Source organism: Cherax quadricarinatus, chromosome 13 (assembly GCF_038502225.1).
Source record: "Cherax quadricarinatus isolate ZL_2023a chromosome 13, ASM3850222v1, whole genome shotgun sequence".
NCBI classification, from domain to species: Eukaryota; Metazoa; Arthropoda; class Malacostraca; order Decapoda; family Parastacidae; genus Cherax; species Cherax quadricarinatus.
In genome coordinates, this window is record NC_091304.1 from 30,812,846 (window position 1) to 30,957,024 (window position 144,179).

General features: G+C 43.9%; 2 protein-coding genes across 2 annotated transcripts in view; both read right to left on the minus strand.

Annotated features, from left to right (window-relative positions):
* Positions 1–135,965: 135,965 nt before the first annotated feature.
* LOC128688700 (facilitated trehalose transporter Tret1-like) overlaps positions 135,966–144,179 on the minus strand; it is a 229,795-nt gene continuing 221,581 nt past the window's right edge. Inside the window, exon 8 of the mRNA XM_053776680.2 lies at positions 135,966–136,156. Within this exon, the coding sequence (XP_053632655.2) occupies positions 135,986–136,156 (171 nt within the window). The 3' untranslated portion in view covers positions 135,966–135,985. The remainder of the gene's footprint in view (positions 136,157–144,179) is intronic.
* The window catches only part of LOC138852669 (uncharacterized), a 29,314-nt gene continuing 26,853 nt past the window's right edge, over positions 141,719–144,179 (minus strand). Inside the window, exon 5 of the mRNA XM_070084757.1 lies at positions 141,719–141,768. Within this exon, the coding sequence (XP_069940858.1) occupies positions 141,719–141,768 (50 nt within the window). The remainder of the gene's footprint in view (positions 141,769–144,179) is intronic.

A 144,179-nucleotide genomic window follows, 5' to 3' on the forward strand; every position in this document is an offset into this window, starting at 1 on the left:
AAAATCATATCTATTTCTGTAATATATCTTTCATTCTATCAAATGAGACCGAAAAAATGAGAATATAACCATAAAAAACATACAAAAATATACCGCTAAGTGGCCGCTAATGGCTGAGAAGTGAACTCCGCTATTTATCGTCTGATTTCTTTCATTTTTGGTGTACGTTAAGAAGTATCTTTCCATCATACATTGTCCAAGTTTGAATAAGATAACCCAACAAACAACTGAGAAAATAATAACATAATAATAATAATAATATATTTGTAATAAAGTTGGTAGAATTACCGACAATATGTAAAGTAAATGGACACAAGTGCAACTAATGTGACATTTTATTGTGGCAACGTTTCGCTCTCCAGGAGCTTTATCAAGCCATTACAAACAATACATGGACACAGAGGGTATATAAAGGCTCAGAGTGAGGTGCAATACTAGTGAGGTACCATTTCGATGTTCACTAGTGGTAGTAGTAGTAGTAGTAGTAGTAGTAGTAGTAGTAGTGACAAAAGTAATACAATATGGTAGAGCAATTAAAACAACGGCAGCTTCACCATCTCCGAAGTCTTAGCAAGAATCCTCCTGAAAACAGTAAACCCTGCCATCACATAGTCTCTCCTGTTATACTACACAAAGCACATTACAAAGAGTGAACACTGAAACAACCTGCCTCTTTCCAGTCTATATTTGTCCAACCTATTTTTGTGTTATCCAAGTAATAGCTTTTATATCCTTTTACTCATGTACGAATTGCTCTACCATATTGTATTACTTTTGTCACTACTACTACTACTACTACTACTACCACTAGTGAACATCGAAATGGTACCTCACTAGTATTGCACCTCACTCTGAGCCTTTATATACCCTCTGTGTCCATGTATTGTTTGTAATGGCTTGATAAAGCTCCTGGAGAGAGAAACGTTGCCACAATAAAATGTCACATTAATTGCACTTGTGTCCTTTTACTTTACATAATAATATATTTATTTACTACACGTACATGTACAAGGTATACAGGCCTAGCTGACATCAGTGACATACTACTGTATAGAAAGCCGTTTGTTATGCTGAGTATTTCAAGAAAATTAGGTCAGTGTCCCAGGATAACACCCACACTAGTCGGCTAACACCCAGGTATCCATTTACTGATGGGTAAACATAGACAACAGGTGTAAAGAAACACCCCTAATGTTTCTATCCTGGCTGGGAATTGAATATTTACCAAGAATCGTATATGGCTAATCCAAGCCAGGTACTAGAAATAAGCCACATTGACTTTTTTGGGTTATCCTAGGTTCTATACACATGTGCTGCTATGTGTGATAATCTATATAGAGAAAATAACTTTTTTGTTTCAGGTTTATGGTGCAGTACAAGTGTATATCACAGCCCTGTGCTATACTCCGTTTTCTCTAATATAAGCCACCAGGACAGGGATAGGAGAATGGTACTTGTATACCATATATCCTCTTCATACCTCTGTCGAACTGCTCGGTATTATGCCAAATATTATTCGTTCTGGAGTATTTAACATGTTTTATGTTATTTATATTGCTTATTGTGTCATATTAGATCAATTGTGATAGGCAAATAAGCTGTAGTGTTGATATTAACATAATAAAGTATATTCTCCTGCTTCATGAGACTGAGTTCATGACAACTGACAGTGGCTTCAAAGCCACCTTACCTTTAATGGATAATGTACTGTGTCGGTGCTTTACATAATGAGAAGCATTTCTTTTATTCATTAAAACCATGGCTAGGGCTAAAAGTAAGCAGGTTATAATAATAAATGGAGAAAAAGAAATTGGAATGACTTATGCAGCAGGTAGCTGGTGTGGCGACCCTGGAAATTTGAAATTATGCTAGCCAAAATTAGTGCCGAATAACTGAAGGAACCGAATAACTGATTGCGGGATTTGTGATGGCGGACCTGTATGTCTAGAGGCTGCATAAATTCACCAAACATATTTTCCTATGTCTGCGGGCAGTTCACCCCTTCAGATTCCTGGAGCTACATTACTCCTTTATTGAAGCTTTGCTACTTTGCTTATCTTGGCTGTAAACTTGGAGACCAGGACAAACCATTTGCACCACACAAAGCTTGCAAGAGTTGCATCAGTAAGCTCCAATTATGGTCATTTGGAAAAATTAAATGTATGCCCTTTGGAGCACCAATGGTATGGCAGAAGCAGATGAACCACCATGATGACTGCTACTTTTGTACTACTAAAGTAGCTGGATTTAACAAGAAGACTAAATATTGCATAATGTAACCAAATATTCTTTCTGCAATAAGGCCTGTTCCATACTCTGAAGATATTCCTGTACCTGTGCCACCTGAGACATTGCAAATTTCATCAATGTCTGATACCAGTGATTCTAAGGAGATGGAAGTAGACTATGAACCACCAACTAATGATGATCCCTAACCCTTCAACCAAGTTGAGCTCAATGACTTGGTATGAGACCTTAACCTTCAGAAAGAAAGTGCACAGTTACTTGGCTCTAGACTGAAGGAACACAGGCTTCTAGTTCCTGGAACAACATTCGCTTGGTACCATCATCTTGGAGTGGAATTCACTCAGTTTTTTGACAAAGAGGAATCTTAAGTTTTCTATTCAAATATTTCTGGCCTTATTGAACACATGGGGATGTCATACAAGGCAAATGAATGGAGACTCTTCATTGATTTTTCTAAAAGAACTTTAAAGGCTGTACTTCTCTACAATGACAACACAGCTGTGTTGACAGTACTTAAAGATACCAGTAACATACAATACTGTATGAGATGTAAAATTTACAGTGCAGTTCACTACCATGTATACATATTTTACAGTACATAAATGATTAAAATATATCAATAGAAGTAAATTATAGTAAAAAGAATGAAATAATGATTGTACATTACATTACAATACTATGTAGGTAGTTTATATAGCAAAGGTTTGACATTATGCCCTACCCAGTATGTCGGCAATTTTCAAAGATTTGACTTATGTTTATTTTGACTTACGACCAGTTGGTTGGAACAAAGCTCGGTCGTAAGTCGGATGGTACCTGTATATATAAAATATATAGCAAGTTTTGGTCATAATATGAAATGTCTATATTAGTGGAACGCCGTAAAGCAAAATGCCGTAAAGTGGGGCCCTACTGTAATAAGATTGGTAATAGTGAGGTCGTACAAAATATACAACAGTACAGTGGAACCTCGGCTTGTGAGTTTAATCCTTCCTGTGACCTAGCATGTATATCGATCTGCTCATATGCTGAGCCAATTATCCTCACTTAAATTAATTGAAATGCCACTAATCCGTTCCAGCGGAATTCTTGCTCTCAGGATACAGGACAAATACTTTCAACTCTCTGGCTTATTTATCTATCAAAATTGATCTAATATTATGTATTAAACAATATACATAACATAGAAAGCTGATACATACTTTAGAATGAATAAAATGTCATTATGGAAGCGGCCATTCCTGCTCCCGCATTGTTGTGGTATTCACTGCCATCTAGTGATTGCCTTTCAAAGTTCACTTGTTATTATAGTGTGTATTAGTATTATAATTATTATTATAGTATTATTATATATACTATTATATTGTCATTATATTATTATTATATGTATTATTATTGTTATTATACAGTAGACCCTCAGTTAACGATATTAATCCATTCCAGAAAGCTTGTCCTTAACCGATTTTATCATTATCCGAATTAATTTTCCCATAAGAAATAATGGAAATCCAATTAATCCGTTTCAGAAATCCAAAAGTATTAAACAATAATTTTTTTACATGAAATATACATTTCCCTACACAGAAAACATTGATACATGAAGAATAAAACAATAATAACATCACACTTACCTTTATTGAAGACATGGTGATGTATGGAAAACAGGTGGAGGGGAGAGGATGGAGGAGTTAAGAATTGTTTGGAAGGGGAATCCCACTCCATAAAGACTTCAGGTACCAAGTCCTCATCCTGGGTTACTTCCATCCTTTGTTTTTTAATGCCACTAGGACCAGCTTGAGAGCCACTGGACCCCTGTCGCTCAAAAAAGTTTTCCAGAGAGGTCTGTTTCTGGCGTATGTTAGGAATTGTGTTGGGAGATACAAGATAGTCCTTCAGTATGACACTAATAACAGCTCTACAGCTTATTTATCTAGCACAATTCATCTAATATGACATAATAAGCAATAGGATAGAAACTGGACATGTACTCTAGAATGAATAAAATACATCATTAAGTATGTCATGAGTGTTGCTGAGTTGTTGTTGTTGAGTGTATAAGGGCCACTGAGAGCATAAGTCGTACATAGTGGTGGTGGAGGTGGCAGCAGAGGCGGTAGAGACGGCGGTGTTGTCAGTTGCCCTACTTAACTCCAACAACATTGGAGGAGTTAGGTTCATGCTTTCCTTTTTCTATCGATTAATCACTTAACTTACTTGCTACAGTTAATGCTACACTTTATCGCTAGCCTTTATAGATTCTTGCTGCTTTAGTATCGTACATATTGCAGATCACTGAAAAAGACACATTCTCCTCTCTCTTTCAGCCCTTTGCTAAAGGGCTGGCTGGCACTAGAAGCTTTCTTTGGGCCCAAGGTGGCTTATTTAGCAGTTACAAGCACTAAAAACAATGAAATAATACAAAATGTATCACATGTACGCGTGGAATCGTTCGCAGTGGCTTGTAAACAATGGCACACTAGCCACACTTGAGTGGCCGGGCGGCTCAGGCCGCACGGACACGTTAGCTGAGCCAATATTTTGACGCAAAAACATACCGGTATCCGATTTTATCTCTATCTGATGGCATCGTTAACTGAGGGTCCACTGTATTTTATTATTATTATTATTATTATTATTATTATTATTATTATTATTATTATTATTATTATTATTATTATTATAATGGGGAAGCGCTAAACCCATAGAATTATACAGCGCCTGTTGGGGGGAGGGGATGGAAGGTATTAAGGCTTAGTTTAGGGAACTGGAGCACAGATACAATTCCCTAGATCAGGAGCCCCTCACCAGCATCAAGGAACCTCCATTGAGGGGAAAGCTCGCATCCTGAATTTTTGCTCGTATCCAGAAACAAAAAATCAACCGAGCAACTGCTCGTATCCTGAAAAACTCATATTGCGGAGCACTCGTAAGCCGAGGTTCCACTGTGTTACAATTAGTAAAATTTAGTAATGGGAATGGTTTTATCTCGGCATGATACGCTGTTCCTATAATCAAAAGTTCCTGACTCACGAAATCGTAATGACGCGATTGCAAACAAACCATACCCCGGCCGGAATTGAACCTGCAGTCAGAGAGTCTCAAAAATCCTTCCTATGGTGTAGAAATATACCTAGCTGGACGAATCTTATTGTGGCTAGCTGGTCTGTGGCTAAAGCGACGGGCTGGAGTTTTGAGACTCTGACCACGGGTTCAATCTCGGCCGGGGTATGGTTTGTTTGCAATCGTGTCATTACGATTTCGTGAGCCATGTTGACGGCAGTGAAGGGACTTGAGCTAGAGTTCATCACGGCCACGCTAGCTGGAGATTCATCTGTAAAAACATGCATTTGTGGTCACAGTGGTGCCTGTGCTAACCTTCCTATGGTGTAGAAATATACCTAGTTGGACGAATCTTATTGTGGCTAGCTGGTCTAGTGGCTAACACGACGTGCTGGAGTTTTGAGACTCTGACCGCGGGTTCAATCCCGGCCTGGGTATGGTTTCAAAAGTTCCTGTATTGGCAGAGTATTTCAGTCAAGCTTAGGACTTACGTAAGATTAGGAATTTTATGTTTACAGTCATTTGGGTGAGTTTAAGTATAAAATTGGGAGAATTACAAATAATGAGAGCAAGTCTATTTTGTTTTGGATGTGTTCATAATATTGATGACTCAATCAGCATTTTCAAAACTACCATTAAAAAACAGCTTGCCACCTCAACTCACCCCACCATCAGCTATGTGAAAACCACATGTGAAAATACATGTGGTTTTCACATAGCTGATGTTGGGGTGAGTTAAGGAGGTAAGCTGTTTTTTAATGGTAGTTTTGAAAATGCTGATTGAGTCATCAGTTCTGGAGATTTCAGGCAGTGAGTTCCAGATTTTTGGCCCTTTTATGTACATTGAATTTTTGAAGAGATTTAGCCGGACACAAGGAATGTCATAGAGATATTTGTGTCTGGTATTATGTCTATTGGTTCCCTGTGTCAGGCTAAATTTTTTCAAAAACTCATTGTACATAAAAGGGCCCAAAATCTGGAACTCCATGCCAGAAATCTCCAAGACCACTGGCTTGGCTAGCATTTTTAAAACCACAGATTAAAAACACCCTACCTCCTAACCTATCTCAGCGCATCATAAATACATATGTAAAAACTATACAGTAGGGTCCCATTTATATGGCAGGTTAGGTTCCAGGCTACCGCTGTAAAGCAGACATCGCCGGAAAGCAGAACACCATTTTTTCCACTTATAAACGCATATAAATGCCAAGTAAGTTTGCACTAATATGACATATATTAAATTAGCAATAGAACTAGGCATTAAAAACAATAAAATGTAAAATACACACACAGTACACTCATTATTTACCTCAGAATATTTGTAGTCTTAATGTAGGGCAAAAGGTGAGTAGTACTTATTGTAAGAAGTCAGGTGTGGGTAGGTATGGTAACCCTCCTGGCCACCTTACCCACACATAATATACAGTAGACCGCCATTAAACATGGTAGTTACATTCCGGAAAATGCTGCGGTAGTTAAAACCATGTTAGACAAACTGAAGAACTTATGGGAAAAATAGGGTTACATTCATGGGAGCCCCCAAAAAGCCAAACAACTTTTTTTTTAAACCAACAGATCTTACAAAAATAAAAGTGAATATGTAATTGTATTTCATTGTTGTGATGTATTATGTTGTTTTTGCTGCTTAAGGTTACAAATGCAACAGAAAAAATAGTATTTCTTACCTTAAATTGTGGGTGCTGGTGTTTGTGGATGATTGTGGAGAGTTATGCTGTGGCCCTACTGGGCTGAGGTGGATGGTAGAGGTTTTGGTACTGAAGTTGACGGTTGTACTGGAGTGTGCATAAATTCTGTAATGGATTTCTGTTCTATTTTACCCCACAGTACATTATGCAATTGACGGTAAGGCATCAGCTGCTCTAGATCTACACCGTTTCAGGGCCCTCTTCAGTGAAAAGTCTAACTTTAAGTCAATAATCAGTCAGTCAGTAAGTCAGCAAGTCAAGTCAGTAAGTCAAGTTAGTAAGTCAAGTCAGTATGTCAGTCAATAAGTCAATCAGTCAGTTAGTCAAGTCAATCAGTAAGTCAGTCAGTCAGTAATTCAGTCAGTAAATCAGTCAGTCAGTCATCACACAAACTCACATTTACCTCGTTCTTTTTATGTGCACAGTGACGCATCATTACAGCCACTGGTTATCTCTTGTCTAATACAGTGGACCCCCGCATAGCAACTTTAATCCGTGCAAGAGGGCTGATTGTTATGCGAAATGATCGGTATGTGAATGAATTTTCCCCATAAGAAATAATGGAAATCAAATTAATCCGTGCAAGACACCCAAAAGTATGAAAAAAAAAATTTTACCACAAGAGTGGTACATGCATCATCATGGTGTAAAATGCTGGCCAGGCTCACAATATTTCCTGTCATGATTCAAAAACACATTTCTTTCAATTCTTGCAGTGTTACCATAGTTCTGCCTGATACCATTGTTCAATATGATTTTCGGACATATGATGCTGACATTCTGGAGTAACTTGAGCTCCAAGACCTCCCAATTTTCTAATTGGACACTTATGTACTATCTTCCCCACAGGCAGAAACACTTTCCAGCAATGTAGCTTGCTTAATGTTTGACTCCCAAGTTTACTTAAAAAAAATGAGAAATATGCTGTATCAAAGAGAAAAGGGGTTGGGGTTTCACTTACACCATGGCAGTCTCTTATCTTCACCTTCAAGGGAAACTTCCACGATTTTCTTATTCTAGTGTTACTAAGAGGCCTCCAACCTCAGTGGTACCTACTTCCACAATCTCTTCTGTGGTCACAACTTCCAAAGTCATTTCTGTTTTTAACTCACTTGCAGCAGTGGACTCCAAGGTCCCTACCTCATTGCCTCAAACTGTCCTTGACTCTTCATCTTCTTGCTCATATGTATCCATTGCTGCAAGATCTCCCACAACGACACCTTCCTTTCACCTCTCTACTTCTCCAAAGTCTAAAACATCCCCAAAGTTCCAAACTCCTTTGACCCCTCCTTCACTTATCCTTCCCAAACGTTTTTCCTTTCCAGTCTGTGTGCCTAGTACTTTACCTCTTACTGTCTCTGTTATGTGTGTGGAGGTTCATCCTTCCCCTTGTACAGTACCCTCCTCTCCTGTCCCCTCTCAGGCTTCTTACACTTCTGTCCCCTCCAATGTTTCTTTCCAAATTAACTGTAACATCTCATCCCCCTCCCTTCTTTGGTAACTTCCATCTTCTCTCCGATCTTTACTCACCCTCCCCTTCTGTCTCTGATGTCGTACTACCTGCAACTTCCTTGTGCTCTGAAACACATGAGCCTATCTCTGAATACATTGAGGAGACAAAATCAGTGAGGGACACAGATCCACCTCCCATCATTCCTCCTCTTCCTCACTTTTCTAAACTCAATCCTTTCTTCATAGAGTTCCAATTCTTAGCTGCTTACTCGTTTTCTGTTACCTCCACATGTAACTTTACTAACCCTTCTAGTCTGTAGACCCCTACTGCTTCATGTTACCAGTATACAGTGGACCCCCACCATGCAATGGCATCACCTTACGTTAAATCCACCATACGATACATTTTAACGCAAAAATTTTGCCTCGCCTCACGCTAAAAAACTCACCTCACGCGATTCGTCCGAGACGCGTCCCACGTGTGGCCTGAGCGTGCCTCAGCTGCCCCATGGGTGCCAGTGTTTACAAGCCAGCCAGTGCGGCCGCATCCACGCATACAATCGGAACATTTCATATCACAGAGTTTTTAGTGATTGTACCTGCAAAATAAGTCACCATGGGCCCCAAGAAAGCTTCTAGTGCCAACTGTGCGGTAAAAAAGGTGAAAATTACTATGGAAATGAAGAAAGAGATAATTGCTAAGTACGAAAGTGGAGTGCGTGTCTCGGAGCTGGCCAGGTTGTATACCAAACTCCAATCAACCATCGCTACTATCATGACCAAGAAAACGGCAATCAAGGAAGCTGTTCTTGCAAAAGGTGCAACTGTGTTTTTGAATAAGAGATGGCAAGTACAGTGGACCTTCAGTTAACGATATTAATCCGTTCCTTAAAGCTCATCATTAGATGAAATTATCGTTAGCTGAATTAATTTTCCCCATAAGAAATAATGGAAATCAAATTAATCCGTTCCTGACACCCCAAAGTATGAAAAAAAAAATTTTTTACCACATGAAATATTAATTTTAATACACACAAACTGACACTTACCTTTATTGAAGATCTGGTGATGATTGATGGGATGGGAGGAGGGGAGAGTGTGGATGTTGCTAATGTTTAAAAGGGGAATCCACTTCCATTAGGACTTGAGGTAACAAGTCCTTCTCCAGGGTTACTTCCCTTCTTCTTTTAATGCCACTAGGACCAGCTTGAGAGTCGCTGGATCTCTGTCGCACAACATATCTGTCCATAGAGGTCTGTACCTCCTGTTCCTTTATGACTTACCTAAAGTGGGTCACAACATTGTCAGTGTAATAGTCACCAGCACGGCTTGCAATAGCTGTGTGAGGGTGATTTTCGTCAAAAAAGGTTTGCACTTCAAGCTACTTTGCACACATTTCCTTAATCTTTGAAGTAGGCAACTGCCTTAATTTCTCTATCCCCTCCTCCAGAGCAGTTTCCTCAGGTCTGGCCTCTTGCTGTTGAAGATGATCTTACTGCTCATCAGTGGTTAGTTCTTCATTGTCCTCCTCCACCAACTCTTCCATATCCTCCCCACTAACCTCCAACCCCAAGGACTTCCCCAATGCCACAATTGATTCCACAACTGGCATACACTTCTCAGGGTTAGCCTCAAATCCTTCAAAATCCCTTTTTTCTACACATTCTGGCCACAGTTTCTTCCAAGCAGAGTTCAAGGTCCTCTTAGTCACTTCCTCCCAAGCCTTACCTATAATGTTTACACAATTGAGGATGCTAAAGTGATCTCTCCAAAACTCTCTTAGAGTCAATTGAGTTTCTGTGGTCACTACAAAGCACCTTTCAAACATAGCTTTTGTGTAGAGTTTTTTGAAGTTTGCAATGACCTGCTGGTCCATGGGCTGCAGGAGAGGAGTGGTATTAGGAGGCAAAAACTTGACCTTAATGAAGCTCATGTCCCCAGAAAGTCGCTCTGCCATGTCTGAATTATGATCAGGAGCATTGTCTAATACCAGGAGGCACTTAAGGTCCAATTTATTTTCCAGGAGGTAATTTTTCACAGTGGGGGCAAATGCATGGTGTAACCAGTCATAGAAGAGGTCTCTAGTGACCTATGCGTTACTGTTTGCCCTCCACATCACACACAAATTAGCCTTGAGGACATTGTTGTGCCTGAACACTCTGGGAGTTTCAGAGTGATACACCAATAAAGGCTTCACTTTGCAATCACCACTAGCATTAGCACACATCAAGAGAGTAAGCCTGTCTTTCATAGGCTTATGTTCTGGGAGTGCCTTTTCCTCCTGAGTAATGTAGGTCCTGTTTGGCATTTTCTTCCAAAACAAGCCTGTTTCGTCACAATTAAACACTTGTTCAGGTTTCAGTCCTTCACTGTCTATGTACTCCTTGAATTCCTGCATAATTAAATCAGCAATTACAATGAATAATGGAGTGTACATAAATGAGTGTCTAACAAGAAAACGTCAAAACCTTCTGTTCAGGCTGAGAAAACTTAAACAGGAAAACAAAATACATCAGTGTTTCACGCGAGATGGGAAAATACTAGTAAGAAAAACATCAACAGGACAACAATATACCATCTCAAACGAACATGATTTCTCTACCTTCCTTAGAAAAGCTGACATTTCTGTAACAGATTAGATAAGTGCCCTTAATACATATATACATGTGGTGCATATAGTGTACCTTACTATTATATTGTGCATTATTATTTTTATTATTTTTTTCATCACAAGCTAATGCTAACTACCTCCAATACTTTTTTACTTCTTTCTTACTGCTATTAATTGCTCATAATTTTATGTTACAAGTCAAATCTTACTCCAAATTAATATTATTCATTGTTCTTACCTGTCCATTTAATTTTGTTTACCACTACGTGTTTTTTTAGTCACTTTTTATTGTGTGTGCAATTAGTGTATATTCCAATTACTTTTTTGCAAGTACCAAAACTATCTTTTGCTAGCTAGTACCAACTACCTCATTTTTTTTTTTACTTTTTATTGTGCAATAACATGCTCAACTTATTTATTATTACAAATCAGATCTTACTCCTAAACCAATAATATTTCATAGTGACTATCTGTCCATTTAACTTGTTTACCATTACTTAATTGTAGTCCCTTATATATATATTTTTTTCCTTTATTTTAGCTTTATATAACTACCTTAGCTCATATATTCACAATTGTTAAAATAATCAAGGTGCTATTCTCAGGTGCTAAAGTTAATAAGTTCACTATTTTGCCATTATACTCCAAAGCTCATTTATTTGATTACCACTTTATTGTTCACCACAACTTATATTAGTCCCTTTTATATTATAATTTTATATTATAATTCTAACTTTAAAGAATTACCTTTAAAGTACTACCTACTATCATATTCCCAAGCTCCATTATTTGATCATCACTTTATTTGTTCACCACAAATTATTTTAGTCCCTTTTATATTGTCTCCTTTATTTTAGCTTTAAAAAACTACCTTAGCTCATTATTTTTTTACATTTGTTAAATAATTCAGGTGCTATTTTTTTTAGCTTTAGAATATTTACTTTATTATTTACTTAATTCTAACTATAGATTCACTACAAATCTTATGATTACAAGCATTGATCCTGATACCAACCTCTTATTTAATGACTTAAATGATTCAAACAGTTACTGTAATTACTACACAGCAGAACAATCAAAGGCACTTCTCAGAGCCAACAACAACATAACTATCTTTAACTACAATATCAGATCTTTAAGCAAGCATTATGATGACCTCCTAGCATTACTGAATTCCTTGCATGCCAATATGTCCATCATTACACTAACTGAAACCTGGCTAAAGCCTGATACTACAGATGTCTATGCCATTCCTGGTTACACAGCCATACACAACTGTAGGCCAGACCAACAAGGGGGTGGCACAGCTATATACTACTCAGACCAACTAGAATGTATCACTAATACTTGCACAAGGGATGAACATGGGGAATATATAATAGCTAAATTCAAATCCAAATACCTACAAAAACCTCTCACAGTGATAAACATCTACAGAGTTCCACAATGAAACATTAGCCAATTTAGTCAAAACCTAGGAAGTATGATAACTGATGCACGCATGAACAAAGATCACTTACTACTCTCAGGTGACTTCAATATAAATCTCCTGCAAGACCAGGACCCACACGTTACTGAATTCACAAACACAATGAGTAACTGCATGTTGCTACCAACAGTAACAAAACCTACAAGAGTTACAGAGACTAGTGTTTCCCTACTTGACCACATCTGGACCAACACCATATCCCCTTTAAAATCAGGCATAATTACAGATAATACCACAGACCACTACCCTACTTTCCTCATAACAACTCTTGGTAAAATACCCCAAGACACTACTAAAGTCACCTTCAGACTTCACGATGAGGCAGCCATTAATAACTTCACAACAGCAGTAACAAACATTGACTGGCACACTGAGCTAGAAATCTATACAGATATTGACAAATATTTTAATAATTTTCTAAAAAAGACCCAATACCTTTATAACAAGCACTGCCCTAAAAAAACTAAACAGATGACAGCTAAGAGACTGAACAGTCCCTGGCTAACACCCAGCATTCTCAAATCCATAAATACAAAACACCGATATGAAAAACAGTACAGAATGGGTCACATAACCAGAGACCAAACAAAACGTTACTCGTCAATCCTAACCAGCCTGATAAGAAGGGCAAAAAAATTGTATTATGAGAACGGATTATCCAACTTACGAGGTGATATAAAAAAGACCTGGAAGACCCTATCAGAAATTCTGGGAACAAAAAAGATATCACGACATAGCGAAATAAAATTAGCAAAATCAGATGAACCCCAACTCCCACCAACAGAAACAGCAAACAGACTCAATGATTTCTTCTCCACTGTAGGTCAAAACCTTGCCAATAAAATCCCATGCTCAGATACCCCACCAAATGACTACCTCACTGGCAACTACCCGAACACACTGTTCCTAGCTCCGACTAACCCATACGAAGTCTCCCTTATTATCAACGCACTGAAAAACAAGGCAGGAGATTTAAATACCTTACCACCCTTTATATACAAAAAAGCGTCACAAGTACTATCACCAATCATTGCAACACTCTTTAACAAATCCATTGAATCCTCCACCTTCCCTACAGTTCTCAAAATAGCAAGGGTCACCCCAATCCATAAAGGAGGAGACCAAACAGAGTTGAATAACTATAGGCCAATATCCAATTTACACCCTCTCTCAAAAATCTTCGAAAAATTAATTCATAAACGAATCTACTCCTACCTCATCTCCCAAAACATTCTCAACCCCTCCCAATTTGGATTCAGGCCTAATAAAAATACTAATGATGCTATTATACACATGCTAGAACATATATACACTGCAATAGAGAAAAAAGAAGTCCCACTGGGGATCTTCATTGACTTACGTAAAGCTTTTGATACAGTTGACCATGACTTGCTCCACGTAAAATTGTCACACTATGGTATTAGAGGGCACTCCCTCAACTACCTCAAGTCTTACCTCAGCAACAGAAGCCAATATGTGTACGCAAATGGGGCAAGCTCTTCCGCACAACCAATTACAGTTGGTGTCCCACAGGGAAGTGTCCTTGGCCCTCTTCTCTTTCTCCTATACATAAATGACCTACCAAATGCTTCGCAATTACTCAAACCCACACTTTTTGCAGATGACACTACATACATCTTCTCTCACCCGAGCCCAGTCACGCTAGCCAATACTGTAAACACCGAATTACAGAAAATATCTACCTGGATGAGGACTAACAAACTTACACTAAACATTGACAAAACCTACTTCATTCAGTTTGGTAACAGAGCTACAGATGTACCTCTTAACATAACGATAAACGGATCACCTATCACAAAGCTAACAGAGGGAAAATTCTTAGGAATCCACCTTGATAATAGACTCAAATTTCATACACATATACAACAAATTTCTAAGAAAATTTCCAAGACTGTAGGCATACTATCGAAGATATGGTACTATGTTCCACAGTCAGCCCTCCTGGCCCTTTATCACTCTCTTATTTACCCCTATCTCACTTATGGAATTTGTGCATGGGGCTCAACAACAATTAACCATCTCAGACCACTAATTACCCAACAAAAGGCTGCAGTTAGAATGATAACAAATTCTCACTACAGGCAGCACACTCCACCAATTTTCAAAACACTCAACCTACTCACCATACAAAACATCCATACTTATTATTGCACCTATTACATACATAGAACACTTAACTCTGATATTAACCCTCCCCTCAAACATCTGCTTGCCAACCTCAACAGAACACATGACCATAACACAAGGCACAGATCACTTTGATGTTCCTCGTGTCCATCTCACGCTATGCAAAAACTCAATGCACATAAAAGGCCCTAAAATCTGGAACTCATTACCTGTAAATATAAAAGAAACACTACCTGTTTATAAATTCAAGTCTCTTCTCAAAGTTCACTTACTCACTCAAAACCAAATAAATACTGAATAACTGAACCTTAAAATTATATCACATAAATGTTAAACCTAGGACCCAATCTAACTTTGTTATTTTTTTAAATACACTACCTAACAGAATACTCCATTCTACTGAATGAACAGCAATGCATGCAACCATATGACCTGTCTTTGTAATACTCATTTGTGCTTTATAGTTATCTGTTTACAATAATGTCTTATCACTGATTTCATCATTGCTTAGTTAATCTTAAGTTAATTTTAAGCCAGCCCATAATGCTATGCATATAAGTGGCTTTGGCATGCTGCTCTTACCTGTATTTTTTTTTTGTACCTCAGTATGTATGCTAAAATTTCTAAATAAATAAATAAATAAATAAATAAATAAATATACTTCAGCCGCTTTGTGGTCCGAACTGGCAGCCTCACCATGCCTTATCACACTATGTATGCCACTACGATTCTTAAATCTCTCAAACCAACCTTTGCTGGCCTTAAATTCACTCACATCACCACTAGTTGCAGGCATTTTTCTAATTAAATCCTCATGCAACTTCCTAGCCTTTTCACATATGATCGCTTGAGAGATGCTATCTCCTGATATCTGTTTTTCGTTTATCCACACCAATAACAGTCTCTCAACATCTATCACTTGCGATATCTTATTTGAGAGCAAAGTTGCACCTTTGGCAAGAACAGCTTCCTTGATTGCCATTTTCTTGGCCACAATAGTAGCAATGGTTGATTGGGGTTTCGTATACAACCTGGCCAGCTCGGACACGCACTCCACTTTCATAATTAGCAATTATCTCTTTCTTCATATCCATAGTAATTCTCACCCTTTTTTCTGTAGGGTTGGCACTAGAAGCTTTCTTGGGGTCCATGGTGACTTATTTTGCAGGTAAAATCACTAAAAACGCTGTGATAATATGAAATGTTCCGATTGTATGCTTGGATGCGACGGCGGTGGCTGGCTTGTAAACATTGGCACCCACAGGACAAGTGAGGCACGCTCAGGCCACACGTGGACGCGTCTCGAACGAATCGCGTTGGGTGAGTTTTTTAGCACTAGCCAAGGCAAAATTTTTGTGTTAAAATGTATCGCTAGCCAGATTTAACGTTAGGTGATGCCATCGTTAGCTGAGGGGCCACTGTACTCGAAGATGTTGAGGGACTGTTATTGGTGTGGATAAACAAAAAACAGATAGCAGGAGATAGCATCTCTCAAGCGATCATATGTGAAAAGGCTAGGAAGTTGCATGAGGATTTAATTAGAAAAATGCCAGCAACTAGTGATGTGAGTGAATTTAAGGCCAGCAAAGGTTGGTTTGAGAGATTTAAGAATCGTAGTGGCATACATAGTGTGATAAGGCATGGTGAGGCTGCCAGTTTGGACCAAAAAGCAGCTGAAAAATATGTGAAGGAATTCAAGGAGTACATAGACAGTGAAGGACTGAAACCTGAACAAGTGTTTAATTGTGACGAAACAGGCCTGTTTTGGAAGAAAATGCCAAACAGGACCTACATTACTCAGGAGGAAAAGGCACTCCCAGGGCATAAGCCTATGAAAGACAGGCTTACTCTCTTGATGTGTGCTAATGCTAGTGGTGATTGCAAAGTGAAGCCTTTATTGGTGTATCACTCTGAAACTCCCAGAGTGTTCAGGCAAAACAATGTCCTCAAGGCTAATTTGTGTGTGATGTGGAGGGCAACAGTAAGGCATGGGTCACTAGAGACCTTTTCTATGACTGGTTACACCATGCATTTGCCCCCACTGTGAAAACTTACCTCCTGGAAAATAAATTGGACCTTAAGTGCCTCCTGGTATTAGACAATGCTCCTGGTCATCCTTCAGACTTGGCAGAGCGACTTTCTGGGGACATGAGTTTCATTAAGGTCAAGTTTTTGCCTCCTAATACCACTGCTCTCCTGCAGCCCATGGACCAGCAGGTCATTTCAAACTTCAAAAAACTCTACACAAAAGCTGTTTCAAAAGTGCTTTGTAGTGACCACAGACACTCGATTGACTCTCAGAGAGTTTTGGAAAGATCACTTTAGCATCTTCAGTTGTGTAAACCTTATAGGTAAGGCTTGGGAGGGAGTGACTAAGAGGACCTTGAACTCTGCTTGGAAGAAACTGTGGCCAGAATGTGTAGAAAAAAGGGATTTTGAAGGATTTGAGGCTAACCCTGAGAAGTGTATGCCAGTTGTGGAATCAATTGTGGCATTGGGGAAGTCCTTGGGGTTGGAGGTTAGTGGGGAGGATGTGGAAGAGTTGGTGGAGGAGGACAATGAAGAACTAACCACTGATGAGCTGCAAGATCATCTTCAACAGCAAGAGGCCAAACCTGAGGAATCTGCTTCGGAGGAGGGGAGAGAGAACTCCCCTCCTCCCATCCCATCAATCATCACCAGATCTTAAATAAAGGTAAGTGTCAGTTTGTGTGTATTAAAATTAATATTTCATGTGGTAAAATTTTTTTTTTTTTCATATTTTGGGGTGTCAGGAATGGATTAATTTGATTTCCATTATTTCTTCTGGGGAAAATTAGTTCACCTTACGATAATTTCAGCATACGATGAGCTTTCAGGAACTGATTAATATCGTATGGTGGGGGTCCACTGTACTTCTCTTCACAAATCATGACTTATTTACAATGGAATATTCGAGGCCTCAGGGGTAATCAGGATGAGCCTCAGGTATTGCTCTCCCAGTTTTCCCCTGTTTGTGTCTGTTTACAAGAACATAAATTATGCTCCGCTGTTATCCATCCCATCTCGGGCTGTAGTTTATTGCGTTCATTGGAACCTTTTCCCAATGAAACTTTTAATGAAAGTGCACTTCTTGTATGCACAGGTATACCACACCATCAGATTTTTGTTCATGCTTTGCTGCATTACACTGTAGCCCGAATCTACTTGAACAAGTGGCATACAGTTTTCTCTTTGTATCTTTCTCCCTCTCAAGCATTATCTATTTCAAATTTCTTCCTTACTGCCACCTCTTCTCTATTAAGTGATTTTAATGCTTATCATTTCATCTTGGGGGAGGGGGTTACTGTGACTCTCATGGTGATTAGTTAGAAGTTCTCGCTTCTCTTCCCCTCCATGTATTAAATACGAATATTCTCGCCTATTTTGACCCTCACTCAATCTCTCTCTCATTGATCTCTCAGTTTGCTCCTCATCAACTGCATTCAACTTTACCTGGTCTGTGCTCCCAGATTTACATGACAGCAATCATTTTCCTATCCTCCTTACTTCCCATTCGTATTCTTGACTTGCCTTCCTTGAAGCCCACGTTGGCCAAATTGTGACCTTTACTTGTGTCAAACTGTTTTTAGTGATGAACCTTCTTTGTCCTCCACTAATGAACTATTTCAGCTATTTTTGATCTTGATTTTAACTGCAGCTTCATATTCAGTCCCTCAAACCTCAAGTAGGCACTCTCAGAAATGCATGCCTTGATGGTCACCTACTTGGGGCTGACATCATTAAAATAGGACAGCAGAGTGACTCCTTGATTTTAAGTGGGTGAAAGCAGTTGCCCATCATGTCATCCATGAAGCTAAACACACGTGTTGGTTGGATTATGTTTCTTCCATTACTTCAGCTTCCTCTATGAATGCAGTTTGGAAAAAACTATGGAAACTGAGTGGCATGTTCACTCCAGACCTGGATCCTGTTCTTTGAGTCACCAATGTCAGCATTGCAAGACTTCTTGAAGTTGCCACAGAGATTGGAAATCATCTTGTCCATATCTCAGGCAGTCCATCTGTGCCCCTCATGTCCGTATCTCTCAGGCGCTCCATCTATGCTCCTCATTTCTTTCCTCCAAGAGCACCAGAATTACTACCTTTAGAATTTTCTTCTAGCAGAGACAGGTCTTATGCTATGCCTTTTATGCTTCTAGAACTGGATTCAACACTTTCCACTTTCCAATCATTGGCAACTGGGCCTGATGGCATTCATATGTCTCAGCAGTTACATCCATCAGCCCTTGCAGTCCTCTTACATCTTTTCAATCTTATTTGGTCACAAGGAGTTCTTCCACAGCTGTAAAAATCTGCCGTTGTTCTGCCTTTTTGTAAATCAGGTACTTCAGGCCATGATGCCTCACTCTAAGATCCCATTGCTCTTACCAGTGCAATGTGCATATTGATGGAACGTCTAGTAAATAGACATTTGGTATGGTATTTATAGACAATAGTCTCTCCACTAGTCAATTTGGCTTTCATATAGCTGCTCCACTATTGACCCCTTAACCTGCCTAGATACCTATGTTCATAATGGCTTTGCTAGTAGCTAGTCGGTTATCACAGTCTTTTTTGATCTTTAAAAGGCTTTACACAGCGTGAAGCATTTCTTTTGTTGGAACCATGGCTAGGGCTAAAAGTAAGCAGGTTATAACAATAAATGGAGAAAAAGAAATTGGAATCACTTATGCAGCAAGTAGTGCCACTAAACAGTAGCAGCAGGTTGGTGTGGCGACCCCGGAAATTTGAAATTATGCTAGCTGAAGTTAGTGCCGGATCACTGATTGCCGGATTAGTGATGACCGACCTGTATTACTTTAATAAATAAATAAAAAACTTGTTTATCATTGCATATTTCCAGTGGGCTGGACTAATTACCATATTTTGCATATGTGATTACAAGTAAACATAGTGCGGATTCAAATAATGTGACTGCTTCACAGGATTCATTAAGAATAATAATATCTTTATTTACTACAAGTATGTGTACATGGTATACAGGCCTAGCTGACATCAATGACACATTACTATATAAAGAGTCACTTGTTATGCAAAGCATTTCTGGCAAGTTAGGTCAGTTTTGTCCCAGGATGCGACCCACACCAATTGACTAACTCTCAGGTACCCATTTTACTAATGAGTGAACATAGGCAACCGGTGTAAAGAAACATGCCCAGTGTTTCTACTCTCACTGGGAATCGAACCCAGACCCCTCGATGTGTGAAGCGAGAGCTTTAGCGACCACTCTACCTTAGTGGGATACAACCAGTGTTATTTTTTTTGCGTCTAAAAGTGTATTTGTAATAAAAATGCTTCAAAAATTTTGGAAGATACTTAGAGCATACTTGAAACTGAATGTTTATGTAACAAAATATTAAACAAATGATTATGGTTGGTAAATATTTGTAAGCCATTTAATGACCTTTTTCTTTTTTTTGCAGATCTTTGTTTCACTAGAGGCAGACACTACCCTTGTATCAGTACTGCAGCTTACCTAGCACTAGAGTCTGGCATTACTTTTTCAGTACAGTACTAATACTGTAGATGATCCTTGCACTATTGTCATGCAAATATTGCAGGTCATCATGGCACCAGAAGAATTACCTTTACAGTGCCCATACTACAGCCCATCTTAGCACCAGTGTGCTAACATTTGTGCAGGTCATTATATGATAGTCCTGGAATAAGGAAAGCCTTGTCAGCAGTATATATACAAAATCCTTGTAGTTCTTCACTTCCCTATTCTCCACTGGCAAACTCACTCAGGGAAGTTTGTGTTTTTGATGTAAATTTGCTGGAAGCAGTCACCTAAAAATTCACTCCTTTAGATACTTGATGAATCCAGATCAATGTTCAATGTTGCTGGAAGTCAAAAGTAATAATATAGGAACATCCACAGTAAAAAGCAAAGTTAATAACATTTTAAGAGAGCAATGTGCTTCCACTACAGTTCAGGTGAAGACAGAGGGGATTATTAACATCAAGGAACAGTCTTTGGAAAACACCGACAAGCTTGATACTCAAGGCTCAGAGGATCCTAACCAGCAAGAGTGCAGTATATGCCAGAAAGAAATTGTCTCCTTATGCAAGGTGTCGTTGTGTTCTCGCATGGATGAGAAACCATATGTATGCTTCTGTGGAAAATGGTTCAGTCGCTCCGATGTACTCCACATACACCAAAAATTCAGACATTTATTGGATGATAAAGTGGTTCAGCAGGAAGTGCCTGCTGTGTCAGAACCCAAAGTTGAGCACAACCCATTACCACAGGAGGCTCCGATTGTGCCAGTACCCAAGGTTAAGAAACACAAACCAGTTCAGCTGAAATCTAAGGGTAAGAAGCACAAAATACTTAAGCAAGAAGTGTTGGTTGTGCCAAAATCCAAAGTTGAACATAATTCAGCTCAGCAAAAAGTGCCAACTGTGTTAAAACATGAAGTCAAGCACAAACTCACTCACCAGGAAGCACTGGCTCGGCCAAAATCTATAGTTAAAATACACAAACCAATTCAGCAGGAAGTACTGGCTGTGCCAAAATTCAAAGCTCAGCACAGCCCAGTTCAGCAGGAAGTGATATCTGTGCCTAAATTTAAGATTAAGAAGCACAAACCAATCAAGCAGGAAGTGCCAACTGTGCCAAAACCCAAAGTTAAGTGCAAATTGGCTCAGCAAGAAGCACCAGCTGCATCAAAACTCAAGGGTAAGAAACACAACCAGATGGTATCAGATGGGATTCACACTTGTGAGTATTGTGGCAAGGTGTTTAATGTTGGCTTTAAGCTCACTGTCCACCTGAGATACCACACCGGAGAGAAGCCTCATGTTTGTGATTTTTGTGGTAAAGCTTTTGAAAGAAAGGACAAAATGAGAAGCCACCAGAAAATCCACACTAAGTGATTTGTATTAAACTGCTTGTGCCTTCAGTATTAGGCATTCAACTTTGATTGCTGTGAGCACATGCTCTTGCACTGAATTGTAATAAAACTATTTGCTGCAATTGCCATTGAGGGGTAGGGCATGATTAGAAATATATTTTTTTTATTTCGTATTTAATATAGGCAAATATTTAAAAAACCTTTGCTTTTTTAGAGTGCCTCAGTTTAATATTTCTGTTTCATTCTGGAAATGTTTTTGAATAAAAGTTGGAAGGAATCTAATGCAGCGCCCAAAAAGTCTTTTCACAGCCAGTGTACAATTTCTAATCAAGCTTGCTAGAGCTCCAGTTTCCTATATCCTTTGCACTACTTTTTAATGTTCCAAGTTTTTATAGTACTGGTCCGCCATCACAAATCCGGCATCGTTGGGACCTGTAGTGTGCCGGATTATTAAATTTGCTGGATTTTAGAGTAGTAAGGTTAGAATACACTTAACCCTTTGACTGTTTCATTCGTATATATACGTCTTACGAGCCAATGTGTTTGATGTATTACAGTGGACTCTCAGTTAACGACATCATCGGATAACATAAAAATTGGATAATGACACGTTTTTGCATCAAAATATTGGCTCGGCTAATGACAAAGAACTCGGTTTAAGACAATCGTCCTGAATGTGTCCACGCGCCACGAGTGGCACGGACACTCCATGTACAGCCAGTGTGCCATTGTTTACAAGCCAGTGAGGATGATTCCATGCATACATGTGATACATTTTGTATTATTCTTATGTGCAAACATTTATGGATGAACATCACCCTGACACAGCTGTTGCAGGCTGTGCTGGCAACATCTACAATGATAATGTTGTGTCCCATTTTAGGGAAATCTTAAAGAGATGCCAGAAACAGAGCTCTCTGGACAGATTTTTGGTGTGACAGGGGTCCAGTGACTCTCAAGCAGGTCCTAGTGGCATTAAAAAACAAAGAAGGGAGGTAACCCCTGAAAAGGACTTGTTACCTGAAGTCTTTATGGAAGGGGATTCCTTTCCAAACAATTGTAAACTCCTCTATCCTGTCCCCTCCCATCTCATCATTCATCAATACATCTTCAATAAAGGTGTCATTTTATTATTTATTTATGTATTCTACATGTCTCATTGTTTTCTGTGTAGGGAAATGTATATTTCATGTATAATTTTTTTTTTTTTTGTAATGCTTTTGGGTGTCTGGAATGGATTAATTGCATTTCCATTGTTTCTTATGGGGAAAATTAATTCGGATAATGACAGAATGGGTTAAAGACAAGCTCTCTGGAATGGATTAATGCCATTAACTAAGGGTCCACTGTAATACACCAAAATTCTAGTGGCTTCAAATCAAGCAGGAGAAAGCTGGTAGGCCCACATGTGAGAGAATGGATCTCCATGGTCAGTGCATGCACTATAAAAAAAATTGGGGAGCCAGTGGTGCATTGTGGGATTGCCATTTCAGTAGTCCTTGTTCAGCATGCCTAGCAGTAAGAAATGTGTGATTCCCCAGCGAATCTGAGACTCTTCCCAAGTGATCGCTCTAACACAGATGGAAGTGTCAGTGAAGATGAATTTCATGTTTTTGAGGATTTTTTGACTGAAAGCAATGCCCAGGATACCAGAAGAAAGAAAGATGGAGATGATACCCTTGCAATGTGGCTCGATTAACTTTCGACAGCCGTGAACTCCCGTCCTCTGTTTATGTCGCGGGACATCGGTTACAAGTTCGAAAGGTGATCCCTACACCGCAACAGTGTAGAAATTGCTGGCTTTTTGGTCACCCAGCAAAATATTGCAGATCTATAGCTGAATGCCCAGTCTGTGGTGCCGATGACCATTCTAATGCATCTTGCAGTTAACCTCCATCCCGCCTTAATTGTAATGAGGCTCACCCTTCGTACTCTCGCCATTGCCAGGTCTACTTGAATGAGCGTGAAATCCGTTGTCTCAAAGAGGCAAAAGGTCTCCCTTATGCTATGGCAGTTACTCATCTCCGCCTCCAAGAGAGACTACCCCGTGTTTCTTATTCTCGTGTTTCAAAACGTCCCCCCACTTCTGTGGTCCCATCTTCTGCAGCCTCCTCTGTTGTTGCCCCTCCCATAGCCACTCCGGCATCTAATCCTTTTGCTGTCCTTGGCGCTGACGTCTCGACTACAACTCAGTCTGTTCTCACATCTTCGCGTCCTTCCTCACAAGCCTCAGTATCGACAAGACCCCGTACGACACCTTATACCAATTGCCCCTCTACTTCTCAGAAGTCAAAAAAATCCCCAGTGCTCAAATCTTCTTTGCCCCTTCCTTCCCTTCTTCCACCTCCGCACTTTACCTTTGCAGTCTCTGTGTCTAGTTCTTCCCCTCTCTCTGGCTCTATTACAAGTGTGGAGGTTCACCCTCTTCCTTGTACTATATCTTCCATCCCCGTCCCCTCCCAAGTTTCCCCCTCTTCTGCCACCTCCCAGGTTTCTGCCTCTTCTGTCCCCTCCCACACTTCTTCTACAGTTCCCTACACTCTTTCATCCCCCTCTACTTTGGTACAGTCCATTACTGTCCCAATCTTTACTCACCCTCCTCCTTCTACTTCCAATATTGTCTCCCATACATCTTTGAATTCAGAAACACTTGAAGCCATTTCAGAATATATTGCAGAGACTAAACCTTCAATGGACACTGATCCACCTCCTACTCCATCTCTTCCCTCTCTCCATCTTCACAACTCCATTCTTCGCAACACTCCATTCCTTCGCTAATTGAATGTCTTCCAATGCCACCACACATTGACTTTTCTAACCCCTCTAGTCCGTAGGTGCCCTTCCCTACGGATTCCTGGTATTTTCTTTATTGCCAATCATGGCCTATTTACAGTGGAATGTCCGCAGCCTCAGGGGTAATCAGGGTGAGCTTCAGATGTTGCTTTCCAGGTTTTCCCCTGTTGGTGCTTGCTTACAAGAACCAAAATTACACTCGGCTGTTTTCCAACCTATCTCAGGCTATAATTTATTGTATTCTTTGGATCCTTTCTCAGGTGGGACCTTTAATGAAAGTGCTCATCTTCTACGCAATGATATTCCGTACTGTCAACTATTTGTCCATACCTCACTGCATTACACTGCAGCCCGTATCTACTTGACTAAGTGGTTTACAATATGTTCTTTATATCTCTCTCCTTCTCGAGCGTTTTCTATCCCGGATTTTGCCTTTCTAGTTTCATCCTTACCACCACCACTTCTGTTACTTGGTGATTTTAACGGCCACCATTTCCTCTGAGGGGGGTCTCATTTTGATTCACGAGGCATCCAGTTGGAGGCTTTTCTCACCTCTCACCCCCTCCATGTTTTAAATACGGGTACTCCCACCCATTTTGATCCTCGTACTCATACTCTCGCATCGATCTATCAGTCTGCTCTTCCTCCACTGCACTAGATTTCACCTGGTCTGTTCTACCGGACTTACATGTCAGCAATCATTTTCCAATCATCCTTACTTCTCCTTCCTATTCACCACCTTTCCGTAGCCCTCGCTGGCAATTTGATCCTGCAAATTGGGATCTTTACTCGCAACTCACTGCTTTTAGTGAGGTTCCTTCTTCATCCTCCATTGATGAGCTCCTACACCTCTTCTTGATGTCATTTTATACCACAGCTTCTCATTCTATACCCCAAACCTCAGGCAGGCATTCTCAGAAGTGCGTGCCTTGGTGGTCTCCTGCTTGAGCTCGTGCAGTACATTTGAAATGCGCTGCATGGGGCAGGTACCGGTACAATAGAATCGCTGAGAGACTTCTTGATTTTAAGCAGAATCGTGCGATCGCTCACCGTGTCATCCGTGAAGCTAAACGCACTTGCTGGCGAGACTGTGTTTCCACCATCACCTCTGCTTCTTCTATGAGTGCAGTCTGGAAAAAAGTGAGGAAATTGAGTGGTAAATACTCTCCTGACCCGGCTCCTGTTCTACAGGTTGCTGGTGTTGATGTAGCAAACCCTCTCGACGTTGCCATTGAACTTGGCACACATCTGGTCCATATTTCCCGGGGGCTCCATCTATGCCCCTTGTTTCTTTCCTCAAAGTCTGCCAGAGAGTTAGTACCCTTGGACTTTTCTTCTCTCAGAGAAGAACAGTATAATGTGCCTTTTACACTTCAAGAACTGGAGGCAATGCTCTCAGCTTGCCGATCATTGGCAGCTGGACCTGACGACATTCATATTCGTATGTTACAACATTTACATCGGTCAGCCCTTGTAGTCCTCTTACACCTCTTCAGTCTTATTTGGGCACAAGGAGTTCTTCCCCAGCTGTGGAAATCTGCCATTGTTCTCCCTTTCTGCAAACCGGGTACTACAGGGCATGATGCCTCCCACTATTGTCCCATCGCTCTTACTAGTGCAGTTTGCAAAGTGATGGAACGTCTCATAAATCGACGTTTAATGTAGTATTTAGAGAGACACAACAGTCTCTCCGCTAGTCAATATGGCTTTCGTTAGGGCCGTTCTACCATAGACCCCTTACTACGCTTGGATATATATGTTTGTAATGCCTTTGCGAATAATCACTCAGTTATTGCCATATTTTTTGACCTTGAGAAGGCATATGACACAACTTGGAGATATAATGTTTTGGCCCAGGCCCACTCCTTAGACATTTCCGTGTTCTAGTCAATAATGTTCTTTCCCCGGACTTTGTCCAAGCTGAAGGTGTCCCTCAGGGATGTGTTCTAAGCACAACACTTTTTCTCCTTGCTATAAATGATTTGGCCTCTGTTCTTCCACATAATATTTGGTCATCAATCTATGTTGATGACTTCGCTATTGCTTGTGCAGGCGCTGACTGTCATCTCATTGCAGTTTCTCTCCAGCATGCGGTCGACCGTGTTTCCACTTGGGCCACCACGCATGGGTTTAAATTTTCAAGTACCAAAACTCGCCAAATTACTTTCACTAGACGCTCTGTCATCTCCAATCATCCTTTGTATCTCTATGGCTCCTGTATCCCTGCCCCTCAAGGAAGGTTCCTTGATGTTTGTGAGGGGCTCTTGATTTAGGGAATTGGATCTGTGATCCAGTTCCCCGAATTAAGCCTGAATGCCTTCCACATCCCCTCCCAGGCGCTGTATAATCCTCCGGGTTTAGCGCTTCCCCCTTGATTATAATAATAATAATCCTGTATCCCCGAACGTGATACAGTCAGGTTTCTAGGCCTTCTCTTTGACCATAGGTTATCCTGGAAACATCTCATTACCTCTCTGAAGGCAACTTGTCACAGCCGGCTAAACCTTCTTAAAACCCTTGCTGATCTTTACTGGGGAGCTGATCGTCAAACTCTGCTTTGCCTACATTCAGCCCTCGTTTTATCAAAACTCGATTATGGTGACCAGATTTATTCAGCGGCCTCTCCTGCTACTCTCTCTAGCCTTAACCCATCCATCACCAAGGATTACGTTTGTGCCTTGGTGCTTTTCGCTCTTGCCCTGTTGAGAGCCTCTATGCAGAAGCAAATGTTCCATCCTTGTCAGATTGCCATGATGCCCATTGCCTTCGCTACTATGTACGCTCTCACGATCTCTGCAATCCTTCCATTTATAGAATGGTCACTGATATTAGTAGACATTCTTTATTCGTTCGCTGCACCTGTTTGCTCCGTCCCTTTTCTCTTCGCCTACATTCACTCTTGTCTTTCCTTCAGTTACCACCTTTATATGTTCATGTAGCATCTCACTTTTCCCTACCCCCCTGGGAAGTTCCAGCTGTTCGGGTCTGTTTTTTCTCACTTCCTTGCTCGAAAGCTCAACTGCCTACGGTGGCTTCCCGCTCTCTTTTTCTTGATCACTTCCACTCCCATTCTCATGCCACCGCTGTGTACACAGATGGCTCTAAGTCTTCAGACGGCGTCGGATTCGCAGCAGTGTTTCCGGACAGCGTCGTGTGGGGGCATTTACTATCTTCGGCTAGCATTTTTACTGCTGAATTGTATGCCATTCTTGCAGCACTTATTCGTATCGCATCTATGCCTGTGTCATCATTTGTGGTAGTCTCAGACTCCCTTAGTGCTCTACAGGCTATACGAAAATTTGATACATCTCACCCCCTTGTTCTCCATATCCAACTTTGGCTACACCGTATCTCTACCAAGCATAAAGATATTGTTTTTGTTGGGTCCCTGGTCCTGTCGACATACAGGGCAATGAACAGGCAGACACTGCTGCACGGTCAGCAGTACATGATCTACCAATTTCTTATAGAGGTGTTCCATTTCCAGACTATTTTGCTGCAATAGCTACCCACCTTCACGCCCATTGGCAACAACGTTGGTCAACTCTGCTTGGTAACAAACTTCATTCTATTAAACCGAGCATAGGTTACTGGCCGTCTTCTTGTCATCAGTGCCGTGGTTGGGAGACCACTCACTCCCGCCTTCGCATTGGCCACTCTTACTCATGGGTATCTCATGGAGAGGCACCCTGTTCCTCTCTGTGAGCAGTGTCAAGTTCCAGTATCGATTAGCCACATTCTGTTAGACTGCCCTCTCTATCAACGAGCACACAGAATTTACCTCCAACGCCGTCTTCATTCTACTACTCTCTATTTACCTTCCCTTCTTGCTGATGGACCCTCCTGTAATCCTGACTCTCTCATTGACTTCTTGACAACGACTGATTTACTCCACAAACTCTGATGATGATACCTTCGCACTCCCCTCAGCCCTTTCTAGCTCAGTCCCCTCAAGGAAGGTTCCTTGATGTTGGTTAGGGGCTCTTGATTTAGAGAATTGGATCTGTGCTCCAGTTCCCTGAATTAAGCCTGAATGCCTTCCACATCCCCCCCCAGGCGCTGTATAATCCTCCGGGTTTAGCGCTTCCCCCTGATTTTAATAATAATAATAATAATAATCTAGCTCAGTCTCTTGCTGCCCTTTACCCTTTCACCATCCACTGCCCCACTGTTATCCGTAACCTATTACTCATCCACCTCCCTTTTGCCACCTGATGCCCTCGCTTTCTTCCTGCCCTGCAGCGCTGTATAGCCCTTGTGGCTTAGTGCTTCTTTTTGATTATAATAATAATTGTCAATAAAGATAGGGATCCTTAACCTAACCTTGTCAAACCCTGTGTATAAAAAAATAGAATGGTAGGTAGTTATGAAGGAGGTGGGCAGGAAGGCATGGGACCCCATGGGTGTTGACAGGCAGTAATATGTCTTTTGACAGCTGCTGGATCCTGACTCAGCACATTTAGGAGCCCCCACACACACATGCAAGCAAGCAAGCAAGCAAGCAAGCTTTCAGAAAATAATAATAGTTCTGTATAAGTGTCCAGTGACTATACATGTGTATCCTCTTCAAGGGGGGCTCCCCTCAAGGAAGGTTCCTTGATGTTGGTGAGGGGCTCTTGATTTAGGGAATTGGATCTGTGCTCCAGTTCCCCGAATTAAGCCTGAATGCCTTCCACATCCCCCCCCAGGCGCTGTATAATCCTCCGGGTTTAGCGCTTTCCCCTTGATTATAATAATTCAAGGGGGGCTCCTTGTCATGGTGAAGAGGCTCTTGGTCTGAGGAATTAGACCTGTTGGGCTCCTCCCTCAGATTGAACCTAATTACCCCCCAATGCCCCCTTCCCTATCCCATCCTCCCCATCCTCCCCTTTTTTGTTTCCTCCTCCTCCTCCTCCCCACCTCTCCCTTTTGCCCTTCCTCTTTTTGGCCTTTTGAGATTTTTCCCACAGGCGCACTAGTTCCTAGGTAGGGGGAAGGGTACCGGGGTCCATCCCATTCCATTGAGGTTCTTGGCGGTGGCATAGTTTGCCATGGAATCTGGATTGCCCGGGGATGTCCCGATCCCTCTCCGGTATCCCGAAGTGTGGCTTTGGGTGTCTTTCTGGCGACGGGTGTATCTCTGGAAGCCACCTTTCGGATTCTGGGGGTGGTGGCCGAAGGAGGTATGCTTTGTGGTGGTTATCCGGCCGCCCTCTCTTTTGTCCACCAAGGTAGCTCGGCAGATGTGAGGTTGCTATCCCGGATTGCCGGTTTACTGGCATAAAGGGTAGGGTATGGCACGGGTTCCATGCTGCATCTGTGCTACTTGCGGTGCTGAGTTCCTCTTGGGCATGGAGGGAGATTTCATTCCTCCTAGGAACTATCCCTCCCCGGTCCAACTTTTTTTATTCTTTTTTTTTATTTTATTTTTTTTTTCTTAAAAACAAAAAGAAAGAAGTAACCTAACCACGGAGTTCCCATTCCTTGACCCCGCTACCCCCGGGCCCCTTTTTGTTACCGTACCCCGTTCTGACCTAGCCTCATCTTTTGTTTACACTTTGGGCACTCCTAAGGCCTGTGTACCTCTTGCTGGTGCTGTTTCGTCACCCGCTTCAAGTGCCGGGGTTTCGAATGACTTCTTCGATTTGTCTGACCTTCGCTCTCCTTTGACTATGCTTCCAGCCTCTCCCTCTAGGTGCGGCAATTTTCGAATTGCCAGCCCGTCCCACGTCGGACCAACTCTGGTCCCTTTTCCCAACGTCAACAACAATCTCCTGATGATGTTACTTCATTACCTTCCCATTCTACTTGGAAAAGACTTGACACGTCATGCACTCCCTCTCCACACTCGGTTTAGGACCACGCAATGGACTAAATTCTTTACTTTACGACCGACTTCTTCTGCCTATCTTTCCAACCATAGTATTGGCAAAGCGCTCCTATGCCATGTTGGTAGAGATATTTCATTTCATGCTCTCAAGAGCGGTACGTGCATTGTCACTGTCCAGAATGCTTCCCAAGCTCATGATCTTTCTCTCCTTTCGCATATCGATACTACTACTATCACTATTGAAAAACATCTTCTCTCAATTCTTGTAGTGGTACTGTCATTCTGCCCCATACCATAATCCAACAGAATTTCCAGACATGTGGCAATGACATTCTTGAACAGCTGGAACTCCAAGATCTCCCAATCCTCAAAGTAGACACTTTTGTCCTTCCTGCCCGCGGGCAGAGATGATACCCTTGCAATGTGGCTCGATTAACTTTCGACAGCCGTGAACTCCCATCCTCTGTTTGTTGCGTGACATGGTTACAAGTTCGAAAGGTGATCCCTACATAGCAACAGTGTAGAAATTGCGTGAGTTTTGGTCACCCAGTGAAATATTGCAGATCTATAGCTGAATGCCCAGTCTGTGATTCTGACGACCATTCTAATATGTCTTGCAGTCAACCTCCATCTTGCCTTAATTGTCATGAGGCTCACCCTTTGTACTCTCGCCATTGCCAGGTCTACTTAAATGAGCTTGAAATCCATTGCCTCAAACAGGCAGAAGGTCTCCCTTCTGCTATGGCAGTTTCTCATCTCCACCTCCAAGGGAGATTACCCAGTGTTTCAAAACGTCCCCCCACTTCTAGGGACCCATCTTCTGCGGACCCATCTTCTGCAGCCTCCTCTGTGGTTACCCCTCCCATAGCCACTCCAGTATCTAATTTTTTTGCTGTCCTGGGCTCTGGCATCCCTACTACAACCCCTCAGTCTGTTCTCACATCTTTGCGTCCTTCCTCACAAGCCCTTGTATCGACAGGACTTCGTACGACACCTTATACCAATCGCCCCACTACTTCTCAGAAGTCCAAAAAATCCTCATTGCTTAAATCTTCTTTGCCCCCTAATTCCCTCCTTTCACCTCCGCATTTTACCTTTCCAGTCTTTGTGCCTAGTTCTTCCCCTCTCTCTGGCTCTATTACAAGTGTGGAGGTTCACCCTCGTACTATGCCTTCCACCCCTGTCCCCTCCCAAGTTTCTCCCTCTTCTGCCACCTCCCAGGTTTCTGCCTCTTCTGTCCCCTCCCACACTTCTTCTCCAGTCCCCTACACTATTTCATCCCCCCCTACTTTGGTACAGTCCATTACTGTCCCCATCTTTACTCACCCTCCTCCTCCTACCTCTAATATTGTCTCCCATACATCTTTGAATTCAGAAACACTTGAAGCCATTTCAGACTATATTGCAGAGACTAAACCTTCAATGGGCACTGATCCACCTCCTGTTCCTTCTCTTTCCTCTCCTCCATCTTCTCAACTTCCACACATTCCCCAACGCTTCATTCCATCGCTGCTTGAATGTCTTTGGATGCCACTGCACATTGACTTTTCTAACCCCTCTAGTCTGTTGGTGCCCTTCCCTATGGATTCCTGGTATTTTCCTCATTGCCAATTATGGCCTATTTACAGTGGAATATCTGCGGCCTCAGGGGTAATCAGGGTGTGCTTCAGATGTTGCTTTCCAGGTTTTCCCCTGTTGGTGTTTGCTTACAAGAACCAAAATTACTCTCAGCTGTTTTCCAACCTATTTCAGGCTATAATTTATTGTCTTCTTTGGATCCTTTCTCAGAAGGGACCTTTAATGAAAGTGACCTTCTATGCAATGATATTCCGTACTGTCAACTATTTGTCTATACCTTGCTGCATTACACTGCAGCCCATATCCACTTGAATAAGTGGTTTACAATATGTTCTTTATATCTCTCTCCTTATCGGGCATTTTCTATCCCAGATTTTGCCTTTCTTGTTTCATCCTTACCACCACCATTTCTGTTACTTGGCGATTTTAATGCCCACCATATCCTCTGGGTGGGTCTCATTGTGACTCATGTGGCATCCAGTTGGAGGATTTTCTCACCTCTCAACCTCTCCATGTTTTAAATACGGGTTCTCCCACCCATTTTGATCCTCGTACTCATGCTCTCTCTTGCATCGATCTATTGGTCTGCTCTTCCTCCACTGCACTAGACTTCGCCTATTCTGTTCTACTGGATTTACATGACAGCAATCATTTTCCAATCATTCTTACCTCTTCATATTCACCACCTTTCCGTAGCCCTCACTGGCAATTTGATCGGGCAAATTGGGACCTTTCCTCACACCTCACTGCTTTTAGTGAGGTTCAAACCTCAGGCAGGCATTCTCAGAAGTGCGTGCCTTGGTGGTCTCCTGCTTATGCTCGTGCAGTACGCTTGAAATGCACTGCATGGGGCAGGTACCGGTACAATAGAACTGATGAGAGACTTCTTGATTTTAAGCAGAAGTGTGCAGTCGCTCGCCGTGTCATCCATGACGCTAAATGCACTTGCTGGCAAGATTGTGTTTCCACCATCACCTCTGCTTCCTCTATCCTCTTCAAGGGGGGCTCCTTGGCGTGGTGAAGAGGCTCTTGGTCTGAGGAATTAGACCTATCGGTCTTCTTCCTCAGACCGAACCTAATTACCCCCCAATCTCCCCTCCCCTATCCCATCCTCCCCATCCTCCCCTTTTTCCTTTCCTCCTCCCCCTCCCCACCCCTCCCTTTTGCCCTTCCTCTTTTTGTCCTTTGGGATTTCTCCCACAGGCGCGCTAGTTCCTAGGTAGATCGCCTGGGGATGTCCCGATCCCTCTCCGGTATCCCGGAGTAGCTTTGGGTGTCTTTCGGGCGACGAGTGTATCTCTGGAAGCCACCTTTCGGATTCCGGGGGTGGTGGCCGAAGGAGGTATGCTTTGTGGCGGATATCCGGCCACCCTCTCTTTTGTCCACCGAGGTAGCTCGGCAGATGTGAGGTTGCTATCCCGGATTGTTAGTTTACTAGCATGATGGGTAGGGTATGGCACGGGTTCCATGCTGCATCTGCGCTACTTGCGGTGCTGAGGTCCTCTTGGGCGCGGAGGGAGATTTGTGGCCCTTTCATTCCTCCATGGACCTATCCCTCCCCGGTCCCCCCTTTTTTTTTCTTTTTTTTATTTTTATTTTCTTTTCTTCTTTCTTTTTTTTTCTTAAAAACAAAAAGAAAGAAGTAACCTAACCATGGCAGCCCTAGTCCATGAACCTGGTACCCCCGGGCCCCTTCTTGATACCGCACCCCGTTCTGACCCCGCCTCGTCTTTGGACCACTCTTCAGACATTCCTCATGCCTCTGTACCTATTGCCGGTGCTGTTTCCTCACCCGCTTCAGGTACTGAGGCCTCGACTGACTCCTTCGATTTATCGGACCTTCGCTCTCCTCTGACTATGCTTCCGGCCTCTCCCTCTACAGTGCGGCAATTTTCAAATCGCCGACCCATTCCACGTCGGACCAACTCTGGTCCCACGCCTAAACGCCAACGACAATTACCTGCTGATGATACTTCTCCACCTTCTCGTTCTTCTCAGAAACGATCGACACGTCCTTCACTACCTTTCCACGCTCAGTTTCAGACTGAACAGTGGACTAAATTCTTCACTTTACGACCAACTTCCTCTACTGCCTATCTTTCTGACCATAGTATTGGCAAGGCACTCCTACGCCATGTTGGTAAAGATATTTCTTTTCATGCTCTTAAGAGCGGTAAGCGCATCATTACCGTACAGAATGCTACCCAGGCTCATGAGCTCTCTCGTCTTTCCCATATCGATACTGTTCCTGTCACTCTTGAAAAACATCATTCCCTCAGTTCTTGTAGTGGTACCGTCATTCTGCCCCATACCATAGTTCAACAAAATTTCCAGACATGTGGCACTGACATTCTAGAACAGCTGGAACTCCAAGATCTCCCAATCCTCAAGGTAGACACTTACGTTCTTCCTGCCCGTGGGCGGAGACGATACCCTAGCAATGTGGCTCGTTTAACTTTTGACAGCCGAGAACTCCCATCCTCAGTTTATATAGCAGGACATCGGTTACAAGTTCGAAAGGTGATCCCTACACCACAACAGTGTAGAAATTGCTGGCGATTTGGCCATCCAGCGAAATATTGCAGATCTATCGCCGAATGCCCAGTCTGTGGTGCTGATGACCATTCTAATACGTCTTGCAATCGATCTCCCTCTTGCCTTAACTGTCATGAGGCTCACCCTTCGTACTCTTGCTGTTGTCAGGTCTATTTAAACGAGCGGGAAATCCGTTACCTCAAAGAGACAGAAGGTCTCCCTTATGCCATGGCAGTTTCTCATCTCCGCCTCCAAGGGAGACTCCCACGTGTTTCTTATTCCCGTGTTTCAAAACGTCCCCCCACTTCTGGTATCCCATCTTCTACACCCACCTCTGTGGTTACCTCTCCCATAATCACTCCTGTATCTAATCCTTTTGCTGTCCTCGGCTCAGACGTCCCTACTTCAACGCCTCAGTCTAATCTCGCTTCTTCGAGTTCTCTCTCACAAGCCTCAGTATCGACGAGACCTCGTAGGACACCTCCTCCCAATCGTCCCTCTACTTCTCAAAAGTCAAAAAAAGGTCCGGTAACACCTCCTACCCATCTTCCACCTCCTCATTTTACCCTCCCTGTCTCTGTCCCTAGTTCTTCCCCTCTCACTGGCTCAGTTACAAGTGCAGAGGTTCACCCTCCTCCTCGTAATGTACCTTCCTCCCCTGTTCCCTCCCAAGTTTCTTCCTCTTCTGCCACCTCCCAGGTTCCTGCCTCTTCTGTCCCCTGCCACGCTTCTCCAGTTCCCTCCACCCTTTCGCCCCCCCCTACCTTGGTACAGTCCAATACAGTTCCAATCTTTACTCATCCTCCCCCTACCATTCCCAATATTGTCTCCCATACGACATCTCTGAATTCCGAAACACTTGAAGCAATCTCTGAATATATTGCAGAGACCAAACCATCAATGGACACTGATCCACCTTCCGCTCTTTCTCTCTCCTCTGCTCCATCTGCGCAACTCCTTTCTTCACAGCGCACGGTTCCTTCGCTGCTTGAACATTTTCCACTGCCTCCGCATGTGGACTTTTCTAACCCTTCTAGTCCGTAGGAACCCTTACCTGCGGATTTCAAGTATCTTTATCATTGCCAATCATGGCCTATTTACAGTGGAATATACACAGCCTCAGGGGTAATCGGGGTGAGCTTCAGATGTTACTCTCCCAGTTTGCCCCTGTTGGTGTTTGCTTACAGGAACCAAAATTACACTCTGCTGTTATTTCTCACATCTCAGGCTATAATTTATTGTATTCTTCAGATCCTTTTCCTGATGGGACCTTTAATGAAAGTGCCCTTCTTCTCCGCACTGATATTCCGTACCATCAGCTATTTGTTCATACTTCGCTGCATTACACAGCAGCCCGTATCCACTTACATAGGTGGTATACGCTCTGTTCTTTATATCTCTCTCCTTCTCGGGCATTATCTATTCTGGATTTTGCCTTCCTTGTTTCGTCATTACCGCCACCGATTCTGTTACTTGGTGATTTTAATGCCCACCATTTCCTCTGGGGGGGTCTCACTGTGATTCCCCTGGAATTCAGTTAGAGGCTTTTCTTGCCACCCACCCCCTCCATGTTTTAAATACAGGTACTCACACCCATTTTGATCCTCGGACTCATACTCTCTCTTGCATCGATCTCTCAATCTGCTCTTCCTCCGCCGCATTAGACTTCACTTGGTCTGTTCTCCCGGACTTACATGACAGTGATCATTTCCCAATCATTCTTACTTCCCCTTCATATTCGCCACCTCTTCGCACCCCACGCTGGCAATTTAATCGGGCAAATTGGAACCTTTACTCACACTTAACTGTTTTTAAAGAGGTTCCTTCTTCGTCCTCCATCGATGAGCTTTTACACCTCTTCTCGTCCTCCGTTTTCACAGCAGCTTCTCATTCTATACCCCAAACTTCGGGCAGGCATTCTCAGAAATGCGTGCCTTGGTGGTCTCCTGCTTGTGCTCGTGCAGTACGTTTGAAACGCGCTGCATGGGGCAGGTACCGGTACAATAGAACCACAGAGCGACTCCTTGATTTTAAACAGAAGCGTGCGATCACTCGCCGTGTCATCCGTGACGCTAAACGCACTTGCTGGCGAGATTATGTCTCCACCATCACCTCTGCTTCCTCTATGAGTGCAGTCTGGAAAAAAGTACGAAAACTGAGTGGTAAATATTCTCCTGACCCGGCTCCTGTTCTGCGGGTTGCCGGTGTTGATATAGCAAACCCACTAGATGTTGCCAATGAAATTGGCAATCATCTGGTCCGTATTTCTCAGGGACTCCATCTATGCCCCTCATTTCTTTCCTCAAAGTCTGCCAGAGAGTTAGCACCCTTGGACTTTTCTTCTCTCAGAGAAGAACAGTATAATGTCCCTTTTACACTTCAAGAACTGGAGGCAACACTCTCAGCTTGTCGATCATCGGCAGCTGGGCCCGACGACATTCATATTCGTATGCTACAACATTTACATCAGTCAGCCCTTGCAGTCCTATTACGCCTTTACAATCTTATTTGGTTACAAGGAGTTCTTCCACAGCTGTGGAAATCCGCCATTGTTCTTCCTTTCCGCAAACCAGGCACTACGGGACATGAAACCTCCCACTATCGTCCCATTGCTCTTACCAGTGCAGTTTGCAAAGTAATGGAACGTCTAGTAAATAGACGTTTAGTGTGGTATTTAGAGACACACAACAGTCTCTCCACTCGTCAATATGGCTTTCGTAAGGGACGTTCTACCATAGACCCCTTACTGCGCTTGGATACGTATGTTCATAATGCCTTTGCGAATAACCACTCAGTTATTGCCATATTTTTTGACCTTGAGAAGGCATATGACACAACTTGGAGGTATAATATTTTAGCCCAAGCCCACTCCTTAGGCCTTCGAGGCAATCTACCATCCTTCCTTAAGAACTTTTTAACTGACAGGCATTTCCGTGTTCGGGTTAATAATGTGCTCTCCCCGGACTTTATCCAAGCTGAAGGTGTCCCCCAGGGATGTGTTCTGAGCACAACACTTTTTCTCCTTGCTATTAATGATTTGGCCTCTAGTCTTCCATCAAATATTTGGTCATCACTCTATGTTGATGACTTCGCTATTGCCTGTGCAGGCACTGACTGTCACCTCCTTACAGTTTCTCTCCAACATGCAGTCGACCGTGTTTCCAATTGGGTCACCACACATGGGTTTAAATTTTCCAGCACTAAAACCCACCAAATCACTTTCACTAGACGCTCTGTCATCTCCGATCATCCTTTGTACCTCTATGGCTCCCGTATCCCTGAACGTGATACAGTCAAGTTTCTGGGCCTCCTCTTTGATCGTAGGTTATCCTGGAAACCTCACATTACCTCTCTGAAGGCAACTTGTCACAGCCGGCTGAACCTTCTTAAAACCCTTGCTCATCTTTCGTGGGGAGCTGATCGTCGAATCCTCCTTCGCCTACATTCCACCCTTATTTTATCGAAACTTGATTATGGTGACCAGATCTATTCAGCGGCATCTCCTGCTACTCTCTCTAGCCTTAACCCCATTCATCACCAAGGATTACGTTTATGCCTTGGTGCTTTTCGCTCTTCCCCTGTCGAAAGCCTCTATGCAGAAGCGAACGTTCCATCCTTATCTGATCACCGTGATGCCCATTGCCTGCGCTACTATGTATGCTCTCATGATCTCCGCAATCCTTCCATTTATAGAATGGTCACTGATATTAGTAGACATTCTTTATTTGTTCGCCGCCCCTGTTTACTCCATCCCTTCTCTCTTCGCCTTCATTCGCTCTTGTCTTCTCTTCAACTACCACCTTTCTATGTACATGTAGCATCTCACTTTTCCCTACCCCCCTGGGAAGTTCCAGCTGTTCGAGTCTGTTCTTTCTCCCTCCCTTGCTCGAAAGCCCAACTGTCTACGGTTGCTTCCCGCTCTCTTTTTCTTGACCACTTTCACTCTCATTCTCATGCCATTGCTGTGTACACAGATGGCTCTAAGTCTTCTGACGGCGTAGGATTCGCAGCAGTGTTTCCGGACAGCGTCGTACAAGGGCATTTACTATCTTCGGCTAGTATTTTTACTGCTGAATTATATGCCATCCTTACAGCACTTATCCGTATTGCATCTATGCCTGTGTCATCATTTGTGGTTGTCTCAGACTCCCTTAGTGCTTTACAGGCTATACAAAAATTTGATACACCTCACCCCTTAGTCCTCTGTATCCAACTTTGGCTACGCCGCATCTTTACCAAGCATAAAGATATTGTTTTTTGTTGGGTCCCTGGTCATGTTGACGTACAGGGCAATGAACAGGCAGACACTGCTGCGCGGTCAGCAGTACATGACCTACCAGTTTCTTATAGAGGTATTCCATTTATGGACTATTTTGCTGTAATATCTTCCCACCTTCACACCCGTTGGCAACAACGTTGGTCTACTATGCTCGGCAACAAACTTCAGTCTATTAAACCGAGTATAGGTTACTGGCTGTCTTCTTATCGCCAGTGTCGAGGTTGGGAGACTACTCTCTCCCGTCTTCACATTGGCCATACTCGTCTTACTCATAGATATCTCATGGAGGGGCGTCTTGCTCCTCTCTGTGAGAATTGCCAAGCTCCATTATCAGTCAGCCACATTCTGTTGGACTGCCCACTTTATCAACGAGCACGCAGAATTTACCTCTGTCATCGTCTTCGCTCCGCTGCTCTCTCTTTACCTTCCCTTCTCGCTGATGGACCCACCTTTCATCCGGACTCTCTCATTGACTTTTTGACAACGACTGACTTACTTCACAAATTCTGATACTTTCAGCCCTTTCTACTTCAATCTCTTGCTACCCTCTACCCCCGTACTATCCCCTGCCCCGCTGTTTTCTGTAACCTGCTGATCATCCCCCCTCCCTTCTGCCATCCAATTCCCTTGCTTCCTTCCCTACCCTGCAGCGCTGTATAGCCCTTGTGGCTTAGCGCTTCTTTTTTGATTATAATAATAATCTGCTTCCTCTATGAGTGCAGTCTGGAAAAAAAGTGAGGAAATTGTGTGGTAAATACTCTCCTGACCTGGCTCCTGTTTTACGGGTCACTGGTGTTGATATAGCAAACCCTCTTGACGTTGCCATTGAAATTGGCACTTATCTGGTCTGTATTTCCCAGGGGCTCCATCTATGCCCCTCGTTTCTTTCCTCAGAGTTTGCCAGAGAGTTAGTACCCTTGGACTTTTCTTCTCTCAGAGAAGAACAGTATAATGTGTCTTTTACACTTAGGGAACTGGAGGCAACACTGTCAGCTTGCTGATCATCTGCAGCTGGGCGTGATGACATTCATATTCGGATATTACAACACGTACATCAGTCAGCCCTTGTAGTCCTCTTACACCTCTTCAATCTTATTTGGTCACAAGTTCTTCCCCAGCTGTGGAAATCTGCCATTGTTCTCCCTTTCTGCAAGCCGGGCACTACGGGACATGATGCCTCTCACTATCGTCCCATTGCTCTTACTAGCACAGTTTGCAAAGTGATGGAAAGTCTGGTAAATCGACGTTTAATGTGGTATTTAGAGACACACAACAGTCTCTCCATTAGTCAATATGGCTTTCGTAAGGGCCACTCTACCATAGACCCCTTACTATGCTTGGATACATATTTTCGTAATGCCTTTGCGAATAATCACTCAGTTATTGCCATATTTTTTGACCTTGAGAAGGCATATGACACAACTTAGAGGTATAATATTTTGGCCCAAGCCCACTTCTTAGGTCTCCGAGGCAATCTACCATCCTTCCTTAAGAACTTCTTAACTGACAGACTTCGTCCAAGCTGAAGGTGTCCCTCAGGGATGTGCTCTGAGCACAACACTTTTTCTCCTTGCTATAAATGATGTAGCCTCTGTTCTTCCACCCAATATTTGATCACTATGTTGATGATTTCACTATTGCTTGTGCAGGCACTGACTGTCGCCTCATTACAGTTTCTCTCCAGCATGCGGTCGACCGTGTTTCCAGTTGGGCCACCACGCATGGGTTTAAATTTTCTAGTACCAAAACTCACCAAATTACTTTCACTAAACGCTCTGTCATCTCCGATCACCCTTTGTACCTCTATGGCTCCCTTATCCCTGAACGTGATACAGTCAGGTTTCGAGGACTTCTCTTTGACCGTAGGTTATCCTGGAAACCTCACATTACCTCTCTGAAGGCAACTTGTCACAGCTGGCTGAACCCTTTTAAAACCCTTGCTCATTTTTCCTGGGGAGCTGATCGTCGAACTCTTCTTCGCCTACATTCAGTCCTCATTTTACCGAAACTCGATTATGGTGACCAGATCTATTCAGCAGCCTCTCCTGCTACTCTCTCTAGCCTTAACACCGTCCATCACCAAGGATTACGTTTATGCCTTGGTGCTTTTTGCTCTTCCCCTGTTGAGAGCCTCTACGCAGAAGTGAATGTTCCATCCTTGTCTGATCGCCATGATGCCCATTGCCTTCGCTACTATGTACGCTCTCACTATCTCTGCAATCCTTCCATTTATAGAATGGTCACCGATATTAGTAGACATTATTTGTTCACCGCCCCTGTTGGCTCTATCCCTTCTCTCTTCGCCTACATTCGCTCTTGTCTTCCCTTCAGTTACCACCTTTATATGTTCATGTAGCATCTCACTTTTCCCTACCCCCCTGGGAAGTTCCAGCTGTTCAGGTCTGTTCTTTCTCACTCCCTTGCTCGAAAGCCCAACTGCCTACAGTGGCTTCCCACTCTCTTTTTCTTGACCACTTCCACTCTCATTCTCATGCCATCGCTGTGTACGCAGATGGCTCTAAGTCTTCTGACGGCGTCGGATTCGCAGCAGTGTTTCCGGACAGCATCATGCGAGGGCATTTACTATCTTCGGCCAGCATTTTTACTGCTGAATTTTATGCTATTCTTGCAGCACTTACTCGTATTGCATCTATGCCTGTGTCATCATTTGTGGTTGTCTCAGACTCCCTTAGTGCTCTACAGGCTATACGAAAATTTGATACACCTCACCCCCTAGTTCTCTGTATCCAACTTTGGATATGCCGTATCTCTACCAAGCATAAAGATATTGTTTTTTGTTGGGCCCCTGGTCATGTTGACGTACAGGGCAATAAACAGGCAGACACTGCTGTGCGGTCAGCAGTACATGACCTACCAATTTCATATAGAGGTGTTCCATTTCCAGACTATTTTGCTGTAATAGCTACCCACCTTCACACCCATTGGCAACAATGTTGGTTAACTTTACTCGGTAACAAACTTCATTCTATTAAACCGAGCATAGGTTACTGGCCATCTTCTTGTCACCAGTGCCGAGGTTGGGAGACTACTCTCTCCCGCCTTCGCATTGGCCACACGTCTTACTCATGGGTATCTCATGGAGAGGCACCCTGTTCCTCTCTGTGAGCAGTGTCAAGTTCCAGTATCGATTAACCACATTGTGTTAGACTGCCCTCTCTATCAACGAGCACGCAGAATTTACCTCCAACGTTGTCCCCGATCTAGTACTCTCTCTTTACCTTCCCTTCTTGCTGATAGATCCTCCTTTAATCTTGACTCTCTCATTGACTTCTTGACAACGACTGATTTACTCCACAAATTCTGATGATACCTTTCACACTCCCCTCAGCCCTTTCTTCCTCAATCTCTTGCTGCCCTCTACCCTCTCACCATCCACTGCCCCGCTGTTCTCCATAACCTATTACTCATCCATCTCCCTTTTGCCACCTGATAACCTCGCTTCCTTCCTGCCCTGCAGTGCTGTATAGCCCTTGTGGTTTAGCGCTTCTTTTTGATAATAATAATAATATACATGTGCATATATATTATAGAAACCAGAAGGAAGGAAGGGAAGAAAAAATGAAGAAAGAAAGAATAAAGAAAGAATGAGGAAAGAAAGAATGAATGAAGAAAGGAAGAAAGTACAGGTAGGTAGGTAAGAATGATGACACATGACTATTTACCTAGGATAACTACCAAACATAACTGCCTGCTAATACTTTGAAGAAAACTGCTCAGATGAGGGTTTTTTTTTTTTTGTGCAGATACAAAAAATGCCCACAAAAATACAGAGACACTTGTTTTATGTGTGAGGAGCGTAAAATACCATTGTGCATACACCCATGTTTCAAAGAATTGCACAAGCTGCAGCAGTTCTAGGAAAGTATCTAGTGATTATACATTTGTATATATATTATAGAACAATAGTAATAAACAATTTTTTATATTGTCCGTATGTGTAAAAAGTTTTGTAAACAATATAATGATACTAATGTTTGTGCGATTTTTGTGTACTCACCTAATTGTGGTTGCAGGGGTCGAGACTCAGCTCCTGGCCCCGCCTCTTCACTGATCGCTACTAGGTCCTTCTCTCTCTGCTTCCTGAGCTTTGTCATACCTCGTCTTAAAGCTATGTATGGTTCCTGCCTCCACTACATCATTTGTTAGGCTATTCCACTTCCTGACAACTCTATGACTGAAGAAATACTTCCTAACATCCCTCTGACTCGTCTGAGTCTTCAGCTTCAAATTGTGACCCATTGTTTCTGTGTCCCCTCTCTGGAACACCCTATCTCTGTCCACCTTATCTATTCCATGCAGTATTTTGTATGTCATTATCATGTCTCCCCTGACCCTCCTGTCCTCCAATGTCGTCAGTCCGATTTCCCTCAACCTTTCTTCGTAGGACATACCCCTGAGCTCCGGAACTAGCCTTGTTGCAATCCTTTGCACTTTCTCTAATTTCTTGACGTGCTTGACCAGGTCTGGCTTCCAAACTGGTGCTGCATACTCCAGTCTTCCATACCTCAGGTAGTTGCCCAGTTTCAAGGGATGTGTTGAAGATTGTGGTTAATGGCACGCACAGTATATCTGCTCTCTTCCTGAGGGCCCATGGGAAGATGTCCGGTCCCATTGCCTTTGAGGTATCGAGGTCACTTAGCAGTTTCTTCACCTCCTCCTCAGTTGTGTGAATATCATCCAGCACTTGTTGGTCTATTCCCTGTTGGTGTCCCCTCTGTCCTGTCTTCCCAGAGTCCTTCCTGTCTCCACTGTGAATACTTCCTTAAATCTCGTGTTTAGCTCCTCGCATACCTCTTGATCGTTTCTTGTGAGTTCCCCACCTTCTTTGCTCAGCCTGATCACCTGGTCTTTGACTGTTGTCTTTCTCCTAATGTGGCTAAACAGCAGTTTCAGGTCAGACTTGACTTTCAATGCTATGTCATTTTCGTACTGTCGCTGGACCTCCCTCCTTATCTGTGCATATTCGTGTCTGGCTCTTCGACTGATCTCCTTGTTTTCCTGGGTCCTTTGCCTTCTATACCTCTTCCATTCTCTAATGCAGTTAGTTTTTGCCTCCCTGCATCTTGGGGTAAACCAAGGACTCACTTTGGTCTTCCCATTGTTTCTGTTGCCCTTGGGAACAAACCTTTCCTCTGCCTCCCTGCATTTTGTTGTTACATATTCTATCATTTCATTTACTGACTTTCCTACCATTTCTCTGTCCCTCTGCATCTCCCGCAGGAAGTTTCTCATATCTGTGTAGTCCTCCCTTTTATAGTTTGGCTTTTCCCCTTCTACTCCTGTTATCCTCTCCACTTGTAACTCTACTATGTAATCAAAACTCAGGACGACATGGTCACTAGCTCTGAGGGGCCTCTCATATGTGATGTCATCAATGTCTGAGCTACTCAGGCTGAACACAAGGTCGAGTCTTGCTGGGTCATCCTTCCCTCTCTCTCTGGTAGTGTCTCTGATGTGTTGATGCATGAGGTTTTCCAGTACCACATCCATCATCTTGGCTCTACATGTTTTGGGGCCCCCATGATGCTCCAGGTTTTCCCAATCTATCTCCCTGTGGTTGAAATCACCCATAACCAGTAACTTTGCTTTGCATGATTGAGCTCTTCATGCCACCTCAGCCAATGTGTCCACCATTGCTCTGTTGTTCTCATCATATTCCTCTCTTGGCCTCCTGCAGTTCTGTGTTGGGTTATACATCTCTAAAATGACTACCTTATGCTCCCCAGATTGAATTGTACCTAGTATGTAGTCCCTTTCTCCAATCTCGTCCAGGCCTTCCATTTCCTCAAAACTCCATCGGTTTTTTATGAGCAGTGCAACCCCTCCTCCCCCTCTGCTCCTTCTATCTTTCCTCAGGATCTGATATCCCGGAGGGAAGACTGCATCTGTTATTGTCTCAGTGAGTTTTGTTTCGGTGACTGCTATGATGTCTGGGGACTTCTCGTTGATTCATGCCACTCCTCGTATTTGCTATTCCATCTGCGTTTGTGTACCACGCCTTCAGCTTCTTATCTATCACGGTGGACATGGGAGAATATTGGGGTTGGGGAGCTGGAGCCCTGGGGGGCTTATGGGGGTTTGTGGTGTGGGTGGGGTTTTTGATGGGGGATGAGGGCAGAGTGCCCATAGGGAGCTGCTGTAGCAGTGGGGTTTGTGATGGGGTGGGGGCAGAGGGAACAGTGTGTGGGATTTGGTTGAGCTTGTTCAGCTGCATTGGGGTTGTCATGGGGTGGGGGCAGAGGAAACAGTGTGTGGGTTTTGGTTGAGATTATTCGGTTGTTTCGAGGTTGTTGTGGTTGGAGTCCTTCTGCGGGTGTCTCTGTAGGGTGTATTTGTCCTTCCACCTGAGTCTGGGTTCTTCTCATCTTCATTGATGCATCCCGTTCCTCCTTTCGTCTTTGTACCCTCTTTCTCAGTATTGTCCTTTTCTGCTGTGTTCTGTTGCGATCTAGGTACACTCTCCAGTACTCTGGTTTGTCCCTTAGTCATGCTTTCTCCTGCAGGACCCTGGTTCAAGCTGATTCTGCCTTGAAGATAACTTTGACAGGCCGTCTCCTACCACCTGCAAACCACCCAATTCTCCGAAAATTTGCCACCTGCGTCATGTCTCCCTCACCTATTGCTTTCATGATACCTTCGATTGCTTTCTTCTCCCCCTGGTTTCTTTCATTGTAGGTTTCCCCTTCGACTTCTTGTAGCCCGTAGACAAACACTGACCTCTCCCTCTCCTCCTCCTCCCACTGTATCTCTCTTTGCATCCACTGAGGTGTTTTAGCTCTTTCCATCAAAATGTTCCTGCCTTCAACTCCTGCCCTTGCTGCAGCCCCTATGCTCACTGGACTGTCTTCCCTGCCTAGCTGCTCCCTGCCACTGTAGTTGACTGTTAGAGTCTTTGCATATGTCATATCTCTTTCGTTGTCTTCAGGCTTCTCATTTGGTCTTCCTGTTCTCATCTTTACCTGAATCCCTACAGCCCCCTTGTCTGTGACTGGTATAGAAGTTCCTGATGTCATGTCTGTACTGTCATTTGTCTCTCTAGTCTGTTTCAGTTTTTTTAGCTCCTCTTCTAAGCACTTTATCTTATATTCTGCTGCTAAGACTTGTAGTCCCCACTTCCTGCTCTCTTCAGCTATCTTCTCCTCCATTACCCTGCCGAGCTCAGCTAGCTTCCTTCCCCACTCTTCCTCCATTTTTGTGAGCTCTAACTCCGGTTCCTCCCTCCAGACCCCTGGGTCTCCGCCCTCTTGGGTTACCCATTTTTTTACCACAGAAAGGAGCTTGTGTGTGAGAGAGAGAGGGAGAGAGAATGATAGGGGGAAGGCTAGGGATGATGAGTGGGAAGGGAGGGAAATGAGGGGTAGGAGGAAAGGGAAGATGAATGGAAGGTATGTGTGAGGAGGAGAGAGAACGAGAGGTGGAGAGAGAAAGATAGAAAAAAGAGAGATAGAGGAGAGGGAGGGAAAAGATAGAGAGGGAGAGATAGGTAGAGAGAGAGTGAGAGAGAGAGAGAGAGAAAGGTAGAGAGGGAGGGAGGGAGAGTAAAGTGGAGAGAGATTAGGGAGAGAAAGAGAGAGGGGGTGGGGAGGGAGATACAGAGGGGGTTAGGGGGTATGTGAGGTGTATGTGTATGTGTGTGTTTGTGTGAGAATAATGCTCCTCACTTCTGAGTATTCATACTGCTAATAAATACCAGTAGTAATACCAGTAATTCTAAAGCTTACCAATAGTAGTTCTAACTCTTATCAATTCTACTTATAGAATACGGAAAGTAATACTAGGTTCTAAAACTTAGCCTCTCTCAACTTCTACAAGTGTCTACCCTTGTGTGTGTGTGTGTGTGTGTGTGTGTGTGTGTGTACTCACCTATTTGTACTCACCTATTTGTGGTTGCAGGGGTCGATTCATAGCTCCTGGCCCCGCCTCTTCACTGATTGCTACTAGGTCCTCTCTCTCCCTGCTACATGAGCTTTATCATACCTCGCCTTAAAACTATGTATGGTTCCCGCCTCCACTACTTCACTTTCTAGACTATTCCATGACTTGACTACTCTATGACTGAAGAAATACTTCCTAACATCCCTTCGATTCATCTGAGTCTTCAACTTCCAATTGTGACCTCTTGTGTCTGTGTCCCATCTCTGGAACATCCTGTCTTTGTCCACCTTGTCTATTCCGCACAGTATTTTATATGTCGTTATCATGTCTCCCCTGACCCTCCTGGCCTCCAGTGTCGTCAGGCCGATTTCCCTCAACCTTTCTTCGTAGGACAATCCCCGTAGCTCTGGGACTAGTCTTGTTGCAAACCTTTGCACTTTCTCTAATTTCTTGACGTGCTTGACTAGGTGTGGATTCCAAACTGGTGCTGCATACTCCAGTATGGGCCTGACGTAAATGGTATACAGGGTCTTGAACGACTCCTTACTGAGGTATCGGAACGCTATCCGTAGGTTTGCCAGGCGCCCGTATGCTGCAGCAGTTATCTGATTTATGTGCGCCTCAGGAGATATGCTCGGTGTTATACTCACCCCCAGATCTTTTTCCTTGAGTGAGGTTTGCAGTCTTTGGCCATCTAAACTATATTGTGTCTGCGGTCTTCTTTGCCCTTCCCCAATCTTCATGACTTTGCATTTGGCAGGGTTAAACTCAAGGAGCCAGTTGCTGGACCAGGCTTGCAGCCTGTCCAGGTCTCTTTGTAGTCCTGCCTGATCCTCATCCGATTTGATTCTTCTCATTAACTTCACATCATCTGCAAACAAGGACACTTCTGAGTCTATCCCTTCCGTTATGTCGTTCACATATACCAAGAACAGCACAGGTCCTAGGACTGACCCCTGTGGAAGCCCGCTTGTCACAAGCGCCCACTCTGACACCTCGTCACGTACCATGACTCGTTGTTGCCTCCCTGTCAGGTATTCTCTGATCCATTGCAGTGCCTTTCCTGTTATGTGTGCCTGATCTTCTAGCTTTTTCAGTAACCTCTTGTGAGGAACTGTGTCGAAGGCCTTTTTGCAGTCCAAAAAAATGCAGTCGATCCACCCCTCTCTCTCTTGTCTTACTTCTGTCACCTTGTCATAAAACTCTAGTAGGTTTGTGACACAGGATTTTCCTTCCCTGAAACCATGCTGGTTGTCAATTATACACTTGTTTCTTTCCAGGTGCTCCACCACTCTCCTCCTGATGATCTTCTCCATGACCTTGCATACTATACACGTTAGTGATACAGGTCTGTAGTTTAGTGCCTCATGTCTGTCTCCCTTTTTAAAAATTGGAACTACATTTGCCATCTTCCATACCTCAGGGAGTTGCCCAGTTTCAAATGATGTGTTGAAGATCTTTGTTAATGGCACACACAATATCTCTGCTCCCTCTTTAAGGACCCACGGAGAGATGTTGTCTGGTCCCACCGCCTTTGAGGTGTCAAGTTCGCATAGCAGCTTCTTCACTTCCTCCTTGGTTATATGTACCTCATCCAGCACTTGCTGGTGTACCCCCCTGTTCTGATTTCCTGGAGTCCTACTGGTTTCCACTGTAAATACTTCTTTAAATCTCGTGTTGAGCTCCTGACATACCTCTCGGTCGTTGCTTGTGAATTCCCCATCACCCTTCCTCAGTCTGATTACCTGGTCCTTGACTGTTGTTTTCCTCCTGATGTGGCTGTACAACAGCTTCGGGTCAGTCTTGACTTTCGATGCTATGTCATTTTCATATTGTCGCTGAGCCTCCCTTCTTATCTGTGCATATTCATTTCTGGCTCTTCGGCTAATCTCTTTATTTTCCTGAGTTCTCTGTTTTCTGTACCTTTTCCATTCTCTAGTACACCTAGTTTTTGCCTCCCTACACCTTTGGGTGAACCAAGGACTCGTTCTGTTCTTCCCATTATTTCTGTTTCCCTTGGGAACAAACCTCTCCTCTGCCTCCTTGCATTTTGTTGCCACATAGTCCATCATTTCTTGTACTGGTTTTCCTGTCAGTTCCCTCTCCCACTGAATGTTTTGAAGGAAGTTCCTCATGCCTGAGTAGTTCCCCCTTTTGTAGTTTGGTTTTTCCCATCCTATTCCTGCTACTCTCTCCACTTGGAGCTCAACTATGTAGTCGAAGCACAGAACCACATGATCACTAGCTCCCAGGGGCCTTTCATACAAGATATCCTCGATGTCTGAACTACTCAAGGTGAATACAAGGTCCAGTCTTGCTGGTTCATCTTCTCCTCTCTCTCTGGTAGTGTCTCTAACATGTTGATGCATCAGGTTTTCCAGTACTACATCCATCATCTTGGCTCTCCATGTTTCGGAACCCCCATGGGACTCCAGGTTTTCCCAGTCAATCTCCTTGTGATTGAAATCACCCATAACTAGTAACTTTGCTCCCCCCACGTGTGCTCTCCTGGCCACCTCGGCTAGTGTGTCGACCATGGCTCTGTTGCTCTCATCGTATTCTTCTCTTGGTCTCCTGCAGTTCTGTGGTGGGTTGTACATTACTGCAATTATCACCTTATGTCCCTCAGACTGGATTGTTCCTACTAAGTAGTCCCTTTCACCCGTGCCATCCATTCCTTTCATTTTCTCAAAACCCCACTGGCTTTTAATGAGCAGTGCAACTCCTCCTCCCCCTCTCCTCCCTCTGTCTTTCCTGAAGATTTGATATCCGGGTGGAAAGATTGAATCTGTTATTATTCTGGTGAGTTTTGTTTCTGTGAGTGCTATTATGTCTGGGGATGTCTCCTTGATTCTTTCGTGCCACTCCTCATACTTATTTGTTATTCCATCTGCATTTGTATACCATACCTTCAACTTCTTTTCTAAGACTGTGGTCTGGGAGGTGTATTGGGGTTGGGGAAGTGGGAGACCTGATAAGGAACTATGGGTGGTTGCTGTGGGGGTGGAGTTTGTAATGTAGTGGGTGGGGGCATTGGATATGGCATGGGTGTTGTGGTTTAGAGTGTTTGGCTGCACTGGGGTTGACCTGGTTGGGAGGCTTCTATAGGAAGCTGTGAGGGAGGTTGTATTTGATCTTCTTCCTGTGTCTGGGATCTCCTGTCTGTCTTCTCCATCCCCTCTCTTTCCTCCTTTCGCCTTTGTACCATCTCTCTCAGTTTCCGCCTTTCGTCTTGTGTTCTGTCGCGGTCGAGATACACCTTCCTGTATCCCGGCATGTCCCTTAATCGTGCTTTTTCCTGCAGTATCCTGTTCTGAGTCGATTCTGCCTTGAAGGTCACTTTCACTGGCCGGTTTCTTTTTTTTACAAACCCCCCTATTCTCCGAAAATTTTCCAGCTGGGTCATGTCATCTTCTCCGATTACTTTCATGATGCTTTCAATTGCTTTTTTTTCCCCTTGTTTTCTTGCTTCATATGTTTCCCCTTCAACTTCCTGTAGCCCATACACAAAGACTGACCTCACCCTTTCATTCTCCCACTGCATATCCCTGTGTATCCCCTCATTCAATTTGATTTCCTCCATTGCAGCTTTCCTTTCTTCAGTTTCACTAGCTACTGTACATGGGCTCAGTGGCCTATCATTTTCCCATCTCGGCTTTCCCTGGGCTCTGTTGTGGTCTTTTAGGGCCTCCACATATAGCTTAGCTCTTTCATTTACTACAGTCTCCACTGATAGAGCTTCTACATGCAGTTTTGCTCCTCCTTTCCCTACAGTCCCCTTATTTGTGGCTGAGGTAGCAGTCTCTGTTGTCAATCCCATAATGTTCTTTAGTTCTTTAGGCTGTTTCAGATTTTCCAGTTCCTCTTCTAAACTGTATCCTGGCCTCTGCTGCTTTGACTTTCACCTCCCACTTCCTGCTTTCCATGTCTATCCTCTCTTCCATTCTCATGCTAAGTTCTTCTAGTTTCTTTTCCCATTCTTGTTCCCTTTTTGTGAACTCTGCTGCCCAATCTTCCTTTGCAGTTTCCTCCTCCTGTCCCTTGGGTTTTCTTGTTGCTCTCTGGCAACCCATTTTTGTTTTATCCTGATTTCCTCAGAGTGGGAAACCTATGTAATTCTGTATGTTAGGTTAGTATTGTATATGTCAGAGTGTGGGGGGGAAGAGGTAGAGGAGGAACTGTGGCTATATGGGAGAGTAGTGGGGAGGGGGAGTGGGAAGGAGAGTGAAGCAAGTGGGTAAGTGGGTGAGGGAGAGGTGGGGAGGGGGAGGGTGAAAGAGGGAGGGGAGGGATCAGGTGAAGGAGTGAGATGTCGGTGGGGGAGGGGGGGAGTGTATGTGTGAGTCTGGCAATATGTGTGTGTGTTGTGTGTGTTGTGTGTGTTGTGTGTGTGTTGCGTGTGTGTGTGTGGGGAGGGGGGTGTGGGTGGGTGTGTGTGGGTGTGTGGGTGTGTGTGGGTGTGTGTTTGTGTGTGTGTGTGGGTGTGTGTTTGTGTGTGTGTGTGGGTGTGTGGGTGTGGGTGGGTGGGTGTGTGGGTGTGTGGGTGTGTGTGGGTGTGTGTGTGTGTGTGGGTGTGGGTGTGTGTGGGGGTGCGTGGCTGGGTGTGTGGGTGGGTGTGTGGGTGGGTGGGTGTGTGGGTGGGTGTGTGGGTGGGTGTGTGGTTGGGTGTGTGGTTGGGTGTGTGGGTGGGTGTGTGTGGGTGTGTGGGTGTGTGTGGGTGTGTGTGGGTGTGTGTGGGTGTGTGGGTGTGTGGGTGTGTGTGGGTGTGTGTGAGTGTGTGTGGGTGTGTGTGGGTGTGTGGGTGTGTGGGTGTGCGTGCGCACACTAGGCTACGCTACTCTTTTGAAGATTATAAAAAAATTTTCACAATCAATTCCTTATTATATGCACTAATATATACTATATAATATTAATTGCGTACACTTGTGTTTGTGTGTGTGTGTGTTTACTAGCTTGTCGTTCTTTGAAAAAGAGGGGGGGGGTTACGTTAACACTATTTGTTATTGTTGTTGGTTCACCGGTACTCTCCCGGCCCAGATCTCCGCACACTAGGCTACTTTACTTTTTAAAGATTATAGGATTATTTTTTCTCACTCAATTCCTTATTATTACATACTAATGTTTATTATAACAATAATTACGGGTGCACACGTGTGTTTGTATGTGCGTACTTGTTTACTAGCTTGTCCCTCAGAAAAACGGGGGGGGGGGTTCATTAGGCTACACAACTCTTCTGGAGTTTACCTGGCGATATTTAGATAATTTACTAACCACTATCTATCTCCTGGTACTGAAATAGGGAGAGAGAGATGGTATAGCATACAACCAGCAGGGCGAGACACTTGAGACTTTAGACACTAACCAAAATTAACCACAAATAGGCAAGTGATGTCGTCTGCACAACAATGGAGGTTCCTGCTGGTCGTCTATCAACTCCTTCAATTTTGTAACTCCTTCAGGAACTTTATCATGCATTCAAGTTTTTATTTTCTTTTTCTTTTAAGACTTGGTATTCCCTCTTTTTTCTTTAGTACAGTATTATGGTCATAACAAGTCTGATGATGTTAGCTACATTCACAACACCAACAGCTGGGGATTGACTAATTTTTCTTACTTTCAGTATTTACTTAATCACTCTTTTATGACCTTATCACTACACTGCTGCTATAATCAACCAACATATGTATTTGTTAATATTTCAGATCACACCGTTAACCCAATTAACTGTTTGGATATTTTGTGTCAACACTGCGGCCAGTAGCCTGATCAGCTGACTGCTACCCTCCCTCACTCAAATTTCATTCAAATTTAAATTGTAAAATTCTTGATCCTATCACATTATTCGCACTCTTGAAAGCTATTACACTCTTGTAGGTATGTTCACTGATTCACTCACGTACGATGACCGCTAATAATATCTTAGGACAGCCACTAGAACGCTAAATCCTGGGAGCACTATTTAGCGATACTGCTTCACGTGTGTGTGTGTGTGTGTGTGTGTGTGTGCACACATGTGTGTGCATGCGTGTGTGTGCATGTGCGCGTGTGTGTGCATGTTAGTTTAGTTTAATATGTTTATTATGCACCCCATACCCATCCAGTGGGCGGTAGTCAAAAGATTACAGAGGTACATAATGGGTCCAGGGACTGGGCCTCAAAGTTTTGATAGCTGAGCAAGTTACAGAGGTAATGAATTCACAATGCATGTGCGTGTGTGTGTGTATGTGCGCGTGTGTGCGTGTCTAACGTTACCCCTCACTGGCTACCCATTTCTCTCTCCTCACCCCTGATCAGGGGGAGAGATGGTTAGGGGAGGGGTAAGGGAGGGGTAGTTGGTACGTGTTTGAAAAGTAACTGTTACATGCACTCTGTCATGTAGGCTCTCTTTCCTAGTAATGCTACCTTCTCCACTTATTGCACTTTCTGGATTTAAGTACCAATTACTGCTGGTTATTATCCCATTCCTTGCTCACACTGAGAGAGGACCTCCTTGCTTACAGTTGGCAGGACCTAGCCAAGTACCCGACCCACAACACCATGTTTAGGCAAGTACATACGGCTGGCAGCGCTGAACTTGTTGACTCCTGAATCCTGGTTCCACTTCAGTTTCTTCTCTATCTGTATTTTGATCCCATTTACAATGTGTCAATCACAGCACTAGATTTGCACTTCACTGACTGCCTTGGGGTCACACCTTATCACTTATCATTTATGATGGCTGGCACTATGCCTGGCTGCATGAGACCACAACTCAGTGTTGTACCGCTTGTTATTATCTAATGCTCTGTTATTATCTCATACACTTGTTAGCTCTAATACACTGTTGCTATCCAATACACTTGCTATTTAATGCACTGCGCTATCAAGATGTGAACTTTACTGATTAGTTGGATGCTTTCATTTTTTTATTATGGACACCGTTGCTTCGAGAAAAACATCAACGTCCCAATATAATTGCTAGTTATTTTTTTCCTTTCCCCTCACTTTATGCACTACCTCATCTGTCCTTGACTTGCACTTAACTCTCTGGCATGGATCACACTTATTATTTTGAATTTGTAGTAGTTTTGGCTTATGGCAACACTCCTGCACCTGGCTCTAGGCCTACTCTCCCCACTTCTGGCACTGATTTCACTTCCAAAATTATTTAAGTATTTGTAGCCTTCGTCTCCCTCTTCTGGTTTAGGAAGCTTGTATTTCACTTCCCTACTTGTTCACTGAGCTCTAACACTTTAAATGATCCCTCCAATATCCTTGGATAGGCCAGAAGGAGCCCAAAACCCGTGAGCACTGAGTACGCTGTTACTCCCGCCGATGTGTTTGTTACATACACTGAGTTTATATATGTACATTGCACCTTACTTTGGTCTCACAGGCCACATAAGTTATATGAAAAAATAAAATAGTGAAAAAAACAAGAATCCTTTGAATGAAAGTAAACCAAAGTTTACCAGGTGAGCGGCATTTGCCGCTGTTGCCATACATGGCTCATTTTCTGCTGACTTTACTGAAGATGGCAAATGTAGTCCCCATTTTTAAGAAAGGAGACAGAAACGAGGCACTAAACTATAGACCAGTGTCACTGATGTGTATAATATGTATAGTCATGGAGAAGATTATCAGGAAGAGAGTGGCAGAGCACCTGGAATGGAACAAGATTATAAACAACAACCAGCACGAATTCATGGAAGGCAAATCCTGTCATAAACCTGCTGGAGTTTTATGACAAGTTAACAGAAGTAAGATATGAGAGAGGGGTGGGTGGATTGCATTTTCTTGGGCTGCAAGAAGACCTTCAACACAGCTCCTCATAAAAGTGTGCAGAAGCTAGAGGATCAGGCATGTATAACAGGAAGGGTACTGCAGTGGATCAGAGAATGCCTGTCAGGGAGGCAACAAGTCATGGTACATGATGAGGTATCACTGGCCACCTGTGATGAGTGGGATCCCACAGGGGTCAGTCTTAGGACCAGTGCTACTTTTGGTATATGTAAATGACATGATGGAAAGGATTGACTCAGAAGTGTCCCTGTTTGCAGATGATGACGTTAATGAGGTGAATTAAATCAGATGAGGCTCAGGCAGGACTACAAAGAGACCTGGACAGGCAGGATGTGTGGTCCAGCAACTGGCTCCTCAAATTTAACCCTGCCAAATACAAAGTCATGAAGATCTGGGAAGGGCAAAGAAGACCGCAGAGTGTAGGCTAGGTGGTCAAGGACTGCAAACCTTACTCAACCCAAGATCTTTTTAGATCTTGGCTGAGTATAATACTGAGCATGTCTCCATAAGCACACATCAACCAGATAACTGCTGCAGCATATGGGCACCTGGCAAACCTGAGAATAGTGTTCTGATACCTTGGTAAGGAATCGTTCAAGGCTCTGTACACCTTGTACGTCAGGCCCATACTGGAGTATGCAGCACCAGTTTGAAACCCACACTTGGTCAAGCAATTAGAGAAAGTGCAAAGGTTTGCAACAAAGTGGCTAGTTCCAGAGCTAAGAGGAATGTCCTACGAAGATAGGTTGAGGGAAATCAGCCTGATGATACTGGAGGACAGGAGGGTTAGGGGAGACATGATAATGACATACAAAATAAAAGTGGACAGAGACAGGATGCTCCAGAGACAGGATACAGAAACAATGGGGGATTACCAACAGACCCCTGGCAGTCTTCAAGCTGGCACTGGACAAGCACCTAAAGTCAGTTCCGGATCAGCCGGGCTGTGGCTCGTATGTTGGTTTGCGTGCAGCCAGCAGCAACAGCCTGGTTGATCAGGCTCTGATCCACCAGGAGGCCTGGTCTCAGACCGGGCCGCGGGGGCGTTGACCCCCGGAACTCTCTCCAGGTAAACTCCAGGTAAACAATTGGAAGTTGAAGACTCAGATGAGTCAAAGGGATGTTAGGAAGTGTTTCTTCAGTCACAGAGTTGTCAGGAAGTGGAATAGTCTGGCAAGTGATGCAGTGGAGGCAGGAACCATGCATAGTTTTAAGACGAAGTATGGTAAAGCTCATGGGACAGGGAGAGAGGACCTAGTAGTGACCAGTAAAGAGACAGGGCCAGGAGCTGAGTTTCGACCCCTGCAACTACAAATAGGTGAGTACAAATGAGTATGCACATACACTAACACAGAAACAAATGCATGCACATATATAAACACACACATGCACTACAAAGCCTAACATAAAAAAAATAATTTGGGCTCAGAAGGGAAGTTGAAGGCTCTGGGGATCAGAGGAAGATAGAGCTGGAAAGGAAGAATAGATGGATGAGCAATGTAAAAGGATGGAACAAGAATGGGAGAGCAAACTAAGCAAGCTTTCTGTGAGAATGAAGAGGATGGAGGCAGAGAAGAAGAAATGGAAGCTGAAGCTGCAGAAGCCACAACATGGGCCCTAGAATATGAGGCAAATATGCTGAAGCTAGTTACCGGGCTATTGCTCAAAAGAGACATGGCATCTGAAGCAGGTACATCCCTATTAAAAGAGAAGCCCAGTGAAAAGGAAGGATACAAGATTCACACTAAGGCCCTATCAGTCCACCAAGCAAGGCTGAGGAATGAAGGGAGAGAGTTGTTAGAAGCAGGGATAGCATTAAGTGAGGGGGTTGCAGGTAGAGAAGACATCAGGTCCCATGCAGAGGCATGTCCAAGCAACCAAGAGTTACAAAAAAATAAAGGAGATATGTACTAATATGATATGGATATGTACTAATATGACCCAGAGACACAGAGGGAAGGGCAGGGAGGAGAGGGAGAGGTCGGTCTTTATTCATAGGCTTCAGGAGAGCAAAGGGAGGACACAATGAAATACAGTAGAAAGAAAAACAAGAGGTTGAAAACATTATCAAAGAAATAGGTGAGTAGGACATTACTGTGATAATAAATTTTCAGAGAATAGGGGGTTCTCAAAGGAGAGAAATCAGCCAGCCAAACTGATTTTCAAGACAGAAATGGTGCAGAATAGGATCCTGCAAGAGAAACCATGGCCGAGGGAATCATCAACATACAAAAGGGTTTTCCTAGACTGTGACAGAATAAGAACAGCATGACAGTAGCTGAGGGAGAGGACACAGAAATGAAAGAGGCTAGAAAGAGAGACAACCATAGAGTCGGCAGAGAACAACCCAAGCCGGGCAGAGGAACAAGCGTAAACTCTCACAGACCCACACTCAGAACCCCACAGCCAAGCACACTATCCCAATACAAACACAATCTGTACTCGCTGGCAATATAAACACAAATGCAGTATAATGTGATCCTTTATTGACTACGTTTCGCCCACACAGTGGGCTTTTTCAAGTCACAAACAGAACAAACAGTTCTGTTTGTGATTTGAAAAAGCCCACTGTGTGGGCGAAACGTAGTCAATAAAGGATCACATTATACTGCATTTGTGTTTATATTGCCATTGTGTCGGTATTTTATACCATTTATTTCCACAATCTGTACTCACAGCCCCCACCCCACTATACAGTAAAATCCCACAACACACTCCCAGATCCCCCACTCCCTGAACCCGCACAGACCCACCAGAACACAGTGGTGGAGAGGAAACTGAAGGTATGGTACACCGGTGCTGAGGGAATAAAGAAGTGGGAGGAGTGGCACAAAATAATCGGAGGTATCACTGGACATCATAGCTCTCACAGAAACCAAGCTCATAGGAATGTTAAGAGATGCCATCTTTCCAAATTGATATCAGATCCTGAGGAAAGACAGAAGGAGCAGAGAGGGTGGAGGAGTGGCACTGCTCATCAAAAACCAATGAGATTTTTGAGGAGGTGGAGAGAGGGGAAGCAAGAGACTACATAATAGGAACACTCCAGTCTGGAGGTTCCAAGGTGATGAATAACCCACCACAGAGCAGCAGGTGGCTAAGGAAGGAATATGATGAGAGTAACAGAACAATGGTTGACACACTGGCTGAAGTGGCCAGAAGGGCTCATGTGAGCAGGGCAAAGCTACTGATTTTGGGTGACTTCAATCACATGGAAATTGACTAGGAGAACCTGGAGAGATGTGGAGGCCCAGAATACATCAAGGGCTAAGATGATGGAGGTGGTACTGGGAAACCAGTGTACCAACATATAAGCGACACTACCAGAGAGGAGTGGATGAACCAGCTAGACTGGATCTAGTATTCACCTTGAGTAGTACTGATATTGAGAACACATATGAAAGACCCCTTGGGGCCAGTGATCAGACGGATCTGAGCTTTGAATACATAGAGTTACAAATGGAGAGGGAATCAAAAGGGCAGGACGAATGAAGCCAAACTACAAGAGAGGGGACAACACAGGCTTGAAGAAATTCATGCATGAGGTTCAGTGGGACAGAACTGGTGGGGAGGTCAGTTAATATGGAATATGTGCTAATATGCCAGAAAGCTGAGGAGAGGTTTGTACCCAAGGGTAACAGAAATAACAAAAAGGCCAGGATGTGCCCTTGGTTCACCCAAAGGTGTAGACAGACTAAAACCAAGTGAGCTAGAGAATGGAATAAGTATAGAAGGCAAAGGACCCAGGAGAATAAGGAGGGCAGTCGTAGAGCCAGAAATAAATATGTTCAGGTAAGAAGGGAGGCCCAACAACAATGCAAAAATAACATAGCAGCGATAGCCAAATCTGACCCGAAGCTGTTGTACAGCCACATGAGGAAAACAACAGTCAAGGAGCAGGTAATCAGGCTGAGGAAGGAAGGACGGGAGATGATAAGAAATGATTGAGTGAGACATATGTGATGAGCTTAACATGAGATTTAAAGAAGTATTAACAGAGGTTACGAAAGGGAAGCCAGAAAGACAATGAGGTGGTGTACACTAAGTGTTGGGCATAATACATTCAACCATGGAGGAACTGAAGAGGCTTTTAAGCGAGCTAGATACATCCAAGGCAATGGGGCAAAATAACATCTCTCCATGGGTCCTGAGAGAGGGAGCAGAGGCACTAAGTTTACCACTAACAACAATTTTCAACATATCTATCGAAACAGGTATAGAAGACAGTAAATGTAATCCCAGTTCTTAAAAAAGAAGACAGACATGAAGCATTAAACTACAGAAAAGTGTCACTAACATGTATAGTATGCAAAGTCATGGAGAAGAGTATCAGGAGAAGAGTAGTGGAGTACCTAGAAATGAATAAACTTATGAATGACAACCAGCACAGTTTCATGGATGGAAAAATCTGTGTCACAAACCTGCCGGAGTTCTATGACAAGATGACAGCAATAAAACAGAGAGGGATGGGTAGATTGTATTTTCATGGACTGTAAGAGGGTTTTAACATAGTTCTGCACAAGCAAGCGCTGTATAGCCCTTGTAGCTTAGCGCTTCTTTTTTATTATAATAATAATCTGCACAAGCAATTAGTGCAGAAGCTGGAAGACCATGCCCCTCAGGGAAGGTTCCTTGATGTTGGTGAGGGGCTCTTGATTTAGGGAATTGGATCTGTGCTCCAGTTCCCCGAATTAAGCCTGAATGCCTTCCACATTCCCCCCCAGGTGCTGTATAATCCTACGGGTTTAGCGCTTCCCCTTGATTATAATAATGGAAGACCATGCAGGTATAACAGGGAAGGCACTACAATGGATCAGACAATACCTGACAGGTAGGCAACAAGTCATGGTATGTGATGAGGTGTCAGAATGGGTACCTGTGACGACCGGGGTTCCACAAGGGCCAGTCCTGGAACCGGTGCTGTTTCTGGTATATGTGAAAATGAAAGAAGGAATAGACTCAGTAGTGTTCTTGTTTGCAGATGATGTAAAGATAATGGGAAGATTTCAATCAGATAAGGACCAGGTAGAACTACAAAGGGGTCCGAACAGGCTGAAGGTCTGGTCTGGAAATTGGCTCCTGGAGTTCAATCCCACCAAGTGCAAGGTCATAAAGATTGGGGATGGGCAAAGAAGACCGCAGATGGAGTTCAGTCTGGGGGGCCAGAGACTACAAACGTCACTGAAGGGAAAGGATCTTGGGGTGAGTGTAACACCGAGCATATATCCTGAGGTGCACATTAACCAAATAATTGCTGCAGCATATGGGCGCCTAGCAAACCTAAGAATAGCATTCCGACCTTGTGCACCGTGTACATCAGGCCTATATTGGAGTATGCAGCATCAGTTTGGAACCCACACCTAGTCAAGCATGTAAGGAAATTAGAGAAAGTGCAAAGGTTTGCAACAAGACTAGTGCCGGAGCTAAGGGGCATGTCCTAATACTGAGAGGAATCGTCAAGGTGGACAGAGACAGTATGTTCCAAAGATGGGACACAGCAGCAAGGGGTCACAATTGGAAATTGAAGGCCCAGATGTATCACAGGGATGTTAGGAAGTGTTTCTTAAGTCACAGAGCTGTCAGGAAATGGAATAGTCTGGGAAATGATTTAGTGGAGGCAGGATCCATGCATAGTTTTAAGAAGAGGTATGATAAAGCTCATGGAGCAGGAAGGGTGACCCAGTAGTGAACAGTGGAAAGGTGGGACCAGGAGCTGTGAATCGACCCATGCAACCACAACCAGGTGAGTACAGAATAACTGACAGAGGCAACGAGTCATGATATGTGACAAGGTGTCAGAGTGGGCACCTGTGACGAGTGGGGTTCCACAGGGGTCAGTCCTACGAGCAGTGCTGTTTTTGGTATATGTGAATGACATGACCCAACGGATAGACTCTGAAGTGTCCCTGTTTGCAGATGTGAAGTTAATGAGAAGAATTAAATTGCTTGAGGATCAGGCAGGACTACAAAGAGACCTGGACAGGCTGCAAGCCTGGTCCAGCAACTGGCTCCTCGAATTTAACCCCACCAAATGCAGTCATGAAGATCCGGAAGGGCAATGAAGACCACAGACATAGTATAGGCTCCTCTTTAAGGGGAGCTCCTTTCCATGGTAAAGAGACTATCGGTCTGAGGAATTGGACCTTTCAGTCTTCTTCCTCCAACCGAACCTAATTACCCCCTAATCCTCCCTTCCCTATCCCATGCTTCCCATTCCCCCCTTTTTTTCCCCTTTCTCCTCCCAACCCTCCCCTTTCCCCATCCCATTTGTATTCTCTGGAGTCCTCTGTAGTGATAATGCTCCTGTGGGGAGCAGCAGCAGGATAATACTGCACCACCTTTCGGAGCCCTTAACATCAACAACAGTTTGGTGTGTGTCATGGGCGCCAACACATGGTGTGTGATTCTCTTCTCTTATATCCATATATTAGTGATGCAGATTACATGGTGAGTTTAAATATGTGGCCTGTAGTTATAACTTTTCTCTTGACATATGCAAGACATCACCATCCCTGTAGAAGCTGTTATTAGATGTACTAGTCATTATATTTTGTTGTTGCAGAAGTACTATGAAGATTCTATGTTCAATAAAGCCTAGAGATAAGGCCTGTGTTTCTATCACAACAATTTATTGAACATAGAATCCTGGGCTACCTGGTGGTGATCCTGCGCTAGACTACATCACAACATGGAGCGTTTACTGAAACCTGAGAGGCTAGACTGTGACCCCAGCTTATCAACGGCTGCTCAGGAATGGAAGCACTGGTTTAAGACTTTCGAAAACTTCTTGGGAGCCCTTCCTAAAGAAGATCTAGATAGACTAAGTCTGCTCATCAATTTTGTGTCACCTAAGATATATGAGGCTATTTCTGAGTGTAATACCTACGAAGATGCTATCAAAACCCTCGAGTCAAAGTATATTAAACCTACAAATGAAATCTTTGCACGCTATCGCCTTGCAACTCGCCGCCAGCAGATTGATGAATCCTTAGAGGAATACTTTCAAGCACTGAAAATTTTAGGTAAGGACTGTCACTTCCAAGCAGTGACAGCTGCTCAGTATTGTGAAGAGTCCATCAGGGATGCGTTTATCAGTGGCCTGCAATCACCAATAATAAGGCAGCGTTTATTGGAGAATAAAACTCTCGACTTAGCCACTGCCTTTGACCAGGCAAGAGCTCTAGATTCAGCCCAGAAGAATTCTGAAGTATACAGTACCACTCAGCCTTCTCGAGTGGTAAGTGCTGCAATTCCTGACCAAGACTCTTGCAATGAAGTTACTGTGGAACCTGCCTCAGTGACAGCAGCAGCAGGTACGGAGTGTTTCTTTTGTGGTTTTTCAAGACATCCATGTCCAAAGTGTCCTGCTCGTGAAGCAATGTGCCATAAATGCCACAAGAAAGGTCACTTTGCTAAAGTTTGTCGTGCTAATGCATCAACAAGAGCTAGTGCCTCCACACATTCCAGTGATCATGTGACTCTAGCAACAGTGACTTCTGCGGCTACTCCAAATTCACTGTCAAAGGCAGTTGTGAAAGTATTCATCAAAGGAACAGAAGTAGATGGTCTTATTGATAATGGCAGCTCAGAGAGTTTCATCAACCTTGACTTAGTTAAACGCCACTCCTTGACTGTACATCACTCATCAGGTACCTTTTCCATGGCATCAACATCTCTCTCTATTCAGATCTTAGGGTTTTGTAAGGTAAATCTCAGAGTTAGTGGAAAGGATTATCAAGATGTACATTTAGCTATTCTGCCACAACTGTGCTCTGATGTTATCCTTGGTCAGGACTTTCAGAAGCTGCATGGTAGTGTCACCTTAACATATGGAGGTGAACTGCCTCCTCTTGTTGTCTGTGGACTTAGCACTTTAAGGGTAGACCCACCAAAGCTGTTTGCAAATCTTACCGCGGACTGCCATCCTATATCAGCTAAGTCACGCCGCTATTCTTATGAGGATCGGATGTTCATTGAGAAAGAAATTCAGAGGCTGCTGAAGGAGGGTATTATAGAACCGAGTAATTCCCCTTGGCATGCACAGGTTGTTGTTGTTAAAGATGATTATAGGAAACGGAGACTGTCTATCGATTACTCTGAGACAATCAACAAATTTACACTTCTTGATGGGTACCCTCTACCTCGAATTGATGATACAGTGAACAAAATTGCTCAGTACTATGTGTTTAGCACAATTGATCTACAGAGTGCCTATCATCAAGTCCCTATAAGGAATGAAGATAAACCATACACAGCGTTTCAGGCTAGTGATGGCCTGTATCAGTTTACCAGAGTCCCTTTTGGAGTCACCAATGGGGTAGCCTGCTTCCAACGAATTATGGATTCACTCATTCAGGAAGAGCAACTCATGGGAACTTATGCGTATTTAGATAATGTTACCATTTGTGGCAAGACCCAGGAGGAACATGATGCAAACCTTGATAAGTTTTTGGAAGCTGCCAAGAAGAAAAATATCAGTTACAATGAGGAAAAGTGCACTTTTTCAACTAAAAGGCTTAGCATCCTTGGTTATGTAGTGGAAGGAGGTTCAATATTCCCAGACCCTGAACGACTACGACCTCTACGGGAACTTCCAATGCCTCAAGACAAAAAGTCACTCCAAAGAACTCTTGGTTGCTTTGCTTATTACTCACAATGGATCTACAACTATTCAAGTAAAGGCCGCCCATTGAGTGCTACCACATGTCCTGTGACAAAGGAAGCAGAAGCCACTTTCCATACTCTCAAACAGGACATTGAAAACTCTGTCGTTCAAGCCATTGATGAGTCCCTACCATTCGAAGTGGAAACGGATGCACCTGACATTGCCATTGCTGCAGTCTTATCTCAGGCAGGACGAGCAGTAGCCTTCTTTTCGAGAACTTTTCAAGGATCAGAGAAATGTTACACTGCTGTAGAAAAGGAAGCCCAGGCCATCATAGAAGCAGTTCGCCACTGGAGACATTATTTAACTGGTAGACATTTCACCATAAGGACTGACCAAAGGTCCGTGATGTATATGCTTGACAAGAAGCACAAAAGTAGGATAAAGAATGACAAGATATTACGCTGGAGGATGGAACTATCGTGTTATGACTTTGATATTCTGTACCGACCGGGTCAAGAGAACATCTCACCTGATGCATTCTCTAGGTCCCACTGTGGAGCAGCATGTCACGATTTGCAATCACTCTCAGCGCTCCACAAGGCTTTGTGTCACCCAGGAGTTACACGCCTGTACCATTTTGTCAAATCAAAGAACATGCCCTACTCAGTGGAAGATGTGCGACAAGTGATCAGAGCATGCAGAGTATGTGCAGAGTGCAAGCCAAACTTTCATCAGCCAGAGAAGACTCATCTCATAAAATCCACCCAGCCTTTCGAGAGACTGAATATAGATTTCAAAGGACCTCTACCAAGCACAAATCAGAATAGGTATTTCCTTAACATAGTAGATGAATATTCAAGGTTTCCCTTTGTGTTCCCCTGTGCAAATATGACTGCTTCAACTGTTATTAGCTGTCTTTCACAGTTGTTCTCTATTTTTGGTATGCCAGCTTATATCCATTCAGACAGGGGATCCTCGTTCATGAGCAACGAACTTCAGGAGTTTTTGGCTAGCAAAGGTATTGCCTGCAACAGAACAACAAGCTACAGCCCTCAAGGCAATGGTCAAGGGGAGCGGTTCAATGGTACTATATGGAAGGCAGTTACAATGACACTGAAGTCGCGCAATCTACCTGTTGAACACTGGCAAACTGTCCTACCTGATGCTCTTCACTCTATTAGATCATTGCTGTGCACAGCTACTAATGCAGCCCCTCATGAAAGACTCCTCAACTATTCACGTCGTTCCTCTATGGAAGCCTCCGTGCCCACTTGGTTATGTCATCCTGGACCCGTTCTCCTGAAGAGTCACTGTAGGATGGACAAGACAGATCCTTTAGTGGAAGAGGTAGAGCTCCTGCAAGCTAATCCACATTATGCCCACATTCGCTACCAAAATGGTGAAGAGACTACAGTATCTACAAGACATTTAGCCCCAGTTGAAATCCCCATTAGTGTGGAATCTCAAGATACACCAATAGATGTAAAAGATGCTTCGTTTTCTCCTGGAAAGCCCCTTGAGACTACCCCTACGGAAATAGAGGATTCTGCTCCAGCAGTTAGTCAAACCCTGCTGGCCCGGTGGCCCGGTGGCCTGGTGGCTAAAGCTCCCGCTTCACACGCGGAGGGCCCGGGTTCGATTCCCGGCGGGTAGAAACATTTCGACACGTTTCCTTACACCTCTTGTCCTGTTCACCTAGCAGCAAATAGGTACCTGGGTGTTAGTCGACTGGTGTGGGTCGCATCCTGGGGGACAAGATTAAGGACCCCAATGGAAATAAGTTAGACAGTCCTCGATGACGCACTGACTTTCTTGGGTTATCCTGGGTGGCTAACCCTCCGGGGTTAAAAATCCGAACGAAATCTTATCTTATCTTATCTAACCTGGTGAAGAGGCTCAAGGGCTACGAAGGTCGGGACGTGTACATCGCCTGGAGTACCTGGAGTTTACCTGGAGAGAGTTCCGGGGGTCAACGCCCCCGCGGCCCGGTCTGTGACCAGGCCTCCTGGTGGATCAGAGCCTGATCAACCAGGCTGTTACTGCTGGCTGCACGCAAACCAACGTACGAGCCACAGGCCGGCTGATCAGGAACCGACTTTAAGTGCTTGTCCAGTACCAGCTTGAAGACTGCCAGGGGTCTGTTGGTAATCCCCCTTATGTATGCTGGGAGGCAGTTGAACAGTCTTGGGCCCCTGACACTTATTGTATGGTCTCTTAACGTGCTAGTGACAACCCTGCTTTTCATTGGGGGGATGTTGCATCGTCTGCCAAGTCTTTTGCTTTTGTAGTGAGTGATTTTCGTGTGCAAGTTCGGTACTAGTCCCTCTAGGATTTTCCAGGTGTATATAATCATGTATCTCTCCCGCCTGCATTCCAGGGAATACAGGTTCAGGAACCTCAAGCGCTCCCAGTAATTGAGGTGTTTTATCTCCGTTATGCGTGCCGTGAAGGTTCTCTGTACATTTTCTAGGTCAGCAATTTCACCTGCCTTGAAAGGTGCTGTTAGTGTGCAGCAATATTCCAGCCTAGATAGAACAAGTGACCTGAAGAGTGTCATCATGCGCTTGGCATCCCTCGTTTTGAAGGTTCTCATTATCCATCCTGTCATTTTTCTAGTAGATGCGATCGATACAATGTTATGGTCCTTGAAGGTGAGATCCTCCGACATGATCACTCCCAGGTCTTTGACGTTGGTGTTTCGCTCTATTTTGTGGCCAGAATTTGTTTTGTACTCTGATGAAGATTTAATTTCCTCGTGTTTACCATATCTGAGTAATTGAAATTTCTCATCGTTGAACTTCATATTGTTTTCTGCAGCCCACTGAAAGATTTGGTTGATGTCCGCCTGGAGCCTTGCAGTGTCTGCAATGGAAGACACTGTCATGCAGATTCGGGTGTCATCTGCAAAGGAAGACACGGTGCTGTGGCTGACATCCTTGTCTATGTCAGATATGAGGATGAGGAACAAGATGGGAGCGAGTACTGTGCCTTGTGGAACAGAGCTTTTCACCGTGCCTGCTTCGGAGTTTACTCTGTTGACTACTACTCTCTGTGTTCTGTTAGTGAGGAAATTGTGATGAATGGTTTGAAAAACCGACAAGTTGAAGATTGAGACACTTATGCAGCATATGGAAATCTTTATTCAGGAAACGTTTCGCCACACAGTGGCTTCATCAGTCCAATACAAAGAGGAAGGCGTAAGGAGAGGAGGAGAATGAGGTAATCAGTCCCTCAACCTGGAGTCGATGTGTTCAGTCCATCAATCTTGTAGAATGGCATTCTACAAGATTGATGGACTGAACACATCGACTCCAGGTTGAGGGACTGATTACCTCATTCTCCTCCTCTCCTTACGCCTTCCTCTTTGTATTGGACTGATGAAGCCACTGTGTGGCGAAACGTTTCCTGAATAAAGATTTCCATATGCTGCATAAGTGTCTCAATCTTCAGTGAGGAAATTATAGATCCATCAACCGACTTTTCCTGTTATTCCTTTAGTACGCATTTTGTGCGCTATTACGCCATGGTCACACTTGTCGAAGGTTTTTGCAAAGTCTGTATATATTACATCTGCATTCTTTTTGTCTTCTAGTGCATCTAGGACCTTGTCGTAGTGATCCAATAGTTGAGACAGACAGGAGCGACCTGTTCTAAACCCATGTTGCCCTGGGTTGTGTAACTGATGGGTGGTGATCTTGCTTCTTAGGACTCTTTCAAAGATTTTTATGATATGGGATGTTAGTGCTATCGGTCTGTAGTTCTTTGCTGTTGCTTTACTGCCCCCTTTGTGGAGTGGGGCTATGTCTGTTGTTTTTAGTAACTGTGGGACGACCCCCGTGTCCATGCTCCCTCTCCCCACCTAACAGTTTGGGAGACTACTGTCTCTGATATTTTAGAAGGGGGAGATTGTAGTAATAATGCTCCTGTGGGGAGCAGCAGCAGGATAATACTGCACCACCTCTCGGGGCCCTTAACAACAACAACAGTTTGGTGTGTGTCATGGGCGCCAACACATGGTGTGTGATTCTCTTCTCTTATATCCATATATTAGTGATGCAGATTACATGGTGAGTTTAAATATGTGGCCTGTAGTTATAACTTTTCTCTTGACATATGTAAGACATCACCATCCCTGTTGAAGCCGTTATTAGATGTACTAGTCATTATATTATTTTGTTGCAGAAGTACTATGAAGATTCTATGTTCAATAAAGCCTAGAGATAAGGCCTGTGTTTCTATCACAACATCCTCTTCTCTGGCATTACAGTTCCTAGGTAAGGGGTACTGTGCTGGGGTTTGTCCCACTCCATGGAGTCTCTCAGGGGTGGTGTAGTTTGCCCTGGAATCTGAATTGACTGGAGGTGCCCTGCTCCTTTCCCAGATTTCCAAGAAGTGGGGGGGGTGTCCTGAAGATGATGGGTGTATCTCCAGAGGCTGCCTGTCAGTTCTGGGAGGTGACCACCGAAGGAGGTATGCTTTGTGGTGAGTTTCTGACTGCCCATTTTTTTTTGGTCTGCCAAGGTGGCTCAGTAGATGTGAGGTTGCTATCTTGGAGCATTGGTTTACTGACATGAAGGGTAGGTTATGACATGGGTTCCATGCTGCATCTGCACTGCTCATGGGCTCAAGGCCCTCTCGGATGAGGGGACGAACTTACAGCCCTTCCATGCCTTCTAGTGACTGTCCCTCCACTGTCTCTCTTGTTTTATTTCTTTCATTCTTTGTTTTTTTTTCTTTAAAATAACAAGAAGCACAACTATCATGGAATCTTCGATCTGTGATAACCATCCTCCTCCCAGGCCTCTTTCTGTTCCCACATCCCATTCTGTCCTGGCTTCATTATTGGACCATTCTCTAGACTCTTCTCATACCCCTGTACCTTCTGCTGGTGATGCTTCATCACCTGCTCCAGGTGCTGAGGCTCCACCCATTTCTGTTAATGTCTCTGCCTCTTGCATGCCTCTAACAATGCGTCTGGCTCCCCGAGTACAATGCAACGGCTTTTGGATTGCCCACCTCCCTCAGGTTGGACCACCTGCAGTACTACTACTAAACATTCCAGACCACCTACTGACGACGGTTCTTCGATGTCTACCCAGACACAACATATGCAACACCCACTTCCTTTGTGCACCATGTTTGCAAGTACACAGTTTACTAAATTCTTTTCCCTACATCTAACATCTCCAACTGATTATCTTTCTGATCATAGTATTGGTAAAGCTCTTATATTACACGTTGGCCAAAATATATCCTTTCATGCTCATTGAAATGGTACATGTGTCACTACAGTTCAGAATTCAGAACAAGCTCATGATCTTTCCCATATGATTTCCATAGATAACATTCCAGCCACAGTTCATAAGCACGCTACTCTCAGTTCATGCAGTGGTATGGTGGTTTTACCACATACCATTATACAGGGTGATTTTCTGTCTTGCGGTGATGATATTTTAGAGCAATTACCCTTCAGGACCTTCCTATTCTGAAAGTGAATACATTTGTCCTGCCAGCTCGTGGGCGGAGGTGTTTTTACAGTAACATCGCCCACTTAATCTTTGACTGCCGTGAACTCCCGCCCTCCATTTACATTGCAGGCCATTGCCTAGAGGATCATAAAGTAGTCCCTACTCCCCAACAGTGTCATAATTGCTGGCACTTTGGACACCCTACTAAATGCTGCTGATCTGTGGTGGAGTGCCTGGTCTGCGGTGCCACAGATCATGCCGATACATCTTGCAGTCTTCCCCTCTCTTGTCAAAATTGCAATGAATCTTGTCCTTCTCTTTCACGCCATTGTCAAGTCTATCACAATGAATGAGAAATCCGTTATTTTAAGGAGTGAAGGCCTTACACTATGGCTGTCTCTCAGCTCTGCTTTAGGGAAATCTTCCTCGTGTCCCTTATTCTTGAGTAGCTCGGAGACCTCTACCTCTTCAAGGGGGGCTCCTTGGCGTGGTGAAGAGACTCTTGGTCTGAGGAATTAAACCTATCGGTCTTCTTCCTCAGACCGAACCTAATTACCCCCCAATCCCCGCTTCCCTATCTCATCCTCCCCTTTTTCCTTTCCTCCTCCTCCTCCTCCTCCCCACCCCTCCCTTTAGCCCTTCCTCTTTTGGCCTTTGGGCTTTTTCCCACAGGCATGCTAGTTCCTAGGTAGGGGAAAGGGTACCAGGGTCCATCCCATTCCATTGAGGTTCTTGGCGGTGGTGTAGTTTGCCGTGGAATCTGGATCACCTGGGGATGTCCTGATCCCTTTCCAGTATCCCTGAGTGTGGCTTTGGGTGTCTTTTGAGCGACCGGTGTATCTCTGGAAGCCTCCTTTCGGATTCTAGGGGTGGTGGCCGAAGGAGGTATGCTTTGTGGCAGATATCCGGCCGCCCTCTCTTTTGTCCACTGAGGTAGCTAGGCAGATGTGAGGTTGCTATCCCGGATTGCTGGTTTACTGGCATGAAGGGTTGGGTATGGCATGGGTTCCATGCTGCATCTGCGCTACTAGCAGTGCTGAGGTCCTTTTGGGCGCGGAGGGAGATTTCCGGCCCTTTCATTCCAACTGGGAACTATTCCTCCCCTCTCCCCCCTTTTTTATTCTTTTTTTTATTTTTATTTTCTTTTCTTTCTTTTTTTTTTCTTAAAAACAAAAAGCAAAGGAGTAACCTAACCATGGAGAACCCAGTCCATGAACCTACTACCCCCGGGCCCCTTTTTGATACTGCACCCAATTCTGACCCTGCCTTGTTTTTTGACCACTCTTCAGACTCTCCTGATGCCCCTGTACCTCTTGCTGGTGCTGTTTCCTCACCCGCTTCAGGTATCGGGGCTTCCACTGACTCCTTTGATTTGTCTGACCTCTGCTCTCCTTTGACTATGCTTCCGGCCTTTCCCTCTACGGTATGGCAATTTTCAAATTGCCAGCCTGTTTCACGTCGGACCAACTCTGGTCCTACTCCTAAACGCCAAAGACAATCTCCTGATGATGTTACTTCATTACTTTCCTATTCTACTTGGAAAAGATTGACACGTCATGCACTCCCTCTCCATGCTCAGTTTCGGACCACAGAATGGACTAAATTCTTTACTTTAAGACTGATTTCTTCTTCTGCCTATCTTTCTGACCATAGTATTGGCAAAGCGCTCCTGCACCATGTTGGTAGAGATATTTCATTTCATGCTCTCAAGAGTGGTATGTGCATCATCACTGTCCAGAATGCTACCCAAGCTCATGATCTTTCTCTCCTTTTGCATATCGATACTACTCCTATCACTATTGAAAAACATCTTTCTCTCAATTCTTGTAGTGGTATTGTCATTCTGCCCCATACCATAGTATAACAGAATTTCCAGTCATGTGGCAATGATATTCTTGAACAGCTGGAACTCCAGGATCTCCCAATCCTCAAAGTAGACACTTATGTCCTTCCTGCCCATGGGCGGAGACGATACCCTTGCAATGTGGCTCGATTAACTTTCGACAGCCGTGAACTCCCGTCCTCTGTTGTCCTCTGTTTATGTCATGGGACATCAGTTACAAGTTCCAAAAGTGATCCCTACACTGCAACAGTGTAGAAATTGCTGGCGTTTTGGTCACCCAGCAAAATATTGCAGATCTATAGCCCAATGCCCAGTCTGTGGTGCCGACGACCATTCTAATACATCTTGCAGTCAACCTCCATCTTGCCTTAATTGTAATGAGGCTCACCCTTCGTACTCTCCCCGTTGCCAGGTCTACTTAAATGAGCGTGAAATCTATTGCCTCAAAGTGGCAGAAGGTCTCCCTTATGCTATGGCAGTTTCTCATCTCCGCCTCCAAGGGAGACTACCCCGTGTTTCTTATTCTCGTGTTTCAAAACATCCCCCCACTTCTGGGGTCCCATCTTCTTCGGCCTCCTCTGTTATTACCCCTCCCATAGCCACTCTGGTATCTAATCCTTTTGCTGTCCTGGGCTCTGACATCCTGACTACAACTCAGTCTGTTCCCGCATCTTTGCATCCTTCCTCACAAGCCCCAGTATCGACAAGACCTCGTAAGACACCTTATTCCAATCGCCCCTCAACTTCTCAGAAGTCCAAAAAATCCCTAATGCTCAAATCTTCTTTGCCCCGTCCTTTCCTAATTCCACCTCTGCATTTTACCTTTCAAGTCTCTGTGCCTATTTCTTCCCCTCTCTCTGGCTCTATTACAAGTGTGGAGGTTCGCCCTCCTAATACTATGCCTTCCACCCCCGTCCCCTCCTAAGTTTCTCCCTCTTCTGCCACCTCCCAGGTTTCTGCCTCTTCTGTCCCCTCCCACACTTCTCCAGTCTCCTACACTCTTTCGTCCCCCTCTACTTTGGTACAGTCCATTACTGTCCTAATCTTTACTCACCCTCCTCCTCCTACCTCCAATATTGTCTCCCATACATCTTTGAATTCAGAAACACTTGAAGCCATTTCATAATATATTGCACAGACTAAGCCTTCAATGGACACTGATCCACCTCCTGTTCCTTCTCTTCCCTCTCCTCCATCTCCACAACTCCATTCTTCGCAATGCTCCGTTCCTTCACTGCTTGAACATCTTCCGATGCCACCGCATGTTGACTTTTCTAACCCCTCTAGTCTGTAGGTGCCCTTCCCTATGGATTCCTGGTATTTTCTTCATTGCCAATCATGGCCTATTTACAGTGGAATATCCGCGGCCTCAAGGGTAATTGGGGTGAGCTTCACATGTTGCTTTCCAGGTTTTCCCCTGTTGGTGCTTGCTTACAAGAACCAAAATTATGCTCGGCTGTTTTCCAACCTATCTCAGGCTATAATTTATTGTATTCTTCGGACCCTTTCTCAGATGGGACCTTTAATGAAAGTGCCCTTCTTCTACGCAATGATATTCCATACTGTCAACTATTTGTCCATACCTCGCTGCATTACACTGCAGCCCGTATCCACTTGAATAAGTGGTGTACGATATGTTCTTTATATCTCTCTCCTTCTCAAGCATTTTCTATCCCAGATTTTGCCTTTCTTGTTTCATCCTTACCACCACCACTTCTGTTACTTGGTGATTTTAACGCCAACCATTTCCTCTGGGGGGTCTCATTGTGACTCACGAGGCATCCAGTTGGAGGCTTTTCTCGCCTCTCACCCCCTCCATGTTTTAAATACGGGTACTCCCACCCATTTTGATCCTCGTACTCATACTCTCTCTTGCATCGATCTATCAGTCTGCTCTTCCTCCACTGCACTAGACTTCACCTGGTCTGTTCTACCGGACTTACATGACAGCAATCATTTTCCAATCATTCTTACTTCTCCTTCATATTCACTACCTTTCCATAGCCCTCGCTGGCAATTTGATCAGGCAAATTGGGACCTTTACTCACAACTCACTGCTTTTAGTGAAGTTCCTTCTTCATCCTCCATTGATGAGCTCCTACACCTCTTCTCGACGTCATTTTATTCCACAACTTCTCATTATATGCCCCAAACCTCAGGCAGGCATTCTCAGAAGTGCGTGCCTTGGTGGTCTCCTGCTTGTGCTCGTGCAGTACATTTGAAACGCGCTGCATGGGGCAGGTACCAGTACAATCGAACCGATGATAGACTTCTTGATTTTAAGCAGAAGCCTGCGATCGCTCGCCATGTCATCCGTGATGCTAAACACACTTGCTGGCGAGATTATGTTTCCACCATCACCTTTGCTTCCTCTATGAGTGCAGTCTGGAAAAAAGTGAGGAAATTACCTGGTTCCTGTTCTGCGGGTCACCGGTATTGATGTATCAAACCCTCTTGATGTTGCCATTGAAATTGGCACACATCTGGTCCATATTTCCTGGGGGCTCCATCTTTGCCCCTCATTTCTTTCCTTAAAGTCTGCCAGAGAGTTAGTACCCTTGGACTTTTCTTCTCTCAGAGAAGAACAGTATAATGTGCCTTTTACACTTCAGAAACTGGAGGCAATGCTCTTAGCTTGCCGATCATTGGCAGCTGGGCCTGACAACATTCATATTCGTATGTTACAACATTTACATCAGTCAGCCCTTGTAGTCCTCTTACACCTCTTCAGTCTTATTTGGGCACAAGGAATTCTTCCCCAGCTGTGGATATCTGCCATTGTTCTCCCTTTCCACAAGCCGGGTACTACGGGACATGATGCCTCCCACTATTGTCCCATCACTCTTACTAGTGCAGTTTGCAAAGTGATGGAACGTCTGGTAAATTGATGTTTAATGTGGTATTTAGAGACACACAACAGTCTCTCCATTAGTCAATATGGCTTTCGTAAGGGCCGTTCTACCATAGACCCCTTACTACGCTTGGATTCGTATGTTCGTAATGCCTTTGCGAATAATCACTCAGTTATTGCCATATTTTTGACCTTGAGAAGGCATATGACACAACTTGGAGGTATAATATTTTGGCCCAAGCCCACTCCTTAGGTCTCCGAGGCAATCTACCATCCTTCCTTAAGAACTTTTTAACTGACAGACATTTCCGTGTTCGAGTCAATAATGTGCTCTCCCCGGAGTTTGTCCAAGCTGAAGGTGTCCCTCAGGGATGTGTTCTGAGCACAACACTTTTTCTCCTTGCTATAAATGATCTGGCCTCTGTTCTTCCACCCAATATTTGGTCATCACTCTATGTTGATGACTTCACTATTGCATGTGCAGGTGTTGACTGTCATCTCATTACAGTTTCTCTCCAGCATGCGGTCGACCGTGTTTCCAATTGGGCCACCACACATGGGTTTAAATTTTCGAGTACCAAAACTCACCAAATTACTTTCACTAGACGCTCTGTCATATCCGATCATCCTTTGTGCCTCTGTGGCTTCTGTATCCCAGAACGTGATACAGTCAGGTTTCTAGGACTTCTCTTTGACCTTAGGTTATCCTGGAAACCTCACATTACCTCTCTGAAGGCAAATTGTCACAGCCAGCTGAACCTTCTTAAAACCCTTGCTCATCTTTCCTGGGGAGCTGATCGTCGAACTCTGCTTCGCCTACATTCGGCCCTCATTTTATCAAAACTCGATTATGGTGACCAGATTTATTCAGCGGCCTCTCCTGCTACTCTCTCTAGTCTTAACCCCATCCATCACCAAGGATTACATTTATGCCTTGGTGCTTTTCGCTCTTCCCCAGTTGAGAGACTGTATGCAAAAGTGAATGTTCCATCCTTGTCTGATCGCCGTGATGCCCATTGCCATCGCTACTATGTATGCTCTCATGATCTCTGCAATCCTCCCATTTATAGAATGGTCACCGATATTAGTAGACATTATTTGTTCTCCGCCCCTGTTTGCTCCGTCCCTTTTCTCTTCGCCTACATTCGCTCTTGTCTTCCCTTCAGTTACCACCTTCATATGTTCATGTAGCATCTCACTTTTCCCTACCCCCCTGGGAAGTTCCAGCTGTTCGGGTCTGTTCTTTCTCACTCCCTTGCTCGAAAGCCCAACTGCCTATGGTGGCTTCCCGCTCTCTTTTTCTTGATCACTTCCACTCTCATTCTCGTGCCTTCGCTGTGTACACAGATGGCTCTAAGTCTTCAGATGGCATCGGATTCGCAGCAGTGTTTCCGGACAGCGTCGTGCGAGGGCATTTACTATCTTCGGCTAGCATTTTTGCTGCTGAAATGTATGCCATTCTTGCAGCACTTATTCGTATTACATCTATGCCTGTGTCATCATTTTTGGTAGTCTCAGACTCCCTTAGTGCTTCACAGGCTATACGAAAATTTGATACACCTCACCCCCTAGTTCTCTGTATCCAACTTTGGCTACGCCGTATCTCTACCAAGCATAAAGATATTGTTTTTTGTTGGGTCCCTGGTCATGTACAGGGCAATGAACAGGCAGACACTGCTGCGCAGTCAGCAGTACATGACCTACAAATTTCATATAGAGGTGTTCCATTTCTGGACTATTTTGCTGTAATAGCTACCCACCTTCACACCCGTTAGCAACAACGTTGGTCAACTCTGCTCGGTAACAAACTTCATTCTATTAAACCGAGCATAGGTTACTGGCCATCTTCTTGTCATCAGTGCCGAGGTTGGGAGACTACTCTCTCCTGCCTTTGCATTGGCCACACTCATCTTACTCATGGGTATCTCATGGAGAGGCACCCTGTTCCTCTCTGTGAGCAGTGTCAAGTTCCAGTATCGATTAGCCACATTGTGTTAGACTGCCCTCTCTATCAACGAGCACGCAGAATTTACCTCTAACGTCGTCTCCACTCTACTACTCTCTCTTTATCTTCCCTTCTTGCTGATAGACCCTCCTTTAATCCTGACTCTCTCATTGACTTCTTGACAACGACTGATTTACTCCACTAACTCTGATGATACCTTTCGCACTCCCCTCAGCCCTTTCTACCTCAATCCCTTGCTGCCCTCTACCCTTTCACCATCCACTGCCTCGCTGTTCTCCGTAACCTATTACTCATCTATCTCTCTTTTGCCACCTGATACCCTCGCTTCCTTCCTGCTTTGCAGCGCTGTATAGCCCTTGTGGCTTAGCACTTCTTTTTTATTATAATAATAATAATCGGAGACCTCCAACCTTGATGGTCCTCCTGCCTACCAGCTACTCTGTTACCATGTCTTCTGGGGTCACCCCCATTTCTAATTCTTTCGTGGTTTTATCCTCTGAAACTCCTACCTCCGTACGTCTTCCTACTTCTACTTCTACATCTTTCTCACTAGTTTCTCAGTTTATGAGACCTCGCAAGCCTACAGCTTCTTCATGTCTGTCACCTGTGAAGATGAATCTATCACACACCTTAGTGCTTAGTTCTCACCCCCCCCCTTGTGTAGTACCCTCTTCTCCTGTTCCTGCCTGGTCATCTTCCCTATTTACCTTCCAACCTCCTTCCACTCTTGTTCCACTGCAGGGCTCTTCTTCCCCCACCAATGCATCTCTCCAGGTTCATACTCCCTGCCCCTCTCAGACCTCTTTGGTTGCCTCCATAGTTACCCCGATCTCTACTTGCTTTACCTGGCATCTTCCTTATCTGCTGAGACACTTAACGCTATGTCCAACTATAATGTGGAGGCGAAACCTTCGATGGATACCGATGCACCTCCTTCTACCCCTTTTTCACAACCCTCACAACAATCTTTTCCTTCACAACATTCTGATTCCTCCTTGCTTACATGATTACCGTTGCCCCCACACATTGATTTCACTGACCCTAATAGTCCATAGACTTTATTTCTTCTTATTGTTGGCATACCTATCTTTGTAAATAATGTCTTATTTACAGTGGAACATTCGTGGCCTCATGGGTAATCGGGGAGAGCTCCAAGTGTTGCTCTCCCAGTTTTCCCCAATATGTGTCAGGTTACAAGAGCCCAAAATTCGTTCAGCTGTTATTCATCCCATTTCTGGCTATGTGCTATTAAATTCTTGTGATCCCTTTCCTGATGAATCATTTAATGAGAGTGCGCTTGTTGTGCTCGTTGGTATACCATATCAACAAGTTTTTATTCGTTCTCTTCTCTATATACAGATGGTATATAGAGAAGATATTTTGTTTCTGATGTCTTCTTTACTGCCGCCCATCTTGTTGTTAGGTGATTTTAATGCTCACCATCATCTGTGGGGAGGGTCCCACTGTGACACTCGTGGTGATCAGTAGGAGATTCTTCTTGCTTCTCTTCCTCTTCATGTTTTAAATATGGGTGCTCCTACCCATTTTGACTCTTGCACTCAGTCTCTCTCTTGTATTGATTTTTCTACCTGTTCCTTGTCAGTTGCACTTGATATTGATTGGTCTGTTCTCCCGGATTTACACGACAGTGATCACTTTCCTATTCCTCTTACTTCTTCTACATATTCCCGACCACTTCGTAGCCCTTGATGGCAATTTGCACAAGCAAACTGGGACTTATACTCTCATCTTACCATCTTTTGTGAGGGGACCCCTGTTGTCCTTTCTTGATGAACTGGTACACCAGTTTTCGACCTTAGTTTTGACTCTGGCATCACGTTCAATTCCTCAAACCTCAGGCAGGCATTCTCAATTATTCATGCCTTTTGTGGTTTCCTGAGTATGCCTGTGCGGTGCATTTGAAACGTGCTACATGCGGTCCTTATCGTTATAATCGGGCCTCAGACTGTCTTTTGGATTTTAAACAGGCAAGGGCAGTTGCTCCCCTCGTCATACGCACCGCTAAATGCACTTTTTGGCAAGACTATGTTTACCTGGAGTTTACCTGGAGAGGGTTTCGGGGGTCAAGGCCCCTGCAGACCCGGTATAAGACCAGGCATCATGGTGAATCAGGGTCTGATCAACCAGGCTGTTACTGCTGGCCTCACACAAGCTGCTTTTCATTGGGGGAATGTTGCATCTCCTGCCGAGTTTTTTGCTTTCATATGGAGTGATTTTCATGTGCAGGATTGGTACCAATCCCTCCAGGATCTTCCAAGTGTATATTATCATGAATCTCTATCGTCTGCATTCCAGGGAATACAGATCAAGGACCTTCAATCGTTCCCAGTAGTATAGGTGCCTTATCGCACTTAATGTGTGCCGTGAAAGTTCTTTGTACACTCTCCAGGTCTGCAATGTCGCCAGCCTTGAAGGGGGCCGTTAGTGTACAGCAGTATTCCAGCCTAGAGAGCACAAGCAATTTGAAGGGAATCATCATGGGCATGGTGTCCCTAGTTTTGAAGGTTCTCATTATCCATCCTATCATTTTCCTAGGAGATGAGGTAGATAGATTGTTGTGATCTTTGAAGTTAGTTTAATATGTTTATTATGCACCCCATACCCATCCTGTGGGCGGTAGTCAAAAGATTACAGAGGTACATAATTGGTCCAGGGACTGGACTCCAAAGTTTTGATAGCTGAGCAAGTTACAGAGGTAATGAACTCACAATTTACAAAGGTAATGAACTCACAATTTACAAAAGTAATGAACTCCAGGTAGGTCTGGCCACAATCATGACAAGTTACAAAGGTATTTACAGATTACAGAGGTACGTAATGGGTCCAGGGACTGGGCTCCCAAAGTTTTGATAGCTGAACTAGGTACAAAGGTAATGAGCTCACAAGTTACAAAGGTAATGAATACTGTAAGAATGGTTAGTTACGTTTATATATGGCTACAATCATGAACAAATTATAGAGTAATGAGCAATTCACACTTCCACACCCGGTCACAACTGTAATGAGTTATTGGTACAAATATTGATTGTTGAGTCACACACACACACACACACACACACACACACACACACACACACACACACATTCACACACACGCACACACACACACACACATACACACATACACACACACACACACACACACACACACACACATACACACACACACACACACACACACACACATACACACACACACACACACACACAACCACAAATAGGTGAGTACACACACAGACACAGACATACACACACACACACACACACACACACACAAACACACACACACACACACACACACACACACACACACACACACACACACAAACACACACACACACACAGTTTAGTTCAATATCTTTATTATGCATCCCATACCCATCCTGTGGGCGGTAGTCAAAAGATTACAAAGGTACATAATGGGTCCAGTGACTGGACCCCAAAGTTATGATAGCTGAACTAGTTACAAAGGTAATGAACTCCAGGTAGATCTGGTCACAATCATGGCAAGTTACAGAGGTAATGAATCAGCCTCACTCCTATACATGGTTACAGTCATGAACAAATTACAAAGTAATGAGCCACTGATACGTCCACACCTGGTCACAATTGTAATGAGTTATAAATACAAATATTAAGTGGATCATACACCCGCACTAGCGCGCGCACACACATACACACATCGATACCTCAAAGGCAATGGGACCGGACAACATCTCTCCGTGGGTCCTTAGAGAGGGAGCAGATATGTTGTGCGTACCACTTACCACAATCTTCAACACATCCCTGGAAACTGGGCAACTACCTGAGGTATGGAAGACGGCAAATGTAGTTCCCATTTTCAAAAAAGGAGACAGAAAAGAGGCACTAAACTATAGACCTGTGTCATTGACGTGTATAGTATGCAAAATTATGGAGAAGATTATCAGGAGGAGAGTGGTGGAGCACCTGGAACGGAACAGGAGTATAAATGCCAACCAGCACGGATTCACGGAAGGCAAATCCTGTGTCACAAACCTTCTGGAGTTTTATGATAAAATAACAGAAGTAAGACAAGAGAGAGAGGGGTGGGTTGATTGCATCTTCTTGGACTGCAAGAAGGCCTTTGACACAGTTCCTCACAAGAGATTAGTGCAGAAGCTAGAGCATCAGGCGCATATAACAGGAAGGGCACTGCAATGGATCAGAGAATACCTGACAGGGAGGCAACAACGAGTCATGGTACGTAATGATGTATCTCAGTGGGCACCTGTGACGAGCGGGGTCCCACAGGGGTCGGTCCTAGGACCAGTGCTATTTTTGGTATATGTGAACGACATGACGGAAGGGTTAGACTCAGAAGTGTCCCTGTTTGCAGATGATGTGAAGTTAATGAGGAGAATTAAATCTGATGAGGACCAGGAAGGACTTCAAAGAGACCTGGACAGACTGGACACCTGGTCCAGCAAATGGCTTCTCGAATTTAATCCTGCCAAATGCAAAGTCATGAAGATAGGGGAAGGGCACAGAAGACCACGGACAGAGTATAGGCTAGGTGGCCAAAGACTGCAAACCTCACTCAAGGAGAAAGATCTTGGGGTGAGCATAACACCGAGCATGTCTCCGGAAGCACACATCAATCAGATAACTGCTGCAGCATATGGGCGCCTGGCAAACCTGAGAACAGCATTCCGACACCTTAGTAAGGAATCATTCAAGACACTGTACACCGTGTATGTCAGGCCCATACTGGAGTATGCAGCACCTGTTTGGAACCCGCACTTGATAAAGCACGTCAAGAAACTAGAGAAAGTACAAAGGTTTGCAACAAGGTTAGTTCCAGAGCTAAGGGGAATGTCCTATGAAGAAAGATTAAGGGAAATCGGCCTGACGACACTGGAGGACAGGAGGGTCAGGGGAGACATGATAACGACATATAAAATACTGCGTGGAATAGACAAGGTGGACAAGGACAGGATGTTCCAGGGAGGGGACACAGAAACAAGAGGCCACAATTGGAAGTTGAAGACACAAATGAGTCAGAGAGATAGTAGGAAGTATTTCTTCAGTCATAGAGTTGTAAGGCAGTGGAATAGCCTAGAAAATGACGTAGTGGAGGCAGGAACCATACACAGTTTTAAGACGAGGTTTGATAAAGCTCATGGAGCGGGGAGAGAGAGGGTCTAGTAGCAACCGGTGAAGAGGCGGGGCCAGGAGCTAGGACTCGACCCCTGCAACCACAAATAGGTGAGTACAAATAGGTGAGTACACACGAGGGCGCACGCACGGACATGTGCACACGAGCGTACGAATATATGCATACACACAAGGACGCACACCCACACACACACCCACACCCACGCCCACACACCCACACCCACACATACACCCTCACACACACCCACACACACACCCACACTCACCCACCCACACCCACCCACACACACACACACACACACACACCCACCCACACCCACCCACACACACACCCACACACACACCCACACACACACACACACCCACACACACACACACACACACACACACACACACACACACACACACACACACACACACACACACACACACACACACACACACACACACACACACACACACACACACACACACACACACACACACAACCACAAATAGGTGAGTACACACACAGACAGACACACACACACACACACACACACACACACACACACACACACACACACACACACACACACACACACACACACACACACACACACACACACACACACACACACACACACACACACAAACACACACACACACACAGTTTAGTTCAATATCTTTATTATGCACCCCATACCCATCCTGTGGGCGGTAGTCAAAAGATTACAAAGGTACATAATGGGTCCAGTGACTGGACCCCAAAGTTATGATAGCTGAACTAGTTACAAAGGTAATGAACTCCAGGTAGATCTGGTCACAATCATGGCAAGTTACAGAGGTAATGAATCAGCCTCACTCCTATACATGGTTACAGTCATGAACAAATTACAAAGTAATGAGCCACTGATACGTCCACACCTGGTCACAATTGTAATGAGTTATAAATACAAATATTAAGCGGATCATACACCCACACTAGCGCGCGCGTACACACATACACACACGAGGGCGCACGCACGGACATGTGCACACGAGCGTACGAATATATGCATACACACAAGGACGCACACCCACACACACACCCACACCCACGCCCACACACCCACACCCACACATACACCCTCACACACACCCACACACACACCCACACTCACACCCACACACACACACACACACACACACACACACACACACACACACACACCCACACCCACACCCACACCCACCCACACACACACCCACACACACACCCACACACACACACACACCCACACACACACACACACACACACCCACACACACACACACACACACACACACACACACACACACACACACACACACACACAGCAACGAGTCATGGTACGTGAAGAGGTATCACAGTGGGCGCCTGTTACGAGCGGGGTCCCACAGGGGTCAGTTCTAGGACCAGTGCTATTTTTGATATATGTGAACGACATGATCGAAGGAATAGACTCTGAAGTGTCTCTGTTCGCAGATGACGTGAAGTTGATGAGAAGAATTAAATCGGACGAGGATGAGGCAGGACTGCAAAGAGACCTGGACAGGCTGGACATGTGATCCAGCAACTGGCTTCTCGAATTCAATCCAGCCAAATGCAAAGTCATGAAGATTGGGGAGGGGCAAAGAAGACCGCAGACAAAGTATAGGCTAGGTGGACAAAGACTACAGACCTCACTCAGGGAGAAAGACCTTGGGGTGACCATAACATCGAGCACATCACCGGAGGCACACATCAACCAAATAACCGCTGCAGCATACGGGCGCCTGGCAAACCTGAGAATAGCGTTCCGATACCTTAATAAGGAATCGTTCAAGACACTGTACACTGTGTATGTTAGGCCCATACTGGAGTATGCAGCACCAGTCTGGAACCCACACCTGGTCAAGCACGTCAAGAAGTTAGAGAAAGTACAAAGGTTTGCAACAAGGCTAGTCCCAGAGCTCAAGGGAATGTCGTACGAGGAAAGGTTAAGGGAAATCGGACTGACGACACTGGAGGACAGAAGGGTCAGGGGAGACATGATAACGACATACAAGATACTGCGGGGAATAGACAAGGTGGACAGAGATAGGATGTTCCAGAGAGGGGACACAGGGACAAGGGGTCACAACTGGAAGCTGAAGACTCAGACGAGTCACAGGGACGTTAGGAAGTATTTCTTCAGTCATAGAGTTGTCAGCAAGTGGAATAGCCTAGCAAGTGAAGTAGTGGAGGCAGGAACCATACCTAGTTTTAAGAAGAGGTATGACAAAGCTCAGGAAGCAGAGAGAGAGAGGATCCAGTAGCGATCAGTGAAGAGGCGGGGCCAGGAGCTGAGTCTCGCCCCCTGCAACCACAATTAGGTGAGTACAATTAGGTGAGTACACACACACAGGAGCTCGGACTCGACCCCCGCAACCTCAACTAGGTGAGTACACACACACACACACACACACACACACACACACACACACACACACACACACACATGGTAATGCATTATTTACAGCTAGCAAAGTCAGGGTATTTCTCCAGAATGGTCTGTAATATACCACTATGGATAAAATACTTTGCCATTTCTTGAACATTTCTGAGTGAGTTGTTTCTAAATTCATTAATTTGATCACACTCCAGTACATAATGACGCAAGGTGTGACAATAGTCCATCTGGCAAAGTTTACATTTCGTTTGTTCTACATCTGGTGGTGGTGATTTAACCTGCCATAGATACTTGTAACCCAGCCGGAGCCGGGCAGCAGTGACATCCAAGAGTCTGCTTATCTTGTTGGATGCACCATAGACATGTGGCTCCTCCTGCATGATGGAATGATGATAGATGGACTGACTTGTGTCAATCTCCCTAAGTCTTAAGTCAATAAAGTTCATTTGAAGTTCTTTTCGTATTATTGTTCTCAAACTGTTAACTGACAACCCAAGATTGTAATCTACCCCCTCTTTAGCCAATTTATCAGTTCTATCATGCATCTGAAGACCAATGTGAGATGGAATCCAGAGCATGTGCACTCTGACTCCACTGTCCACAATCTTACCATACCTATGTCTGGTTTCTGACACAAGCATGCCACAATTTATACTTAATGAGTTGAGAGCATTTATGGATGACAGAGAATCATTTACAATTAAAGTGTCAACCTTAGATACATGGACACATTTGAGTGCAAGGAGTATGGCAAACAGCTCCGTTTGAAGGGTAGAGGCCCAGTTATTGATGCGTGCTCCAATTTCTTTATGAGAGCCATCACTCTGTGTGACAACAGCAGCACTACCAGCTGCACCAGTGGACTGGTGAACAGAACCGTCAACGTAAATAATTTGTGAAAGAGTGTTCTGTGTGACTAAGTCATCAATACAGCTTAAGGCATCATGTTTGGCTTCAAGACGAAGCTTTGGTTGTGATTTAAGAAGAGTTTTGGGGGGAAATGGAGGAATGGTAGTTTGGAATGGGGTAATATCCCATGGAGCAGGGAAACGTCTCTGTTGTCTAACTTGATATATATCATGTAGCTGGTTCATGCGGAGGTCGATTCCAGTTTTTTCGATCCATCTGGAAGGATGTTCACCAGTGCTGAGGAAAGTTTGGAGGGCTTCTGTGCAGGGGTTTGAATCTTTGAAGGCATTATCACTCTTTGACATTATCACTCCCAGGTCCTTCACATTACTTTTCCACTCTATTGTATGGTTAGAATTTGTGGTATACCTTGACACATTTTTAATTTCTTCATGTTTTCCATATCTGAGTAGTTGAAATTTCTCCTCATCGAACTTCATATTGTTTTGCGTGGCCCATTCGAAGATTTGGTTGATGTCTGCTTGGAGTCTCAGAGTGTATTCGATGGAGGTCACTGCCATGGTGATCCGGGTGTCATCTGCATAGGAAGACACGGAGCTATGGTTTACATCTCTGTCTATGTCAGAAATGAGGATGAGGAATAGAATGGGAGTGAGTACTGTGCCTTGTGGAACAGAGCTTTTTACCATGGCTGCCTGGGACTTTACTCTGTTTACTATTACTCTTTGTGTTCTATTTGTCAGGAAGTTGTATATCCATCTACCAACTTTTCCCGTTATTCCTTTATCCCGCATTTTGTGTGCTATTACACCATGGTCATGCTTGTCGAAAGCTTTTGCAAAGTCTGTGTATACTACGTGTGTATTTTGTTTATCCTCTACAGCATTCAGGACCTTGTCATAGTTGTCCAGTAGCTGGGACAGGCAGGAGCGACCTGCTCTAAACTCATGTTGCCCTGGGTTGTGTAACTGATGGGAATCTAGGTGGTTGGCTATCTTGCTCCTTAGAACCCTCTCAAAGATTTTTATGATGTGGGATGTTAGTGCTATCGGTCTGTAGTTCTTTGCAATTGCTTTACTGCCACCTTTGTGGAGTGGGGATATGTCTGTTGTTTTTAGTGTGTGTGGGATGACCCCTGTATCCATGCTCTCTCTCCATAAAATGTTGAAGTCACGCAATAGAGACTTCTTGCAGTTCTTGATGAACACGGAGTTCCACGAGTCTAGGCCTGGGGCAGAGTACATGAGCATGTCATTAATTGCCTCTTCAAAATCTTGTGGAGTTATAATATTCGAGAGTTTTGTAATGACCAAATTTTGGGTTTTGTTCATAAAGAATTCATTTGGATTGTCGACCCTTTGAGTGGGCAGTGGATCGCTGAACACTGAGTCATATTGGGACTTTAGTATCTCACTCATTTCTTGGCTATCATCTGTGTATGTCCCATCCCGCCTAAGCAGGGGCTCAATACTGGATGTTGTTTTTCCCTTAGATTTGGCATAAGAGAAGAAGTATTTTTTTTTTCAATTTCTTTTATGGCTTTTAGTTCTTCCTGTGATTCTTGTCTCCTATGAGATTCCTTCAGATTAAGTTCGATATTTGCAATTTCATTGACCAGTGCTTCTCTTCATATTTCAGATATATTGACACCACTCAGCAGTTCTGTGACTCTTCGCCTTCGTCTGTATAGGGAACGTCTTTCTCTAGTTTACATCTTCTCTTTCTTTTTCTTAATGGAATGTGTCTTGAGCAGATCTCAAGAACCATGGAGTTCATTTTTTCAAGGCAGATGTTCGGGTCCATGTTGTTTAGGATATCTTCCCATCTTGTTTCATTTAGGACATGGTTTACTTGATCCCATTGTATGCTTTTGCTATTGAAATTGAATTTCGTGAAGAGACCTTCATGACTGCTCACATTTTGCAGGTTCGGAGTCCTGTGCATATATGTCTGTACCTTTATTATGTTGTGATCTGAGTGAATTGTCTTTGATACAGTTATATTACGTATCAGATCATCATTGTTAGTGAAGATGAGGTCTAGCATATTTTCTAGTCTTGTGGGCTCTACTATTTGCTGGATTAAGGTGAATTTGTTGCAGAGATTTAATAGTTCGTGAGTGTGAATTTTCATCTGAGCTGCCTCCCGGGGTGATCTCTGCTTAAATATTGTTTGCTATAACCCTCCATTTTAGGTGTCTCAAGTTGAAATCTCCTAGTAGTAAGATATTTGGGGCAGGAGTTGGGAGATTTTCCAGACAGTGGTCAGTTTTCTCAAGCTGCTCCTGGAATTGCTGGGAAGTTGCATCTGGAAGCTTGTATACTACCACACTGGCAAGGTTTTGGTTTTCCATCTTTACCACCAAAACTTCAACTACATCATTTGAGGTGTTTAGTAGTTCTGTGCAAATGAGCGACTCTGTGATATACAGGCCAACATCCCCTTGTTGCTTGTTTAGTCCATCACATCGGAATAGGTTGTAACCTGGGATCCATATTTCGTTGTCATAATGATCCTTTATGTGGGTCTCTGTGAATGCTCCAAACATTGCATTTGACTCCATGAACAGTCCCTTGATGTAAGGAATTTTGTTGTTTTTTGATGGGTTTAGACCCTGTATGTTTGCAAAGACAAATGTCGTATTGGTGGAATTTAGGGGGATTTTATTTGCTGGCTCTAATATCTGTTGTTCTGGGGTAGAGGCCAATGTCTGTGCCTCTGCTCCAGAAGTGTTTTCAGGTGGTGTAGGATTATTGTCATTTCTTGCTAGTCTTTTTACCCTTCTGGCCCTGAAAAACCTCTGTCCATGGAAAGGTTGTGGTTCCTCTCTTTTGTTTCCCATTGTCTGGCTGGTCTGTGTCTTCTAGTCCTCTTTAGATGATGTGCCTGGCAGTATGCATTGTAGCATTTTCTTTCATGGATTGATGAGTGACACATTTCTGGGTGAAATAAGTTGCAAGAAAGGAAATTGCACTCTCCTGTTGTCATGTGGGTGTGGCATTTTTTGGGATGGTCGAAGGTGCATGTCCAACCTGTTTTACCAGATATACCGTGCCTGCAGATACCCAAGGCATAGTAATTACACAGATATTACTTATGTTTGCTAGGATTTATTGTAGCCGCATTCACTGCTGGTGCATTTATTTTTCCTGTTTCCCCAATATCTTTTACCCCTGTATGGACATCAGTGCTTCCACCAGGTTTTGCTGGTAGTGTGTCCACACTATTCCCTGAGGCCTCATCCCAATTTGATCTATCTCCAGCAGTATCTCTTTTTTGAACCTCTGTGGACTGAATAAGGTTGTCTTCAGTGTCCTCCAGGACAACACTAGTACCCTCACGAGCTCTCTCTTCTAAGACATCACTAGGACCAGTTTTGTGATCCTCTTGGATGATGGTAGGAACTTACAACTCTCCCATGCCTTCTAATAACTGTCCCTCCACTGTCCATTTCTTCTGTTTTTTCTTTTTTTTTTTTTTTGTAAAATAAGAAAGAAGTGCCATCTTCATGGAGTCTTCGTTCCATGACCCCCCTCTTCCTCCCTGGCCCCTTTTTGTTACATCCTTTTCTGACCCGACTTCGTTATTGGACCATTTTTCAGACTTTTTCCATAACCCTGTACCTTCTGCTGGTGACACTTCATCACCTGTTCCAGGTGCTGAGGCTCTGCCCATTTCTTCTAGTGCCTCTTCCCCTTGCACATCTTTATTCGTCTGGCTTCCCCACATACGGTGCAATGGTTTACAGATCGCCCACCTGCCTCAGGTAGGGCCGCCCATGGACCGATGCCTGAACATTCTAGAACCTTTGCTGACGACGGTCCTTTGATTTCCCATTCCTTTACTCAGCATGTTCACATGTACTCAGTGAACCAAATTCTTTTCTTGCAACCGACATCTCCAGATGATTATCTTTCAGACCGCAGTATCGGTAAAGCTCTTTTATGACATGTTGACCAAAATATATCCTTCAGAGCAATGTGTGCCTCATTACCAATCAGAACACAAACCTGGCTCCTTATCTTTCCCATCTTCCATTGATAACGTCCCTATCATAGTTCACAAGCACACTACTCTCAATTCTTGCAGTAGTATAGTGGTTTTGCTGCATACCATTGTACAGTGTGATTTTCTGTCTTGCAGTGATATTTTAGAACAAGCCCTTCAAGACCTTTCAAATCTCAAAGTGGATACATATGTCCTGCCCGCTTGTGGGCGGAGGCACTTTCCAGTAACATCACCTGCTTAACCTTTGAGGCCCATAAAGTGGTCCCTTCTCCCCAACAATGTCGAAATTTTTGGTGCTTTGGACATCCAGGTAAATACTGCAGGTCTGCAGCAGAGTGCCCGATCTCCGGTGCCATGGATTATGCCAATACATCTTGCAGTCTTCTCCCCTTGTCATAATTGCAATGAAACTTGCCCTTCTTTTTTCCACCGATGTCAAATCTGTCTTAATGAACGTGAAATACGTTGCCTTAAGGAGAGTGAAGGTCTTACTTATGATATGGCTGTCTCCTGGCTCCACCTTCAGGGAAATCTTACCCGTGTTCCTTATTCTCGAGTAGCTAGGAGACCCCCAACCTGGGTGGTCTCCCCGCCTACCAGCTCCTCCAGTGATGATAAATTAGACACATGTGCAACTCTTGGGTATCTTTATTGAGGAAACGTCTCGCCACACAGTGGCTTCATCAGTCCATAAATAGGAGAAACTTGAAGAACAGGAGCAGAATGAGGTAATCAGTCCCTCAACCTTGAGTCGATGTGGTCAGTCCATCAGTCTTGAATAGAATACGGCATATGTGCGGAGAAGCAGCTTATAAACCGTAGGCAGGAGAGATGCAGCAGTCGTAGGTGGTGTCACATTTGTCCAATGTGGAAGTAGGTCGTGCCCAAGGGTTAGGCAAGCGAAGAATTCCCAAATATTAAGATCCCTAGAAGTTGCAGTGTCTGACAGGATTGCAGATGAATGATTCAGAGAACCGACACGTTGATAAATTAGACACATGTGCAACTCTTGGGTATATTGAGGAAAAAGCCTTCGACAAGTGTGGCCATGGCGTAATAGTGCACAAAATGCGTGCTAAAGGAATAACAGGAAAAGTCGGTCGATGGATCTATAATTTCCTCACTAACAGAACACAAACAGTAGTAGTCAACAGAGTAAAGTCCGAGGCAGGCACGGTGAAAAGCTCTGTTCCACAAGGCACAGTACTCGCTCCCATCTTGTTCCTCATCCTCATATCTGACATAGACAAGGATGTCAGCCACAGCACCGTGTCTTCCTTTGCAGATGACACCCGAATCTGCATGACAATGTCTTCCATTGCAGAGACTGCAAGGCTCCAGGCGGACATCAACCAAATCTTTCAGTGGGCTGCAGAAAACAATATGAAGTTCAACGATGAGAAATTTCAATTACTCAGATATGGTAAACACGAGGAAATTAAATCTTCATCAGAGTACAAAACAAATTCTGGCCACAAAATAGAGCGAAACACCAACGTCAAAGACCTGGGAGTGATCATGTCGGAGGATCTCACCTTCAAGGACCATAACATTGTATCGATCGCATCTGCTAGAAAAATGACAGGATGGATAATGAGAACCTTCAAAACGAGGGATGCCAAGCCCATGATGACACTCTTCAGGTCACTTGTTCTATCTAGGCTGGAATATTGCTGCACACTAACAGCACCTTTCAAGGCAGGTGAAATTGCTGACCTAGAAAATGTACAGAGAAGCTTCACGGCGTGCATAACGGAGATAAAACACCTCAATTACTGGGAGCGCTTGAGGTTCCTGAACCTGTATTCCCTGGAATGCAGGCGGGAGAGATACATGATTATATACACCTGGAAAATCCTAGAGGGACTAGTACCGAACTTGCACACGAAAATCACTCACTACGAAAGCAAAAGACTTGGCAGACGATGCAACATCCCCCCAATGAAAAGCAGGGGTGTCACTAGCACGTTAAGAGACCATACAATAAGTGTCAGGGGCCCGAGACTGTTCAACTGCCTCCCAGCATACATAAGGGGGATTACCAACAGACCCCTGGCAGTCTTCAAGCTGGCACTGGACAAGCACCTAAAGTCGGTTCCTGATCAGCCGGGCTGTGGCTCGTACGTTGGTTTGCGTGCAGCCAGCAGTAACAGCCTGGTTGATCAGGCTCTGATCCATCAGGAGGCCTGGTCACAGACCGGGCCGCGGGGGCGTTGACCCCCGGAACTCTCTCCAGGTAAACTCCAGGTAAACAGTGGCTTCATCAGTCCATACATGGGAGAAACTTGAAGAACAGGAGGAGAATGAGGTAATCAGTTCCTCAACCTTGAGTCGATGTGGTCAGTCCATCAATCTTGAATAGAATACTGCATATGTGCGAAGAAGCAGCTTATAAACCGTAGGCAGGAGAGGTGCAGCAGTCGTAGGTGGTGTCACATTTGTCCAATGTGGAAGTAGGTCGTGCCCAAGGGTTAGGCAAGCAAAGAATTCCCAAGTATTAAGATCCCAAGAAGTTGTAGTGTCTGACAGGATTGCAGATGAATGGTTCAGAGAACCAACACGTTTCATAACGGAGATAAAACACCTCAATTACTGGGAGCGCTTGAGGTTTCTAAACCTGTATTCCCTGGAACGCAGGAGGGAGAGATACATGATTATATACACCTGGAAAATCCTAGAGGGACTAGTACCGAACTTGCACACGAAAATCACTCACTACGAGAGCAAAAGACTTGGCAGACGATGCACCATCCCCCCAATGAAAAGCAGGGGTGTCACTAGCACGTTAAGAGACCATACAATAAGTGTCAGGGGCCCGAGACTGTTCAACTGCCTCCCAGCACACATAAGGGGGATTACCAACAGACCCCTGGCAGTCTTCAAGCTGGCACTGGACAAGCACCTAAAGTCAGTTCCTGATCAGCCGGGCTGTGGCTCGTACGTTGGTTTGCGTGCAGCCAGCAACAACAGCCTGGTTGATCAGGCGCTGATCCACCAGGAGGCCTGGTCACAGACCGGGCCGCGGGGGCGTTGACCCCCGAAACTCTCTCCAGGTAAACTCCAGGTAAAGATACCCAAGAGTTGCACATGTGTCTAATTTATCAACGTGTCGGTTCTCTGAACCATTCAAGAGCAGATGCAGCCCTGCTGTATTTGCTCTTGTTGCCACCTCCCTAGTTAAGAACGATAATAAATTTGTTGAGTTAGGCATTTGAATTAACAACTGGGCGTCTACACTGCAAACTGAATTGTTTGCAATCCTAATGGCGCTAAAGCTAACCTATGACACTGAGCTTGACTTTATCATCATTACTGATTCTATGTCATCATTGAAGGTTCTTGACTCATATAATGACTCCAACAACATGTTCATTGGAGAAGCCAGGTATAGATACTCAAAAATTAGGGACAAAGGAATTAATGTACAATTGCTATGGATCCCATCACACATTGGATTACTCCTTCATGATAAAGTTGATACGTTAGCCAAGAAGAGTACCCAGAAGGAGAATGTAGAATATAACTTTGGTATAACTGTGTCTAGCATTAGAAATAATATTAGGAGAGAAGTAAATAATGAAAATGATTGTTATAGGAATGCAGTTAGAAGCCTGAGTAGATCTATAACCCACTATGATAACATGAACGTAGATAAGTATGTTTATGGAGCAACTTGCAATGTGAACAGACTGACTGATGTTGTAGTGGCCAGGCTTAGGCTTGGTTACAAGTACTTCTGGCAGTTTGGGAGACACACAGATGATGATCAAACTAAGTGTGAATTATGTGATCAGGCATATGGTCACTCTCTTGAACACTATGTGCTTAATTGTCCACTTATTGAGGAATACAGAGACAGACAGTATAATAACCTATGTGACATGTCAAGATATCTTATTAATGAAAATGAGATACCAGATATACTAAGCAAATTTCCTAAATTTGCTTGTAACAGATAAGTGAACTATAGATATGTAGATATAAATCCATATGTATTCCTGTTAACCCTTTGGGGCCTAGTTCCTAGGCCTTTTGTGTATCCATATGCTCTCGCGCTACCGTCCACAGGATGGATATGGGGTGCACAATAAACTAGCCACTTCGGTGGCAAAATCTAAATCTGAACCATTCATCTGCATCTCCTCCAGTGCTGTGTCTTCAGAGGGTTTTACCCTCTGAAACCCCCACCTTCTTACCTATTCCTACCACTACTTCTTCTCACCCACTAATTTCTCAGTCTGCGAAGCCTCGCGTGCCTGCATCTTCTTCGCGCCTATCACCTGCAAAGTTGGACCTGTCTCCTAAGCCCAAGTCTCCCTGCATTCCTTCGGTATACCTGGAGTATACATAGAGAGGGTTTCAGGGGTCACCACCCTCGTAGCCCGGTCTGTGACCAGGCCTCATGGTGGATCAGGGCCTGATCAACCAGACTGTTATTGTTGATCGCACGCAACCCGTTGTATGAACCACAGCCCAGCTGGTCAGGTACTGACTTTAGGTGCCTGTTCAGTGCCTTCTTGAAGACAGCCAGGAGTCTATTGGTATTCTCCATTATGTTGCTGGGAGGCAGTTGAACAGTCTTGGGCCGCTGACACTTATTGTGATATCTCTTTATCGTGCTATTGGCGCCCCTGTTTTTCATTGGGGGATGTTGTATCGTTTGCCAAGTCTTATGCTTTCATAGGGAGTAATTTTCATGTACAAGTTTGATACTAATCCCTCTAGACTTTTCCAAGTGTATATAATCATATATGTCTCCCGTCTGCATTCTAGGGAGAACAGGTTGAGGAACTTCAAGCATTCCTGACCAGCCGGGCTGTGGCTCGTACGTTGGTTTGCGTGCAGCCAGCAGCAACAACCTGGTTGATCAGGCTCTGATCCACCAGGAGGCCTGGTCACAGACCGGGTCGCGGGGGCGTTGACCCCCGGAACTCTCTCCAGGTAAACTCCAGGTAATTCCCAGTAACAGAGGTGTTTTATCGCAGTTATGTGTGCTGTGAAGGTTCTCTGTACATTTTCTAGGTCAGCAGTTTCACCTGCTTTGAAAAGTGCTGTTAGTGTGCGGCAATATTCCAGCCTAGATAGAACAAGCGACTTGAAAAGTGCGTCATCATCGGCTTGGCATCCCTAGTTTTGAAGGTTCTCTTTATCCATCCTGTCATTTTTCTAGCAGATGCGATTGATAGAATGTTGTGGTTTTTGAAAGTGAGATCCTCTGACATGATCATTCCGATGTAGTTTTAATTTCCTCACATTTTTTCATATCGGGGTAGTTGAAATTTCTCATCATTGAACTTCATATTGTTTTCTGTGGCCCATTTAAAGATTTGGTTGATGTCCACTTGAAGTCATGCAGTGTTTTCAATGGAAGACACTGTCATGCAAATTCGGGTGTGCTCACCTAATTGTACTTACCTAATTGTGGTTGCAGGGGTCGAGACTCAGTTCCTGGCCCCGCCTGTTCTCTGAGTGCTACTAGGTCCTCTCTCTGTTTCTTTGTATCTCTCCCAATAACTGTGTAAAAGGTGATGATACGAAAATTATCTCTGGCATTTAGTGTGTACTCACCTAATTGTACTCACCTAATTTTGGTTGCAAGGGTCGCTCCATGAGCTTTATCATACCTCATCTTAAAGCTATGTATGGTTCCTGCGTCCACTACCTCACTTGCTAGGCTAGTCCACATCCTGACTACTCAATGAATGTAGAAATACTTCCTAACATCCCTTTGACTCATCTAGGTCTTCAACTACCAATTGTGACCCCTTGTTTCTGTTTCCCCTCTCTAAAAAATCCTGTCTGTCTCCACCTTGTCTATTCCACGCAGTATTTTGTGCGTTGATATCATGTCTCCCATAACCCTCCTGTCCTCCAGTGTCGTCAGGCCGATTTTCCTTAACCTTTCTTCATATGACATTCCTCTTAGCTCTGGAGCTAACTTTGTCGCAAACCTTTGTACTTTCTCTAATTTCTTGACGTGCTTGATCTAGTGTGGGTTCCAAACAGGCGCTGCATACTTCAGTATGCAGCGCCTGTTTGGCAGTGTCTTGAACAATTTCTTACTTAGGTATCGGATTGCTGTTCTCAGGTTTGCCAGGCGCCCATATGCTGCAGCAGTTCTCTGGTTGTTGTGTGCTTCCGGAGACATGCTCGATGTTATACTCACCCCAAGATCTTTCTCCTTGAGCGAGGTTTGCAGTCTTTAGCCACCTAGCCTATACTCTGTCTGCGGTCTTCTTTGCCCATAACCGATCTTCATGACTTTGCATTTGGCGGGGGTTAAATTCGAGAAGCCAATTGCTGGACCAGGTGTCCAGTCTGTCCAGGTTTCTTGGAACTTCTGCCTGATCCTCATCTGATTTAATTCTCTTCATTAACTTCACATCATCTGCGAACAGGGACACTTCTGAGTCTAACCTTTCCATCATATCATTCACATATACCAAAAACAGCACTGGACCGACCCCCGTGAGACCCGCTCGTCACAGGTGCCCACTGTAATACCGCATCACGTACCATGACTCGTTGTTCCCTCCCTGTCAGGTATTCTCTGATCCATTGCAGTGCCCTTCCTGTTATACATGCCTGATCCTCTAGCTTCTGCACTAATCTCTCGTGAGGAACTGTGTCAAAGGCCTTCTTGCAGTCCAAGAAGATGCAATCAACCCACCCCTCTCTCTCGTGTCTTCTGTTACTTTATCATAAAACTCCAGAGGGTTTGTGACACAGGATTTGCCTTCCACAAATCCGTGCTGGTTGGAGTTTATACTCTTGTTCCGTTCCAGGTGCTCCACCACTCTCCTCCTGATAATCTTCTCCATGACTTTGCATACTATACACGTCAGTGACACAGGTCTATAGTTTAGTGCCTCTTTTCTGTCTCCTTTTTTAAAAATGGGAACTACATTTGCCGTCTTCCATACCTCAGGTAGTTGCCCAGTTTCAAGGGATGTGTTGAAGATTGTGGTTAGTGGCACACACAGCATATCCACTCCCTCTCTAAGGACCCATGGGGAGATGTTGTCTGGTCCCATTGCCTTTGAGGTATCAATGTCCCTTAGCAGCTTCTTCACCTCCTCCTCAGTTGTATGTATGCCATCCAACACTTGTTGGTATATTCCTTGCTTGTGTCCCCCTCTGCTCTGTCCTCCCAGAGGCCTTCCTGTCTCCACTGTAAATACTTCCTTAAATCTCATGTTGAGCTCCTCACATACCTCTTGATCGTTTCTTGTGAGTTCCCCACCTTTCCTCAGCCTGATCACCTGGTCTTTGACTGTTGTCTTCCTCCTAATGTGGCAATACATCAGTTTTGGGTCAGACTTGATTTTCGATGCTATGTTGTTTTCGTTCTGTTGCTGGGCCTCCCTCCTTACCTGTGCATACTCGTTTCTGGCTCTTCAACTAGTCTCACTATTTTCCTGGGTCCTTTGCCTCCTGTATCTTTTCCATTCTCTGTTGCTCTTAGTTTTTGCCACCCTACTCCTTTGGGTAAACAAACGACTCGATTTGGTCTTCCCATTATTTCTATTGCCCTTGGGAATAAATCTTTCCTCTGCCTCCTTGCATTTTGTTGTTACATATTCCATCATCTCGTTTACTGACTTTCCTACCAGTTCTCTGTCGCACTGAACCTCCTGCAGGAAGTTCCTCATACCTGTATAGCCCCCCCTTTTAAAGATTGGCTTTTCCCATTCAATTCCTGTTCCCTCTCCACTTGTAACTCTACTACATATTCAAAACTCAGAACCACATGGTCACTAGATCCAAGGGACCTCTCGTAAGTGATGTCCTCAATGTCTGAACTGCTCAGGGTGAACACAAAGTCCAGCCTTGCTGGTTCATCCTCCCCTCTCTCTCTGGTAGTGTCCCTGACATGTTGATGCATAAGGTTTTCCAGTACCACATCGATTATCTTGGCTCTCCATGTTTCGGGACCCCCATGAGGCTCCAGGTTTTCCCAATCGATCTCCTTGTGGTTGAAATCGCCCATAAGAAGTAAGTTTGCTCTGCTCGAGTGAGCTCTTCTTTCCACCTCAGCCAGTGTGTCAACCATCGCTCTGTTGTTTTCTTCATACTCCTCTCTTGTCCTCCCGCAGTTCTGTGGTGGATTATGCATCACTCCAATAACTACTTTATGTTCCCCAGACTGAATTGTACCTACTCTGTAGTCCCTTTCTCCAATCTCGTCCATGCCTTCCATTTCCTCAAATCCCATCGGTTTTTATGAGCAGTGCAACCCTTCCTTCCCCTCTACTCCTTCTATCTTTCCTCAGGATCTGATATCCCGGTGGGAAGATTACATCTGTTATTGTCTCAGTCATTTTCATTTCTGTGACTGCTATGATGTCTGGGGATTTCTCACTGATTCTTTCATGCCGCTCCTCATATTTATTCGTTATTCCGTCCGAGTTCGTGTACCAAACCTTCAGCTTCTTTTCTTTGTGGTTCTGGGAGAATACTGGGGTGGGGGGAGTGGGAGTCCTGGTGGGGGCCTATGGGGGATTGTGGTGTGGGTGGTGTTTGTGATGAGGGGGGTGGGGTAAGAATGCCCATAGGGGGCAGCTTTAGGGGTGAGATTTGTGGTGTGGGGGTTGATGGCAGAGGGAACAGTGTGTGTGTTTTGGTTTAGATTGCTCAGTTGCGCTGGGGTTGTCGCTATTGGAGTCCTTCTGCAGGAGTTTCTGAGGGGCGTGTTTGCCCTTTCTCCTGTGTCTGGGTCCTGCTCATCTTCATCATTGCCTCTCGTTCCTCGTGTCTTTGTACCCTGTCTTTCAGTATCATCCTTTCTTCTTGTGTTCTCTCACGATCGAGGTATACTCTCCGATACCCCGGTTTGTTCCTCATTCGTGCTTTCTCTTGCAGGATCCTGGTTCGAGCTGATTCTTCCTTGATAATTACTTTGACAGGCCGTTTCCTTCCCTTCACAAACCACCCAATTCTCCGAAAATTTGTCACTTGGGTCTTGCCGCCCTCACATGTTGTTTTCATGATGCCTTCAATAGCTTTTTCCTCCTCCTGATTTCTTTCATCGTAGGTTTCCCCTTTGGCTTCTTGGAGCCCATAGACAAAAACTGACCTCTCACTTTCCTCCTCACACTGTGTCTTCCTTTGCATCCTCTGAGGTGTTTTAGTTCCTTCCACTGAAATGTTCTTGCTTTCAATCCCTGTCCTTGCTGAAACTTCTATGCTCAGTGAACTGTCTTTTATGATTAGCTGTTTCTTGCTACTGCAGTTGGCATATTGCTTACCTTCATTGCCTTTAGATCTGTCATTTAATCTTAGTGTGCTCCTCGTCTTTTCCTTAGCCCTACCTGGGTCTGATAGGGCCTTTGCATATGGCATATCTCATTGGTTTCCTACCGTCCCCTTGTCTGTGCCTGACATAGAAGTTCCTGATGTTGCATCTGCATTGTCATCTGTCTCTCTAATCTGTTTTAGGTTTTTTTGTTCCTCTTCTAAGTACTGTAACCTAGCTTCTGCTGCTAAGACTTGTAGCTCCCAATTTCTGCTCTCTTCAGCTATCCTCTCCTCCATTATCTTGCCAAGCTCTTCTATCTTCCCTACCCACTCTTCCTCCCTCTTTTTGAGCTCTAACTTCCAATCTTTCCTCCCAGGTTCATCCACCAGATCTCTGGTTTTCCGCCCTCTTTTGTTACTCATTTTTTTCTTACAACAGAAAGAAGCTTACGTATTTTACCACAGAGAGAAGCTTATGTATTCTCAGGGTGTGTGTGAGGGGGAGAGAAAAGGCTAGAGGAGAGAGAGAGAGAGAGAAACGAGAGGGGGAGAGAGAAAGGGTAGAAAGAGGGAGAGAGAGAGAGGAAATACACGGAGGGGGAGAAAGTTAGAAAGAGGGAAAGATAGAAAGAGAGAGAGAGAGAGAGAGAGAGAGAGAGAGAGAGGAGGGTGGGGGAAAGGCTGTGGGAGAGAGAGGGAGAAAGAGAGAGAGAGAGAGAGGAGGGTAGGGGAAAAAGGCTATGGGGGAGAAAGAGAGAAACGAGATGGAGGGGGAAGAGAGAAAAGTAGAAAGAGGGAGAGAGAGGGATAGAGAGAGAGAGAGGGGTAGAGAGAGAATGCTCTTCTCCAAGGGGATCTTTACAACCAAGTAAAAGCCTTCACTGGACACATCCTTAATCTACAACAAGAACACGTTCCTCACCGGCAGTATGTGACGAAGCCTACAGATCAGCCTTGGTTTGGCTTTCATTGTAGAGAGGCTGTTACTGCTAAGTACAAGGCATGGCTAAGGTATAAGAGACATCCTACCACCTATAACAGGAACTTGCACAGGCAACCCTGTAAGCATATGGGTGACATTCAAAAGTGGGCCATTGCTAAATGGGAGATGGACACAAGAAGAAAGCTAGCATCAGGTAGGGTAGGCTCCAAAACCTGGTGGTCCCTGGTCAAGGACAGACAAGGTTATCTGTCTGATGAACTCATCCCACCTCTAAATCGACATGATGGGACTACCTCTACTAGTAGTCAAGAGAAAGCGGACCTCTTTGCCGAACACTTTGCTACCAAAATGCAAGTTCCTGATCTAGCAAGGGACCCTCCTTGGCTAGCTGCAAGAACTGTGTCAAAACTGTCAGTGGTGACAATAGGGCAGGAAGAGGTGCACTTCCTTCTCAAATCGCTTGACCAAGAAAAGGCTGTGGGCCCAGACAAGTTGAGCCCAAGATTGCTGAGATGTGCAGACCAGCTAGCAGCACCTCTAACTCGCATCCTTCAGCACTGCCTAGTACAGTGTAAATGGCCTTCTCTGAGGAAAGAGGCAAATGTAGTCCCTGTTCACAAAAAGAAGAGCAGAGCAGGAATCAGCAACTACAGACCAGTGTCATTCCTGTCAATCACTGGCAAGCTCCTTGAGACAATAATCTCAAGATAAATGACAGTTTTTTGACTACCACTCACTACTCTGTGACCGTCAGTATGGCTTCAGGAAAGGTTACTCTGCTGCTGATCTGTTGTTAAACCTCTCTACTAAGTAGCACCAGTCACTGGATGAATCCAAAGTCAGCTGTGTGGTAGCACTGGACATTGCTGGTGCTTTCGACCGGGTGTGGCACCAGGGCCTCTTAGCAAAACTGCAAGCTCTGGGAATTGCAGGCTCTACGCTATGTCTCCTCAGTGATTACCTTCATGGTAGATCTCTAAGAGTAGTTCTCAATGGAACAGAATCAGCAAGACATCCTACTGGGGCAAGTGTTCAACAAGGAAGTGTTCTGGGACCATTGTATAAAATGTCTACTTCAATGACCTTCTTCATCTCATCCCAGAATCACATGCATATGCAGATGACTGCACACTGACATTCACTTATCCAAGAGAAGAAATGCCAGCTGCTCTAAGCTACATCAATCACCAGGTCAGAACTATATCAGCTTGGGGAAATAGATGGCAAGTAACATTTGGACCTGAGAAAACACAAATGATGATGATATCTAGGCACCAAGATGGTAATGCCGGTGCAGTAATAACGATGAATGGGAGAGTGTTGGCACCTCGGGAAGAAGTTGATATCCTTGGGGTGAAATTTGACTCGAAACTGACCATGGAAAACCACGTTGTAAATTTTGCAAACAAGGCAGCCAAGAAGCTTACAGCACTTCGCCGTATCTCGCATCTGCTTGACAGCAGGGTTTGCAAGATTTTGTACGAGGCACATGTACGCTCACACCTTGAGTATTTATTTATTAATTTGAATATGATACATAGAAGTACAAAGAAATACAGTGGTTAAGTGTAACATGCCAAAGCCCCTTGTATGCAGGGCATTATGTTCAGGCTCAAAATTAACTTAAGATTAACTAAGCAATGATATATTCAGTGGTAAACATTATTGTAAATAAATAACAATTAAGCACAAATGAGTATTACAAAGACAGGTCATATGGTCATTTACTGTGTTGCTGAGCATTCAGTAGAATGGAGTATTCTGTTAGGTAATGTAATTAAAAATAACAAAGTTTGATTGGGTCACAGGTTAAACATTTATGAGATACAATTATTCAGTATTTATTTAGTTGAGGGCGAGTAAGTGATTTTTAAGAAGAGACTTGAATTTATAAACAGACAGTGTTTCTTTTATATTCACAGGTAATGAATTCCAGATTTTTGGGCCGTTCATGTGCATTGAGTTTTTGCATAGTGTGAGATGGACACGAGGAACATCAAAGAGTGATCTGTGCCTTGTGTTATGGTCACGTGTTCTGTTGAGGTTGGTAAGGAGACGTTTGACGGGAGGGTTTATATCAGAATTAAGTGTTCTATGTATGTAGTAGGTTCAATAATAAGTATGGATGTTTTGTATGGTGAGTAGGTTTATAGTTGAATATTGGAAGAGTGTGCTGCCTGTAGTGGGAATTTGTTATCATTCTGACTGCAGCCTTTTGTTGGGTAATTAATAGTCTGAGATGGTTTATTGTTGTTGAGCCCCATACACAAATTCCATAGGTGAGATAGAGGTAAATAAGTGAGTGATATAGGGCCAGGAGGGCTGACTGTGGAACATAGTATCGTATCTTCGATAGTATGCCTACGGTCTTGGAAATTTTCTTGGAAATTTGTTGTACATGTGTTTGAAATTTAAGTCTATTATCAAGGTGGATTCCTAAGAATTTTCCCTCTGTGAGCTTTGTGATAGGTGATCCGTTTATCATTATGTTAAGAGGGACATCTGTAGCTCTGTTACCAAACTGAATGAAGTAGGTTTTGTCAATGCTGAGAGTAAGTATGCTCCACTTTCTTGGTTCGCCTGCCCCACTTATCTGCGACTGCTTGACAGAGTAGAGAACAGAGCAAGACGTCTCATCTCTCGCCTGGACTAATCCTGGATAGATCTGTCATTTCAGCAGAGCCTTCAACACAGGAGGGATGTGGGTGGCCTTACTGTTATGTACAAGACCAATATTGTCAAAGTACCACACTTGGATCCACTTCGAGGACAGCATGAAGCAAGTTTCTATACCACAAGACAGGCAGAAAGCAGCAACTTCACTCAGTCTGTACCCTTCTCTAGAACATCACTTCATCTGAGATCATTTATTCCCAGGATGACTCGAGTTTGGAACACATTCGTACAACATTATGATGTCAACGAGATAAAGTCAGTTGATCAGCTGAAAATGCTGGCCCACAGATGGCTCCACTTCATCCTGTTCCCTACTTGCATGTCTCATAACAATAAAAATGCTTTCAAACGAGCTGATGTAGGTAACAACTCTTAGCTTGCCAATAAATCCTTAACCTGTAAATAGCTTGTCAATAAAGCTAGGGATCCTTAACCTTGTCAAACTCTGTGGAAAAAAAGAGAGGGAGAGAGAGAGAGAGAGAGAGAGGGGGGGGGGACAGAGGGAAGGACGGGGTGTTCGGGGGTATGCACGGTCAGTTTCCACGAATCTGCTGGCTGAGAGAGAGTGAGAGAGATAGAGAAAAATGTAGAAAGAGGGAGGGAGAGGGAGATGGAGAGAGAGAGAGAGAGAGAGAGAGAGAGAGAGAGAGAGAGAGAGAGAGAGAGAGAGAGAGAGAGAGAGAGAGAGAGAGAGAGAGAGAGACTGAGAGAGACAGAGAGCACGTAATTGTTTGTATGTTTGTGTTTGTGTGAATGAGTGAGGGTGAGAACGTTGGTGATAGGGTGTAGGAGGAGTTGGAGGAGGAGGGGGGAGGGAGGAAATAGAGGTAACCGCTAGGGTAGGGTGTGAGTTTATAGCCCTCTTATGTTCACATGTGCATGTGTGTGTGTGCTTTGCTGTCCTGTCTCCCAAACCTTCTTTCCTTAATTTAGCAGTAAAATAGATCACTGTCTGACCTCTTGGGCTATCCCCAGGTTCCCCTCACTGTGCTGCCATGTATGGCAATCCATGCACAGTACCTGTATGCGCCTGAACAAACTAGCTTGCAGTATGGGTGTATTTGTCCTAGCCTATGCACATGTGTGTTTCGCTGGATTCGACCTTAATTTAGCAGTAGAACAGATCTTTGTCTGACTTCTTGGGCTATCCCCAGTTTCTCTACACTATGCTATGTATGACAATCCATGCACAGTACCTGTATGTGCCTGAGCAAACTTGCTTGCAGTATAGATGTATTTGTCCTGGCCTATGAACCTGCATGCTTTGCTGATGTGTGTGGCACCACTAAAGCCCCTTTCCAGTTACTCCCCTTTACTAAGCTTGAGTGCTCTATAATGATATTCAGCTCTCCATAGAAGGGTTTTAGGACCCTCAGCTATCAGTGATTACAGGAACAGACCCAATCCCAACATACAACCACAAAAAGGCTCAGTACGTTTGTAGTGATACTGCTCCTGTGGGGAGCAGCAGCAGGATAATACTGCACAACCTCTCGGGGCCCTTAACAACAACAACAGTTTGGTGTGTGTCATGGGCGCCAACACATGGTGTGTGATTCTCTCCTACTATATCCATATATCAGTGATGCAGATTACATGGTGAGTTTAAATATGTGGCCTGTAGTTATAATTTTCCTCTTGACATATGCAAGACATCACCATCCCTGTAGGAGCAGTTATTAGATGTACTAGTCATTATATTTTGTTGTTGCAGAAGTACTATGAAGATTCTATGTTCAATAAAGCCTAGAGATAAGGCCTGTGTTTCTATCACAACAATTTATTGAACATAGAATCCTGGGCTACCTGGTGGTGATCCTGAGCTAGACTACATCACAACATGGAGCGTTTACTGAAACCTGAGAGGCTAGACTGTGACCCCAGCTTATCAACGGCTGCTCAGGAATGGAAGCACTGGTTTAAGACTTTCGAAAACTTCTTGGGAGCCCTTCCTAAAACAGATCTAGATAAACTAAGTCTGCTCATCAATTTTGTGTCACCTAAGATATATGAGGCTATTTCTGAGTGTAATACCTACGAAGATGCTATCAAAACCCTCAAGTCTCAGTATATTAAACCTACAAATGAAATCTTTGCACGCTATCGCCTTGCAACTCGCCGCCAGCAGATTGATGAGTCCTTAGAGGAATACCTTCAAGCACTGAAAATTTTAGGTAAGGACTGTCACTTCCAAGCAGTGACAGCTGCTCAATATTGTGAAGAGTCCATCAGGGATGCTTTAATCAGTGGCCTGCAATCACCAATAATAAGGCAGCGTTTATTGGAGAATAAAACTCTCGACTTAGCCGCTGCCTTTGACCAGGCAAGAGCTCTAGATTCAGCCCAGAAGAATTCTGAAGTATACAGTACCACTCAGCCTTCTCGAGTGGTAAGTGCTGCAATTCCTGACCAAGACTCTTGCCATGAAGTTACTGTGGAACCTGTCTCAGTGACAGCAGCAGCAGGTACGGTGTGTTTCTTTTGTGGTTTTTCAAGACATCCACGTCCAAAGTGTCCTGCTCGTGAAGCAATGTGCCATAAATGCCACAAGAAAGGTCACTGTTGCTGTCTCATTTGAGTATAGGTGTGAGAGAAGAGTCACCACCATCGCCACATAAAAACCCAGAAAGTTGCTCAAAGATCTCGAGAGATCAGTCTAAAGCTCGTACGACTAACGTTGGAGTGTACTATGGTAAAGAAGTGTCTAAGGTAAGAACCTCTAAGCAGAACCTTAGAGGCACTCATGCCAGAATATGCGTGTTCTGCGAAGGCGAACACGCTAGCACGAGTTGCCCGGAGTATACAACACTGAGCAGTAGGCATCAGAGACTAAGGGAGTTGAGACTCTGCTTCAAGTGTTGGGGGAACACTTTGCGAGAGACTGTGGCACCCAGTTCAGTGAGTGTCGAGTCTGTTGAAAAGGTAAGCACCATACTGCACTATGTCCCAATAATTTAAGGGAACCCCAGGCTAGTAGGGATGTCTCTCAGGTAGAGATAGAAAGTGAGTCCGAGCCTGAAATGGTAGCCAGCGTGATTAGTGGGAGTGAAGTCTCTAATCTGAGTGAGAATCACGGAGGTGCTGCCCGACCTACAGTCATGGCAAAGGTTGTGAATGGGCACAGGTCCGAAACAACCCGATTATTCTTTGACCCAGGAGCACAAGTATCCTTGATAACAAAGAAGTTGGTGGCTAAATTAAAGTTGAAGGCCACAAGGAAAGTTAGTATGATGTTGGGAGGGGCTATAAGTCAGGTCCCACCCAAATCTTATGATGTGGTGGATGTCACAGTCAAATTAGGTGGACATCGCAGAGACATTACAGCCTTGGTGGTAGAGACATTACCCACAGCAATTACAGCGAGAGGTCTTGCTGCAGCAGCTAAGCGATTGAAAGACCTTGACGTGAAGCTGGCAGACCAAGGAATTACCACTGACACAGTCAGAAATGTAGGTATCCTGGTGGGAGCCAATCATATAGATGACTTCCTGTCTACACGACGGACGTTTAAGGAAGGAATTGGTTTATACAGATCCCCAGTAGGATACATCATAGGCGGCAGGATTCCACCTGAATTCCCTGCCATGCCAGATAGAGGAGAAGCTGTCCCCATGATAGCTGGGGGAGTAGTGATAATGAATACCAGTATACACGATGAACCGCCAGGGAAGCTGAACCAGGCAGGGAGTGATGAACACTCGGCCACCTTGGGAAAACACCTTTACAGGGTACGTAAAGAGGGAGATAGATTGCCTTTAAATCCAGGGAACCTTGTAACAGTGGGAGGAAAGGGTACCAGGGCATGTGGGCCACTGGGTGGGAAAGTACGGAGCCACTCAGTCAAGGCTAGACATACAGACGTTAAAGTTAAAGGAAAGGGTGCTAAGACCACTGGAACCAACAAGTTTACACCCTCAGAGGTCCACACAGGGGAAACTGGACGGTTGAAGTTAGACCGGAGTCTGCTTGACGAGAGTGGCCGGACGGCACTAGTGTCCAGGGTCTGCCGTGGGGGCTCGTGGAAGGTGAACTTGATTTAGACTTAGTGCCTACCTTCGCCGGCGGGAGGATGTGGAAATTTATTTGGTCCCTAAAGTTCCACAGGACAGATCCAGCATGGCCGTGATGGAACGCCTGAGCTGGATGGCCCTTAAAACCCTCCCAAACAAACAGCATTCTCTTTAGTTGGCGGTGGATTGTTGGTAGGCATTTATTTAATTTATAGATTTACTCTTCAGGGAAGGAGTAGGTAGTTTTACTGGTAGTACACTAATATTAGGATTATTGAGACAACTGTAGATAATAATAATGTAGACCTAAGTCCTTAACATAGGTAGTAATAGGCCGATAATGTAGGCATACACTAGGATAAGTTAGCTAGGGAGAACTGGCAGCCCTAGTTTGAACGAAGAGACAAGGGTATGGAAGAGAGACCAGCTCGTTCTTCTTAAGACAGACACCAACTGGACAAGACGTGCCATGATCAGCAGACGGCGCCCCCACGTGTCTTCACATTTGAGACCCGGGGAAATCTGGTAGAGGCACCTCGATGTACCGTAGATGACCTCCTCCGTCAGGCCCATACAGTAAGACAAGACCTCCACTATTTCTCGTAGATTTCTGGCCAGTGTCTGGGGAGATTGCGAGTTGAGTTTTATCTGTGGGCCTGGTGTGCAACAGGCAGAGCATGCCCACTAAGTACCAGTGTCTCAGAGCAGTCTGGAAGCTAGTGTCTGTGTCTGCATAGTTATACTTGGGGATACATACCCTCTTGGATATAGGAATTTCTGAGGTGCAGGCAGGACACTAATAACGATTGAATATTGCAGGAATTAAGGCTCCCGGTTGCACGTGGTTTCTGAGGGAAAGTCCAGAGGGGCTAAGGCTAAGCTTAGGGAAGTTGAAGATCAGGATATATGCTGCAACACCAAGTAAGTTAGCCCTTTATACGTGCATGCAGGCGAGTTTCTTGTAACATCAATCATTTGTGAAAATCTGTCCTATAAGCCACTTGTGAGGCTGAGGTACCCACCTCAGAGCTCGGTGTCAACAGAGTTTGCCAGGGTAGGCGACTCACTTGGAGGCAGTCCACACAAATTTTCAGTGTGAAGTGGCTCTAGAATAGGCCTATTTCCACTTCTCTCTCGCCAGCCCCTTCCCTCCTTCCTCGATTTTAAACAACTATTCGCCTCTATTTATTCATGGTCTAGAGGCGGATTTTCGCAATTCTCGTATGTGCTTGAGTGCCCGTGGCAATTATAAGGTACCAACCACAGCTGATGAGTACTTAACATAGTTGTGAAGACACTCTTTATGAACAGGGAAGCCATCACTGGCCTGAGGGACGCCAAGCCACGCCCTCCTGCCATCACGGCAAGATTTCTCCCTCACTCTTCCTGAGAATGTGTCTCCTGTACTCACCTATTTGTACTCACCTATTTGTGGTTGCAGGGGTCGAGTCCTAGCTCCTGGCCCCGCCTCTTCACCGGTTGCTACTGGGCCCTCTCTCTCCCCGCTCCATGAGCTTTATCAAACCTCGTCTTAAAACTGTGTATGGTTCCTGCCTCCACTACGTCATTTTCTAGGCTATTCCACTGCCTTGTGTGTGTGCCTATGTGCCTGCTGCAAGGAAATCTCCGAGTCGCTGACACAGGTGCTTAGCAAACATATTCAAGCAAGCTTGAAAGAAACACTCCAAGCCAGCCAGGACAAGCCAAGTTAGCCTGCAGTTACAGCTGTTCTGATCCCCAGCATGTCTTTGTGAGCGTTCTGCAGTGTTCCTGTCATACCATTATTTTCCTGCATCGAGGAAGCAAAGCCATTAAGCCAGCCTGGGTAGTCCAAGCCAGCTCTGCCGAGGAAGCCAGTGTGAAATCTGCTTCCATTGTGTCTGCATTGCTTTGTATTACCAGTAAAACGCTGGTAAAAGCAAACTTTTACCTAGTGGCTTAGTGTGGGTTGATAAGCCAGATGGGCTTAAAGAGTGAGTAATGTTAGGTAGAGCGGAGTAGCTGTGTCGCTACCACCATCACCCACATTTCCACCACCGCTCACAGACCAGGTGAAGAAAGAAGCTATACCGAACGCTGAAGATAAGGCAGGAGGATCTATGAGTCGTCAGAAAGCGCATATTCATTCCAAAGAAGTCACCTCCTGTGAAGACGCTGTGTTATATAGTTGGTGCGCAGGTCGCCAGATACACCCCAGAGTAACTATGCCAACTTTCTTTCACCTCTCTACACTAGGATTATTTCTGACCTTCAGCAACAGTGTTTTGCTTTATAGACATTTAATTGTCATCTTCTGTGAGTCCAAGACATTTGTAAGCCTTTATTAAGACTTCAAAGGCTCAGAGTGTATTTCAGTGTAGTGACACCTTACATTCTCCGCTCAGTGTAACTGAACTACTAAACATGGTTACATAATTAAGTTGTTTGTCCTAGTGTCGCTGCAGTGTTTTCTTATATATTTTACCATTCAGACTGAAACTTTACTGCTAAATTCCCAGTACTGTTTCAAATTGCATTGTTTATCTGTGGTGTGAGTGTGTAACGTATGCCATTTTTATAATATTAAGTAAATTTTGTTCAGGTACACCCGAATCTGCATGACAGTGTCTTCCATTGCAGACACTGCAAGGCTCCAGGCGGACATCAACCGAATCTTTCAGTGGGCTGCAGAAAACAATATGAAGTTCAACGATGAGAAATTTCATTACTCAGATATGGTAAACACGAGGAAATTAAATCTTCATCAGAGTACAAAACAAATTCTGGCCACAAAATAGAGCGAAACACCAACGTCAAAGACCTGGAAGTGATCATGTCGGAGGATCTCACCTTCAAGGACCATAACATTGTATTGATCGCATCTGCTAGAAAAATGACAGGATGGATAATGAGAACCTTCAAAACGAGGGATGCCAAGCCCATGATGACACTCTTCAGGTCACTTGTTCTATTTAGGCTGGAATACTGCTGCGCACTAACAGCACCTTTCAAGGCAGGCGAAATTGCTGACCTAGAAAATGTACAGAGAACCTTCACAGCACGCATAACGGAGATAAAACACCTCAATTACTGGGAGCGCTTGAGGTTCCTGAACCTGTATTCCCTGGAACGCAGGCGGGAGAGATACATGATTATATACACCTGGAAAATCCTAGAGGGACTAGTACCGAACTTGCACACGAAAATCACTCACTACGAAAGCAAAAGACTTGGCAGACGATGCAACATCCCCCCAATGAAAAGCAGGGGTGTCACTAGCACGTTAAGAGACCATACAATAAGTGTCAGGGGCCCGAGACTGTTCAACTGCCTCCCAGCATACATAAGGGGGATTACCAACAGACCCCTGGCAATCTTCAAGCTGGCACTGGACAAGCACCTGAAGTCGGTTCCTGATCAGCCGGGCTGTGGCTCGTACGTTGGTTTGCGTGCAGCCAGCAGTAACAGCCTGGTTGATCAGGCTCTGATCCACCAGGAGGCCTGGTCACAGACCGGGCCGCGGGGGCGTTGACCCCCGGAACACTCTCCAGGTAAACTCCAGGTAAACTCCAGGTACATGTACATAGGTGCAGCTGCACGAGGTGCTATGCATGGTAGCGTGTGTGTGGATTGCCTGGGATGGCCTGGGTGAGTCAGACAAGATGACTATTTCCATTGTCATTTGTACTGAGATTATTGCATTTTTACTGTGAACAAGCTTACTCCTGCATGATGTTCAGTTTCATGAATGCTTTTTCTCTTGAGTAATTCGGTTACCTTTAAACTGTGTTACGCAAGAGTGAGCCTGTTAACATCTATTTTCATTGCAATCTCACCTAGTGGGTTCACCGCCTAGTTAAGATTGCAATAGTAACAATTTGCAATCATTATATTTCTACCTATACATTGTGTAAAATTGCTTTTGATTATTTGGGCAATTGGACTGGAGTGTTCAACTTTTCACACACCTAGTGAATGAATGCAGACTCGCACTGACAAACTCTCCAGAAGAAGCTTGACCTAGTGAGTAACCTTCAGAAGTTGAGAGTGGCTCTATATGACCAGCTTGCCACTTTCACCCATATTACCTGTGCCAAGAGAGGTGAATATGCCTTCCTCGACCCTGTTATTCACCTGTAACCTCAATTCGCCGCCTTTACCCTCATATGGATTAAAGGCGGTTTCGCTGACCCAAGTATAACAAACTGACTCTCCCACTTCAAGTAGCTGAACTAGAAGTGACCTATGGATGTGAACGAAGTGAATGATGGTGAAGGCCAATTCGAACATTATAGAAATAAGGAAACTTTGAAAAAAGGAAGAGAATTTCAAAGGAGGCTTGGTGCAAGAAGCAATGAGAGCGACTACAGCCACTGCAGAATGGTTAGGCTTGATTTCCCTGCCAACACTGAGTTTGAGGTGAAGTGTACATAGTTTTACAAAGCTACAATAGACAACCCAGAGGAAAACCTTCAGATTCGTTTTCATCATGACGAGGATAATTACGTTTTTATTACTAACGACCCAGCATTCATAGAAAAACTTCTTACTCATAAATATGCTAACATCTTACTCCAAGCTGCCCCACCAAGATCACCTAAAGTGCTTATTGTTATCCACAATGTCAATAAGTACTTGGATCCTAAATTCCTATTGTCAGATCAAGTTGCAAATCCTCGTCGACTTCCAAATGATCTGATATTGGCTGAGTGGATTGGCCAAGAGACTCCACCATCATATATCCACTTTCGTGCAGCGCTTAACACGAGTTACAAAATAGCCTTGTATAAACCACCTCACCGTAGATGCTACAAGTGTCAGCGCTGAGGTCACATTGCTTGGAAATGCCCAGCTAAGTCACACTGGTGTGCAGTGTGTGCCAAGGCCCATCCTTCTCACCAGTGCTTTGATATGATCAAGAAATACCTGACCGTTGCATTACAATGTATCAATTGTAAGACCCCAGGAGTCACAGCTGCTCATGCTGACTGAAAAGTGAAAGCTGCCCACATAGCCAGCCGCAGGGCTCCCACCTCACCCATTACTCCCCATGATGAGGCAGTAGGCCTACCAGATATTTCATGCCTGAATACTGGCCCATGCCTGATTTCAGATAATGCAGTTGAACAAGTCACTCTGGAGGTACATCACCAGAGCATGATCAAGTCTGCTATAAACACTAGTAATCTTCCTGGTGTTGACACCACCTGTCTGGTTGAGTCAGCTGTCAGTCAGCCACCTGGATCAACTGACCGGGACTTCATACCTCCAGGTGAAGCTAGTCATGCTTGGATGGTACACAACATGCAGCTGCGCATAACAGTACTTGAGAAGCAACAATGGTGCCTGAAACAACAATTTGAGCACAGCGAGGAAAAACTTACAGAGGGTGCAAATGAGTACAGCAACACAAAGATTGTCAGCCATTATGAAAATGAGTGTGGTGATGATGAACAAGCCGATGAGTCCAGTGGTGTTAATAATTACGAATAATTACATCTTGCTCCTGGGGGATTTCAACTTAAGGCACCTAAAATGGAGGAATATAGCAAATAATGTTGTTGCAGTGATAACACCAGGAGGCAGCTCTGACGAGAACTCACACACACACGAGCTTTTAAATCTCTGCACAAAATTCAACTTAAACCAGCAAATAATAGATCCTACTAGACTGGAGAATACACTAGACCTCATCTTCACTAACAATGATGATGATACGAAATGTCACCATATCAAAAACAATATACTCAGATCACAATATAATCGAGGTTCAGACATGTATGCGCGGAGCCCTAGACCGACATAATGAGATTAGTCACAAGGGAGCCTTCACCAAATTCAACTTCAATAACAAGAACATAAAGTGGGACCAAGTAAACCAAGTCCTAACCTATATAAGCTGGGAAGATAGACTAAGCAACACAGACCCCAACTTATGCCTAGAACAGATTAACTCGGTGGCACTCGATGTATGCTCAAGGCTTATTCCTTTAAGAAAAAGGAGGAGTAGATGTAAAATAGAAAGAGACAGGCACTCCCTCTACAGGCGACGCTCCCTTTTGCCACCTGATGCCCTCGCTTCCTTCCTGCCCTGCAGCGCTGTATAGCCCTTGTGGCTTAGCGCTTCTTTTTGATTACAATAATCTACAGGCGACGAAAAAGAATAACAGAGCGGCTAAAAGAGGCCAATATATCTGAAATGCGTACGGAGTCACTGGTCAGAGAAATAGCAAACATCGAACTTAAGCTAAAGGAATCTTATAGGAGTCAGGGATCGCGGGAAGAACTAAAAGCCATAAATGAAATAGAAAGAAACCCAAAGTATTTCTTTTCCTATGCCAAATCAAAGTCGAGAACAACGTCCAGTATTGGACCCCTACTTAAACAAGATGGGTCCTACACAGATGACAGCAAGGAAATGAGTGAGCTACTCAAGTGAAATTGAAAGAAATTCAAAATATTTCTTTTCATATGCCAAAAACAAGGCAAATACCACATCTAGTATCGGGCCCTTACTTAGACAGGATGGGACTTACACAGACGACAACAAGGAAATGAGTGAAATATTGAAATCCCAGTACGACTCTGTGTTTAGTGAACCACTAATCGGTCTGAGGATCGACGACCCAAATGATTTCTTCATGAATGAGCCTCAAAACTTCATAAATGTATGCCAGATTTCCGACATTACCCTAACTCCGATAGATTTCGAAAAAGCCATTGACAACATGCCTATGCACTCAGCCCCGGGCCCAGACTCGTGGAACTCTGTTTTCATTAAGAACTGCAAGAAACCCCTCTCGCGTGCCCTAAGTACACTATGGAGGAGGAGCTTGGACATGGGTGAAATTCCAGTCACTTAAAACAACGGATATAGCCCCACTCCATAAAGGTGGTAGCAAAGCATTAGCTAAGAACTATAGACCAATAGCTCTGACATCCCACATCATAAAAATCTTTGAAAGAGTGCTAAGAAGCAGGATTGCAAATCACCTGGATTCCCAAAATCTGCACAATCCAGGGCAACATGGGTTCAGGGCAGGTCGCTCCTGCCTCTCACAACTGCTGGATCACTATGACATGGCCTTGGATGCACTGGAAGAAAATCAGAATGCAGATGTAATATACACAGACTTTGCAAAAGCATTTGACAAATGCGATCATGGCGTAATAGCCCATAAAATACGTGCTAAAGGAATAACTGGGAAAGTGGGGAGATGGATCTTCAACTTCCTAACAAATCGAACACAAAGAGTAGTGGTCAACAGAGTTAAATCGGAGGCTGCCATAGTGAAGAGCTCTGTTCCACAAGGCACAGTACTCGCCCCCATCTTATTCCTTATCCTCATATCAGACATAAACAGAGATATACACCACAGCACCGTATCATCCTTTGCGGATGATACTAGGATCTGCATGAGGCTGTCATCTGCTGAGGACGCGGTTAACCTCCAAGAAGATATAAACAAAGTTTTCCAGTGGGCAACGGTAAACAATATGATGTTCAATGAGGACAAATTCCAACTACTCCGTTATGGAAAACTGGAGGAGATAATAACTAGAACAGAGTATACTACTGACTCCGGCCATACAATAGAGCGGAAAAATAATGTAAGGGACCTGGGAGTAGTAATGTCTGAGGATCTCACTTTCAAGGATCACAACAGTGCCACGATCGCACGTGCAAAGAAAATGATAGGATGGATAATGAGAACTTTCAAAACGAGAGATGCCAAGCCCATGATGATCCTTTTCAAATCACTTGTTCTCTCTAGGCTGGAATACTGCTGTACATTAACATCTCCATACAAAGCAGGTGAAATCGCAGATCTAGAGAGTGTACAGAGATCCTTTACTGCACGTATAAGTTCTGTCAAGCACCTTAACTACTGGGAACGCTTGGAAGCACTTGACTTGTACTCGTTGGAACGCAGGAGGGAGAGATATATCATAATCTACACTTGGAAAATCTTGGAAGGAATGGTCCCAAATCTGCACACAGAAATCACTCCCTACGAAAGTAAAAGACTGGGCAGGCGATGCAAAATGCCGCCAATAAAAAGTAGGGGCGCCATTGGTACACTAAGAGAAAACACCATAAGTGTCCGGGGCCCAAAACTGTTCAACAGCCTCCCATCAAGCATTAGGGGAATTGCCAATAAACCCCTGGCTGCCTTCAAGAGAGAGCTGGACAGATACCTAAAGTCGGTGCCGGATCAGCCGGGCTGTGGCTCGTACGTCGGACTGCGTGCGGCCAGCAGTAACAGCCTAGTTGATCAGGCCCTGATCCATCGGGAGGCCTGGTCATGGACCGGGCCGCGGGGGCGTTGATCCCCGGAATAACCTCCAGGTAACCTCCAGGTAACCAGACTGAGAGTCGAAGATCAAAATGAATTTTTTATGAGAGCCAAAGAATTTGGTTAACACAAGCCTATCTGATGTTATCCTGGCGCCAAATGACTTCGAACAGGCGATAAATGACATGCCCATGCACTCTGCCCCAGGGCCAGACTCATGGAACTCCGTGTTAAGATAAGATAAGATAAGATTTCGTTCGGATTTTTAACCCCGGGGGATTAGCCACCCAGGATAACCCAAGAAAGTCAGTGTGTCATCGAGGACTGACTAACTTATTTCCATTGGGGTCCTTAATCTTGTCCCCCAGGATGCGACCCACACCAGTCGACTAACACCCAGGTACCTATTTGCTGCTAGGTGAACAGGACAACAGGTGTAAGGAAACGTGTCGAAATGTTTCCACCCGCCGGGAATCGAACCCGGGCCCTCCGTGTGTGAAGGCCAACGGGTTCATCAAGAACTGCAAGAAGCCCCTATCACGATCTTTTACCATCTATGGAGAGGGAGCATGGACACGGGGGTCGTCCCACAGTTACTAAAAACAACAGACATAGCCCCACTCCATAAAGGGGGCAGTTAATCAATAGCAAAGAACTACAGACCGATAGCACTAACATCCCATATCATAAAAATCTTTGAAAGGGTCCTAAGAAGCAAAATCGCCACCTATCTAGATACCCATCAGTTACACAACCCAGGGCAACAAGGGTTTAGAGCAAGTCGCTCCTGTCTGTCTCAACTACTGGATCACTACGACAAGGTCCTAGATGCACTAGAAGACAAAAAGAATGCAGATGTAATATATACAGACTTTGCAAAAGCTTTCGACAAGTGTGACCATGGTGTAATAGCTCACAAAATGCATGCTAAAGGAATAACAGGAAAAGTTGGTAGATGGATCTATAATTTCCTCACAAACAGAACACAAAGAGCAGTAGTCAACAGAGTAAAGTCTGAGGCGGCTACAGTGAAAAGCTCTGTTCCACAAGGCACAGTACTCACTCGCACCTTGTTTCTCATCCTCATATCTGACATAGACAAGGATGTCAGCTACAGAACCGTGTCTTCCATGGCAGATGACACCTGAATCTGGATGACAGTGTCTTCCATTGTGGACACTGCAAGGCTCCAGGCGGACATCAACCAAATCTTTCAGTGGGCTGCAGAAAACAATATGAAGTTCAACGATGAGAAATTTCAATTACTCCGATATGGTAAACATGAGGAAATTAAAACTTCATCAGAGTACAAAACAAATTCTGGCCACAAAATTCAGCGAGAAACCAACGTCAAAGACCTGGGAGTGATCGTGTCGGAGGATCTCACCTTCAAGGACCATAACATTGTATCAATCGCATCTGCTAGGAAAATGACAGGATGGATAATAAGAACCTTCAAAACTAGGGATGCCAAGCCCATGATGACACTCTTCAGGTCGCTTGTTCTATCTAGGCTGGAATATTGCTGCACACTAACAGCACCTTTCAAGGCAGGTGAAATTGCTGACCTAGAAAATGCACAAAAAACCTTCAAGGCACGCGTAACGGACATAAAACACCTCAGTTACTGGGAGCGCTTGAAGTTCCTGAACCTGCACTCCCTGGAATGCAGGCGGGAGAGATACATAGAAAATCCTAGAGGGACTAGTACCGAACTTGCACACGAAAATCACTCACAACGAAAGCAAAAAACTCGGCAGACGATGCAAAATCCCCCCAATGAAAAGCAGGGGTGACACTAGCACGTTAAGAGACAATACAATAAGTGTCAGGGGCCCGAGACTGTTCAACTGCCTCCCAGCATACATAAGAGGGGTTTACCAAAAGACCCCTGGCAGTCTTCAAGCTGGCACTGGACAAGCACCTGAAGTCGGTACCTGACCAGCCGGGCTGTGGCTCGTACGTTGGATTGCGTGCAGCCAGCAGTAACAGCCTGGTTGATCAGGCTCTGATCCACCAGGAGGCCTGGTCACAGACCGGGCCGTGGGGGCGTTGACCCCCGGAACTCTCTCCAGGTAAACTCCAGGTAAACAGTGGACATCTTCATTCATCTTGAACATCTAGTTATACAGGGTATGTACATTTAAACCCAACTCTGCTAGGGTAAGATTTATATATGCAGAATGGTTATCGTCTTTGGGAGGATCGAATTCCTTTGTAATTGCTAACACATGCCTTGACTGAGGGAGATCTGAACAAGCATCTAAAAAAGATACTTGGGGGTTTCTCATTACTTGTCGTGTACGCAAGGAATAATGACATTCAGGTTGATCATCTGACTGATTATTAGAGATAGAGGGTACAGAGTCAGGAGGATTGTCAGCATCTGTCACATTAGTCTGGGTTGAAATATCGTCCACGACATCGCATACTAACTTCATATGATCTAAATGCGATTCTTTATACTGACCAGTACTAATTTCTCTAACCTTATACTTATTGCCATTGATATGTTCAACTACTCGATAAGGACCAACAAACTTTTGATCGAGCTTAGGCATTGCGGATGTTTCGTTGAAATTAGTCAGCATTTCTCTCGAACCCACTTTAACTTTGTAAGGGTTGTAATTGGGTTACGGTGTGGAATATAACAACTCATAGGGTAAACGCTTGTCTACACTGTACAATGCGTAATGTGGAGTGTCACCTATGGAAGCATTGTAAGCAGAATTTATAGCACATTGAACATCCGGTATAACTTCATCCCAAGTTTCACTGTTGGGGTTGATAGTGGCTTTCAAAACATCAAGTATTTTCTTATTTGTTCGTTCTTCCTACCCATTACTCGCAGGATGATGGGGAACAATGGTTGACTTAGAGATCTTGTACAAGGTACACAATTTTTCAAGAATCTCGTTACAGAATTCACCTCCATTATCTGTTACTAGGGACTTAGGGGTGGTATGCTTGCAGATAATGCGTTCTTTGGTTCTTTGGTGAAATGGTCTACCATAACACACAGATGTTTGTTACCTTGGAGGGAACATTTAAAATTGGTTAACAAATCAAGCGCAACTCTTTCCCACGGTTCGCTAGTAGTTGGATACACCTGGATTGGATTAGGACCATTGACATTTCCTTTATGTTGCATACAGACACTTCATTTCTTAACATACTCGGAAATGTCAGTTGCCATACGTGGCCAAAAGTATTTCATTCTGGCTTGTTTCACAGAACGATCCATACCAGGGTGTGTAACACCTGGTGCATCATGAACTAGCTGTAGAGCTACATTCACTAGTGACTGTGGAATTACTAATTGGTACACTCTTCTGCTTGGAGTACCCAACTCAGCTGTTCGATACAGTAATTCTTGACTCATGACGAAGTCACTAATGGGTGCTGGTGGCTTCACAGTCAGGATAAGATCTTCCTGGAGCAGGAATCGAATCACACTAGACCACATGGGATTTGTTCTTTCTTACTGGAGGAATGAACAAACTCGGTGGAGTGGATGACTCTTCCCGGTTGAAAAAAAAAAATAATGCTATAACACGAAATATGAGCAAGGGAGAACGGATCTACTATCTCTCACTCCAAGCACAGGGGAAAAGAAATGAACACGGTCGACAATAATGGTATTCATTCTGAGTCACACAGTGACACGAGGTATCAACTATAAAGAGACTGCTCTACAAACGCTAACAACATGTGAAAGTTACTCTAGAAACAACTTTTTACATTGCATGGATTACTGTCAGCGAGGATAGTATCACCATCTGGAACACAAGGAACTACAACAACACTCAAGTGAGTACACAAGCCACAGAAACGTCTTTCTGCAACGGCTTGTGACATCAGCAAGAGATGGCATAACTCGTTGCAAGTAAAGTTCTTCTCAAAGCGTCCCCTGGGAAGGAACGACTACTTGAACAAGTCGCCATCGCAGGGATAGAAGTCTCAGCACCCAGGGTTGTCTGAGGTTACTCTGAAACCCAAGGTAACTGTACAATATCCTGCGTGCACGATATGTGGCTGGATTCCAGACAGGAATGACAGTCTTACTAGTGCCTGACCGCTCGGCTACGTTAATAAGTAATGAACGGATCTACAGGAACTTAATCTGAACTTCACATTTCGCAGTACTTTAACAAATCTCAGATACAAGCTGTGAGAACAAACACATTGTCTAAGAGCTAGGTATTGTCTTTCAGTCAGTAAGGGGATATTGGGACTGTGGACTGATTCATGTTTACTTGGACTGGCATGATACACTAAGTGAGCATTCAAAAATGACTGGGACATCTTCTCAGGGAACTTACTTAAGGACATAAAAGCGAGAATAATAGAGAGAATATATGACACAGTAAGCTTAATTGGGGAAAAAAAATACTTAACTATTCTGCATAAGTAAAGGAAAAATAACAAGTCACACTGTAAAGCAAGGAAAACTCACGAAAAAATTACTCAACTGGATAAGCAACACTTTGAAAATCAAGAGAAATTGTACTTTACTCAAAGCAAATTTACTCAGATTTACTTTAATTTGAATTAATGGCACAGTGAGTTGTCTTTATTCAATTCAATAAGCAAATTCAACAATAAATGATAAATCACTCAAAAATGATAAAATAGAATCAATAAATCTTGTGCAAAACTAAAATAGACTGGGAAAGCAATCCTATAAAAAAATAAAGTGACACAAAGAATAAAATATTATGCACAGAACACAAGAAATGTAAAACTGAAATCACGGAATATTGCACTGAAATAAACTGTAGCAATATTGCCATGAACAATTACTAATCAAAATTACTTCACAACACAACACTACATAAAAAAAAAAATTCTGAGAGAAAGAATTAATGGCAGCACAATATTTGCACAAGAGTCATTTCAGAATGAGGCAATACTGCAATAAAATAAAATAAAAATTGCACACACAAGAAATGCAGTTTACAAAAACAATAATAAAAAAATTATCAAGGAATGAACTGATTGAACACTTTAACTCTTAATTGCAGCTTAAGCAACACTTACTGAACAAGCAAAAAAAGGAAGTTACAAATTGCACTAAGAGCGAATTTGTTCAGTGGAATATGAAAGATAATAAAGGCAAAAATACAAAACAGAGAAATGTTAACACTTACAATAAGGCAGGAACAAAACACATCAATATACGCACAATACTATGATAATTTTCTTGCAATAAGATCTTGTGCTGACAAAAATTTGAAATAATTCTCTTGCTTCAAACAAAATAATGGCACTATTGTCTGTGGAGATAGAACAAATTAGACACTGGCTAAATAAAAAGAATTAACACAAAAAGAATGATCAATACACAGTAAAAATGGGAAATGAATTAATACAAAAAACAGCAAGAACACACAAATGCTGGGAAAAAAAAGTTACTGAGACAACACTGAGTTGTGATGCAGAATATGAAATAACAAGTTACTGAAATACTTCACTGCATAAATTACTAGGCAAGGAACACAGTACTGTGAACACAAGGTAACTGTGAAGTGTAAACACAAGTTTATACTGCTTAAATAGTGCACACAACAGGGAAAAGACATTAAAGTACTTACTTCAAGTATATTTAAAAAAAGGGAATACAACACAACAGACATAAGAATAAAGCATGAAAATTAAACACTGAAGAGAAAGAAAAACAATATATTGCAAACAAGATATAATGAACACAGTCTAATCAAGAGTCACTGGATGTCACTAAGAAATCACTGAAAAGAAATGTCACTAAGAAATCACTGAAAAATTGTCTCAACACTCGCAAATGTCTCTATAAAAAATATTATTTATTATCACTGCAGCGACGTTAGTGTAGTGGTGGAGTCTCATGGGCTGTAGGTGTCTCTCCACTACTCTCAACACATTGATGTCTCGAAGAATTTGCGCTTAAATCGATGATAAACTCACACAGGAGGCTTTTACGTTGGTGCACAGGGATGAAGGAACAATCTTGCATCTTAACCCCCTATGTGGTCCGTAAAATAAGGTGCTAGGACCCGTTATCAGGGTAAAAAAAAACAGTGGTAGTGGGAAGGTGTGGGTGGTTGAAGCAGCACACTGAGACACTGCGTGGGCCTACAGGAAAAGCAGCGTAAGCCATGTGCTCTGGGTACACCCGCACTAGGCACGAAAATATTCTAAGCCAGGCTGGCTTAAAAACCCACAAAATACCACAACACCACAGGGATGGTACAAGCACTCAGGATGGCTTGGAACTTGGAGCATAAGCGATGGTGAAGGCTGGAACTCACGTGGCTTGCTTGAGTATTGGGTTAGTCACCTGGGTTAGTTGGCTGGCTGGCTTAACCCATCACACAGACTGGCTTGAAAACTTGTAATGATGAGCACAGGAGGGATGGAAAGCTGGCTTAGCAGGCAAGGCTGGTACTTAAGACAGGCTAGATGGTGCAGGGCTTGACTCCCCCCCCCTACAGACCGACTTGGTGGCTTGGCTTAATTTGCAAACCCGGGTCAACCCCTCGGAAGTAATGCAAATAAGCGGATAAACACTAAGACACAAAGACTAACCAGTAAACAGGAAGGCAAACAGGCTGGTGGACGCTTGCTTGGGTAGCTGGCTGTGAGGTTGGCCTGCTGTCAGTTTAATATGTTTATTATGCACCCCATACCCATCCTGTGGGCGGGAGTCAAAAGATTACAGAGGTACATAATTGGTCCAGGGACTGGACTCCAAAGTTTTGATAGCTGAGCAAGTTACAGAGGTAATGAACTCACAATTTACAAAGGTAATGAACTCACAATTTACAAAGGTAATGAACTCCAGGTAGGTCTGGTCACAATCATGACAAGTTACAAAGGTATTTACAGATTACAGAGGTACGTAATGGGTCCAGGGACTGGGCCCCCAAAGTTTTGATAGCTGAACTAGGTACAAAGGTAATGAGCTCACAAGTTACAAAGGTAATGAATTCTGTAAGAATGGTTACTTACGTTTATACATGGCTACAATCATGAACAAATTGTAGTGTAATGAGCAATTCACACTTCCACACCCGGTCACAACTGTAGTGAGTTATTGGTGCAAATATTGATTGTTGAGTCACACACACACACACACACACACACACACACACACACACACATACACACACACACACACACACACACACACACACACACACACATACACACACACACACACACACACACACACACTCACACTGACACACACACACACACACACACACACACACACACAGAATAATAACAGATTCAATCTTTCCATCCGGATATCAAATCTTCAGGAAAGACAGAGGGAGGAGAGGGGGAGGAGGAGTTGCACTGCTCATTAAAAACCAGTGGGGTTTTGAGAAAATGGAAGGAATGGATGGCATGGGCGAAAGGGACTACTTAGTAGGAACAATCCAGTCTGAGGGACATAAGGTGATAATTGCAGTAATGTACAACCCACCACAGAACTGCAGGAGGCCAAGAGAAGAATACGATGAGAGCAACAGAGCAATGATCAACACACTAGCCGAGGTGGCCAGGAGAGCACACATGGGGGGAGCAAAGTTACTAGTTATGGGTGATTTCAATCACAAGGAGATTGACTGGGAAAACCTGGAGCCCCATGGGGGTCCCGAAACATGGAGAGCCAAGATGATGGATGTGGTACTGGAGAACCTCATGCATCAACATGTTAGAGACACTACCAGAGAGAGAGGAGAGGATGAACCAGCAAGGTTGGACCTTGTATTCACCATGAGTAGTTCGGACATCGAGGGTATCATGTATGAAAGGCCCCTGGGAGCTAGTGATCATGTGGTTCTGTGCTTCGACTACATAGTTGAGCTCCAAGTGGAGAGAGTAGCAGGAATAGGCTGGGAAAAACCAAACTACAAAAGGGGGAACTACTCAGGCATGAGGAACTTCCTTCAAGACATTCAGTGGGAGAGGGAACTGACAGGAAAACCAGTACAAGAAATGATGGACTATGTAGCAACAAAATGCAAGGAGGCAGAGGAGAGGTTTGTTCCCAAGGGAAACAGAAATAATGGGAAGAACAGAACGAGTCCTTGGTTCACCCAAAGGTGTAGGGAGGCAAAAACTAGGTGTAATAGAGAATGGAAAAGGTACAGAAGACAGAGAACTCAGGAAAATAAAGAAATCAGCCGAAGAGCCAGAAACGAATATGCACAGATAAGAAGGGAGGCTCAGAGACAATATGAAAATGACATAGCATCAAAAGTAAAGACTGACCCGAAGCTGTTGTACAGCCACATCAGGAGGAAAACAACAGTCAAGGACCAGGTAATCAGACTGAGGAAGGGTGATGGGGAATTCACAAGAAACGACCGAGAGGTATGTCAGGAGCTCAACACAAGATTTAAAGAGGTATTTACAGTGGAAACCAGTAGGACTCCAAGAAATCAGAACAGAGGGGCACACCAGCAAGTGCTGGATGAGGTACATATAACCAAGGAGGAGGTGAAGAAGCTGCTATGCGAACTTGACACCTCAAAGGCGGTGGGACCAGACAACATCTCTCCATGGGTCCTTAAAGAGGGAGCAGAGATATTGTGTGAGCCATTAACAAAGATCTTCAACACATCATTTGAAACTGGGCAACTCCCTGAGGTATGGAAAATGGCAAATGTAGTCCCAATTTTTAAAAAGGGAGACAGACATGAGGCACTAAACTACAGACCTGTATCTCTAACGTGTATAGTATGCAAGGTCATGGAGAAGATCATCAGGAGGAGAGTGGTGGGGCACCTGGAAAGAAACAAGTGTATAATTGACAACCAGCACGGTTTCAGGGAAGGAAAATCCTGTGTCACAAACCTACTAGAGTTTTATGACAAGGTGACAGAAGTAAGACAAGAGAGAGAGGGGTGGATCGACTGCGTATTTTTGGACTGCAAGAAGGCTTTCGACACAGTTCCTCACAAGAGGTTACTGCAAAAGCTAGAGGACCAGGCACACATAACAGGAAAGGCACTGCAATGGATCAGAGAATATCTGACAGGGAGGAAACAACGAGTCATGGTACGCGACGAGGTGTCAGAGTGGGCGCCTGTGACAAGCGGGGTTCCACAGGGGTCAGTCCTAGGACCTGTGCTGTTCTTGGTATACGTGAACGACATAACGGAAGGGATAGACTCAGAAGTGTCCTTGTTTGCAGACGATGTGAAGTTAATGAGAAGAATCGAATCGGACGAGGATCAGGCAGGACTACAAAGAGATCTGGACAGGCTACAAGCCTGGTCCAGCAACTGGCTCCTAGAATTTAACCCTGCCAAATGCAAAGTCATGAAGATTGGGGAAGGGCAAAGAAGACCGCAGACACAATATAGTTTAGATGGCCAAAGACTGCAAACCTCACTAAAGGAAAAAGATCTGGGGGTGAGTATAACACCGAGCATATCTCCTGAGGCGCACATCAATCAGATAACTGCTGCAGCATACGGGCGCCTGGCAAACCTACGGATAGCGTTCCGATACCTCAGTAAGGATTCGTTTAAGACTCTGTACACCATCTACGTCAGGCCCATACTGGAGTATGCAGCACCAGTTTGGAATCCACACCTAGTCAAGCACGTCAAGAAATTAGAGAAAGTGCAAAGGTTTGCAACAAGACTAGTCCCAGAGCTACGGGGATTGTCCTATGAAGAAAGGTTGAGGGAAATCGGCCTGACGACACTGGAGGCCAGGAGGGTCAGGGGAGACATGATAACGACATATAAAATACTGCGCGGAATAGACGAGGTGGACAAAGACGGGATGTTCCAGAGATGGGACACAGACACAAGAGGTCACAATTGGAAGTTGAAGACTCAGATGAATCAAAGGGATGTTAGGAAGTATTTCTTCAGTCATAGAGTAGTCAGGCCATGGAATAGCCTAGAAAGTGATGTGGTGGAGGCAGGAACCATACATAGTTTTAAGGCGAGGTATGATAGAGCTCATGGGGCAGGGAGAGAGAGGACCTAGTAGCAATCAGCGAAGAGGCGGGGCCAGGAGCTGTGACTCGACCCCTGCAACCACAAATAGGTGAGTAGTACAAATAGGTGAGTACACACACACACACACACACACATACGCACACACACACTCACACTCACACTCACACTCACACACTCACACACTCACACACACACGCAACCACAAATAGGTGAGTACACACACAGACACACACACACACACACACACACACACACACACACACACACACACACACACACACACACACACACACACACACACACACACACACACACTTTAGTTTAACATCTTTATTATGTACCCCATACCCATCCTGTGGGCGGCAGTCAAAAGATTACAAAGGTACATAATGGGCCCAGTGACTGGACCCCAAAGTTATGATAGCTGAACCAGTTACAAAGGTAATGAACTCCAGGCAGATCTGGTCACAATCATGGCAAGTTACAGAGGTAATGAATCAGCCTCACTCCTATACATGGTTACAGTCATGAACAAATTACAAAGTAATGAACCACTGATACGTCCACATCTGGTCACAATTGTAATGAGTTATAAATACAAATATTAAGTGGATCATACACCCACACTAGCGTGCGCGCACACACATACACACACGAGGGCGCACGCACGGACATGTGCACACGAGCTTACAAATATATGCATACATACAAGGACAGCCTGAGCCGGGCGGTAGTGACATCCAAGAGTCTGCTTATTTTGTTGGATGCACCATAGACATGTGGCTCCTCCTGCATTATAGAAAGATGATAGATGGACTCACTGGTGTCAATCTCCCTGAGTCTTAAGTCAATAAAATTCATTTGAAGTTTTTTCGTATTATTGTTCTCAAACTTCTACCTGAGAAGCCAAGATTGTAATCTACTCCCTCTTTGAAAGTATACAGCTTAGCCAATTTATCAGTTCTATCATGCATCCGAAGACCAATGTGAGATGGAATCCACAGCATGTGCACTCTGACTCCACTGTCCACAATCTTACCATACCTATGTCTGGCTTCTGACACGAGCATGCCACAATTTATACTTAATGAGTTGAGAGCATTTATGGATGACAGAGAATCAGTTACAATTAAAGTGTCAGCCTTAGATACATGGACGCATTTGAGTGCAAGGAGTATGGCAAACAGTTTTGTTTGAAGGGTAGAGGTCCAGTTATTGATGCGTGCTCCAATTTTTTTAAGTGAGCCATCACTCTGTATGACAACAGCAGCACTACCAGCTGCTCCAGTGGACTGGTGAACAGAACCATCAACGTAAATAATTTGAAAAAGAGTGTTCTGTGTGACTAAGTTATCAATACAGCTTAAGGCATCATGTTTGGCTTCAAGAGGAAGCTTTGGTTGTGATTTAAGAAGAGTTTTTGGGGGAAAATGGAGGAATGGTAGTTTGGAATGGGGTACTATCCCATGGAGCAGGGAAATGTGTCTGTTGCCTAACTTGACATAGATCATATAGCTGGTTCATGCGGAGATCGGTTCCAGTTTTTTCGATCCATCTGGAAGGATGCTCACCAGTGCTGAGGAATGTTTGGAGGGCGTCTGTGCAGGGGTTTGAATGGGCTAACCTAAGCATATTGACCCCAATGAGGATATTTCTGTAAGTAACACGATCTCTAACGCTTGGAATATTAAGTTTTTTCCGCATATTTAAAATTTTGGCAGTACGAGGGCATCCTAGGATGATCCTCATTGCTTCGTTTTGCAGTTTTTCCAGCCCTCCAATCTTCCAGTCAGACACGAGTGCAAGTAGTGGCGCCGCATAATCAACCAATGATCTAATATAAGCAAGACACTTCATTTTCACAATTTTAACATTAGCTCCATGCCTGGGATGAAAACTTACCACAACTCTAAGTGCTCTCAGCCTTTCTTTGTATTGGCGACAAAGTCTCGTTACAACAGGTCCAAGTAGTGGAACCAAAAGCCTAGATACCTGTATCTGCTTACATATTCTAGAGGAGACCCCTCGTGCAACTGAATCTGACGAACTGTGCTTCTCTGCCGAGGAGGACGCCTGTTGAGTATCTTTGTTTTATCCCCTGAGATTATTAACCCCAGGTCCTGACACGAGGCTAGTACATGATTAAGAATGTTTTGGGTGTTGGAGAATCCGGTGGTGTGAATCATTATGTCATCAGCAAAACTAACCATATAATGATGGGGCTGGCTAGGCATGGCATTAAGTAAGGCATTGATCAGAATATTGAAAAGGGTGGGACTAAGCACACCTCCCTGTTGGGTTCCTAATTCAAAATCTTTAGTTACACTTCTATGTCCCTGGAACAACACAGACAACTTTCTGTTGGACAGGTAACCTTTAATCCAGCGGAGAAGCCATCCTCCAACATCCATTCTGGCAAGTTCACTAATGATTACATGTCGGTTGGCTACATCAAAAGCGGATTTAAGGTCAAGGAAGGTAGTGTATGTGCTATCAGTGTGCAGAGTGAGAAAGGTGGTAATGCAATGATGCACACTCCTTCCATGCATGAAGCCATGCAACCGGGGAGACAAGAATTGCTTAATTCTGTGCATAAGACGATTAAGAATCATCCTTTCGAATGTTTTACACAAGCAGCCAGAAAGGGATATTGGGCGAAATGAGTTTTGTTGATTGGGCTTCGGAATGGGAATAATGAGGCTGTTGGTCCATGATTTAGGGAGCTCCCAAGTGACATAACTCATGTTATACAATTCAAGTAAAGGATTACCTGGTACTCGACACAACAATCTGAGTATGTTGTAAGTAATACCATCCTCACCAGGCGACGTGGAGTTGCCCTAAGTTAGTGCTGCATCAGGTTCATAATTAGTGAAAGGAATGTTGCAGTCATCTGCCTTGCTGAGCATAAAGCAAAAAAGTCTCTCCCTTGCATCATATTTGTCCATTAATTTCGCCTGTGTGGTACTGGGAAGATTGTCATAGCTAGATGTAGCAGCCCAAGCACTGACTAACTCATTCGCCCTATGCAAGGGATGAGGGTGCGCGATCTGCCCAGTTCTGTAGACAGGAGCTGCAGAACCTCAATTCATTAGAGTAGAACTGCATTTACAACCAGCCAGCGAGTTAGGTTGAGAATCCGGCTTCATATTATGTACAGTACCTTCAGTTAAAGGAACTGAGTTGGAATAATCGGAAACTATTATATAATGAACGTTTATGATGTTTATAATTGCTGATTCGAAAATGTTTATTTTAAACTATAATTGTAATAATGTTTTTAGACTTACCGACAATATGTAAAGTAAAAGGACACAAGTGCAACTAATGTGACATTTGTATTGTGGCATTGTTTCGCTCTCCAGGCTTGGCAAAGTTCCTGGAGATCGAAACGTTACCACAATAAAAATGTCACATTAGTTGCACTTGTGTCCTTTTACTGTACATAAACTATAATTGTTCACTCAGAATAAAAAATCTTCACATACACACGCAATACTCACTCTTATTCTGAGCACAGTTCAGTACAGTTACGTATTTGATGGAATAGTTTCTTAATGTATAGTAATTTAAATAAAGTGTTAAAACCTCATTTTAATTAAAATGTACAGAATGAATATTTCATAATAAATAATGGACGATGTACACCAAGTGATGTGTAGGAGCCGATTTCCTTAATGATAAGTTTATGTTTAATAGTAAATATTAAATCTCTTTTGTTATTAAAGTTTTCAAACATCATTTGTTAGTATTTATTTAACCAGCTGTAATCCAGTTTACTTAAACTCAAAGCGCTATGATATACCTAATATGGTACAGGACACTTGGTCTTGAATTCTTATCGATGAACAAGAGCAAGAAACAGGCTAGATGCTAGAAGGGGATCAATAAGTTAACCACCTAGTATTCTCCGGTAGATGTCTATGCTAATAGATGTCGCATTTTATAACAGTAGTTCTCTCGGATAAATTATTTCTTAATTTAGTGTATGCAGGAAATGGCAGAAATCGTACACCAAATCCAGTCATTCCTGGAGTGGAACCACAGTCGATGGCCTCCACTCCAAACCAACAGATACAGATACTAATGCCGGAAAAAAAATCCCCCCCCAGTACCAACAATACCACCAGTCCGATAACATTCTTCTTTGCAAATATACAGGGTCTAAAGCCAGCAACAAACAACAAAATACCTTTCATCCGTGGACTGCTTGCAGAGGCAAAGGCAATGTTCGCGGCTTTCACTGAGACCCACATAAAGGATCACTTGGACAACGAAATATGGATCCCAGGTTACAACCTATACAGATGTGACAGAGTGAACAGGCAAAAGGGGGGGGGTTGGCCTGTACATTGCAGAGTCACTTGTTTGCACAGAACTGCTAAATGCCTCAAATGATGTAGTGGAAGTTTTAGCAGTAAAGGTCGAGAACCAAAACCTAGTCATTGTGATAGTCTACAAGCCTCCGGATGCAACATCCCAGCAATTCCAGGAACAGCTGTTAAAAATTGACCACTGTCTGGAAAACCTTCCAGCTCCTGCACCCAACATCTTGCTCCTGGGGGATTTCAACTTAAGGCACCTAAAATGGAGGAATATAGCAAATAATATTGTTGCAGTAATAACACCAGGAGGCAGCTCTGATGAAAACTCACACTCACGCGAGCTTTTAAATCTCTGCACAAAATTCAATTTAAACCAGCAAATAATAGAGCCTACTAGACTGGAGAATACACTAGACCTCATCTTCACTAACAATGATGATCTGATAAGAAATATCACCATATCAAAAACAATATACTCAGATCACAACATAATTGAGGTTCAGTCATGTATGCGCGGAGCCCCAGACCGACATAATGAGATTAGTCACGAAGGAGCATTCACCAAATTCAACTTCAATAACAAAAACATAAAGTGGGACCAAGTAAACCAAGTCCTAACCGATATAAGCTGGGAAGATATACTAAGCAACACAGACCCCAACTTATGCCTAGAACAGATTAACTCGGTGGCACTCGATGTATGCACAAGGCTTATTCCTCTAAGAAAAAGGAGGAGTAGATGTAAAACAGAAAGAGACAGGCGCTCCCTTTACAGGCGACGGAAAAGAATAACAGAGCGGCTAAAAGAGGTCAATATATCTGAAATGCGTAGAGAGACACTGGTCAGAGAAATAGCAAGCATCGAACTTAAGCTAAAAGAATCCTTTAGGAGTCAGGAATCGCGGGAAGAACTAAAAGCCATAAATGAAATCGAAAGAAACCCAAAGTATTTCTTCTCCTATGCCAAATCAAAATCGAGAACAACGTCCAGTATTGGGCCCCTACTTAAACAAGATGGGTCCTACACAGATGACAGCAAGGAAATGAGTGAGCTACTCAAGTCCCAATATGACTCAGTTTTTAGCAAGCCGCTAACCAGACTGAGAGTCGAAGATCAAAATGAATTTTTTATGAGAGAGCCACAAAATTTGATTAACACAAGCCTATCCGATGTTATCCTGACGCCAAATGACTTCGAACAGGCGATAAATGACATGCCCATGCACTCTGCCCCAGGGCCAGACTCATGGAACTCTGTGTTCATCAAGAACTGCAAGAAGCCCCTATCACGAGCCTTTTCCATCCTATGGAGAGGGAGCATGGACACGGGGGTCGTCCCACAGTTACTAAAAACAACAGACATAGCCCCACTCCACAAAGGGGGCAGTAAAGCAACAGCAAAGAACTACAGACCAATAGCACTAACATCCCATATCATAAAAATCTTTGAAAGGGTCCTAAGAAGCAAGATCACCACGCATCTAGAAACCCATCAGTTACACAACCCAGGGCAACATGGGTTTAGAACAGGTCGCTCCTGTCTGTCTCAACTATTGGACCACTACGACAAGGTCCTAAATGCACTAGAAGACAAAAAAAATGCAGATGTAATATATACAGACTTTGCAAAAGCCTTCGACAAGTGTGACCATGGCGTAATAGCGCACAAAATGCGTGCTAAAGGAATAACAGGAAAAGTCGGTCGATGGATCTATAATTTCCTCACTAACAGAACACAGAGAGTAGTCGTCAACAGAGTAAAGTCCGAGGCAGCTACGGTGAAAAGCTCTGTTCCACAAGGCACAGTACTCGCTCCCATCTTGTTCCTCATCCTTATATCCGACATAGACAAGGATGTCAGCCACAGCACCGTGTCTTCCTTTGCAGATGACACCCGAATCTGCATGACAGTGTCTTCCATTGCAGACACTGCAAAGCTCCAGGCAGACATCAACCAAATCTTTCAGTGGGCTGCAGAAAACAATATGAAGTTCAACGATGAGAAATTTCAATTACTCAGATATGGTAAACATGAGGAAATTAAATCTTCATCAGAGTACAAAACCAATTCTGGCCACAAAATAGAGCGAAACACCAACGTCAAAGACCTGGGAGTGATCATGTCGGAGGATCTCACCTTCAAGGACCATAACATTGTATCAATCGCATCTGCTAGAAAAATGACAGGATGGATAATGAGAACCTTCAAAACTAGGGAGGCCAAGCCCATGATGACACTCTTCAGGTCACTTGTTCTATCTAGGCTGGAATATTGCTGCACACTAACAGCACCTTTCAAGGCAGGTGAAATTGCCGACCTAGAAAATGTACAGAGAACTTTCACGGCGCGCATAACGGAGATAAAACACCTCAATTACTGGGAGCGCTTGAGGTTCCTAAACCTGTATTCCCTGGAACGCAGGAGGGAGAGATACATGATTATATACACCTGGAAAATCCTAGAGGGACTAGTACCGAACTTGCACACGAAAATCACTCATTACGAAAGCAAAAGACTTGGCAGACGATGCATCATCCCCCCAATGAAAAGCAGGGGTGTCACTAGCACGTTAAGAGACCATACAATAAGTGTCAGGGGCCCGAGACTGTTCAACTGCCTCCCAGCACACATAAGGGGGATTACCAACAGACCCCTGGCAGTCTTCAAGCTGGCACTGGACAAGCACCTAAAGTCAGTTCCGGATCAGCCGGGCTGTGGCTCGTATGTTGGTTTGCGTGCAGCCAGCAGCAACAGCCTGGTTGATCAGGCTCTGATCCACCAGGAGGCCTGGTCTCAGACCGGGCCGCGGGGGCGTTGACCCCCGGAACTCTCTCCAGGTAAACTCCAGGTATGCCTGGGGCATCTGAAAGCATGGACCCCTCAAGGAAGGTTCCTTGATGTTGGTGAGGGGCTCTTGATTTAGGGAATTGGATCTGTGCTCCAGTTCCCCGAATTAAGCCTGAATGCCTTCCACATCCCCCCCCCCCCCAGGCGCTGTATAATCTTCCGGGTTTAGCGCTTCCCCCTTGATTATAATAATAATAATAATATAAGCATGGAATATCGGGAAAAACAAATGGGACATACAGCTTTGAGCATCCCAAAAAATGCCGCGACCTCCTGTCTAAAGGTGTGTCGTTGTACCTCCTGCAAAAAATTCTTTCACCCTGAAATGTGCCGCTCTTCAGTCCTCAAAAAAACAATGTTACAATCAGCAAGACATCCTATTGGGGCAAGTGTTCCACAAGGAAGCGTGCTGGAACCATTGTTACGGAATGTCTGCTTCAACGACCTTCTTCATCTCATCCCAGAATCCCATGCATATGCAGACGACTGTACACTGACATTCACTTATCCAAGAGAAGAAATGCCAGCTGCTCTAAGCTACATCAATCACCAGCTGAGAACTATATCAGCTTGGGGAAATAGATGGCAAGTAACATTTGCACCTGAGAAAACGCAAATGATGATCGTCTCTAGGCACCATGATGGTAATGCTGGTGCAGCAGTAAGGATGAATGGAAGGGTGTTGGCACCTGGAGAAGAAGTTGATATCCTTGGGGTGAAATTTGACTCCAAACTAACCATGAAGAACCATGTTGTAAATCTTGCAAACAAGGCAGCCAGGAAGCTTACAGCACTTCGCCGTATCTCGCATCAGCTTGACAGTAGGAGTTGCAAGATTCTGTACGAGGCACAAGTACGCTCACATCTTGAGTATGCCCCACTTTCTTGGTTTGCCTGCCCCTTTCCCCTCTCATCTGCGACTGCTTGACAGAGTGGAGAACAGAGCAAGACGTCTCATCTCTCGCCTGGACCCATCGTGGATAGATCTGTCATTTCAGCAGAGCCTTCAACACAGGAGGGATATGTTTGGCCTTACTGTTATGTACAAGGCCAATATTGTCAAAGTACCACACTTGGATCCACTTCGAAGACAGCGTGAAGCAAGTTTCTATACCACAAGTCAGGCAGAAAGCAGCGACTTCACTCTGGCTGTATCCTTCTCCAGAACATCACTCCATCTGAGATCATATATACCAAGGATGACTCGAGTATGGAACACATTCGTACAGCATAATGTTGTCAACGAGATAAAGTCAGTTGATCAAATGAAAATGCTGGCCCACAGATGGCTCCAACTTCATCCTGTTCCCTACTCGTATGTCTCATAACAATAAAAATGCTTTCAAATGAGCTGATGTAGGTAACAGCTCTTAGCTTGCCAATAAAGTTAGGAATCCTTAACCTGTAAATAGCTTGTCAATAAAGCTAGGGATCCTTAACCTTGTCAAACCCTGCGTAAAAAATAAAAAAAAAAACACCAACTGCCCCACATACCATTTACAAGGGGCCAAGAGGTACAGACCCATAAAAGAAACCATAGTTGTTACTATAACCCCACTCCAAGTGATTTAAATAAAGAAAGAAAATGGAAAGAAATAACCAAAATAGACCACCTTGGAGACTTATTGGACTGGAGGTACAGCCAGTGGCCACCCACGTCTCTCCAGAGCCACAACTACTGATACCAACAACAAAATCTCCTCAACAAACACGCAACACGACCTCATTTATATTTGCTAATACACAGGGCCTTAAGCCATTCACCAACAACCAAATACCTTTCATCAGTGGACTTCTATAGGAGTCAAATGCGATTTTTGCAGCCTTCACAGAGACCCACACAAGAGATCACTTTTACAACAAATTATGGATAATTGGGTATAACCTTTTTAGATGCAATAGAAGGAACAGGCAACAAGGGAAAATTGGCCTATCTATCAAAGAGTCGCTCATTTGCTCAGAAATGCTGAACACTACAACTGATACAGCTGAAGTTCTAACAATAAAGATCGAGAACCGAAGCTTAGTCAATTTGGTTGTATAAAACCACCAAATGCAACTTCCCAATAGTTCAAGGAACTGCTATTGAAAAGTGACTAGTGTCTGGAGAACTTCCATCCCCATCCCCAAACATCTTACTACTTGGTGATTTCAGTCTAAGACATACAAAATGGAAGAGTGTAGTAAATAATGTAAAAGCAGAAACAATCCTTGGAGATGGATCAGATGAAAAGTCATACACATGAGCTGCTGAATCTCTGCAATAAACGCACCCTAAGCCAGTAGAGAATGGAGCCAACAAGACTGGAGAACACATTTGACCTTATTTCCACAAATAATGATAACTGGTAAAAACATAATAATATCAAAACAACTAATTCAGATCACAATTTAATCGAAGTCAAGACATATATATATATACAAGGGTCCTGACCAGCAAAATGTTCAACAACAACATCAACTGGGATCAGGCAAACCGTGTCCTAAGTGAAACATGTTGGGAAGATATCTTAAATAACATGGATCCCAACCAGTGCCTTGAAAAGATCAACTTCCTGGCAGCTGAAATATGTTCAAGGTATATTCCCTTAAGAAAAAAAGAAAAGAAGTAAACTGGAGAGAGACGCTCCTCTACAGGAGAAAGCAAAGATTCACTGAGCTCCTCAAGAATGCTACACTATCTGAAACACCGAAGAAAGCGCTATCCAGGGAAGTGGAAAATATTAAATTTAAGTTAAAGGACTCATATACGATCCAGCAGTGACAAGAGGAGCTAAAAGCGATTAGTGAAATTGAAAGAAATTCGAAATATTTCTTTTCATATGCCAAAAACAAGGCAAAAACCATATCTAGTATCGGGCCCTTGCTCAGACAAGATGGAACTTACACAGATGACAACAAAGAAATGAGTGAGATAATGAAATCTTAATACGACTCTGTGTTTAGTGAGTCACTAATCAGTCTAAAGATCGACAATCCAAATAATTCTTTCATGAATGAACCTCAAAACCATGTCAATATAGGCCAAATTTCTGACAAAACCCTAACTCTACTAGACTTTGTGAAAGCCATTGACAACATGCCCATGCACTCAGCCTCAGGCCCAGTCTCGTGGAACTCTGTGGTCATTAAGAACTGCAAGAAACCCCTTTTGCGTGCCCTAAGTATGCTATAGAGAAGGAGCAAGACATAGGTGAAATTTCATGGTCACTAAAAGCAACGGATATAGCCTCACTCCATAAAGTTGGCAGCAAAGCAATAGCTAAGAATTATAGACCAATAGCTCTAACGTCCCACATCATAAATATCTTTGAAAGAGTACTAAGAAGCATGATTGCAAACCACTTGGATTCCCAACAGTTGCACAATCCAGGGCAGTATGGGTTCAGAGCAGGTCGATCCTGCCTCTCGCCACTACTGGACCACTATGATATGGTCTAGGATGCACAGGAAGACAAAAAGAATGTAGATGTAATGTACACAGATTTTGCAAACGCCTTTAATAAGTGTGATCATGGTGTAATAGCTCACAAAATGAGTGCTGAAGGGGTAACTGGCAAAGTGGGCAGATGGATCTTCACCTTTCAAACAGTACTCGCACCTATCCTGTTCTTCATCCTCATATAAGACATAGACAGAGATGTAAACCATAGTACCGTATCATCCTTTGTTGACGAAACTAAGACCTGCACGAGACTGTCATTCATTAAAGACACGACAAATCTCCAAGAAGATATAAACCAAGTTTTCCAATGGGCAACGGAGAACAGTATGATGTTCAGTGAAGACAAATTCCAATTACTCCGTTATGGAAAGCTGGAGAAAATAGTAGCTAGAGCTGAGTATACTATAAACTCTCATCATACAATAGGGCAGAAAAGTAATGTGAAGGACCTGGGAGTGGTAATGTTTGAGGATCTCACCTTTAAGGATCACAACAGTGTCATCATCACATCTGCGAGGAAAATGATAAACTGGATAATGAGAACATTCAAAACAAGGGATTCCAAGCCAATGATGATTCTTTTCAATCAGTTGTTTTCTCTAGGCTGGAATACTGCTGTACACTAACATCTTCATTCAAGGCAGGTGAAATCGCAGATCTCGAGAATTTTCAGAGAACTTTTACTGCAAATATAAGTTCCGTCAAATACCTTTACTACTGGGAACACTTGGAAGCACTTGTACTCACTGAAGCGCAGACGAGAGAGACATACTCTACACTTGGAAAATCCTAGAGGGACTAGTCTCTAATCTGCATAGAAATCACTCCCTACGGAAGCGAAAGACTTGGCAGGCGGTGCAACATACCCCCCAATGAAAATTAGGGACACCGTTGGTACTCTACGAGAAAACACAATAAATGTCCGAGCCCCAAGGCTGTTCAACAGCCTCCCACCAGACATATGGGGAATTACCAATAGATCCCCTGCCTGTCTTCAAGAGGGAGCTGGACAGATACCTAAATTTAGTCAGTGCCGGATCTGCTGGGCTGTACTTCGTACGTTGGACTACGTGCGGCCAGCAGTAACAGCATAGTTGATCAGGCCCTGATCCACCAGGAAGCCTGGTCATGAACAGGGCCGCGAGGGCGTTGATTCCCGGAATACCCTTCAGGTAGACTCCAGGTAGATGCTAACAAACTATCTAGGGCGTATTGATAGTTTTCCTACATCTAGGCGCTGTCTTAAGTGTAAATGGTTTACAGGTTAGACTGATGGCTTCTATAAAATCTTGCTCTGTGTTATTGTGCAATATCAGAAGTGCACAATATATCTCCTTGAACGATAATGCAATTGTACCTCTTACTGCTTCCAATAATTTGTGTTCAGATAACCCTGAGGGCAACACTTGACTCATGCATATTAGGTACAACAATTTTATCTACTGGTTCTTTAGGTTCTACAACCATTATGATCTTAGAATCAGGGTTATTCGAACACAAATTACTGGAAGCAATAAGAGGTGCAATTGTACTATCGTTCACAGTGGTATATTGTGCACTTCTGATATTGCACAATAACACAGAGCAAGATTTTATAGAAGCCATCAGTCTAACCTGTAAACGAAATACACTTAAGAAAACACCCAATGAGTTTCTTATTTCAAATGTTTCAGAATTTTCCCAAGAATCTGCATTTTCAGTAACTTTGGACCCGTAACCTCGTGTTTCGGTTTTCGCTACAGTGACTGCTGTGACCAGATGAAACACTGACAATTCCGATTCATCCATTACTCCTTTGAATCTTTCTTAAGTAGACTTAATTAAGGCTCATTTGGAATATCCATCCCTGGATAAGTACAGACAACTTGGTCAGAGTGGAACTTTAGTTAGCAACTATAAATCTGTGTATAGCGGTAAAATTTCGTTTAAGCAAGAAATCATTTCCAGTAACATGGACGATGGTTTTAGTTCTTTCTTTGCTGTGTCGAGAGAAAACGCTTAAGCTATCTCATGACCTATCAGTTTTGGAACATTTTCCACATTAGAAAGTGTATAATAAATTAAAAAAACTATTTTTGGACCTGAATGACGTCAGATGTAGAAATCGTTGTAAATCTTGCCACATTTACCAGTTAGCTTCATAGAAGATAAGACCCAGATGTGTTCCTATTGAGAAAGTACCAGTCGGTACCGATGCACATCAACGATTTGCTGAGAGTATAGTTGGTCCTTTGTCTCCTCCTTTAGAGGAACACTAATTATATATCCTACCCATGATCGATTTCTCTTTTATTTCCAGAAGCAGTGCCGACACCACCACTACTGATGTCACCCCCATGTTCACCACCACTAATGTCTCAAGTATCTTCACAACCACAGTAAACGACTCAACCATCTTTACCCCCACCATTAAAGTCACCATCGTCTTAGCCAACTCACCCATTAATGCCACAACCTCCTACATCAGTCTCTCTTTGTCTGTCTATTTCTCTGTCTGTCTTTATCTGCCTCTGTCCGTCTCTGTCTCTGTCTGTCTGTCTCTCTCTCTCTCTCACTTTCTCTCCCTCAATATAATGCTTAACAGTATATAAGTTGTAATTCCAGAAATTATTTTAAAATTATTAGTACATATATTGTATAAACACTACACAATTTATAAACTATATTTAGAAGAGAACTGCATTGATTTCCATTAATTTACTTTGTTTTCCATATTACTTCAGTCTAATAATAAAAAATGGTGTACAAAATTTGATTTTTGGTATAAGTTACTATTGAGTGTGATCACTCCGGGTGTCTGCAACAGCCAGGCCACCGAAATGTGCCGTTATTTCCTGCAGTGTTTTTCCCTTGGTCTCCGGCACCACCAGGAGGGTAAACACTAGAGCCACCAGACACATCCCGCCAAAAAGCCAGAAAGCGCTGTAGTCGCCCAGGGCCATCTGTGGACAGATAAACGTGATGAACATCATGTGAAAAATGGAAAATTACAGACGGACACCATCAGCACTTCCATATTCAAGAGATAAGGTATCTAATGACTTTACTAGTTACACACACACTCACACATACATACAGGGGTCGAGCAATGAATCGACCCCTGTAAAAACAAGTGTGTACACGGTCACACACGCACACACACACACACACACACACACACACACACACACACACACACACACATACACACACACACACACACACACACACACACACACATACCCACACATAGAAGAGGTATGACAAAGCTCATGGAGCAAGAAGAGTGACTTAGTAGCGACCAATGAAGAGGCGCGGCTAGAAGCTGTGACTTGACCCCTGCAACCACAACTAGGTGAGTACAACTAGTTGAGTACGCACACATACATACACACACACAGCTCCTGGCAAGGCCAGAAGCTGTGAATCAATCCTGCAAACACATATAGATGAGAACACACACATACACATTTATAAATACATATGTACACACTGCATGTGCATACAGATACACACACGCACACAGGAGAAACCACAGGTTATGGAATCATCAACATATAGGAGGGTGTTCCTAGACTACGACAGATCGTGGCGGAACTACAGCAGCTGAGGGAAAGGACACAGAAACGAAAGGGGCTAGAAAGAGAGACAAGGATAGTCAGCAGGGGACAACCAGAGCCGGGCGGAGCAACAAGTGCAATTACCCACAGAACCACCCTCAGAACCCAACAGCCAAACATATTATCCCAATATAAACCACACTCAACACTCACAGCCTCCACCCCACAGTATGCAATGGAATCCCATAGCACCCTGCCAGGTCCCCCACTCCCCCAAACCCCACAAATCCCCAGAATACAGTGTTGAAGAGGAAACTGAAGGTATGGTACACCAATGCTGATGGACTAACGAATAAGTGGGAGGAGTGTCATGAAAGAATCAAAGAGACATCACCAGACATCATAGCTCTCACAGAAACCAAGCTCACAGGAATAATAGCAGATGCCAGATCCTGAGGAAAGACAGAGGGAACAGAGGAGGAGGAGTGGCACTGCTTATCAAAAACCAATGGGATTTTGAGGAGCTGGAGAGAGGAAACATAGGAGAAGCAAGAGACTACATAACAGGAACACTTAAGTCTGGAGGTCCCAAGATGGTAATTGTAGTGATGTTTAACACACCACAGAACAGCAGAAGGTCAAGGCAAGAATATGAGAGTAACAGAGCAATGGTTGACATACCAAACCTGCACACGAAAATCGCTCCCTATGAAAGCAAAAGGCTCGGCAGGAGATGCAACATTCCCCCGATGAAAAGCAGATGCGCCAGGAGTACAGTGAGAGACAACACAATAAGTGTCCTAGGCCCAAGACTGTTCAGTTGCCTCCCAGCATGGCTGTCTTCAAGAAGGCACTGGACAGGCACCTAAAGTCAGTACCTGACCAACCGGGCTGTGGTGCGTATGTCAGCTTGCGTGCGGCCGACAGTAACAGCCTGGTTGATCAGATCCTGATCCATTATGAGGCCTGGTCTCAGACCGGGCGCGAGGGTGTTGACCCCTGAAACACTCTCCAGGTAAACTCCAGGTAAACACTGGCTGAAGTGGCCAGAAGGACCCATGTGGGCAGGGCAAAGCTACAGATTGTGGGAGGCTTCAATCATAAAGAAATTTACTGGGAGAACCTGGAGCCACATGGGGCCCTAGAAACGTGGAGGGCTAAGATGATGGAGGTGGTACTGGAAAACCTCATGTACCAACACGTAAGGGACACTACCAGAGAGAGGGGAGAGGAAAGGACGAACCAGCAAGACTGGACCTAGAATTCACCTTGAGTAGTACAGATACTGAGAACATCACATATGAAAGAAACCTCAGGGCTAGTTACCACGTAGTTCTTAGCTTCGAATGCATAGTTACAAGTGGAGAGGGAAGCAGGTAGGGGAGGACGAATGAAGCCAAACTACAAGAGAGGGAACTACACAGGCATGAGGAATTTCCTGCATGAGGTTCAGTGAGACAGAGAACTGGCAGTACCCATCTTGGGGTGAGTATAACACCGGGCACATCTCCTGAGGCGCACATCAACCAAATAGCTGCTGCACTATATGGGTGCCTAGCAAACCTAAGAATAGTGTTCCAACATCTCAGTAAGGAATCGTTCAGGACCTGTACACCGTGTACGACAGGGCCGTATTAGAGTACGCAGCACCATTCTGGAACCCACACCTGGCCAAGTACGTCAGGAAATTAGAGAAAGTGCAAAGGTTTGCAACGAGACTAGTCTCATAGTATGTCCTATGAGGATAGGTTAAGAGAAATCGACCTAACGACATTGGAGGAGAGGAGAGAGGGGGGATATGATAACGACATATAAAATACTGAGAGGAATTGACAAGATGGACAGAGACAAAATGTTCCAGAGATGGGACACAGCAACAAGGGGTCGCAATTGGAAGTTGAAGACTCAGATGAGTCACAGGGATGTTAGGAAGTATTTCTTCAGTTATAGAGTTGTCAGGAAGTCAAATAGTCTGGAAAGTGATGTAATGGAGGCAGGAATCACACAGTTTTAAGACGAGGTATGATAAAGCTCATGGTGCAGGGAGAGAGAGGACCTAGTAGCGATCAGCGAAGAGGCGGGGCCAGGAGCTATGAATCGACCCCTGTAACCACAAATAGGTGAGTACACAATCTTAATCTCCTGGGATGGCTAAAATCTGAAATAAAAAAATTCTTTTGCAGTGACTCTTTTATAAAAAAAATGATTAATTACAAAATCAATAAATATTCAAAGATTGGAGTGTATTTGTCTGAGAAAAATGCCGCATCTGAACTACTGGCAGCACTAAGGTCCTCTTGGGCGTGGGAGAGATTTGCAGCCCTTGCATCCCTCCGAGGAGTTACCCCTCCACTTTCCTCCCCCCTTTTTTTTTGTATCTTTTTGCTTTTTTTACTTTTTTCCTCTTTTGGAAAAACAAAAAAACAAGTGACCTAACCATGGAGTCCCAAGTCCATGATACTTCTCCTCCCAGACCCCTTTGTGCTGCAGTGCCCTCTTCCGACCCTGCCTCTTTATTGAACCATTCCTCTGACTATTCTAACACCCTGGTACCTTTTGCGGGTAGCATATAGTTACCTCCTCCTCGTACCGGAGTTCTTCCTAACTCCTATCATACATGCGACCTCCGGTCGTCTTTGACAATGCTTCCGACTTCTCTCTCTATGGTGCGACGATTCTCAGATTGCCCACACATCTCGCACATCTCAGGACAGACCATCTCCGGTCCCACACCTAAACGACCACTACCATTAACAGAGGACACTGCTTCGATTACTCTCGCTCTTCCCAGAAAAGACTAGCGCGACACTCACTCCCGTCATACATTACATTTGGACTGTTTTTCACTCTGCAACCTGTATCTCCCACTATCTTTCTGTTCATAGTATGAGCAAGGCACCCCTATGCCATTTTAATCAAAATATTCATTTTATTCTCTTAAGAGTGGTGCATGCATCGTCATGGTGTAAAATGCCTACCAGGCTTTCAATTTTTCCCTTTTACCTCCATAGACAATATTCCTGTTCACCATTCAAAACACATTTCTCTCAGTTCTTGCAGTGAGACCTTAGTTCTGCCTTATATCATAGTTCAACGTGATTTCCTGACATATGATACCGACATTCTGGAGCAACTTGAGCTCCAAGACCTCCCAGTTTTCAAAGTGGACACTTATGTACTACCTGCCCGTGGGCAGAGATGCTTCCCCTGCAATGTAACTCGCTTAGCTTTTGACCGCCGAGAACTTCCGTCCTCAATGTACATTGCGGGACACCATTTATTAATCGGAGAATCGATCCCTACACCATAACAGTATAGAAATTGCTGGTGCTTCGCCCACCCAGCGAAATATTGCAGGTCCATGGCAGAATGCCCAGTCTGTGGTACTGTCGAACATACCAATACATCTTGTAGCCTACCTAGTGAGTCTCACCTGGCTTCTTTACTTCGTTGTGAAGTTTACTTAAAAGAATGAGAAATCTGATATCTCAAAGAAAAAGTGGGTTTCACTTATGCCATGGCAGTCTCTCATCTCCTCCTCCACAGGAGAAATCCACGATTTTCTTATTCTAGAGTTTTTAATCGGCTTCCATCTTCTGTGATACCTACTTCCACAATCTCCCCTGTGGTCACAACTTCCACAGTTTGGTACCACTGTTTCTAACTCCTTTGCAGTCCTCGACTCCGAGGTCCCTTCCTCGTCGCCTCAATCTGTCACTGAGTCTTCATATTCTCACTTGCATGTATATATGTCTATAAGCCGTTCCACAACTACACCTTCCTTTCGCGTTTCTACTTTTCCAAAGACTAAAGTATCCCCAAAGTTCAAATCTCCTTTAATCCCTCCCCTTTCACTGATCTTTCCCAAACATTTTTCCATTCTGGTCTCTGTTCCTAGTACTTTATCTCTAACTGTCTGTTACGGTTATGGAGGTTCATCCTTTCCCTCGTACAGTTCTCTCCTCTCCTGTCCCCTCTCAAGTTTCTTCCTCTCCTGTTCCCTTCCAAGTTTCTTCCCAAGTTAACTCTAACCTCTCATCCCCCCACTTCTTTGGTTAGGTTAGGTAAGGTTCGTCAGGAAACAGGACAAATGTTTCCTGATGCGAGTCTTACTCAGATGATGACCCGCCTTTAGAGCTTTGGACACCGATCCACATCCCATCGCTCCTCCTCCTCCTCCTCACTCTTCTAAACCATCTTCACAACTCCTTTCCTCGCAGCATTCCAGTCCTTCTCTGCTTACTCGTTTTCCGCTACCTCCACATACAGTATTTCCATACAACGGGTGGGGCTTGAACCCGCGGTAGAGAGTCGTAAAACTCCAGACCGATGAGTCAGCCACTAGGCCAGCTGGTTACAATAAGAGTCACCCAACTAGGTATATTTATACACCATAAGAAGGTTAGAAGAGGCACTACTGTGACCACAAATTCACGTTTTTACAGGCGATTCTCCCGCCAGCGAGGCCGTGATGAACTCTAGCTCAAGTCCCCTCAAAGCCTTCAACATGACCATGATGTATGATGATGAATCTTATTGCAGCCAGCTGACCTAGTGGCTAACGCGGCGGTCTGGAGTTTCGCTACTCAATATCGCGGGTTCAAGCCCCACCCGTGGTACGGTTTGTTTGCAATCGTGTCATTACGATTTCGTGAGTCATATAGACTTTACTGACCCTCCTCGTCCATAGACACCTACTGCTTCAGTGGAATATTTGAGGCTTCAGGGGTAATCAGTGTAGCTTCAGGTGTTGCTCTCCCAGTTTTTTCCTGTTTGTGTCTGTTTACAAGAACCTAAATTGCGCTCCGCTGTTATTTATACAGTCTCGGGCTATATTTTATTATATTCATCAGATCCTTTTCCCGATGGAACTTTCAATGAAAGTGCACTCCTTGTACACACTGGTTTAAGTTTAATATGTTTATTATGCACCCCATACCCATCCTGTGGGCGGTAGTCAAAAGATTACAGGGGTACATAATTGGTCCAGGGACTGGACTCCAAAGTTTTGAGAGCTGAGCAAATTAGAGTGTTAATGAATTCACAATTTACAAAGGTAATGAACTCACAATTTACAAAGGTAATGAACTCCAGGTAGGTCTGGTCACAGTCATGACAAGTTACATAGGTATTTACGGATTACAGAAGTACGTAATGGGTCCAGGGACTGGGCCCCCAAAGTTTTGATAGCTGAACTAGGTACAAAGGTAATGAACTCACAAGTTACAAAGATAATGAATCCTGTAAGAATGATTACTTACGTTTATACATGGCTACAATCATGAACAAATTATAGAGTAATGAGCAATTCACACTGGTATACCACATCATCAGATCTTTGTTCATACTTTTCTGCATCACAATGTAGCCTGCATCTACTTGAACAAGTGGCATACAGCCTGCTCTTTGTATCTTCCTCCGTCTAGAGTATTATCTATTCCAGATGTTGCATTTCTGGTTTCTTCCTTACCACCACCTCTTCTCTTATTAGATGATTGTAAAGCTCATCACTTACTCTTGATGGATCTCACTGTAACTCTAGAGGTGATCAGTCAGAGGCTCTTCTCACTTCTCTTCCTTTCTATGCTTCAAATACGGGTACTATAACTCGTGTTGACCTCGCACACAATCTCTATCTCTCTTGCACTTATCTCTCAGTTTTCTTCTCAAATGCACTCGACTTCACCTGGACTGTACTCCCAGATTTACACGACAGCAATTGTTTTCCTATCCTCCTTACCTCCCATTCGTATTCTTACCCTTCTCGAAGCCCACGTTGACAATTTGAATGGGCGAATTGGGACATTTACTCTTGTCAAACCGTTTTTTAGTGAGGAATTTTCTTCGTCCTCCACTGATGAGATATTACAACCATTTTTGACATCAGTTTCAACCGCGGATTCACATTCAGTCAAACCTCTCGAGTAGGCACCCTCAGAAATGCATGCTTTGGTGGTTTGCTGCTTGTACCCGTGCAGTACGTTTGAAATGTGCAATAGAGCCTCAGCACAACGCTTCGATTTGAAGCGGGCAAGAGCAGCTGCCCATTGTGTTATCCATGAAGCTAAATGCGCTTGTTGGCGGGATTATGTTTCTACCGTTACATAGGCTTCCTCTATGAGTGTAGTTAGGAAAAAATCCCGAAATTGTGTTGCAGGTACTGTGAAGGCTTACTCAGCCCTGTAACAACTTCAGACAGTATTACCAAGGCTGGCTCATCAGGAAAATTAACGAATAGAAAAAGAACAAAAACTGACAAACATAAACACTTTGTTTAGAAAATATAAAATATATAACGCTTAAATATGAAATATTGATCCTACCTTAAAGAAAATGAAAAATGAAAAATATAACTGATATCTGAATTCAACGCTAATATATATATATATATATATATATATATATATATATATATATATATTTATATATATATATATGTGTCTATATATATATATATATATATATATATATATATGTATATATATATATATATATATGTATATATATATATATATATATGTATATATATATATATGTATATATATATATATATATATATATATATATATATTTATATATATATATATATATATTTATATATATATATATTTATATATATATATATATATATATATACATATATACAATGTGTATATATGTATATATATATATATATGTGTGTATATATGTATATATATATATATATGTGTATATATGTATATATATATGTGTGTGTATATATGTATATATATATATATATGTGTATATATAAGAACATAAGAACATAAGAACGAAGGAACACTGCAGAAGGCCTACTGGCCCATGCGAGGCAGGTCCAAGTCCCTACCGGCTTAAGCCAATGCACCCAACCTAGTCAGGTCAGGTCACATTGACTCAAGGGAGGAACACGGCAACCGACCCGTTAGCACAAGCTATCAGGTCTAACTCACACCCACCCACATCTACTCATGTATTTATCCAACCTATTTTTAAAGCTACACAACGTTCTGGCCTCTATAACGGTACTTGGGAGTTTGTTCCACTCATCCACAACTCTATTACCAAACCAGTACTTTCCTATATCCCTCCTGAATCTGAATTTTTCCAACTTAAAACCATTGCTGCGAGTCCTGTCTAGGCTAGATATTATCAGCACACTATTTACATCCCCTTTATTTATTCCTGTCTTCCACTTATAAACCTCAATCATATCCCCCCTAATTCTACGTCTTTCTAGAGAGTGCAGTTTCAGGGCCCTTAGTCTATCCTCATAGGGAAGGTTTCTGATACATGGGATCATCTTTGTCATCCTCCTTTGTACATTTTCCAGAGAATTTATATCCATTCTGTAATACGGTGACCAAAACTGTGCAGCATAATCTAAATGAGGCCTAACCAAGGATGTATAGAGTTGAAGAACAACCTG